General features: G+C 47.7%; 5 protein-coding genes across 8 annotated transcripts; 4 read left to right on the top strand and 1 right to left on the bottom strand.

The window, feature by feature from the left end:
- The first annotated feature begins 13029 nt into the window (after nucleotides 1–13029).
- Nucleotides 13030–16808, top strand: LOC128844472 (protein maestro-like). Its single transcript, XM_054042234.1, has 8 exons — nucleotides 13030–13160; nucleotides 13305–13419; nucleotides 13764–13919; nucleotides 14103–14285; nucleotides 14643–14795; nucleotides 15624–15758; nucleotides 15998–16067; nucleotides 16789–16808. Exons 1-8 carry the CDS (start codon nucleotides 13030–13032, stop codon nucleotides 16806–16808), a joined length of 963 nt encoding a protein of 320 aa, XP_053898209.1.
- A 2710-nt stretch (nucleotides 16809–19518) lies between these two features.
- Nucleotides 19519–20845, top strand: LOC128844051 (uncharacterized protein F54H12.2-like). Its single transcript, XM_054041365.1, has 2 exons — nucleotides 19519–19604; nucleotides 19739–20845. The coding sequence occupies exon 2, from the start codon at nucleotides 19901–19903 to the stop codon at nucleotides 20423–20425; it is 525 nt and encodes a 174-aa protein (XP_053897340.1). The 5' UTR covers nucleotides 19519–19604; nucleotides 19739–19900; the 3' UTR covers nucleotides 20426–20845.
- A 20922-nt stretch (nucleotides 20846–41767) lies between these two features.
- On the bottom strand, nucleotides 41768–102943 carry LOC128844050 (paired amphipathic helix protein Sin3a). Of its 3 annotated transcripts, none has more exons than XM_054041362.1 (21): nucleotides 102555–102943; nucleotides 84387–84611; nucleotides 81871–82047; nucleotides 79656–79762; nucleotides 78786–79068; nucleotides 75567–75818; nucleotides 74765–74917; nucleotides 74284–74442; nucleotides 72469–72558; nucleotides 70613–70731; nucleotides 66659–66869; nucleotides 64899–65015; nucleotides 62373–62611; nucleotides 59178–59361; nucleotides 58052–58625; nucleotides 56143–56312; nucleotides 50165–50338; nucleotides 48835–48927; nucleotides 48146–48240; nucleotides 47341–47566; nucleotides 41768–44594 (listed from the first exon to the last, which is right to left on the bottom strand). In XM_054041362.1, exons 2-21 carry the CDS (start codon nucleotides 84573–84575, stop codon nucleotides 44364–44366), a joined length of 3843 nt encoding a protein of 1280 aa, XP_053897337.1. In that variant the 5' UTR covers nucleotides 84576–84611; nucleotides 102555–102943; the 3' UTR covers nucleotides 41768–44363. The 3 variants fall into 3 exon arrangements, with proteins under 3 accessions (XP_053897337.1, XP_053897339.1, XP_053897338.1); XM_054041364.1 differs by having other exon boundaries at nucleotides 47341–47548; XM_054041363.1 differs by having other exon boundaries at nucleotides 84387–84608.
- A 17129-nt stretch (nucleotides 102944–120072) lies between these two features.
- On the top strand, nucleotides 120073–123629 carry LOC128844587 (autism susceptibility gene 2 protein-like). 2 transcript variants are annotated; one of them, XM_054042458.1, is made up of 2 exons: nucleotides 120073–121491; nucleotides 122189–123629. In XM_054042458.1, exons 1-2 carry the CDS (start codon nucleotides 120346–120348, stop codon nucleotides 122264–122266), a joined length of 1224 nt encoding a protein of 407 aa, XP_053898433.1. In that variant the 5' UTR covers nucleotides 120073–120345; the 3' UTR covers nucleotides 122267–123629. The 2 variants fall into 2 exon arrangements, with proteins under 2 accessions (XP_053898433.1, XP_053898434.1); XM_054042459.1 differs by having other exon boundaries at nucleotides 122163–123629.
- Nucleotides 123630–124779: 1150 nt separating this feature from the next.
- LOC128844947 (uncharacterized) lies at nucleotides 124780–126487 on the top strand. The gene is made up of 2 exons (XM_054043122.1): nucleotides 124780–125001; nucleotides 125992–126487. The coding sequence occupies exons 1-2, from the start codon at nucleotides 124830–124832 to the stop codon at nucleotides 126465–126467; spliced, it is 648 nt and encodes a 215-aa protein (XP_053899097.1). The 5' UTR covers nucleotides 124780–124829; the 3' UTR covers nucleotides 126468–126487.
- Nucleotides 126488–142645: the final 16158 nt, after the last annotated feature.

Here is a 142645-nt window from a genome sequence, read left to right as displayed (position 1 = left end):
GAGGGGTACAGCCACCTCTGCCTCTTTGTCCGCCAGGTGCTCGGTGCGTCTTCGTTTATGACGGTGCAGGTCAGAAGGGCAGCCATGTTCCTCCTCTTCGAGCTGATGAGCATGTTCCAGGCCGGGTCGGGCCGGTTCTGGAATAACTACAAGACGGAAATGCTCCTCTACGTGGAAGGTGAGGAGGGAGTGTCTCCCCTTGCAGGAGCAAAGGGAGGGGACACCGTGATGCTGGGCTCAGAGAGGGAGAGGCCAGGGCCTCCCTCTGAATCCAGTATAATATGATGCTGTGACCTGGGAATCCGAGAGGATCACGTCAGGATCATATCCCTTGGTTCATCTAGCCCAGCCCCCCATGCCTAGACAGGAAGGATCCTTTCCAGGACCGTATCTAACCTTCATTCGACATCTCACACCCTAGGGAAGGATCTTGGCAAGCAGAACTCCTGGGTATTTCACATCAAGGGGTTTGGGTCTGAGGAGCATTGTTGTCCATCAGCAATTTGCAAAGAGCCATGGGTCCCCTCGGGGCCCGTGAGTCGGCAGCTCCTCCCCACCCCCTGCCAAACAAGAGCCAAGTTGAAGGCTGCTCCTCAGTAGAAGGGTCTAAACACAAAGGAAACTGACCTGCCCATCTCTTCCAGATCACAAGACCTGCTTCTGCCAGAGGGAGTGGGAGCAGCAGCTGCTGCAGGTAAGGGTCAGAGAAATGGAGGGCTGGAAAGGAACTCAAGAGGTCATCTAGTCCAGCCCCCGCCCCCCCCCCACGCTGAAGCAGGATTAAGAGGCCCCTCAGCAGCACTACATTGTGGGACAGAGGAAGCGGCTGAGTCCAGCAAATGCAATTGGAGAAGCACCAGGGGCAGCTCACAAGGATTCACAAGCATTAGGAGAGACGTGGGGGGTGACAGTGCACGCTCCCTCTTCCCCTCCCCTCCCAGCTGTGGTGGGTTCCTGGCTGGAGCTATTGAAAGGACCAGTTTCTTGGCCCCTCTCGGTTCTAACTGGCTCTTCTTTCCCTGGCAGTTCCTGGAAGACCTTCTCTTTTTCATCTCGGACCACACCTGGCTGGGTTGTTTCATCACTAGTATCAGGCGCCAGCTGGCCTACGGTGATAAGCGGCCCGGTGACAAGGTCAGTGACCTGGAAGGAATTGGGGTTCAGTGCCTAGTTCAGAACAGCAGTCGCTAACCAGGGGCAGCTTGGGGTCAGTGAAACAGACAACTATACCCAGTGGGCTCTGTGCATGCCCCAATGCATCCAGCATGATGGTGTCTCTTTCACAGAGCTTTCTCTACAAGTGCTGGGGCACCGTGATGATGTTTTTTCCAGCAGAGAGCATCAAGCCCCAGCTATGGCTTCTGGTGGAGATGGTCGATTTCCGAGAAGAAGAGGAAAGAGAGGTGAGGTCTTTGCTCCTCCACTGTCAAGTGATCCCTCATTCCTTGTCAATCCCCTGATGCTACATGTGTATGTTCTGCCTTGGACAAGGTCCAGTGGATTGAAAAGATCTTCCTTATACCCATGCCCATGGCAATGACTTTGAGAGCCCATCTTGGCCCCTTGGCTTGTTGCTCAGCATTCCCAACCTCCATCTTTCTGTCTCTCAGGGATTCGCCCGAGCCCTTGGGCTGTGTGCCAGGCAACAGCTAGACGAGATTTTCGCCATCCTGGAGCACTGGGAAGAGTTTGTCAGCAGGGTGCAGCTCCAGCCTTCTGCCGGTGGCTCTCTGGAGGTACGGTCCCACCTAGCATCTCTGTTCTTTCATCCATCCCTTCATCAGCCTTTGCAGGTAAAGGGACCTGCCAGGGAGGACCCTGCTTCCCAGAAGCCTGTTCAGCGAAGAGCTGAATTTCCAAGCAGTGGCTCAGCCTCCGTGCAGGGAGCCCTTTCCTTACTCCTCCGTGGAGTTGCAATCACAGCACAATGGGATGGATCCAGGGGGGAAGGTGGGTCCTGTTGTCTAAGCTCTCCAGGGTATCTCCTGGGGAGCTCAGACATGCTCCATGCAGCCCCATAAACAAGGCTCAGAGAGGGCCCAAAAGACACTGCCAAGCCATCAGCTCCAGCTGACACATTTCTAGCAGAACAGACCCTTGGTCTTCCCCTGAACTGGGCTATTTCACAGACCTTCCTGGCAGACTCACCAGGGCTGGCATGTCTGACATTAACCTGCATCCCCCCTTCCCCCGCACCACCACCACCACCTTCCCAGTAACTCTCTGGGCCAGTGCAATCCACTGTAGTCCCAGTGACATCTCTGGAGCTAGGCTGAATTAAAGCAGCTGCTAGTGCGTCCCCTTCGGCTGCCGGGTCACCTCAACCACCCAATCCTGGGGAGCTGGGAAGGGCCTCGGAGTCCAGGCAATTCAGCTCAGCAGAGTAGCCTTTGGTTGCTAAGCTGGCTGGGTGAAAAATCCTTCCCTGGCCCCATTTGTAAGTTAGGAGCAGCTGGAGGCCAACCCTTCTCCTCACTCTTTCCTTTGCAATTCTCAGGAGCCAGCTTCCATCGAGCAGCTGAGAAGCCTCCTGCTCCTCACCTATGGGCACGTGGTCCACTCAGGCCCCACGGATCTCATCCTAGAGACCATAGGCTCCCATGCAACAACATTATTTTCTGAGCCCACACGTAAGTCAGAGCCCTCCCCTGACCGCCCACACAGCACCTACCCGGGCTATGCACAGCAGCACAGAGCTATGTCTTTGCATAAACTCAGCTCAGAGGGCTGGCCCTTTGCCCCAGGAGGGACAGGAGACATGGGAACAGCACCATTCTCTGTGACTGCCCCATCTCAATTAGCTTCTCTGATTCCAGGCCCATGGAAGCTAATGGAAGGACTCCTATCTGGGCCTTGTTAGAGTGTAACTGAGCATCACTTGGTGCTATTGTCCCAGAGACGACTGTACCCTGTTTGGTACCTCTAGGCTTGTGCTGCACTCACGGATCAGAAGATAAAGATTTAGGGCCTTTTTCCCCACACACTGCCGTCAATGGTGTAGCTGGACACAAAAGGCGCACAGGGGGATTCAGGCCCCTAGCCTGGTTGACAGGCTCTGGTGCTGAGGGGGGATTTTTGAGATAACTCTAGGTTGTTTTCTTGCCATCGGAGGTTTGAGACCAATGTTCAGTCCTACGCTGGTTACGATGCCCCTATGCGCATCCCAGCGAAAAGGAGAGGGGATGCTACTTTGGTTTAACTGAATGTTCTCTTTGGAGAACGGATGCCTTGGTAGGGAGAGCTCAGCCAACTGCAGAGAGCAGCAGATTCCTGTCCCAGATCGGCCAATTACGACCTGATTGTCAGGGGAGCTGAGCAGTCCCAGGGCCCACTGACAGCTCTGGGAACTGCAAGTGCTCAGCACCTCTGGGAATCAGCCCATTCCTTGCATTCATCTCCAGAGATATTCCCCTAGGCCAGGGGTTCTCAAACTGGGGGTCGGGACCCCTCCGGGGGTCACGAGGTCATTACATGGGGGGGTCGCGAGTTGTTAACCTCCACCCCAAACCCCACTTGCCTCCAGCACTTAGAATGGTGTTAAATATATTAGAGAGGGTGTTTAATTTATTAGGGGGGTCACACCCAGAGGCTTGCTGTGTGAAAGGGGTCATCAGTAAAAATAGTTGGAGACCCACAGCCCTAGGGAATGCAAAGATGTTCCACTCGGCAAGCCAGGTCCTTTCCCTTAGGGCGTGAGGGCAATCCCGCCTAGGACAGGAGCTCCCTTGTAGAGACTCGCCCTGTAGCCTTGTGTCTCAGCTCTCTATTGCCTGTGGCTGTTTCCTCATTGTTCTCTCCCCCTCCTGCCTCTGAGCCCAGGACCCACTGGTGAGATCTGCTTTTCTGAGAAGCCTCGCGCTGGTGGGTGAATCTGTCACCCAAGTGAGCAGGATTCCCTTGGTGAGCCAGGACACATACACCGTGCTGTCCCCCCTGCTGGTGAGTGAGCACGCTTGGGTCCTGGGAGGGGTCCCTAGGGCAGATGCATGTGCCACAGTCTCTAGCGTTTAAAGGCCATGTGCTGTGTTTGCGACCCGGTGCCCAGGGCTCTACATTGTGCACTGCAAACCCAGTGCTGCTGCCAGATTCTTCTGGTGCGATTCCAGCCCAAGGAATTCAATGACACTATTTTCCATTAGCGGATTCATGTTGCTTACACCTGGGACCATTCCCCATCCCACTTCTCAGGGATCTGCCTGGCAGCCAGAAAGCGCCCTGGGGATTAACTCCAAGGGTTTTCACTCCGGGACATGATCCTGAGGAGTTAAGAGGCGCAGCCCTCCCTTGGTTTGCAGGAAAATATTCGACCTCAGCTGTTCAGGACTCTAATGCTCCCCATCACAAAATCGCCTCTGCCCAGATCCCCCTTCCCTGCTCCGTGGCAGATGCTGAAGTTTCCAGATGTGCCGTCAGGAATGGCGAAATAGGGGCTCTGGTGAATGTCTCCTGCATTCTGGCCACATGGCCGCTCCCAGGCCATCTTCCCAGCTCCGTGCCCCAGTGCACTGCACGCTGGGGCTGAGGGTCGGCGGGGGCGTCAAACTGCGTTTGGAGATTCCACGTCTTGCTGAGGAACCGGGCTCCCCCAAATTCTTTTGCCTTTGACTCTCTGCTTTGTGCTGCAGGAGATGCTCAGAGGCAAGGACCGGGCCCGGCTGCAGAGCCCCGATCACCAGCATGCCCTGCTGGCCATCTCATACATAGGGTACGTCCATGGGGCCTGACTCAGTTGTGGAGCCCAGCAGCCGGGGAGGGGCAGATGGAGGGAGAGGAAGTTGGGGAGGGACAAGCTGCAATAAGAACCGGAGGATATTTCTCCCTGGTGGCTCACTAACGGGCCATACCCTCCTCGGCCTCCGGGTCTTTTATCCAGCCCCCATCTCTGCGTCTTGCCTGGTAAGAGGGAGCCCCTCCCGTTAGCATGAAGTGCTGTGAATGGGTGCAGCCGCAGAGCAGGGTCCAGGATCAGCCCCGGAGAGCAGCTTCCCCAGCAGAGCCCCTGCCGGGCCCAGGGGCAAAGGCATCTCCAGACAGGACCATTCCCTAGGCGGTGGCTCTGCTGGAGATGCGCCCTGGAGCTCTGCTGCTAAGGGAGGGAGCTGTCCCTCGAGCCATCAAACTCAACCTGACTCATGCCAGGACCTGTCTCCGGTCTAATGGCCCCGTCTGCTCCGGTCCTTCCAATCAGGAAATTTGAGCCTCGCCTGTCTAAGGAACAGGAGGCTGAGACCATCGGGACTTGTATCGCCAGCGCCATGATTCAGCGCCCAGCCCTGGCGAAGCTGAGAGGGACTGAGGTGGCAAAAAGCGCCGCTATCCGGGCAGAGGTTAGTGAGGCATGGACAAAGCTGCAGCTTCCACCTGCCTCCTTGGCTGGGAAACTCAGCCACCCCCCTGCTGAGTAGCTGGACCCTGGCCCGATGCAGAGAGCTGCGTGTCCAGCCGAATCCAGCCCCTCGGTTTATTTTCCAAAGGGCTGGTGACAAGTGACTACGCAGTTAACTCTGCAGTGGGGTTGGCAGGGAGAACAGCTGTAGAGGTGAGTGTCTGTGAGACTGTATAGAATTACCCTGGATTCTTGGCCCAGGGAGCTAGAAGCTACCCCCGTTTACACCAGCTGAGGCTCTGGCCCAGAGCGTTAAATAGCATTTGGTGCAGAGGGAGCAAAGCATAGATTCGGGACAGCCACACGGCCAGGCCATGACTCGCCCTGCCACAGAAACAGAGCTTGGCTGGAGCGGGATGAACAGCTCAGCCCTTGGGGAGCCAGCGGGGTGTTGGGGGGCAGCTGGGGCCCCTCCAGAGCGGGAGGGAGGAGGCCTTCCCTCCAGAGCCCAGCTCAGTACATGTGTTGGGGAGCCCAGGTGGGAGGAAGGATTCTTTGGGGAAGGGCAGCCCGTGGTCCATGTCTATGTGCAGGGGGATCAGTATCACCTGGGTAAAGGGACCCCGAATACCAACAGCACCTTGCTCCAGACAGGGGGATCCACTCGTCCCCCTGCCTCGTGCACCCCACCTCCCTTGTTATTTACTTCCCTGCTTCTCTCTGCTCCAGTCTCTCCAAGAACTGCCCTGGGATGGCCTGGATCTTGTGCTGCAGACATTCCTGGAGCAGCACCTGACCCCCACCACGCTACTGCATCTCTTTCTGGTATGATAGGGCAGGGGGAGGGGCCCATTCGCACTGGCCATCTGGGGATGGGCCGGCTGGTCAGGTTCTACCCGAACCACAAGAGGGAAGGCTCCAGTTGATCCCGAGAGGGCTGAGCAGGCCTCCCAGCTGCTATGAACTAGCCAGTCCCCCTGGGGCATACACCCAACCCTGGGATCCAGCAAGACAATCCTAGTCCTGCTCCAGGGGTGTCACTTTGGCCTCCTACATTTGGCCTGGAGCCCCTGTTCCCCTGAAGGAAACAGCCCCGAGACCCTACAGGATCAATGGGGAGAATCCTCAAAGCGCTGAGCCCAAGACCCTCAGACCTGTGCCAACGCCCCCCAGACAGGAGAGGAGCGCTGAGTTCCAGTGTCCGGAAGTGGAGGAGAAGAGGTTAAATGCTCCATGTCCTCTCCCTGCTGGGGCGGGAAGCAGGTTCTGGAGATCGCCCCGGCATTGCTGCCGCTCACACGACTTTCTCCCTACTCCCCAGCACTTGCAGCCGTGGATCTGCTCTCCCCGGGCCCAGGAGAGGAGCCAAGCTGTGAGAGCCAGCGCCCGGCTCTTCATGTTCTACCGCTTCAAAGCCATCACTGAGGTGAGCAGCGCAGACCCTGCTGCCCCCCCCCCACCCCCCCAGCACTCACGGGAAGTGGGGGGAATACAGACAGAGCTGGGCTCGTCCCGACCTATGCCCTCAATTTCTGTTTGGTGGCCCATTAGGACCTGAAACCCATGGTAGAGCAGGGCTACATGGCCGGGCTGCTGACAAGCCAGGCCTTCGATGCTCAGGAGGCCACCAGATACTGGGCATCTCAGGCTCTCTACTGGCTCTTCACGCCTTGCAAAGGTAAGATAGAGTGGAAGCAGTCGCCACTTCTCAGCCTTCACAGCCCCGGCCGTTACCTAGCGAGCAGGGCTGCAGAGAGAACATGGCGCCTTCATCGCAGCCCTGACCAGAGGGACACAGAGCAGAAGTGGGTTGGTACCTCCCGGGCTGACCTGGCATCTGCCCTTCACCAGGTGCCTGGGACCATCTGGGACCTCCCCGATCCCACCCCAGCCCCAACACACCTTCTACATCAGGGTGAAGAGTGGGCAGTTGGCCCAGAAGCCAGCTGAGAGCTCACCCTAGCTGGTCGTTCCCAGCTGCGGCTGGACTCTGGCTCTTTGGCACCTCTGATCTGGCTCGAAGGGGAGGGGGAAGAATCCGGCCCTGAGAGCTCTTCCTGAGCACTGCTGGTTTCTTGTGCAGCTGTCGTGTACACCAAGACAGGGGCAGTGGTGAGAGTGCTGAGCAAGACGCAGAAGGATGCCAGCTGCAGAGAGAACCCTGTCCATGTTGCTATGGTGAGTAAAAGACTGTGGCTGGAGAGACAGACACACACATGGGAAAGGGGGGTTATTGGCTCCTTCCCTCGATGAGAAGCCGGCAGATGGAAATTCCTGGGTATGGGCTCCAGTGCCCACTCACATAGCCCTGGGCACATGCTGCCAGTGCCTCTGTCCCCGTTCCCCGAAGAGCAAACCCACCTCCCCGGGCCGGGGCTCCCTGCTCATACTCGGCCTGTGCCTTTCCCTGCAGCTCATCGCGAAGCACCTGCAGTCGAGTGACCTCATGCCCTTCAGCTTCACCCTGCTGTTGGGCCTGCTGGAGAAGGAGGAGTGTGCAGACCAGCTGGCGGGAGTCATGGAGGCGGTGCTGAGAGAGCAAGAATCAGAGCTGCAGGGCCATGTAATGGCTGGGCATTGGAGGCACCATGCTGACATCTCGGGCAGCTCCATCTTGCCCCGTGCCTAGAATTCCTGGGGCACGAGGGAGGATGTGGAGGGGAGACATCCCTTCTCACCATCATTGATCAATGGGACCCATCCATGCCCTGTCTGCAAGGGGGCCGCTGGGCACGGCCCTGTAATGGTTTTCAGGCTTTGATCCCAGGAGTCTGGCTTGCCCAGCTCACTCCCTGGGAAATGTGCCCTATCTCCAGACCCATCCCCCAGCTGGAGGAACAGAGCCTGCGGTGGGGTCCCCCGTGTCCACTGACTCTTTGCCCAGTGGGCATGGATTGACGTACAGGATGGAAATGCATCCCAGACGCTTAGACCCCACTCTGGTGCTGAAGCAGCCCAGGCATGTTGTCACAAGGGGAGGTACAGCCGGGATATCCGGGGGGTGGGGTGTCACTGGGCAGCGGGATTTGGACCCTTAGTTCTACGGTGCTGGATCACGGGTGGGGGTTTCAAGGTACTGAACCCAGAACCCCCCTCGGCTCAGTCACTCGCTAGGAGAGTTTATCCATGGCCTCTGCCGGGCCATGTGACCGCTGCCTTGTTTCTGAGCCTGCCCAGTTCCTCCTGGCCCTTGCCTGCCACCCACCCACAGCGGGGGTAGGGTCTCAGCCCCTGCTTTGCCTCCGCAGGTGCAGGATCTCCAGGCGGCTCTTTCCTACACACTGAGCCCACCCCGGGGGGGGGCGGCTGAGTGAGGGGACGAGAGACATTCTCCACCTACTGGCCAGACAACACACCAAGACCGCAGTCAGCATCCTCCTGAAGATGCCCTGGCCTTACAAACGGTGAGCGCCGGCCCCAGGGAAAGGATAGAACACCCCCCTCCGGCCTCCAAGTCCCCCCTTCATGGGATCACTCCACAGCACCACGGTTACATGCAGCACAGCCCCTCCCCTTGCACACAGGCCCCCAGGGAACAGCCCTGCCCCGGCATAGCCTCCCTGTCCCTTGGAGGGCTCCGTGTGCTCTGGGACCCCCGGCTCAGGGCTCCCCCAGCTGAGCTATTCCTAACACAGCTGTCACCCTCCCCGACTTCGTTCTGTGCACTGCTAACCAGTCCACCCCATCCCGGTTTGGCTGTGCAATGGCTTGGCTGGCTGGAGGCCAGAACAGTCTTCCAGCCCCCACTCCCCCCATCACTACATGGACCAGGAGAGACCCCATGTGAGCAGGGTCACCTCCTCTGTCAGCATGGCCCCCCACTCCCGGCAGGGCATCCCTCCAGGCTGAGGCAGGAGAGGGGCCAACCTAACTGCATTGCCCCCACAGACCCCCCCCAACACTGAGCATGTCCCCCAGGGGCACCCCCTCCCCCCAGCTGGGAAATGCCCTCTCTCCCCTGGAATCCCAGCCTGGTATCTTCCCCATCACCGCACGCTTTTAGACGTCTCATCCCACCCCTAGAGGCTGGTCTTCTCCGATTCACCAGCCTGCCAGGTTCCCCTGGGCCAGCAGCGCCTTCCCTGCATCCTGCCCAGAGCCGAAAAGCACAGAGCCCATTTTACAGCCTTCTCCAAACCCCGCAGCCCAGAGCCATGGCGTGGCCAGAACTGGAGCCTTGTTCCTCCTGAAACCCCCACACTCTGCCCTATGGGGAAGGAGCTCCTGCTCTCCTTGGCTGCAGCTCCCACTCTGTGCCCCCCCCCCCCAGTTCAGGAGGTCCAGCCCAGCACCTAGCCCTAGCCCCTCCCAAGGGTGGGCACCTCCTCACACCAGCCCCCACCCCTGAGCCCAGAGTCACTGCTTTCCCCCATGGGGGCTCTAACCCCAGCCCCTCTGGTTCCCATCAGGAGAAGGCAGCAAGGGAGGGAGGGGGCCCCCAAGCTGGGAGAAGTGAGTCTGGCCACGTCCACCCATCCCTTTCTGTGACACAGCGCCCCCTGGCAGTGCCTGGGCAGGAGGGTATGAACCCCTTAGGACTGGACAGTGCCTGAAGGGCCTTGAGGTCAGCCACCAGCAGGCTCAACCTGCTGCTTCTGGCCCGTCATCCCTCGGAGGGCATCATCCCTGTGTTACCGAAATATTGGGTCCACCTAGCTGAGAGCCAATAACAGCCAGACAGGGATAAGGAAGAGTCGCTTTATTCTGCAGAAAAAAGGAGAGTTTTGCACCTTAGTACAAAAACTCTGTCTTACACACATTTTACAGATTCTTTATACACATTCAGACCAAGGTCTTTGCAGTGTTAACACTTGATTGGTGGTGGTCAGACCCGTGCTTTTGCTATCTGGTCAGTGAAAACCGGCTTGGGACCAGCTCCAACTACTGTAAGGCCTTGAAGGGAACAGGCTACTGTGTCCTTAAGGTGTCTGCTTCCCCCTAATGGCCGCTGGCTGACATAACGGCTACTCTGTTAATGGGGGGGGAGGGGGTGTCACTAATAACTTTCACAGTCCCCCCTTCGGGCCTGACAAAGTCAAAAATTGTCAGGCCCGTTACGCAATTTGCGATCAAGCTGGAGGGACAGATACTGGGTTTTCTTATGGACAGCAGAGCTTTTGATCATAGCATTACACAGGCATTTGGCACATTGTATCATTGTCCAAATAACACATAGAGGGAAAAGAAAGAAAAGAATTCATTTAACAATTGTTTGAAAGAGCCCCGTAAACATGACCCAAGGTCTGGAAGGAGGTGCTTAAAACTAAAGGTGTGATCAAGAGATAAAGCACGGAAAACAACAGCAGCATTTTTAATGGCTTGTAAATCCTGCTTAATTAAGCCAGAATGATTAACATAGAAACAACATTTTTCGCCGATGCGAGCACAAGTCCCCCCCTAATTGGTTCATATGCTTGGAAGGAGCATTGAGAATGTTTGTACTTTCACCCAGAAAGTTTTTAAGTATGTTTCCATGGCCACAGATCAGATGGTACTCCTGATGTGTCTGTAAGGGCAGTGGGCCAAGCCTGATGCTCTAGATCATTGCGAATGGCCATTAGCTGATCATTCAGGAAATCCTGAATTTCTGAACATGCTAGATCCCACTGCAATGCCTTCCCAGCATCAGTGATATTCAATACCATTTACTTAACATATAATTTAAAGGGCTATCCTTTGAGGGTTTTACCAGAGACCCACCCATCTGCCTGCTGACACTCTTAAAATAGAATTACACAGAGAACAGAAGGAATTATGGTCTAATAGGATCCTATTACAGGAATTTCTACTAATACTGACCGCTACAGGGGATGGGACAGAAGGATCCCAATTCGACCTCAGAGCTTCATCGTACGCGATGGCTTCCACTTTGAGGAATTACGAATGAGAGGCTCAGTTCCGTTTACACACCTAACGCCCAATGTATAAGACAGAAATTCATTAACCGGTTAACCAGACCAGAACCAGATAGTGTCTCCTTATCCTATTAGGACTCACCTTATCAGAGCACGAACCCTGGGGGCCGCGGTGAAGCAGAGAAAAGGGGCGAAACACCCCGTTGGCGCCGTTCCCAGTTCGCCGCAGCCGTCCGGAGTCCAATGTCCGAGCTAGGAGGGTCCCATCTGGGTCACCAGAAACTGTTACCGAAATATCGGGTCCACCTAGCTGAGAGCCAATAACAGCCAGACAGGGATAAGGAAGAGTCGCTTTATTCTGCAGAAAAAAGGAGAGCTTTGCACCTTAGTAGTACAAAAACTCTGTCTTACACACATTTTACAGATTCTTTATACACATTCAGACCAAGGTCTTTGCAGTGTTAACACTTGATTGGTGGTGGTCAGACCCGTGCTTTTGCTATCTGGTCAGTGAAAAACGGCTTGGGACCAGCTCCAACTACTTTAAGGCCTTGAAGGGAAGACAGTTGAAAAGTTCAGGCTACTGTGTCCTTAAGGAGTCTGCTTCCCCCTAATGGCCGCTGGCTGACATAACGGCTACTCTGTTAAGGGGGTGGGGGGGGGTCACTAATAACTTTCACACCTGGTGTGTACCAACGGCCCGTCCTCTGTGTGAATTCCTTACCTGCCGTCCCTCTGTCCGTCACAGCCCCGCCAAGGCCATCTGGAGATTCCTAGGTGCAGACCCCATGCTGACCAGGGAGGTACTGCACATCCTGCTGGACGACAGCCCAGAGAAAGGCCGGGCTAACCCTGGGCAGACCCAGGACAGGAGCTGCCCCCAGCCAGCCCGGCTGCCCCCGGCGGTAAGTTCCCATCGCTGGCATTCAGCCCTCTTTCCCGGCTGCATTCTGTGCAGGGCCACGGTCTTCTGACTGTATCTTTTTCCTTCCAGACCACATGCGGCCTGTGGGAGCTGATCGGGGCCTTGGGGCAAGCGGACACGCTGGAGGGACGCGAGGACGACCTGTTCGCCTCTTGCTTCCTCGCCATCGCCTGCCCCCCGGCACGGCACCTCTCGGGAGCCCAGCAGGACTTGCCCAGTGACACCAGTCCACGCAGGTAATGTGTGGGGCCAATGGATCCCAGCACCCACGCAGTGTCTGGGCTAGCCCCTAGGAGGGGGAAGCTTCCTTCTTGGACCTTCATTGTCCAGGGACCCCCGACACCTTCGGGGGACCGAGGGTTCAGATCAGCCAGGCTTCTCGTGCTTAGGAGCGGGCAGAACTGCCCCCGGATACTCAGGGAGCCAGAGAGCTCCTCAGAGTGGGCAGCTCAGCAGGGTGATGAGGGAGCTGAGCCGGGGGCGGGGGGAGGGTGAGCAGAGCTGGGGAGCAGGGCAGAGCTGGCTGCTGTCTCTATTTACTGTCTACTTTGAAGGCTTTGGGACAGGCCCGGCCTGTCACTGAGCCACTTCACCCCTTTTCTGCAGTGGGCCCTGTGGGGCAGGGCTCAGGGCAGCAGGGCATTCAGGGGGGCACTGCATGTACTTTTCTCCCCAGGGTCAGTTTCCTGGGCGGGGCGGAGAGGGGCAATTTTCACATCTTTGGAGGAGAGCGAAGGTCACATCTGCAGACACTCCCCCCTGCCCCCACAGTTGCGGGGGGAGAACCAAAGGCAGAAGTGGGGCAGCTTCTAGGCTCACCCTGATCCCTTCAGTGCTGCAGCAAGGGAGTCCTGCCCGCCCCCACCCCGCCCAGAGAGCAGGAATCCCTGCATCACCATCTCCTGCCTCCTTCTCTTCCCAGCATGGCCGTGCAGGCCCTGGCACGGGTGCTGCGCCTCAGGGGCAGTCAGCCAGCTGTGGAGGTAATGGACCAGGAGCGAGGCTGGCAGCTGCTGGAGGAGGCCCAGCCCGAGGGGTTCACTCTCCTCAGCAGGTGAGGACAGAGGCTGGAGGAGTCACGTTCTCGCTCTGGAGCCCAGTGGGGCAGAGATGGGAGGGGGTGGCCGGGACCGGGCCAGATTCCGGCATGTGCAGGGTTGTCATGCACACGTCAACACGAACTCTTGTTCTCTCCCAGGGCCATAGTGACCCACCCAAACCTAGCCCTGAAGAACATCCCAAAGCTTCTCCTTCCCAGCCTCCAGGCCAGCCAGGAGGGCGAACGCATGGCCTGCACCGCCCTGTTCGCAGAGGTGAGCCTGGAAGACCAGGGGGAGGGTTAGCCAGGCCTAGAAGCTGATGGAACAGGGGGCCAATAGCTGGTCAGCCAATGAGAGATGGTCCCGGTGGTGTATTGCTTGTAAATTAATCCCTCTGCTGGGGGCTCTGTGCTGGGATTTGGGAGCACCCCACTGGAAGCAGAGGGAGCGTTCTGCCCTGCACATGTCACTTCTCTTAAGCTCAGCTGAAGCCAGCCCCTCGTGAACAGCAGTCGGTACGGATCTATGTCACCTCCTGGCCCCTGATCATACTCCCTTCCCCTTGCTCCTCCTGGCCTCGCCCAGCCCTCTCTGACAGCTCCTTTCGGTCCCTTTAGTTCCTCGGCAGCCCCCTGCTGATGGAGAATGAGCCCAAGGCGATGCGGAAGCAGGTTGTGAAGGCCATGCTGCAGCGGACAGAGGACAGCAACATCCACGTTCGAGGCAGAGCGCTGCACGGCCTCAGGAACGCAGTGACCGAGTTCCCGGACAAGGTGGGTCTGGAATGGCAGGAGACTAGGCAGAGAGGGCTGGGTAGGAAGCGCCTGGTTCCCCTTCTCCCCAGCCTGTGGCTCCTATGGAGCAGACTAGGCTGTAGGCTGACTTGCCCGGACTCTGATTACACTCAGGCTGACAGAGCGTTGCTCACCGAGCGGCGTCCAACCCCTTCTCTGCAGGTCAGGAAAAAGCGAGACAAGATCCTGGAGAGTTTTGTCCGCGCCGTGTGCGAATGCTGCGACCCCCGCACCGTTCTGGAAGCCATGGAAGGGCTTTGCTGGATGCTGCGGGACCCCAAGGCGCCTCTGAAGGCTCACGTCGCCGTCCCACTGGCCCTGCAGGCGAGAACGTTCTTTGAGGATGTAAGTACCAAGCAGGGCAGGCCCCATGGCGCTATAGGGCACCCCACAGGGGAAGGTGCTCAGGACCTGCCTTCCCATGGAGGGGGCTCAGTGTCCGATGCAGGCACATTTCTGGATTTGTGGGGCAGCTCAGCTCCTCTGCTAGGGAAGGCAGGGATACAATCATTCTTGGGCCCTGGGCCCACAATTGTTCAGCAGCCCTGGGGCCCAGCAGGAAAGAGGGGAGTTTGCAGAGAATTGTCCTGTCGTTTGAACTAGCTGAAACCTCTCCGGGCTCCGCAGCTGCCAGGCTGATTCCCAAAGCATGTGAGGGCCTGAGCCTGTCCCCTCTAACCACCCTGCGCCCCCTGTCTGCAGGAGACCAGTGGCCTGAGGCGGGCCTCCATGGAGCTTTTTGGCCACCTCAGCAAATTTGTTTCCAAGAAGTCATCCCTCTTTGGGGCTGAGGTGGAGAAGAGCATGGGGACACTGCTCATCCACCTACAGGACGGGGACCCCCAGGTGGCCCAGGTGAGTGCAGCTGAGGGCTCATAGGGGCAGGGGTGGCTGGGGGCATTCTAACAACATGGCAAGGGTGGTGCAAACTCCCCCCTCCAAGCCCCAGATCTCCTCAGTGCTGCCCTGTGGCACCCAGGACCCCCCACTAATCCAGCCCTCCCCCACCCCACACAGAGCTCTGCCAGCCCTCAGAGTGTAGCTGTGGGGTAGATCTGTGGGGTTTCCTTCTCCTCCTCCATTCCCCGCAGGCACCTCCAGCCTCCCCGCGGCTATGGCTCCATTTTACAGCCTGCCCTGTTTAGTGGCCAGGTCCAGGTCTATCTCTGGCCCCTAGCAAGTGACCTAACCCAAGCAGGGCCACAGGGAAGGGCAGGTCACTGAGGCCGATTGGGTCTCCATTGCTGCTGCCCTGCCCTCACTTGTGTGCCAGCTCCTGTCTGGGAATGACCAGCCTCCTGCAGCAATCCCACCACCACCCCCACCCCAGCCGAGTAGCAGCCCCCGATAGTGCCTGGGATTGAGGGGAGGCCAAGTACGTTGGTCACCGGGCAGTGCTGTTAACCACCCACCGGGGACCCACAGGGAATGGCCCCTTCCCTGTTCCAGGAGTGTGCCTCCCCGGCCCCAGCACTCGGGCCTGGCTCCCCTCAACCCAGCCAAGCTGGAGATGGGGGCTGTGGGGGCCTGGGGAACAACCGTCAGGCCAGAGGAGGTTCTGCAAAGAGGTGGCTCCTTGCTGCTCCGGCACAGCGGAGTCTCCCCAAGCCACACAGAGCCTGCGAGTTGGCAGCGCGTTGCGCTCAGGCACTCACCCAGCTCCCTTCTCGCCCTCTCCGGCAGGCGTGCAGGGTGGCATTGCTGCACTGCGCACCGTTCCTCAGCTACCAGCCCCTGCGCACGCTCGTGCAGAGCCAGCTAGCCGAGGGGGTGGCCCCTGCCATCCCCGCCTTTCTGAGCGAAGCCTGCAGGATCCTGGTGAGTGAGCTCTGGGGTGTGGGCCCTGCAGGACAAGGGGGTGGGAGGACCTAAGCACACAGGGAGCCCCATCCCGTGCCCTTGAGGGTGGCTCCCCTACAAGTCATCTCTGTCCCATGGGAGGAATCAAGGGGGAGAGGGCTCTGACAGCCAGGGGTTCCTCACCTCCCCAGCAGGCAGCTCCCCTCAGCCTGGGGAGGATGTGTGGCTTGGGACTAACTGGGTTCTTGGCTTCCCAGCTCCAGGACTACCCAGGGAGACTGAGCAAGAAGGACGCCCTGAGAGCAGCAGCTGCCCAGCAGCTGATAGGTAAGAAAAGACCTGGAGCTCTACTTCCTATTATCCCTCCCTGCCCCATGAGTCCGGGGCCCAGCGCCACATGCACACTCCTAACAGGGGGTTGGGGCTGGCCTCCTTTGTCCACACACAACCACACACAACTCCCCCCTCCCCCCCCCGCTCCTTCCCATCTCCCTGGGACAAAGGGGGAACCAAGACTCCCTGCAGCCAGATGCTGGAGGGCTCTGCGGCCAGAGGGTCTCCTCTGTCCTGGCCCGGGCAAGCCCGGCACCTGCAGCAGGAGCAGGCCCGAGGGAGAGATCCTGCCTCCCAAAGGTCTCACCCTGGTTCCCCCGCACCCCACCCCGCACCCGCACGAGGCACTGGCCCCAGCCAGGTCCCCCTGCAGCCTGTACAGGGAGGGCAGAAATTCACAGGAAGCCCCAGCTCTGCCCATCTCAGCTACCACCAGCCATGCAGGCAAAGAGTCAGGGCAGCAGCTCTGCCACACTGTGCTTCACGCCAACTCCCAGTGGGGCTTGTGTGCACAACACCTCTCCTGGCCTTTGTGGGGCACGAGGCTAAAGGCAAAATGATCCCAATAATCTTGGGGACTGACTCTCCACCCAGCTCCTTCCCCTCCTCTGCCCGGATGGATTGGGGATGGGGGGGCACCTTGAAAGACAGAAATCCAAGCGGTGGCTGGTGCCCTGCATGCTGTTAAATAACCAGGCCCGCCTGCCTCCCCTAGGATACATGATGGACAATTGAAGCCAGAGAAGAGCAGGAGGTTTGGACCGCCCACCCTGCTGTGAGTCACGGCTGAGGGGTATTGCTGTGCTGGGAGGAAGGGCGGGGGGAAATCGGGGCAGGGATCTAGGGGCAGGGGGCAGCAGCCACATCGCACGGTGGCTGGGAGCCAGAACCCAGTTGGAGTGACCTGCAGAGCGTAGGAGCAGGGAGAAAACCCTTGGGGCTGGTTCTGGGGTATCTTCTCCCCGGCTATAGTTTGAAACTCCCTGCCCTGTGGGGTGTTCCCATCCTGGCCCAGGCAGGAGCCATGGCTGGTCAGCAGGGTCTGGGAGTCAGAAGTGAGTCGTTCCTGGCAGGCAGGGGGCAGTGGCAAGCAGAGAGGGGGTGGACTCCACAAGAGGGAGGGAAACCACCTCCTATGGGAGACCCGGCTGCTGGAGGAGACTTTTCCCCCTAATCCCTCACCAGCCGCGGTGCCACGGGCAGGGACTCTGAGCAGCCCCAGCCAAGGGCGAGGCCGGGGGTTCCTCCGAGCCTCATTTGGTGCTAACTCTGCAGAACCCAGCCTGGATTGCTGCCTGCCCCCTGCAAGTGGCAGCTCCAAGAGCCCCTGCACGCACGGAGCAGCTGACACCACCCCAACCCCCCACCCCACCCCAGCCCCAGCTATGCTTATGGGGATATGAAATTCTACCTCTGAGTCTCCCTGCCTTCAACAGCTGATCATGCCCCCAAGGGCTGCACCAGAGCTGAGGAAACAGAGCCAGGTGCTGAGGAAACACATCCCAGGGCTAGAGTGTGCGGTCCAACCCCTCCCCCGCATCATGGGCATTCGTTCTGTCAGAGGCTGACCCTGCCAGCTGCTCACTAGGCAGAACCCAGCCAGGTGCTGAGCAGACTCTCCTAGGCCTGGTGCTTAAATACCTGGAGAGGCTGCAGTCAGCCCAAGAAGGGTGGGCAGGGGGTGGCGTAGAGTCGCAGGCTGAACTGCAGGCCGCAAGCAGACCCAGCGTCACTTCTCACAGCCCCAATCCACTGAGCAAGAGGGAAATAAGGCTGCTGCAGCCAGAATTTCCTTCACTCTGGCTGCAGGGCCTGGGCTTGCCCAACATGTGACCCTGGCTGTCAGAAAACTCCCTTTAAAAGCAACTCTCCTGCTCCTCCCCCTCAGAGGACAAACTGCCGGGGGCCAGCTCTTGCTTAGGGAGAGGGAGTTTGAGCTCTTTACATTGGCTTTGTAGTGAAGCGAGTTCCTAACCAGCAAGGCCACTAATAATAGCAAGAGCCAAGAGTTTATTTGAGCTGAACAAGTTCTTTAAAAGATGCAGGATGGGGAGTAAACAGAAGCCTAAATTACAGCAGGTAGCAAGTAAGCGGGAAAGTAGAAGTGCTAAGATGGCTTGTGAAGAGCAAATAACTGAAGGGCTATAGACAAACACTAAAAAAACACTTTAAGGAAATCAGAAGCCTGTGAAAGAACGGGTGGATTCAAGAGAGCAATTAAAGACGACAAGGACATTGCTGAGAAGCTAATATTTTTGTGTGTGCATCTTCTGCCTTTATCACACAGGCTGTTGGAGAGAGATCTGTCCCAGACCGGTTCTCTTCTAGTACTAGAGGTACCATCAGGGCTTGAGATAGCAGCAGAGGTGGGCCTGGACCAAGCTGATAATTTACAAAGTAAGCCCCCCACACACACTTCTTCGAGCTGGATGGGTTTCGCCCCTGTACGACCACCCCGAGAGGAGATTTAACCAATCAGGGGGCGTTCCGGGGCAGGGTGACCTGTCCGGAAGTGGGTCATGTAACCCCTCTAACAACTCCTTTCACCTCCCTCTACCAATCAGGAGGAAGGGCCCGATCATCTGTCAAACCCTAACCCCACCCCTTGACCCCTTAAAACCTGCCCATCTGTCACAGAAGTCCTGCCCCATGGGGGTAGTACTTCCACGGTCAAGGCGGCCGCATGATTGGACGCAAGGTGTGTCATGTGACCCCTCTAAGAGCTCCTCCAACTGCCCTCTACCAATCAGGATGGGTTTCTCCCCCATAGCTCCGCCCCGAGAGGAGATTTGACGAATCAGGGAGAGTTCCAGGGCGGGGTGACCTGTCCAGAAGTGGGTCATGTGATCCCTCTAACAACTCCTCTCATTTCCGTCTACCAATCAGGAGGGGTTTCAGCCATTGCGGCCCACCCCGAGAGGAGATTTGACCAACGGGGAGGAATTTGGGGGCAGGGTGGCCCGTCCAGGAGTGGTTCATGTGACCCCTCTAAGAACTCCTCCCATCGCCCTCTACCAATCGCAATGGGTTTCGGCTGCATAGGACCGCCCCGAGAGCATATGTGACCAAAATAGGGCAGGTTCTGGGACAGGGTGAACTGCCCAGAAGAGGGTCATGTGACCTCTCTAAGAACTCCTCCCAGTGCCCTCTGCCAATCAATCAGAGCGCAGCACCATCACCCCATAACTCCCAGCGCCAGGCAGAAGAGGCCATCTTTTACCAAGAACGCGTGTTTTAGAAATCGTGGAAATATGGTCTCCTTCACCACCCCCCTGAGAACTTCGGACTTAGTTTTACCCCCGAGCACCTTTGGACTTGTGTGGAGAAAATGCTACATCAACAGCAGTTCCGACAGGGGCCCTTTGACTCAACCGTTGATGGATACGCAGGAACCCGACCCGAAACCCAAACCTTTGTGAGGCATCCCGATGAGTGTGACGGCCTCTCATTGTCCACCCCCTAGAGGTGGAAGGCGATCATGGCTTGGAGGAGGCACCGGCGGAAAAGGTGAACGGAAAAGACTTCACTCAGGTAAAGGAATGATTAAGAAGTGATGGTTGAGGATGGGGTGTAATGGGGTTAGGAACCGACCCAGGATTACGTAAATCTAAAAACAAGCAGTGGGGGTGCTTACACTGTTTCTTTTCTGAAAAATCTCTCAACAGCCCTTTCGAAATCACCTTTGGCGATATACCGTGGAATTTCATCCTACAACGAGGTCAGCGTCCCTTTTTGTGAAGAAAGTACAGGTGGCCCCGAGTATCCATCTGGGGCACGCGGAGGCCCTGCTTACCGCTAATGCTAAATACCCTGTGGACCGTGTGGGAATGAAAGTGTTTAGCATCCCCGCAAGCAGCAGGGTCAGTAACCAAGAGAACCTGTTCTTGGGACAGTTACCCAATATGCTTATCCTAGGGTTTGTGGGTAATGATGCCTTTAGCGGAAGTTACGCTAAAAATCCCTTTCATTTTAAACATTACGATATTAATTTTGTGGCTTTGTATGTGGATGGTGAACAGATACCAACCAAGCCTCTGGAACCAGACTTCAAGGCAGGACACTGCGTAAGAGAATACATGAATCTGGTACAGATGGCTGGTAAACACATGGAAGATCGTTCTCTGTTAATCGACCGTGAGGAGTTTGCACAGGGTTACACCTTGTTTGCCTTTGACCTGTCTCCTGACCAGGAATGCGCCAATCACTATTCCCTGATTAAAACCGAGAACCTGAGAGCAGAAATACGTTTTGGGAAGGCTTTAAGGGTCACCGTCAATATGATCGTGTTTGGGGTTTTTGACAATATCATAGAGATAAATCAGAGGAGAAACGTTCTGTTTGATTACATGTAAACATGGACACTGTGCAGCTCTCACGTGTCTTATCAACGGACCCTTACACGAAAAAGAATTTCTTAGATGTGTTCCCTTGCGACTGGCTCCCTGGAGGCAAGCTGTCTCAGAGACCCCTAGGTTTGGTGGTCAACACGCATCCACACAACCAACCGAGTGAACACTGGCTCGCCTTGTATCTGGCAGAGCGTAACCATGGAGCGTTTTTTGACTCATATGGGCATCCCCCAAACAGTGTGTTGTTTCCTAAAAGCATTATGAATTTTTTAAACAAAAATGCCACAGACATTGTGTTTCACAATAGACAATTACAAGGCCCCACTCCGTCACCTGTGGTGATCACTGCGTGTTTTTCTTCCATCATCGTAGCAAGGGTTTATCTTTTGACCGGATTTTAAAATTGTATTCTAACGACTTAGTGCAAAACAACTGGATGGTGATGAATTTTGTAAAAAATAAATTTAAATTCTTGGGCATGCCTAGCCTTGCTCAATACATGTTTCAACAAGCCCAGATATGTGTATCTTGCAATGATTTTCATAGCCACGTTACCCAATAAAGCACCCCAGGTGAGGGGTTTAAAAACAATAACCAATTTTTTACACAGATCATTATGATATTTTCCTCTGCCGGAGGGGGAGCCCTTAATTGCTCCAATTGGCGGCTGGGCACCAGGTATATTTTTTCTGCATACTCCATTATTCTTTTAAGTGAAACCCTTTTATTACACCCTCGCCACGCAATTTTCCGCTGACCTGTTTTACAAAGACACAGTCGGACAACACGAAGAATGTTGGATGGAGGGAATCTAGGGCTGGATGAAGCAGCACTTCCAAGTTGCCTCTCCTTATATGCCCCTGGGCTCCATGGACTGGGTCAAACAGCACTTTCAAACTGTTACCCTATGTGTCCCAGATTCAGCACATCCCTATCCCCACTCTCACATCACAATTGTACTGGCAGTAATCTACTTGATGAGCAAACCCCACAGTATTTTGGGTGCTGCAGGGATCTTTAGCTTAGGTAAAAGAAGACAAGTTATTTATTGAATAATAGTGATCACTACACAAGGAGAGCTAAACCAACAAAGCATACATAATTAAAGGTTAATACCTAAGGTAGAGAGGAAAAGAGAGAGAAAGAAGGGGATCTCACCGCTCCCTGAAGCTTGAACTGGTCAGGGTTTCCAGAGGATGGTGGTAGTTCAGGGTCCTGAGGGCAGGAGACAGGTAGAGCCCCCAGCATGATCAGTCAGGAGATGGAGTCCCAGTGGAACTGATGCAGAGCTTGGGTCTATGCATCAGAACCCTTACTGGAGGGTGAGTAGGGATTTTTGTAGAGAAAATACAATGGTTCAAGGAAGAACACTAGATTTGTTTCTAGGTAAACTGATGACTCAAGGGGTTTTTTTTTGGGTAGACCAGGGGTAGGCAATCTATGGCACGCATGCCAAAGGCGGCACGCGAGCTGATTTTCAGTAGCACTCACAGTGCCCGGGTCCTGGCCACCGGTCCAGGGGGCTCTACATTTTAATTTAATTTTAAATGAAGTTTCTTAAACATTTTAAAAACCTTATTTACTTTATATACAACAATAGTTTAGTTCTATATTATAGACTTATAGAAAGAGCCCTTCTAAAAAAGTTAAAATGTATGACTGGCACGCAAAACCTTAAATTAGAGTGAATAAATGAAGACTCGGCACACCACTTCTGAAAGGTTGACGACCCCTGGGCTAGACAATAGGAGCTGATCACTCTTGGCTATGGGTGATGTTCTCTTCCAGGGAGCTCACAATGCAACTAGGCTGCTTCAGTATTTTGGAGATCAATCAAAGATTCCTTACTAGAATTAGTCTGATAACTGCTGAGCTGGGTGAGGGCAGGCATAGGTTCATTAACATCTGGAGCAGAGACTCCCATGATGCAGTGCTTTCCTGCTTTTTCTGGTCCCAGAGTTCAGTGCGGTTCTTTATTCTCCATTCTGTATGCAAATTGAGATGTCTCCCTGTCCCATCTTTCATGCAGATGAGGCTAGGGGAGTTGTCTCTGTTCTTCATTCTGTATGCTAATGGAGAGGTCTTAATCTCGTCACCCTTGTCAGGAGGGGTCTAGGTGTGTCTCCCATCCTCCCTTCACTGCTCTCTGCAAGTTTTTTCCTCTGATGGGTTTTGGTTTAAGCAGAGGCTGGTGGAGGGGGTGTATGTGTTTTTCATGAGTCAGACTGGATACTGCACCCTGGTTCCCCAAGAACACAGAGCTGACTGGTATCAAGTCCCCCCGTTGATGGGGTGCTTGCGCTGAGTGAGTATCCCCATCACATCCTTACACCGTGGTACCAGATCTGATCTTCCATCCATTGCAGCTGCTGCATCAGTCGTCGTATCCAATAAACCAGCAGAACCAGACCAATTGCTAGTATAATTTGGAAACCAATGATCACCACAATGGACTGAAGCATGAGATTCAAAAGACCTGTTGCACTGGGGCTCCACCCAAGCAAAGTCTCCCACCAGGCATGATGGCCTGTGTTTTTACCTTAATGACAATGAGACCCATTCCCAGTGAAATGGGGGAAACCTCCTTGTAGAGCTCAGGATAGGCTTTTAAATGTTGTACAGTCCAGATAGGCACCGTAAACTTAATATCACAACTAACGATGGTGGTTACATTACAGAAACAGCAATTAACGTAAGGCACCATGGATTGGATCCAATGTCCATTAATCAATACAATATTACATCTTGTCTTTACACACACACATGCTTTACCAACATAGACAATACCAGACCCCTCTTCCTGGATAACATCGAAGGAACAGTGAGATTTATCCCCAGATTACCCATTCATCCCAACCCTTATGGCTAGTTCCAATCAAGGGAGCACTTAGAGGTGCAATGTGAGAGATATTCATGCCCTCTAAGTGGATTTGAACCTCCTTCGGGGAAGTCTGAAGTTGAAGAACCAAATGTTCTTGTTGATCGAATTTCAACACATAGGGTCCTGAAAGTGGGGCTCTTAAACGTCGGAGGGGAGCAAGGTTTGTAATCAGAGAGTCGAAATTTAAAACTTTTTTTGTTGTTGGTCCAATTCCACTCTGTACAAACTGGGCTCATGAAATCCCCCGAAATGGCAATGTGCCCATAGAATTTAAACCAAAATGCTGGCATGAGCTTGTCACAATGTGTGCCCGTTAATGGAACTAGCCAGTCTGGGGGACCTTGCTGAATCAGGTCATGTCCAGCTAAAGTCCAGTTCAGCGGTTCCCAGTTTATGAGGAACAGTGTGATATTGTTGCCTGTTGGCGAGATCAGAGACAGTTCATCTCTGGGTAACGGAGTTGTCTGAGTTCCAATGACAATGATGACACGTAGGGGCATGGTTGTTCCCCAAACAGCGGAGGAAACCAGGGCTACCCTGCACCTTCCGCCACCCAGGAGGCTGTCACTGGGTGTGTTTGATGGTATACGTCCCGTTGGAGACCACAATGGCTTACAGAAGAATGGGATGGAGTCTGGGGTGGTCTTAGTTTCATAACAAACCTTGAGTGACTCTCCGGTGGCACTCTGCGTGCAATTGGCAATGCTGTCCCAGGGGCAACCTGAGGAGGTGCCAACAGCGTAGAACTGGTAGTGGACAGCATCAGACTCCAGATACTTATGAACAGAAGGGTGCTGGTGCACCGGTGGGATGTCAAGGCTCATGTATGGGACCTGTGAGGGGGCAGAGAAGAGAGAAAAACTTCCCACACTCCCCCCATATATACGGGGAGAATCTGGGACCAATATTACACGGTGAACATGAAGCAGTGACCTATGTGAGGGTAGCCATAATAAGTCAAGGACTTTTCTGGCCTTTTCCTGTCTTAACATCAGGGTAGGCACTGACCAGCCCACTCGAGGCATATTTTCCAATGGCTCAAAGCCGTTCCTTCTTGCTGGCCAAGAAGGGTGCTGACAGGATGGAGAAGACAGTCTTGAGGGTCAGGTGGTTTATCCTTCCATTCTTTGAGCTTTGAAGAATGAAACCATTTCTGCCAGGGGTTTCCATTTTTCCCATTTAGGATTTCTACCTGACAAACACTGGGGCTGACACGGTTCACAAGAGAGCAGCGGCCATCCCAGGTGTGTGTAAAGAGCTGCTTAGCAGTGACAGAGGCAGTGTCAGTTTTAGTAGGGATGGCTTCCACCCTGGATCTTTCTAAAACAAAGTCAGTGGATTTATACACAGTTGAGGAACTTTGGCAGCTAGAAACTGAACCAAATTTCTCAGCACCTGCACTGTTGCTTGCTACAGGCAATGATTCATTCTGAGCTAACTCAATTAACTCACTTCCACACCCTTCAGTTGTAGCAAACTGCTTCCAAAGCTAGCATGAGGTTTTATTCCTTCAGGAGCACTTCTAGGCAACAATTCATTTCCCCCAGAAATTTTGTCCTTTCCCTTTTTAGTTAGGGGTTGCTCTACAGAAACATCTTTCTGGGTTTTAGTTGAGTCCAGAACCACATCTGGCACAACTGACAAATCCTCCGTCAGCATAAACTAAGAGGTACTTTCTGCTAGCTCCACAGACAGAAGATTGGAGACATTTTCTCCCCCAGCAGTTAAACTGCTTTTCTGACTAGATAAACAGTTTGAACTTCCCTCTCCCTTGTCACAGACCACATGACTGTTCACAGACAAACACTGGGAGATTGGGATGGCTTTTCTAACTGGCAAATCGCTACTCCCAAGAGACAAACCATGGGAGACAGTTAGGCTGACCAGATGAGCTGAAGAAAATATCAGGACATGGGGGGGAGGGGGAGTGCAAAAAAAAAAAAAAAAAACTGAGTGCTGCCGGCCGGCGCAAAATATTGGGACAAAAATTGCGTCCCGACCAGAGATCGGTCAGGACACGGGACAAACAGTTCAAAATCGGGAAAGTCCTGATTTTATCGGGCTATCTGGTCACCCTAGAGACAGTTTCTCCCTCCTACCCATTGAGCTGAACCTGTTTAGTGGTGGGTCTCCCTTCGGACATCCTATCCAATAGCAATTGGGCTAACATCCCTAGGTTCCCCACTGTAGCCCTCACAGTGGGTCTCCTCCATACCTCGCACTGACGTCTTGCGATCAGCTGGGGAGGCCCGTTGGGAACTGGGCACCCCTACTGATCCTCAGTCTCCCATAGCCTCCATTCAGAAGAGGGGACAGGGATCTGGCTTTGATAGGGAGTGGGTGTGGGTGTGGGGGATGCACTTCATACTGGGGCAGTGGGTTGTGAGGGAGCTCCCTGCATTAACTCTGTTTTCCTCATGACCTGAGACAAAGCATTAATCAGGATGCTGAGGGGCTGGCGATCATATTTTCCCATATCCTCCCCTAAATTCACCAGCTCCTTCCAAATCATGTTCCTAAGGGTCTCCTTGGGTCAGCGCTGCCCAGGGTTGTGGGAGATAGGGGAATTAAGATTGGGAGGGTGCCTGGCAGAGTGGGGACTATTATTTGTAAATGTGATAGCTCAGGTAGTCTTTTTGCTGACTTGTCTTTTTAAGACACCAGTGTCTCGCAGCAAATCTCCTGCATGTTTGATTTTTGCCACTAGTTCACTCCAGGTTAGGTGTTCTAAATCCACAGTCCCCATGGTCAGTTTTGTCTGAGAATTTAGTCCTGCATAAATGCTCTGCACTAATTCGTGTCCCTGATACTGGAAAGTGATAATCCCAGTCTCTTCTGTCTGGGGTCATGAATCAGAGAGAGCTGCCAGCATTTTCTTTCGAGTTAGGTAAGCTTCTGGGGCCTCTCCTGGTTTCTGCTCTTCCCTTATATACAGTTTCTTAAGGGAAGACGCAGGCAGTAATATTTTAAGAGAACTTATCGTCCTTTCCTGAGGTCCAGTGGCAGTTCGCTCCCAAGGACCTATGCCTATGTCTAGAGCATCTGCATCACAAGGAGAGGCGCATAACTGAGCCAATTGAGTTAAGTCCATGCCATCAGCAGAGGGGTACATTTGCCAAACACGGGCCAGCCATGCAACGGCTGTGTCACGCTTCAGTGGCCCCAGTCTCCCAGCAATAGCCTTGGCTTGACTAGGAGACCACCTTACTCTATCCGGGACCAGCTCTGTTGTGGGCAGATCGACTCCTGCAACTATGGGTTTAACCTCCCTTGTGGACACGGGGCAACATTATGCATGTGTGGCCAATCAGGGCTAAATGGGTTTTTAGGGAGAGCATCGGGGGGGATCTTTATTTTCCCAGGGGGCTCCAAATCACAGTCTTCTCTCAACCTCACAGCTGCTACTACCCCCTTATGGGCACTAAGTTGGGCACGCAATTTACTAATCTTTGCCTCACGCTCCTGATGGTCTGCTGCTGCCTTTGCTGCCCTGTTCTCTTCTGCCAAGAAGCGAGTTGCAGCTGTTGCTTCTTCTAACATAACTTTTGTGTGTGTTAACTCTTTTCTATGCTGTTCTGCATTCCTGCTTGCCTTGTCTCTCTCCTCTTGTATATCTCGGAGAACAGTCACCAGTCTCAGCTTTTCTGCTATCAATTCACACCTGTCTGTCTCACATTTATTCAAACGCTGTTGTAACTGCTTTTTCTCAAGCTCTAGTTCCTGCCCTCTCTTTACCATTTCAACCATGTCCAGACATGCATAAACTAAAGCCCATGCAGCAGCTGCATCCTTTGCACTACCACGTGGCTTAAAGGTTGTGCAATATTGTTCAAAGCTCAGACTAGCTTCAGTCAGGGGATTCGCATTTCCCCTTCTTCATTACCCATCTCTCTAACCTGTTGGTTTTCTCCTGTTGGTTTTTCCAGCCATCTCTGTTTCCTTATTTCATTAATGATCCCCACCAACAGCTCTTTCTAAAACCTATATTTTTAAGGCACTACTCTTACCTCCTTATTTCACAGTTCTACAGATATTCTAAGCACAATTCGTAACAGAAGGTTACCAAATAGTCTATGAGAGAGAGACCTTGCTAAAGGAGCTTGGTCTGAAAAGGGAAAAGAAAGCAAGCTTACTCAAGTTTGTGTCTCAGTTTCTCTGCTCCACAGCAACTACTCAACAATTACCATGTGATGAGGGTCATGTGCTGCTCGCATTCTCCACCAATTTGTTACCAGCAAAAATACAATGGTTCAAGGGAGAACACTAGATTTCTTTCTAGGTAAACTGATGACTCAAGGGTTTTCTTTAGGCTAGACAATAGGAGCTGATCACTCTTGGCTATGGCTGATGTTTTCTTTCAAGGAGGTCACACTGCAACTAGGCTGCTTCAGTATTTTGGAGATCAATTAAGGATTTCTTCCTAGAATTGGTCTGATAACTGCTGAGCTGGGTGAGGGCAGGCATAGGTTCTTTAACATCTGGAGCAGAGATTCCCATGATGCAGTGCTTCCCTGCTTTTTCTGGTCCCAGAGTTCATTGCGGTTCTCTGTTCTCCATTCTGCATACAAATTGAGATGTCTCCCTGTCCCATCTTTCATGCAGATAAGGCTAGGAGAGCTGTCTCTGTTCTTAATTCTGTATGCTAATGGAGATGTCTTAATCTCGTCACCCTTGTCAGAAGGGGACTAGGTATGTCTCCCATCTGCCCTTCACTGCTCTCTGCAAGTTTTTTCCTCTGATGGGTTCTGGTTTAAGCAAAGGCTGGTGGTTGGTGGGGATGGGGCGGTGTCTTTCATGAGTCAGGCTGGATACTGCACGCTGGTTCCCCAAGAACACAGAGCTGACTGGTATCACTATGGGGGTGGGGGCAATTTTACAAAACAGAACTTTACCATCTTTCTCACCCACCCCTATGTATTTACTTAAAATACAAAACCTCATAAAACAACCAAACCAATAAGCAAAATCTATTTTACTGGGCTTCATCCATCCATCAGTCACTGATGCTGGTGAATTTTCCTTTTCAGCTGTCTCTTTCCTTTTTCTTTTGAGCTTGTTTACCCTCTCTCATGTTTTGACCATACTGTGGAGCAAACAACATCATTATAAAACACATGAAACTGTCTTATAAACTTAAAAAAATAAAATATTCATTAGGGTGTTTTTCTATTTAAAAAGTCATAGCTTTAAAACAAAATAATCCATTTCAGGCTGTACAGCAAACAGGTTGATATTACTTCTACCACTTAAAAAAACAACAACCCACAAACATTTTTTTACAAATACATCTCATTTTGCAGAATAAAAACCAAACTGCTTTTAAAATCCATTTTAAAACATATTTTGCACAGAAACCCTTGTTAGTTTGAAACACACATACCACCAGTTTAAAGCACCCATTGTTTGCAACCAAATACTTTTCAATAAACCCACATGCATTTTAAAGGCACATGGATGTTCTGTCCCCGTCCCCCCGCATGTGTGTTTGGGCCTTCAAGTTAAAGAACAAGCAAAAATGTTAGTTAGTATTATCCCCAAATGCTTCAAACCCCTATAAACAAACAACCCGTTTTAAAAACACAGCACATTTGCACAGTAAAAAAGTCCTGTTAGTTTAAAACAAACAGTTTGAAACCAAATACTTTTAAAATACCCACACCTATTGTGACGGTACCTCCCATAAGGCTTTATGGAAATATGCTTAAAATGTCTTTTATGCTACATATGCCATGTAACATATCTCCGTAAAGGTTATGATCTACTGAATGTATTAATCCTATTTGCATGCATGTATCGTTTTTGTATTCAAAGTTATGAATGTTATGAATGTTGGCTGTGTACTGGCTTGATTTCTAAATAACCTTAGTAGAGCATTTGGTCAGTTCCTGGAGAAAGGAATGTTGAAATTAAGTACCTAATCAAGAAACACTTAAAGGACAATGGATCTTGGAATGCTCCAATCCACATAAGAAGTCTACTTGAGGATGTTCAAGGTAGCATGTAAACAATGGATGCTACCTGTAAAACCTGAGTCATGCATGGACATGTGACTTGCCCAGGTGACTCCAAAATTCCATCTTGGAGCTGGACTTTGCATAGGAGTGAGGAGGGGGTCTCCACCCACAAGAGAAAGTCTATTTAAACCCCTGGGAGACCCCTCCATTTTGTTTTCAGCTGGCTAAAGAGAGAGCCTCTCCACCCCCCAGGATATTTGAAAGAAACTGGAACAAAGGACAATGTGCAAGGGGTGTGAGTGATTGCTGGACCCAGGCTAAAAGGAGATTAGTCTGTAAAAGGGAACATTCTGGACCTGGTGAGGATCTTATCTCTATTCAGTTCGTTTAGACATAGATTTGCGCATTTTATTTTATTTTGCTTGGGGACTTACTTTGTTCTGTCTGTTGCTACTTAGAACCACTTAAATCCTACTTTCTGTATTTAATAAAATCACTTTTTACTTATTAATTAACTCAGAGTATATATTAATACCTGGGGAAGCAAACAACTGTGCATCTCTCTCTATCAGTGTTATAGAGGGCAAACAATTTATGAGTTTACCCTGTATAAGCTTTATACAGGGTAAAATGGATTTATTTGGGTTTAGACCCCATTGGGAGTTGGGCATCTGAGTGTTAAAGACAGGAACACTTCTCTAGCTGCTTTCAGGTAAACCTGCAGCTTTGGGGCAAGTAATTCAGACCCTGGATCTTTGTTGGAGCAGACGGGAGCGTCTGGCTCAGCAAGACAGGGTGCTGGAGTCCTGAGCTGGCAGGGAAAGCAGGGCTAGAAGTAGTCTGGGCACATCAGGTGGCAGCTCCCAGGGGGTTTCTGTGATCCAACCCGTCACACCTATGTCTTGCACAGACCCCTATCTCACACACATACACATACAAACACAAACACACACAAAAAAACCCAGCAGCTTTATAAACACACCAAACCAAATTTGCTCCAGGAAGCGGCCGGAATGTCGGGAAGGGGGACACAGGGGTCTGTGTGTTGCTCTTGCTTCAGATAGTGCCGCCAGCAGCTCCCATTGGCCGCGGTTCCCCATTTCTGGCCAATGGGAGCTGCTGGGGGTGGTGCCTGAAGCAACAGCAATACACAGACCCCTGTGCCTTTCCTCCCCCAAGTTCCGGCCACTTCCTGGAGTGGCGTGGGGACAGGCAGGCAGGGAGCTTGCCCTGCCCCCAGTGCGCGTCGGGCTGAAGCCTGCCCCCCGAACCTCTCCTGCAGCTGAACCCCCTGCCCTGAGCCCCCGCCACACCCCTCTTGCACCTCCTGGGAACAGGAAGGGGGCAGAGTTGGGGTGGGGATTTCGGGAAAGGGGTTGGAATGGGGGCGGGGCCTCATGGAAGGGGTGGAGTGGGGGCGGGGCCCAGGGCAGCGGGGGGGGAGGTATCAGTAATGTGGCCCTCGGGCCAATGTACTAGTCCTCATGTGGCCCTCGTGGTCATTTGAGTTTGAGACCCCTGATCTAACTCTTTGTTTCAAACAGACTTCAAAATAGTAGTTAGCAGGTTAATTTAATCACCACAGCTCTGAAATAATAGATACTTAAGGACTTTAGGCACCCCTCCCCTAGCATTCCCTTTTGCCATCTGGGGTGGGGGAATCAAGTTGTCTGCACAACTGGGCTTTATTTTTTTCCTTTTAGTTAAAATACATTTTTCTGTAGGGCCTTCTTACAGTATTAAACATTTCCAAGTGGGGTCCCTTTGCAGAGATCAATGAATGTCTTGGGGCTTGTTTTTGTTTTTTTTAAACATGTTTCTTTCATGCTTCAAGTTTGGGGTGGGGGTGTTTTCTAGAACCAATGACCCATAACATTCAAACAACTCCTGGGGTCCTATTTAAACTGTCCAATAGCATCTGCGAATTCTTGAGGTTTTATTTCATTTCATATTAATCAGAACTCACCATCCTCACCCCCCCACCCCCCTGACTGCGGGTGCACACCCATCAAATGTAACCCTATGACAACAAGGGTGAGTAATCACAGTCACCCTGGCTATTCAGTGGGGGTGTGGTTAAAACCATTCAGTTCAACAGGATAAGTCAGCTCTATTGTACTCAAACACATGTCTGAACTATCCCTGGTGGTTTGTTTGTTTGTTCGTTTGGTTTTTTGTTTTATTGTAAACACATTTTTAGGATTTTTTCCCTCCCACAACATACATTTCAGCTTTTTGCGGTAAATGGTTCTCTTTTACACAAAAACACAAGAGCTATGTTCTCACAAACAATCTATTTTTTATTTAAAAGACATACAGCTCCTTGAAAACCAACTAAGATGCTTCATTAAAACTTTTAGCTCACTTAAGGGCCAGAGACCTTCTAACAGAAACACAGATAGTCACAAAGCCCTTTTCAATGTTTTTTTTTTTTTTTAAATTTACAGCTACCAAGTTTTATATCGCATGTTTGCCCCCTCACCATTCTCTAACTTAACCCTTTTAGATTTCTTACAAATAGTCTTTTTCTTAAGCAGGGTTCTGTAACTTTTTGTGCGGACTAGACGGTCAACATAATGCTGTAAGCAGGCATCTTCCAGTTTGGTCGTTTTCTTTAAAACAGTGTCAGGGCCTCCACTGAATTGAACAGCATTTAACAAGGTCACCCCTTGCGCTAAATGTTCTTGCGTCAGGCACAGACATTGCATAGCATAACCTATGGCAATAACAGTGTTTAATAAACGTTCCAAACACAGCTCAGCAGACAGGCCCCGGAGCTTGCGCTTTATATCCACTGAAGTCCAAGTCACACAGTCATGGTGCCGTTGGGCTGGCGCATCTATGACACAGCCCTCACAATCTTCTAAAAGCTTTTCCCTAAGGCAGTGTTTAAGGACAGCATAAACAGTAACGCGTACAATAGTCCGCATGATTTTTTTACGCTCACAACATGGCGCTGACTCAGTTAGTTCCATGTCAAGCCTTCTCCTAAACTTCTCATCGCCATCATCCTCGAAGTCCTCTTCAACAATTTGTATCAGCGTTTGGGTTCCGGCATGTCCATCAATGGCTGGGCCAAAGGGCTCCCCTCGGTCGCTCCCGCCTCCTCCTCAGAACTGTCTCTGATGTAGCGCTTTCTCCATGGATGGTTGAAGACCCTCGGGGCCAAAACAAAGTCCAAAGTTCTCATGAGGATGGTGAAGGAGTCCATATTTCCACGATTTCTACAACATGCGTTGTTGGTAAAAGATGAACTCTTCTGCCCGGCGCTGGGACTTATCGGGTGATGGTGCTGCACTCTGATTGGCAGAGGGCGCTGGGAGGAGTACTTAGAGGGGTCACACGACCCTCTTCTGGGCGGTTCACCCCGTCCCAGAACCTGCCCTGTTTTGGTCAAATCTGCTCTCGGGGTGGTCCTATGCACCCGAAACCCCGTCGCGATTGATAGAGGGCGATGGGAGGAGTTCTTAGAGGGGTCACACGAAACACTTCCGGACGGGTCACCCTGCCCCAGAATTCCTCACTGTTGGTCAAATCTCCTCTCGGGGTGGTCCCCAACAGCTGAAACCCATCCTGATTGGTAGAGGGAGGTGGAAGGAGTTGTTAGACGGGTCACATGACCCACTTCTGGATGGGTCACCCTGCCCTGGTACTCCCCCTGATTGGTCAAATCTCCTCTCTGGGCGGTCCGATGGGAGCGAAGCCCATCCTGATTGGTAGAGGACAGTGGGAGGAGCTCTTAGAGGGGTCACATGACACACCTTGCTTCCGGTCATGTGGCCACCTTGACCCCAGAAGTAATACCCCCATGGGGCGGGACTTCCGGTGACAGGTGAGCAGGGTTTAAGGGGTCATAGGGTGGGGTTGGGGTTTGTTTGACGGTAGGGCCCTTATACTGCTAAGAGCTGGATGAAGTCCGGCTCGAAGAAGTGTTTGGGGGAGTTACTTTGTAAATTATCAGCTTGGTCCGGGACCACCTCTGCTGCTATCTCAAGCCTCGATGGTACCTGTATTACTAGAAGAGAACCCGTCTAGGACAGATCTCTCTCCAACAACCTGTGTGATAAAGGAAAAAGACACACACACACACACACACATACACACACAAATATTAGCTTCTCAGCAATGTCCTTGTCATCTTTAATTGCTCTCTTGGAGCCACCCATTCTTTCACAGGCTTCTGATCTCCTTAAAATGTTTTTTAGTGTTTGTCTATATCCCTTCCAACTACACACTCAGCCCGGCAGAAGAGTCCGTCCTATCTCGGGGACTCTCTTTCTGCCCTGCCACCCCCACAAACAGGATACATTTCTGCGGCGTTCTGGAAGTCTACTTTCACCATCTCGGACTCAAAGAATATTTTCAAGATAACACTGAACAGCACACTGATACACAGATACCCTCCCACCAACAGCACAAGAAGAAGAACTCCACATGGACTCCTCCTGAGGGTCGAAATGACAGTCTGGACCTATACATAGAATGCTTCCGCCGACATGCACAGGCAAAAATTGTGGAAAAACAACATCACTTGCCTCATAACCTAAGTCGTGCAGAATGCAATGCCATCCACAGCCTAAGAAACCACCCTGACATCATCATCAAAGAGGCTGATAAAGGAGGTGCTGTTGTCATCATGAACAGGTCTGACTACCAGAAGGAGGCTGCCAGACAACTCTCCAATACCAAGTTCTACAGGCCACTTCCCTCAGATCCCACTGAAGAATACACTAAGAAACTGCACCATCTACTCAGGACACTTCCTACACCTAAACAGGAACAAATCCACATACCCTTAGAGCCCCGACCGGGGTTATTCTATCTACTACCGAAGATCCACAAACCCGGAAATCCTGGACGCCCCATCATCTCGGGCATTGGCACTCTCACTGAAGGACTGTCTGGATATGTGGACTCCCTACTCAGACCCTACGCCACCAGCACTCCCAGCTATCTCCGTGACAACACTGATTTCCTGAGAAAACTACAACTCACTGGTAACCTTCCAGAAAACACCATCCTAGCCATCATGGATGTAGAGGCTCTCTACACAAACATCCCACACACAGATGGAATACAAGCTGTCAGGAACATTATACCTGATGATGCCACAGCGCAACTGGTTGCTGAGCTCTGTGACTTTATCCTCACACACAACTATTTCAAATTTGATGACAATATATACCTCCAGACCAGTGGCACCGCTATGGGCACCCGCATGGCCCCACAATATGCCAACATTTTTATGTCTGACCTGGAACAATGCTTCCTCAGCTCTCGTCCACTCATACCCCTTCTCTACCTACGCCACATTGATGACATCATCATCTGGACCCATGGGAAGGAGACGCTGGAAAAATTTCACCACGATTTCAACAGCTTCCACCCCACCATCCTCAGCCTGGACCAATCTACATGGGAGCTCCACTTCCTAGACACCACGGTGCAAATAAGTGATGGTCACGTTACCACCACACTATACCGAAAACCCACCGACCACTATGCCTACCTTCATGCCTCCAGCTTCCATCTGGGACACATCACACTATCCATTGTCTACAGCCAAGCACTGAGATACAACCGTATCTGCTCCAACCCCTCAGACAGAGACCAACACCTACAAAATCTTCACCAAGCATTCTCAAAACTACGATACCTGCACGAAGAAATAAGGAAACAGATCAACAGAGCCAGATGTGTATCCAGAAGCCTCCTACTGGCAAGACAAGCCCAAGAAAGCAGCCAATAGAACCCCACTGGCCATCACATACAGTCCCCAGCTAAAACCTCTCCAACGTATCATCAGTGATCTACAACCCATCCTGGACAATGATCCCTCACTTTCACAGGCCTTGGTGGCAGGCCAGTCCTCACCCACAGACAACTCACCAACCTGAAGCATATTCTCACCAGTAACCACATACCACACCACAGTAACTAACTCAGGAACCAATCCATGCAATAAACCTCGATGCCAACTCTGCCCACATATCTACACCAGTGACACCATCACAGAACCTAACCAGATCAGCCACACCATCACCGGTTCATTCACCTGCACGTCCACCAATGCAATATACGCCATCATATGCCAGCAATGCCCCTCTGCTATGTACATCGGCCAAACTGGTGAGTCCCTACGTAAAAGGATAAATGGACACAAATCAGATATTAGGAATGGCAATATACAAAAACCCGTAGGAGAACACTTCAACCTCCCTGGACACACAATAGCAGATTTAAAGGTAGCCATCCTGCAGCAAAAAAACTTCAGGACCAGACTTCAAAGAGAAACTGCTGAGCTTGAGTTCATCTGCAAATTTGACACCATCAGCTCAGGATTAAACAAAGACTGTGAATGGCTAGCTAACTACAAAAGCAGTTTCTCCTCCCTTGGTGTTCACGCCTCTACTGCTAGAAGAGGGCCTCATCCTCCCTGATTGAACTAACTTCGTTATCTCTAGCCTTACTCACTCTTGCTTGCATATTATATCTGCCCCTGGAAATTTCCTCTACATGCATCTGAAGAAGTGGGTATTCACCCACGAAAGCTCATGCTCCTATACGTCTGTTAGTCTATAAAGTGCCACAGGACTCTTTGCTGCTTTTATATATCCCTTCCGTGATTTGCTCTTCACAAACCATCTTAGCACTTCTACTTTCCCGCTTACATGCTACTTGCTGTAATTTAGGCTTCTGCCTCTTTTAAAGAATTTGTTCAGCTCAAATAACCTCTTGGCTATTGCTATTATTAGTGGTGCTGCTGGTTAGGATCTCGCTTTGCTACAAAGAAATGTAAAGAGCTCAAACACCCCCTCCCTAAGCAAGAGCTGGCCCCCCGCAGTTTGTCCTTGGTAGTGACTGTGGGTGGGGGGCGGGGGAGAGTCACTTGTTAAAGGGAGCGGGAGAGTTTTCTGACATCCAGGGTCACATGTTGGGAGAGCCCAGGCCCTGCAGCCGGACCGTAGGGTGACTAGACAGGAAGTGTGAAAAATCGGGACGGGGGTGGGGGGGTAATAGGAGCCTATATAAGAAAAAGACCCAAAAATCGGCACTGTCCCTATAAAATCAGGACATCTGGTCACCCTAAGCCGGAGTGAAGGAAATTCTGGCTGCAGCAGCCTTATTCCCCTCTTGCTCAGTGGATTGGGGCTGTGAGAAGTGACGCTGGGTCTGCTTGCGGCCTGCAGTTCAGCCTGCGACTCTACGCCACCCCCTGCCCACCCTTCTTGGGCTGACTGCAGCCTCTCCAGGTATTTAAGCACCAGGCCTAGGAGAGTCTGCTCAGCACCTGGCTGGGTTCTGCCTAGTGAGCAGCTGGCAGGGTCAGCCTCTGACAGAACGAATGCCCGTGATGCGGGGGAGGGGTTGGACTGCACACTCCAGCCCTGGGATGTGTTTCCTCAGCACCTGGCTCTGTTTCCTCAGCTCTGGTGCAGCCCTTGGGGGCATGATCAGCTGTTGAAGGCAGGGAGGCTCAGAGGTAGAATTTCGTACCCCATAAGCATAGCTGGGGCTGGGGTGGGGTGGGGTGGGGTGGGGTGGGGGGGTGGGGTGGTGTCAGCTGCTCCGTGCGTGCAGGGGCTCTTGGAGCTGCTGCTTGCAGGGGGCAGGCAGCAATCCAGGCTGGGTTCTGCAGAGTTAGCACCAAATGAGGCTCGGAGCAACCCCCGGCCTCGCCCTTGGCTGGGGCTGCTCAGAGTCCCTGCCCGCGGCACCGCGGCTGGTGAGGGATTAGGGGGAAAAGTCTCCTCCAGCAGCCAGGTCTCCCATAGAAGGTGGTTTCCCTCCCTCTTGTGGAGTCCACCCCCTCTCTGCTTGCCACTGCCCCCTGCCTGCCAGGAACGACTCACTTCTGACTCCCAGACCCTGCTGACCAGCCATGGCTCCTGCCTGGGCCAGGATGGGAACACCCCACAGGGCAGGGAGATTCAAACTATGGCCGGGGAGAAGATAGCCCTTGGTTCTGGGGTTTCTCCCTGCTCCTACGCTCTGCAGGTCACTCCAACTGGGTTCTGGCTCCCAGCCACCGTGCGATGTGGTTGCTGCCCCCTGCCCCTAGAACCCTGCCCCGATTTCCCTCCACCCCTCCTCCCAGCACAGCAATACCCCTCAGCCGTGACTTACAGCAGGGCGGGTGGTCCGAGCCTCCTGCTCTTCTCTGGCTTCAATTGTCCATCATGTATCCTAGGGGAGGCAGGCGGGCCTGGTTATTTAACAGCATGCAGGGCACCAGCCACCGCTTGGATTTCTGTCCTTCAAGGTGCCTCTTGCCCCCAATCCATCTGGGCATAGGAGGGGAAGGAGCTGGGTGGACAGTCAGTCCCCAAAATTATTGGGACCAGCAGCTGCAGGATGGGGGTTGGGTTCTCAGGGACTTGCTGCAGGGTCTATCCTCACAGCAATTGCTGCTTCATATTCGAGCCTAGCGAAGGGGAAGGAAACATCATACAGAATTAGGCTTATATAGTTTGTTGCACCGTCATTACAGGTCAACTGAATAAAGCAACACACAAGGGCATAACTGCCTTTCATAAGTGAGGGTACTGCTAAGTCTGGGGGTAGCTGCTTGCTCATGACTGCATAGGGGTGTTACCCAAGATCTCATGTTCACTCCCCAGAGACTTGCAGAGCCACAGTAGACTCCTCTCACCACATTTCCTGACACTCTCCCTATTTACAACCAATGCAGTTGGCTGCTTTTTAAAGACAAGTGCATGTTGCAGACTCATGTTTTGTTATCCATTTCCTTCTTTGCACACAAAGATTCAGGCGGAGAGAAATTCAGGCATAGCTCGAACACTGCGTACAGATGTGGTCTCATCTCAAAAAAGCTATACTGGCACTAGAAAAGGTTCAGAAAAGGGGCAACTAAAATGATTAGGGGTTTGGAGAGGGTCCCATATGAGGAGAGATTAAAGAGGCTAGGACTTTTCAGCTTGGAAAAGAGGAGACTAAGGGGGGATATGATAGAGGTATATAAAATCATGAGTGATGTGAAGAAAGTGGATAAGGAAAAGTTATTTACTTATTCCCATAATACAAGAACTAGGGGTCACCAAATGAAATTAATAGGCAGCAGGTTTAAAACAAATACAAGGAAGTTCTGCTTCACGCAGCGCACAGTCAACTTGTGGAACTCCTTACCTGAGGAGGTTGTGAAGGCTAGGACTATAACAGCATTTAAAAGAGAACTGGATAAATTCTGGTAGTTATGTCCATTAATGGCTATTAGCCAGGATGGGTAAGGAATGGTGTCCCTAGCCTCTGTTTGTCAGAGGATGGAGATGGATGGCAGGAGAGAGATCACTTGATCATTGCCTGTTAGGTCCACACCCTCTGGGGCATCTGGCATTGGCCACTGTCGGTAGACAGGATACTGGGCTAGATGGACCTTTGGTCTGACCCGGTACGGCCATTCTTATGTCCTTAGCTTTTCCCACAGGTCTAGCTACTTAGATGCTCTGCTCACACAGGCAGGCTGATCATATGGGCTGGACCACGCTGCTGTGTGGATGAGGGAAGCCTATGGAAGGTGGGGTGTAGAACAGCAGCTGACGTAGCTAGATGGGCGCATACTCACTGAAGATGCTCAGACCAAACGTGGGTCAGGATGCAATGCTGAAACAGTCCAGCAGAGGGAGCCACCGCAGGAGTAATGGGCAGGCTGCCAGTGGATGTCCCCATATAGGCAAGAGAGCACTTGCAGAGACCTGTGAGAAAGCAGGAGGATACCCAGGTTACTGTCTTGCAGAGTTCCAGAAGGGAGGGGTCTCTTTCTCACCAAGATCTACCCAAGCTCTGATCTCTAGGGCAGGAGCCTTTTATTTGGCTCCACAGGCCTCACTCATACACCTGCCAACCAAGCAAGGCTTTTGAGCTCAGTTTGCACCATACAGAATGAACGGGTGGTCAGACACACTCACCTCTAGGGCGCCCTTTTTGTATGTCTAGGACTTTTCCATCTTCTCCTCCTCCACTGAGGGGAAGAGGATGGAAGCTCCAGCTCTTGAATTGGGCTATTAGGGACACACACTGATCACCAGTGACTTATTAGGGAACTAAATAGGGAACCCGGGAGACAAGGGTATTTCCCCGACCTGCCTACGGTGAAGAAACATTAAGATTCAGGTCCCAGGAGTCCAGAACCTCTCGAGTTTGCCCTCTGCAATCCGTTCTCTCTGGATGGAGCCTAACAGAAAAGTAAGAGATTAGTGGCCAAGGGCACAGAGGGCTGCCACGTATACCCTCCGGGAACCAAGGCTCAGGAGAAAAGGCTAGTGGCCTGCCAAGCAGCAGCAGTCAGGCTTGGCCTTCTCTGGCCCCTCAACAAATCTTCCCCAGAACCTCTGAGCTACATGCAGGCTGCCCGGAGGGTATCGATCAGTGAGAATTCACCTCTGGCAGGCAGCCCTATCAAGAGGGGACGGAATCAGAATTATATGAGCCCAGGATGAGCGAGGACAGTAGAGCTGGGCAACTTGCAGCAGAGGCGAACACTGCAAATCCAGAAGACAACATCATCATCATGTTCAGCCTCACTACGAGCAGGGCTGGTGCAACCACTAGGCGAACTAGGTGGTCACCTAGGGTGCCAAGTGGTTGGGGGCACCAAAAAGCAGTGCCCTGGCTCAGCGGAGGCACTGGAAAGCCAAAGTGTTGACTTGCAGGGGCAGCAAGCCCAAGCCATGGAGGAGCCGGCGCGGTGCAGGAGGGCAGCAGCCCTGCAAAGGCGGCAGCACCGCTAGCAGGGAGTAGCCGGGCCCCCCCGCTCCTCCTCCCCAGGCTGCCGGGGGCTCCTGCAGGCTGCAGCAGATGCATGCGGACGCCAGCCTCTGTGCGCCCCCCCCGGTTCCCCCCTCGCCGCTCTCGGGCTCTGCAGCTCCCGGGCATGTGAGTCACCACCAGGGCACAGGGCCTTGAGCCTGCTCCGGGTGGGCAGCGATGGCGGCGGCTCACACTCCTGGGAGCCGCAGAACCCGAGCGCGGCGAGGGGGGAGCCGCAGGGCACACAGGGGCCGCCACCCACAGCCCGGGCATGTGCGCCCCCTGGCTCCCCCCTCATCGCGCTCAGTTTCTGCGACTCCCGGGCATGTGAGCCACCGCTGCCGCCCCTGCCCTTCCCGGAGCTCCCTGCTCCCGCTGCCTCCAAACTCCAAAAAACAGGAGATGGACCAATGACGCAACTGAACTGAAGCTTGTGGGCGGCATTTCCACGCATGCATCTTTTTTGGATTTTTTTAAGCTGCAGTTCCAAAGGAATGTTTTGGGGGAAGTTCTGGGTTATACAGGCAGTCAGACAAGCTTCTAAGGCCAGAAGGGATCATTGTGCTCTTTGACCCTTGCTAGCTGGCATCCCTAAATTCAGAGTCCAAAAGGGGTGACTTCAAAGGGAGGCTCAAAGCACTGTTGAAAACCAGACAGGCTATCCAGTAACTTAGAGCACCTTCAGACATCGCCACTATCTGCATCTCTCGGGTCCCCCGATTCGTTACTAATAGACTTACAGTCTGTATTCAGTGCTCCTTAGCTTATGGCTTTGGATACCCAATGACAGCTGGTTGAGCTTTTCTGGTAGTTCTACCTGTGTATTTATACAACACAATTACCTCATGGGGCTTCCTCACCCAACGGGAAGAGACAGAAAGCAGGGAGGAAAAACTATTAAACTCTTCCACAAAATACTGAGCCATATAAAGTGCAATGTTACCATTTAGGCTAAAAAAAATGCAACGTTCACGTCAAGGGGGCTGGGTGTTTAGTGGCCCTAAACACCACGACTGTGTTTGTGATAGACCTTAATCTCCAAGCACTGGATGTAGGCAAAGGGAGTGCTGAAGACAGCTCTAAATCAAAAAAGAATCAGGCTAAAGAGAACTGTTAATTTGTTAAGGAACCAAAAAGGATTGATTTGTTATTTAACAGCCCTGCTGCTAACAAGACGGAGGGAGATTTTTTTTTTTTTTTTTTTTTTGACATTTCCACTGACTGGTAAATTGTATTACCCCATTTCCTAGACTGACTCAAGGGATTTGGGGGGTGGGGGTCCAACCCCTTCCCCCCGCAGCTTTAGCGGAACTGAAATTTACAGGGCTGATAACTTCCTTATTTGTTCTGATCTATAGCAGCTGGGATGACCTCCCAACTCCAGCGGAAGAGGTGGCTAATTATTAGCTCTCGGTCTCCACAAAATGTTGCAACTGCTACAAAATAAAAAGAGTTTATAACCTCTGAACAGGAACTGGGAATTACTAATTTGTAAGCATCTGGAATCCAGAGGCGATACCCTAACAGATAAATTTAAGGGTAAGTCAAACATTGGTCATTTGTGAGTGTCCTAAACAGAGATCAAACTTTCAGGTCTACTACTATCTTCTCCTACCACCTCTACTTCTGTTTTTATTAAAGGAGTGATTCCATCAGATGCATCTTCCTCCCTTCCCTCAGGAGAGTGTGTGTCAAAATCTCATTGTGTATGATCAAGAAGGAAGAAAAATCTGTACACAATGATTAGCCCTGATATTTTAATGGAAATACTGCACTACAGTCAAGTTTACAACATTTGTATAGAAATCATCACATGGATAGGTGGCCAAGGATCACATTACAGAATACAAAAAGCAATTTAAAGTAAAAAGAAATCTTGCTATTGTACAGGCTGGGATCAGAGCTTGGAGCTCAGAAGTCAGACATCGGGAGGGATGAAAGCTGTAGGTGAAAACCCTGCTGCAGGAGGAGATCTCCTTGTGTTTTATTGGGTTTTTTTCCTGGGTACCTTGAACAGCAGGAATCCCGCCATGTTAACCCCATTCCGCTCAAATAACATGCAGGCACAGACTCTTGGACAAAACACCCACAAAGCAGCAGCAGCTGTTACTTCCAAGCTGGTAAAGTCTAAATCATCCTGACTTCCACTTCCAGATCAGCTTTAACATATATTGAAAAGAAACACCTGAGGGTGGGGTGAGGCACAGGGGAGCGTGTGTAAAACCTTTGAAATGGAAGAGGACACAATAAAACCCCCTTCCTGTCTGAACACAGCAAAAGGAGGAGAAACGGGACAGGTAACTTATTGCTGGCAAACTCTGAAAACTCCCCCGTGGGCTCTTTACTCTCTTTTCCTCGCTCCATAGGAGGCTCCCATTCATCACAATGGCTGGAATTACTCTCTGTACATTGGCTGCCAATGACTAGTGACCCTCATAGGCCATGCATTTTCACCACTCTGCTCTCCCAGCTGCACAAAGGCTGGAGCGATTGCCCTCCCCCGACCCTCTCTCCCCAATTTCTCCATCTCTCTGCCGGGGAAGGGAAGAGAGCTCAGTTCTGAGGGGACAACCAGGTGTCTTGAAATCCCTGGGACAGATTTCAGAAGTGGACTTTGAAAAACAGCAGAGCTGCATTCACAGCTCTCCAGCTGGGACACGGAAGCTGTTCGGGCACAACTGGCAGCATTGTTTTGTGCAAGGAAAGGATGCCTCCTTTGAGGAGAGACAGTGCAGTTGGGTCTGTCGTGGCTTACAAAGTCCATGCCAACTTGTCTGAAAACCAAAATCTTCCAATGCTTAAATATCTGCCAGCACCAAACTTCTATGCTTAAAAAAATATATATCCCATTTGTGGATTTCACTAGTGAAATGCATCACACAGCCTACCCGCCTCGCCGTTCTCTCTCACACACACACACAGACATAGACACACACACACACACACACAGACACAAAGCAGCTCTAATGAAATACTGGTTTGGTACTTAGGATGTTTTCTCCAATACTGAGAGGGAAAATACATAAGCACAATCAACCCCAGCTAGGTAGCTCAGCAACACTTCCCAAAAGCGAAGGTTCTCTGAGCTGGAAGACCAGGTGGATAAAAATTACCCACCAAAAAAAATTTAAAATAAAATAAAAAAATTAAAAATTATATAATATATATTTATATATCTTAACAGGCTGCTTAGAACATGGTCATGTTCACCACAAACCACACACATTGCCTCTGCCTTCTCCCCTCAGATTGTGAAGCCAATAATAAAATGGTCAAATGTCCCCTCTCCCCATTGCAAACTGCATGCTGCATGGTGCCTTTCAGAACAGGAACAGGGCCGTGGGTGAGCGAGTGTCTTCCTCAATAAGAACCAAGACGTATTTTTATTTACAAAAGAAAGGAGAGAAAAGTTTCCACACAAAAGCACTACAACGATAACTCCCTTTGGTAAAAAGTGTAATAAATGTCTCCATAGGTCTGTTTGTTGGTACTAACTCTCAAGCCACCTGGTACTATGGTACACAAGAAGCTGGTACAGTTATACTAGCACATCAAGCATATTTCCTTTAATAAAAAAAAACAAAAAAAATTGACAATATGTACATTTATTTACAAAAAAGGAAAGGGAACATGTTAAAATTGTGTTGTTTCTGCTGTGTGTGCGTATGTGTGTGAAAAGCTGGTGCATGGCACTAGAAGAGACTAGTAAAGAAGCAGGTACAAAACAATCCCGCTGGCACTAGAAAGGACAGACCAATCTGAGCTGGCTCAAATCAGGAGTCCAGCAGGGTGAAGGAGGGAGGAGTCGAGGGTCAGATCCAGGAGATGCTGTTCTCGACAGTCGGACTGCAGAGCTGGGTGACCCCGGGTGAGATCCTGGCAAACCTGCAGCAGCCTAACAGAGGAGAATCCAGTTGTGATAGGCACCTCTGGGTTTCACGACATAGCTGAGCATATAACTTTAAATGCACCACTCCGGTCAGGATGTATGCAACATCCAGTTCTCTTCCCTTGAAGTTCAGGCCATTGAGGAGTTAGTCTCAGAAGTGCTGGTGCATATGAGCTAGCTGCATTTCTCTAGGATCACTCAGTTCTGAAAAGGATCCTTCCCTCCACAGTGCACGCTGAAGTCAGAGGCCTGTTGGCAACAGTTCCAGCTTAGGGTTGTAGAGATCCGTTTTCCTAAACCGAATCCCGCTGGTGACAGGCTGTACCAGCTTCGCACTAGTCAACTGGCCACGTTACGGAGATACACAGTGAGGGGAGAAAGGCATCTTCCTCGTTTCCTTGATACACACACACATACACACACCATGTGATCTTCCCTCACTCAGGAACTTTATGGTGTCTTGAATATTGTGCCGTATTTGACACGGTACTTGTTAATGCTCACAAAGTGCAGGGTCTCTGTATCACAGGTAGTGGTACAGGGCACCAAACCCTCCAACCCTTCTCCCATTAGCCACTTGTTTGTCTCAGCTGCCATTTCACGGGTCACATGCTCCTTGGTCCATTTGTCCACCCAGGCTTGGAACCGCTGGTGCAGCCGCTTGCTCACTCTTTCATGGGACTACAGAAACGGGAGAGACAAAAGATCACGAAACACTTAAAAAGCGAAAACAAATCCACTTCCCTAGGCCAACAGATTTGAGATGTTTAGCACTGCTGGGGAACTGGCAATACAAACACTGACCCTTGCCGACTGATCAAGGGAAAGCGTCAGTAAATTGGAGGCAGTGTATGAACAAGCAGGCACAGCCATCCTTATTCCCAACTGGAAATCCCCAAAAGCCTAGTGTTCATGAAAATTAAGTCAGTGAAATCAAGTGCTCAGAAGTCATCAACAAACATTTGATGATTTTTGAATTTGAACTCTGAACTATAATGTTAACTCTGCCACAGTATATATCCTGTATATTGTATGAAATGGATTCAACACTCTGCTAATGATCAAAACAGGGACACACAAAACATACATGTGCACCACAACAGAATTAAACACGCAATAGAAGTAACTTCCAGAAGTTCCTGACTTGACTGCTTCATTATAACCCTAATGCTGCAATAATGCTAAGCTTCTCATATCTTTTCCCTGATTAATGGCAGTGTCAGGTGATGCAAAACTGTGCTCAGCCTTCAATGCAGGTGTTTATACAAAACAATACAGAAACAGTCTCACGTGCGTGCAAGAATTCCAGCTGGAATAGAAGAGGGGAGTGCTGAGACGGATATATTTGTTCCCAACCTCTCACAGCACATGCGCGCATGCACACGGCACCCCCACTAAAATAAAGTTATTTTTGGATGGAAACCGAGCCTAAGAAATTTCAAACCAAAAAGGAATCTGAGTAAAGTTATGAGTAATTTATAAAGGGTTAGTTAAGTTTAACACTGACTTAATTACAGTAGTCAGTCGCAGTAACTACTACACATATTCCCATAGCTGTGCTATTCTGTTAGAACCTGAACTTCTGAGTCCTGGGAAAATATGCATTGTGACATTTCCAGGGTGGACTGATTTAAATCAGCATTTGTATTTCAGCTGTTTTCTAAAGAAAGATGCACTCATTAGTTGATATACCCATTAAAACACCTTGACTTACAACTAAATAGACACTTTACAGTAGATTTGGTACATCTGTTTGCTACCTAGAAGTGTACACCATAACTATATTTTCAGATTCTTATTAACCAAACACTTTTAGTATGTTAGAAAATGCTGAACGATATATTGCTTATTTACTAGATAATTAACTTTTTGCTCATGTTTTGTGTCAATCTGCATTAGAATGGTGACTGGAATTTAAACAAACAAAACAGTATATAAAATGTATTTGTATTAAACAAGACAACCTTAAATGTTTTAGACACAAACTTCTTTTATCAAAAGATGCTTCACATTGACAATTAAATAATTTATTAAATAGAGAGATTAACTGTAGTCAGTGAATTAAACTGATTATTTCAGGTTGGTCTGAGCAAATTTTCAAATATGCCTAAGTGAAAGTAACTGCGGCTTAAATTTCTAGTCTCCCCTATGTCTCTTGAAAAGAAATTACCTAAATTACCTAGGCCAGAGGTCAGCAACCTTTCAGAAGTGGTGTGCCGTGTCTTCATTTAATCACTCTAATTTAAGGTCTCGCGTGCCAGTAATATATTTTAATGTTTTTAGAGGGTCGCTTTCTGTAAGTCTATAATATATTACTAAACTATCATTGTATGTAAAGTAAATAAGGTTTTTAAAATGTTTAAGAAGCTTCATTTAAAATAAAATTAAAATGCAGAGCCCCCCAGACTGGTGGCCAGGACCCAGGCAGTGTGAGTGCCATTGAAAATCTTCTTGCGTGCTGCCTTCGGCACACGTGCCATAGGTTGCCTACCCCTGATCTAGGCTAACCAACTGTACCATATTTTTGAAACTTGACCTCAAAAGTTAGATGCTTTCCCTGACTCTTTCTTTATATAGAAAAGAAGCTTTTAATTCAAAGTGGGTTTTTTGTTTTTGTTTTTTTGTTTTTAGAGAGGGTCATGGATTCAGCATATTTGTTTGTTATTTAAATGTCTTATTATAATCGTCTAAGTTTAGGCCTCAACATATTTTGTATTTAAAATGAAATCAGAATTTAACTGGCTCATTTTTAAAAAGAAAAACTTATAAGTAACAAAAATTTGTAAAAAGGAATTTTATTTAATTTAAAAAAAAAAGTCTTCCAATTTTTATCCACCTTGGACCTTTCTGTAATTATGACATCACTGCGGCTATCCTAGTCCCACACCCAGCACTTTCAAGCAGCTGGTATATTCGTTTGCAGTGCTCCGCTGCCCGGGAGCAACCCTAGACTCCCACTCTCCGTGACTGCAGGGATGAGGCACAGCTCCTTGATGAGATGAGCTTGGAGGGCTATGTCAGAACACTGGGCAGTTTTTCAGCATTTCAGTTCTTTGCTATCCCCTTTTTAGGCCCACCTTAACAAGGGGGATTAGCAACCAATGTGAGGTGCCCCTAGGCAAGAAACCTACGAGTAAAAGGATGCTAAGAGCTGTCTACTCTAACAGGAGAGTTTGGGAAATAGAGGGGGAGGAAAGGAAAGGTTACATCTCAGGAACATTCAGAGGAAGTTTACAGCGTCCAGTGGACTAAACCGTGTCGTGTCCAGTCCTCAAAGCAATATGAAGACTACTAAATGTTACAGGAGAACACCTCTCCCCCCCCATCCCCCCGGACACTTTATCTGACTCTCCCCAGATGCCCTTTGGGAGCAAGAGGTTCAGGGAAACACCAGCTGCTCATCCCATTCCTTTCACTCAACTCCTACCTGCTGAGCACGCAGCAGAGCGGTCCTCCTGTACATGTAATCCTCCGATTTGATCACGTACACCATCTTATAGGAGTTCAGTTTGAATTTACACTCCAGCTTGTCCAAGCTCTCCACATTCTCCATGGACTTCTTACTGTTTCCCTCCTTCCCTTCCTTCTCCTGCTGCTCCCGACCACGCTGACACTTACGGATCCGCCTCAGGTTCCTGTAAACCAGAGAATCCCTGCTGGGATTAGTGCTCATTCTCTGTCCACTAGGCTGGGCATATCTGGTGGCTCCAGGCCAACCCTTCGGAACCCAAAGTATTGCTCAGAGTGGAATGGTCACAAATTAAAGTCGGTTAGGCTCATGTGTCTACCATAAGCCAACCCACTGATCTCAGCTGTTTACAGAGAGTGAGGGCCTTTAAAAGCTATTTTGCAACCAACTCCCTGCTAGCGAAAAGCACTGACTCAGCACCTTCTGCACTCAGCTAGAGGGCTATTGTAAGCAAAGGCAGGATTGCCACACAAAAAAAAGGGGCTGTTGACTCCCCAAACCTCTGACCTGTCTGCTGCCTGTGGACTATGCCCTCTCTCAGTCACTGGAGAGCAGGAGCCCAGGGTGGGCTCTTGGAATAAACAGCAGCACTGTGTCTCTATATGCTACTCCCAGGTTAATGTCTTCTAAAGTGGCAGAGTACTAAAAACAAACAAGAGACTGCAATAGCCAACACTGTGACGGAGTAAGATTTTCTCCCTCTGCTGACATGGGTACTCGTGGTCTGTGTGTCACTTTTCACAGCCACAGCTTGTTCACTCACCTTGGCAGGAAAACCGGCTTCTGGGCCAGGTGTTCCCGAAGTTCAGGAGAGGTAGAATCAGAGTTGACGTACCGCTCTACGTAGTCTGACCAACGCTGAAATTGGGCACAGAACACAAGGGGTTAACCAACATCTGCCAAATCAAACAATTCAAACCCAACTCTGAAGGGGTTTGGTTGGAAGTGGATGAAAGAAAAGTAATCTTTGGAGACTCCATATATTTCACACAGGTCCCACTCACTCTCCCCCCATGGATGGACATACCTATACCTATATCATAGAACTGGAAGGGACCCTGAAAGGTTATCAAGTCCAGCCCCCTGCCTTCACTAGCAGGACCAAGTACTGATTGTTGCCCCAGATCCTTAAGTGGCCCCCTCAAGGATTGAACTCACAACCCTGGGTTTAGCAAGCCAATGCTCAAACCACTGAGCTATTCCTCCCCCTATATGCACCTGCACTGTCTGGTTTTTGAAACTGTTAATAAGAGATGGCAACAAAGCTTGTTCAACCCAATTCACTGAGTGCACTATGTCACATAATCAATGTGTCCTGTAGGACTAGAAGCAGGTCATAAACTATAGCATCTGAAACACTGACAGCTCTGCCATCTTCATCCAGTTATATCCCCATTTAAACCTTACATGATTAATAGCTGCAGCTGAACTCCAAGGACAATCGGCTCTTACCTCTGCCTCTACGGGGTCATCCGAGTTCTCCTCTTCGGTGTCCAGCAGCTCGATGGTTAATTGGACCTGGCCTCTGCTCTGAATGAACATCAGCTACAAAGCAGAATGTGGAAGGAGACTTAGTAACCAATGATTCAGAAAAATAAATCCAATAAACTTTATGCAACTCTCCAGCATAATACTGTGCCTTCCACTTTGCTGGGAACAACGGTAGGATACTAGCCCCAGTTACACAATCTGAACACAGAAGGAGTTTTGACAACGAGTGGAAAGTTCTAGATCACTAAGGAGCTAATCTAACAGAGGGTAAAAGGATAAAGAAATTATTCTACATATATGGGCAGAAGAGAGTTCCTGGATAGAGAACCATGACATACTTAAAGAGAGGTGGAAGGAAAAAGCATGAACTGCTGCAGTGAACAGTTGGTATTTTATTAACGATCAGAAAAAATCTCTCTGTTACCCACAGAGTTTGCTTGAAATTGGGATGTTTATAAAGGCAAAGCAAGGAGCTGGACCCCTTTTAGCAGCATGCTGTTTTCTGATCAATTTGTGCAGTTTCAATTCTTTGCTTCCCTGCTTATTTTGAGACTCTCATCGGGAACACAGAGACGCCCTATAAATATCAAAGCCATTATCAATGAATTTCACTAGTTCAAGATGGGCCCGGCCACTTCTGATTTCACAGCGACGAGAAGTATGAATTTGATTTGAACTGAGAGTCAGGTTTATTTAACGCATAGGTGACAAATATTAGTAAGAGACCGTTACAGTCTACAATGGATGAGATGGAGAAAAAGGTGGAAAGCGTCAGTGACCCACCCCACGGGAGGGCGGGAGAGACAGAGATTAAAAGCCTAGTGATAGCAATCACTCAATACAGTATTACTCTGGCTTTGGGACACTGAGAAATACAGGGACAAATCCCAGCTTTCCTTCAGGATACGTATTTTTACATCTTCCTTGCAAATGTCCCATTTCCGAGGAACTCTTTATAGAAATATTTATCTGTTTTTCCTGTTCGTTCTACAGTTCCTGTCTGGATGGATGCAAGCCCCACCAAGGGCTATATTAAGACCGACAGTCACAGAGCAGGTACTCGGCAGCTCCACCAGGCTAGAATGCACAATCAGGTCGCCCTCTCAAGCTCTAGGAGAGCTGCGGAGCACACAGGTGTCCAGAGGTCCTTGGGATATTTGGAGAGTTACGTAAAATGAAAAGCTGAGCCCATTCTCCTTTCTCAGCGAGCCTTCGTACTTCCCCTCCTCTCTCAGCAAGCTCCTCCAGGAGTCCTCCTCCAAGCGTCACTGCAGGCAGATATGGTTTTTACCTTGAAACAGTTCTCGTCTGACATGAGCTGCTCGGCTTTGCGCTGGTACGTGGCCTCCACAAGGGCCCGAGATGACTGTGAGGACAGCAGGCCTCCGGTAGCTCCGTTGCTATTCTCCGACAGGTAAAGCTCTGTCACCTGTACGCAGATCTCATCACTCACTATGTGCTGAAGCTGGGAGCAGGAAAGACACGGAGAAGAGGAGTTAGTGAAGTGGTTTTAAATGCCTCTGGACTTGGTGCACTGTGTACTGCAGTAGCCCCCTTTCCCCAACCCAAGTCAGTCAGAGGGCTTTGCACTAGTGTGCACTATGGACAACCTGCCTTCTGCAGTCAGGCCGTAGACAAAACAGAACACTAAGAAAATCTCCAAAATAAACTTCTCCATGTGGCAACAAGCAGAGTTTGACATTAATCAAAACAAGCCAGGCTGAGCCTTCATCATTTGCCTGCACTTCTAGACTTACATGTTTGCATGCAAACACTTATGTCAAAAGCTATCATTGATGAGAAACTATTTTATCTCCCCTGCATACATATACGCTGTGGCAGAATTGGTCAGATTTCCAGTTCTTCTCCACTATGCACCACGTAAGTCTCAGAACCAGCTAAAGAATATGTCCATCAATGCAGATTAGAAATGAACATACCCTTCAAAATTCCTGCTTCAAACCTCTGCCTGGTCAAACCACAGCAAAAAAAATTGTAGCCATCTAAGTATTAAAACTAAAAAACAATTATTTAGGTTATGAACATAGTAGCCTCTTCTACTGTGAATTACTACTACACCCATTGGAAAACATTGTGTCCTTTAAAATAAATAATGATGCTGGCAAAGTACAGTTACACATACAAAGTAACTACGGATTAATAACCTTTAAGTGAGCATTATGAAGGAAATGCCTGACAGCTGGCAAAGATTTAGGCTATCGAGGTACGCGGGAAGGGCTTGTTAGGCAGTTCTCTTGCCATGGAATCGTTACACCAAATCCAAAGGTTGATTAGTTGGTTGTTTGTGGAGGGGAAATTAAAAATAATTAAATCAAATTCTAATTATTAATTATATTCCCAAATTTAAATAAAGAGCCGGTTGGCTGCCAATTTCCTATCAAAACTGAAACTTGACAGTAAAGACTGTTACTCACCTTTGTAACTGTTGTTCTTTGAGATATGTTCCTCATATCCATTCCAATTAGGTGTGCGTGCACTGCGTGCACAATCGTCGGAAGATTTTTACCCTAGCAACACTCTGTGGGTCGGCTGAGGCGCCCCCTTGAGTGGCGCCCTTATGGCCCTGGATATATGCCACTGCCAACCCAGCACCCCCTCAGTTCTTCTTGCCGGCTACTCCAACAGAGGGAAGGAGAGTGGGTTTGGAATGGATATGAGCAACACATCTCAAAGAACAACAGTTACAAAGGTGAGTAACCGTCTTTTCTTCTTCGAGTGCTTGCTCATATCGATTCCAATTAGGTGAATCCCAAGCCTTACCTAGGCGGTGGGGTCAGAGTGAGATGTCACGGAGTGAAGGACCGCTGAACCAAATGCAGCATCACCCCGGGACTGCTGCACTATCGCATAGTGGGAAGCGAAGGTATGTACCAATGACCAAGTTGCTGCCCTACAGATCTCCTGCATGGGTACATGAGCCAGGAAGGCGGAGGACGAAGCTTGAGCCCGGGTGGAGTGGGCGGTAAGGTGCATAGTTGTGACACCAGCCAAGTCATAGCACGCACAGATGCATGATGTGATCCAGGACGAGATGGGCTGGGTGGAGACCAGAAGGCCTTTCATCCGGTCTGCCACTGCTATGAACAGCTGGGATGTCCTCCTAAAAGGTTTCGTTAGTTCGATGTAAAAGGCGAGGGCCCTACGAACGTCTAGCGAGTGCAATTGTTGTTCTTGTCGAGAAGCGTGCAGCTTCGGATAGCAGACCGGAAGGAAGATGTCCTGGTTGACATGGAAGACAGACATCACCGTAGGAAGGAAGGCGGGGTGTGGTCGCAGCTGTACCTTGTCCTTATGAAACACCGTATACGGTGGGTCCGACATGAGGGCTTGAAGCTCCGAAGTGATAGCGACGAGGAAAGCTGTTTTCCAGGAAAGGTACAGGAGCGAGCAAGTGTCCATCGGCTTGAACGGGGCACCCATGAGTCTGGATAGGACCAGGCTGAGATCCCACGTAGGGGCTGGCTGGATGCTGAATTTGCGGGTACAGACATTCCAATCCCTTGAGGAACCTGCTGACCATGGGGCTAGAGAAAACCGAGCACCCATTTTCGCCCAGGTGGAAGGCCAAAATCGCTGCTAGGTGTACTCTGATGGATGAAACTGCCAGGCCTTGCTGTTCCAGGGACAAGAGATAGTCTAAGATGGTAGGTACTGACATCTCCAGGGGGGCAGGATTGCTCAGGGCACACCAGCAGGAGAAACGCTTCCACTTGGCCAAATACATCGATCTAGTAGAGGGCTTTCTGCTACCCAAAAGTACGTGCTGCACCAAGCGGGAACAATGTAGCTCAGATCGAGTTAGCCATGCAGCATCCACGCTGTGAGATGGAGGGATTGCAGGTCCAGATGACAGAGTCGGCCGTGTTCCTGAGTGATCAGGTCCGACCACAACAGAAGTGGAATTGGGGTGGTCACCGACAGATCGAGGAGAGTGGTGTACCAATGTTGCCTGGGCCACGCCGGGGCGATCAAGATTAAGCGGACCTTGTGTCTGCGCAACTTGAGAAGGACCTTGTGGACTAACGGGAATGGAGAAAAGGCGTAGAACAGATGGTCTTTCCACAGTATCAGGAAGGCATCCGATAGGGAGCCCGGGGAGTGCCCCTGCAGAGAGCAGAACACCTGGCACTTCCGATTCTCACGAGAGGTGAAAAGGTCTCTGTGGGGAAACCTCCACTTCCGGAAAACAGAATAGATAATGTCTGGGTTAATCCACCACTCGTGAGCCGGAAAGGATCTGCTGAGGCGATCTGCCAAGGTGTTCTGGACTCCTGGGAGAAACTATGCCACCAGGTCGATTGAGTGAGCTATGCAGAATTCCCACAGGCGAATGGCTTCCTGACAGAGGGGGGACGATCGTGCTCCCCCTTGTTTGTTGATGTAAAACATGGCCATTGTGTTGTCTGTGAAAACTGCAACACAACGGCCCTGAAGATATTTGCAGAACACCTGACACGCCAGGCGCACTGCTCTCAGTGCCTGTACGTTGATGTGCAGGGATATCTCTTGTGTGGACCAAAGGCCCTGTGTGCGAAGGTCCGCAAGGTGAGCGCCCCAGCTCAGAGATGATGTGTCCGTGCTTAGGACCAGGGAGGGCTGTGGGACATGGAATGGCATCCCTTTGCATACTGAGCTTGGCTTCAGCCACCAGACCAGGGAGGTTAAGATTTCCATCGGTACTGTGAGCACTGTGTCTAAATTGTCCCGGCCTGGGCGGTACACGGATGAGAGCCAGCCTGAAGTGGCCGGAGGCGCAGTCTGGCATGTCTGGTCACGAAGGTGCAAGATGCCATGTGTCCCAGTAGACTGAGGCATGTGCGTGCTGTCAAGGTCAAGAAGTTTTGGAGGCTGTGGATAACGTTCACCATGGACTGGAAGCGGGCATGCGGTAGGCACGCACGGGTGAGATTTGAATCCAGGACTGCTCCAATGAAGTCTATTCTTTGGGTCGTCTGCCAAGTGGACTTTTCGACATTGAGTGTGGAAGGTAGGCCGAGTTCGACCGCGGTACATACCGGGGAGCTTACGTGCACCGGACTCAACGGCGCTTGTGGCGCCGGAATCGACGGTGCCAGCGTTGGAACCTTCGCGGGGCGGTCCGGCACGGGACACTGCTCCAAGGTGGGCACAGGAGGTGCCAGCAACCATACAAGAGCAGCAGGTTGCTTGCGCTGTTTCTTAGGTCCCGGAGACAGCGAGCAGTGCCGTGCTGGTAGCGGTGCCAGAGACATCCGGTGCTGGGAGTCTTTGCCGGTGCCGGGTTGCGAAGCTGTTGTTTCCAGTGCCGGAAGCGCGCTTCAGACCAACGGCACTGGGTCTCGGCGCGAAGCCGAGGACATTGGGCTAAGTGCCGCTTCCATCAGTAGCTGCTTCAAGCCAAAGTCCCGCTCTGTTTTAGTCCGAGGCTTGAATGTCTTACAAATGCGGCACTTATCTGATTGATGGGATTCCCCCAGGCACTTCAAACAGGAGTCGTGGGGGTCTCCCGTAAGCATCGGTTTAAGGCTGGCCGAGCACGGTTTGAAACCTGGAGACCTAGGCATGAGCCCAGGTACCAGGAGGGAGGGAAGGGGAGAAGCCCCTTACCCCCAATTACTACGTACACTAACAACAATTACTTCTATTAACTACAACTAGAAACTATTAACTACTCTAACAACAACAACTATCTACAAGTATAAACGAGCTAAGAGCTAGGGAAGTGGAGATCAGCTAAGCAATGCTCCACAGTTCCAATGAGCACCACAGGCGGTAAGAAGGAACTGAGGGGGCGCTGGGTCGACAGGGGCATATATCCTCCACCATAAGGGCGCCACTCCAGGGGCGCCTCAGCCGACCCACTGAGTGTTGCTAGGGTAAAAATCTTCCAACGACTGTGCACGCGGTGCACGCACACTTAATTGGAATAGATACTCTAATGTATGCTTAACAATTCTCCATAGAAATGGGATCATCAAGGTAGCCAGCATGTGAGAGTTGACACTTGGGCTTACAGAGTTCAAGTGACAACTAGCAGCTGAAATCAACAAATATAGCAGCTTCAAGAGCTCGCCAGCGTGTGTGAAATCCAGAAGGAAGTTGTTATTCAAAAGAAATACAGAACCTTTTCCAAGAGTCCTTACAGTTTTGGTCCTTGTGTTTACAAATGCTTCAGGTTTTCTAAGAGCAAGTGAACACTTCAAATGTGGTCCCATCTGATACTAGGCACCTCTTGGATAGCGGAGGACAGTCTGCACTTGGTAAGGCAACTCCCATCTTTTCATGTGCTGTATATTTATACCTGCTTACTGTATTTTCCATTCCATGCATCTGATGAAGTGCGTTTTAGCCCACAAAAGCTTATGCCCAAATAAATGTGTTAGTCTCTAAGATGCCACAAGGACTCCTAGTTTTTTTTTTTTTTTTTTAACTGATACAACACGGCTACCCCTCTGAAACCTGCTTTAAGAATGAGGCTTGAACATACCTGAGGAGTGTATTAGAGTCACACACTAGGTGGACCACTTATTACACCACAGTGCTAATGGCACTATCTTTCTGAATGAGGAGCTTTACTATAATCCCCCTGATTATTGGATCACTTGATGAGTTAATTCCCTCTGAAACACCTGGCATTGGCCACTGTCGGAAGACAGGATACTGAGATAGATGGACCTTTGGTCTCACCCAGTATAGCCATTCTTATGATTTCAGGCACATGCTACATTCTGAAAAAAATCCTCTGGGCTCATGTTATTCCTGCCCTCAAGACAGATAGAATTTTGTTTAAAATACACGTCTATCTGAATATTCAATCTTTTTGCTTTTTATAGAAGGTTTACAAATCTTCAAAAACGGGCATTTTAAATATTGTTAAGCACACTTAATGTAGCAATTTCTTTGTTAAAGCAACATTACTTGGGGAAATGTTGTTATGCCAGATACACGTACCTTTAAAGAAGCTGAAGAGGGAAGACAAAGCACCACAGGTCGCTGGGTAACCTAAATATCTGTACACACCTTGTTGAGCCTCATCACTTAAATACACTAACACTTATCCTCTCCCATCTCCAGAAATATGTTAGAGACACAGGAGGAAACCCCTGCTGTTCTCTCCTCCACTCTGAAATACATCACACAAATACATTCAACATTCCCAAGCTTCCTTTAAACCGTGGGGAGTGCTCTTTTGTGGGAAAGCATCAGCTACTTCCCCTTTATCACCTGGACACCACCCTTCCCTTCCCCTGGTAGTATGCTGCAAGTCACCTGTCTAACAATGCTCTGGATCAGCTTGTCCATGGTAAAGGCGATGTAGGCATGAATGGTGAACATCTCACGCAGGGAGTCCTCATACTGGGACGAATCCATGTTGCCATCTAGCAGGTTCCGCACCATATCCAGGAAAGCTGGGTAGTAATCCTCCACATCAATATCCACTAGAGGAAGAGAAGGTGCAACATGAACTACGTTGTAACACCCCTCAAAGGCAGTTCCTACAGGCCCACTATGAGTTCTGGGAGCAAAAGGGCCACATGTTGAAGGTCTCAGACAAATTGATGAATTACCAGAATTGTCAATAAAATGAGGGACAACATTGTAAGACTTTAAATGAGAGCTTTTCAAATTAATACCAGGTCTGTAACCCGTCAGAGGCCTCACGGAGGAAGACAGAGGTGGTAAAATCCTCAGAACTAAAGAGAACTAAAGAGGTTCTTGCTACCAAAACAACATTATGCACACCATTAAAGCAGAGACCTCACCAAAAAGATATGAACGCAGATATGTCCTAAGGCTCTTATGAAATATACCCATTGCACATTATTAACAACTTGTATTTCACTAGCACCCAGAGGTCCCAAACTATATCTAGGACCCCTCTGTGCTTGGCACCATTCAGACACACAACCAACTAGTCCCCGCCTTGAAGAATGTAAAACAGAGACCAAGGGAGTTGGGGGAAGCAACTTGTCCGAGGTCACACAGTAACTAAGTAGCAGAACTCGGACCAGAACCCAGGTCTCCTGTTTCTCCAGCACCTTATCCAGCAAGCTACACAGACGGTTACGGCCTTTCCAAGCTGAATGTGCCAATGTAGCTTCTAAAAGGTTTTGTGGGCTGTAGCAGAAACACAGTAAAAAGGGGAGGAAAATGAAAAAAGCCATTCAGGGTACACCCAGTTTTGAACTAACACTCATCACTGTAGTGTAGGCATCAAGGGAAGATGAAAATAAAGTTTTTAAAAATACTGGTTAAGGAACAATGCCAATTTAAAGGGAATTTGAAAAGTTCTCTGTGTTTTCTGTTTGTTTTTAATTGTTATAGGTTCAAACACCTCTGCATCTCTCAAGGTCAACAAAGATAGTCCACATTTCCTCCTTTGCTTTAATCCAAATTAGCTACTTTACTCTGGTTTTAGCTAGCAGGAAACAGGCAGCCATGGGCAGTTTAGTATTTTAGCATTATCACCATCAAGGAAACCATCCCTTGGAGAATTCTAAATACATATATTTCCTGAGACCACTCAGATTACACTAACATTGTAACAGAAAATGGAAGATCAAGGAGGCTCTTTACTGGTCTACATAGGACTGCCTGGACTTAACTTGGGTTTGCCCTGCCCTGCCTTCTTTAGTCAGTAAATCATTTGAACACCAGTTTAAAAGGACACAAACTTTTTAATACCAGAGCCAAAACTGACTGCTTTGTCAATTGCCAAGGGCTGACTCCTCCATTGAGATATTTTATAACAAGCTTGAGACCAGAGAAGATTTTTATCCAACTTGTAAATTCATGAGGTAGAAAAATAGCGCAATCCAGTATTAAGAAATTCAGCTGGCAAGGAGTGTTAAAACAATACAAAATACCACGCCTCTCCCCCACAGCCCCATGAAGTAGGATGTTCCAAGTCCCAGAGTCAGGTCTAGAGATCTCCTCCTGGATAACATGCTGTGCTACATTCGGTGCCCACCAGCATCCTTATATTTCACATTTTGGAAACTACCAAAATGCAGGTACCGGATTTTACAGAGACAAGACCTAAAGGCAGGTGAGAGGGAGGAACACAGATTCCTCAAGACACCAGGAAACAGATCAAGTACCAGATCCACACACTGCAAATTAAAGCACCTGTCACAATTGCCCTCCCCTACTCAGACCCATGTAAGAGAACACTCACTGGGCTCTTTCAGTCGCAGCTGAATTGCTGGGCTGTCACTCTTGTCTCGTTTTATGCCAAGCACTTCCCGCTCCCATTCCCTTTCTCGGTTCTCCTCTTCGATTTGCCGCTCGGCCTGGGTGCAAATCCTCAGCAGCCGCAAGCATAGGATCTGGTGAAGCCGCATGAAGATGTACCAGTTGTTGTTGACATAGAAGAGGTTGTACACTTCGTCCACCCCCCGTAGCTTCTGGGCCGCTGTGTTGCTGAACAGCAGCTTGGCTTTAGGGGGGCTGCCCCCAACTCCATTGTGCTTTTTCGCAGCCCCGGTGGTTTCATCCACATCCATTTCCTCCTCTTCTTCCTCTTCCACGTCTGAGAGCTCGCCCCGCTGAGCAAACAGCAGGTCCGGAATGAAGTGGTACATGATCTGCTTGATTTTGTACTTGTCCTCTTTCTGAATTCCTGTCTGCCGTTTCACATGGTGGATGATAAGAGAAGCAGCATCCTCCAGGATTTGCTTGTCCTCATAGGCTAGTGACAAGTGTGGGCCTATGGGTACTCCAGCATTATCTTCTGATGCCTGCTCTTGCCTCTGAGGGAGGAAGACCAAATACACAGAGCATGGGTGAGTCTCACATATGCAACTTACCACATCTTTAAGACCCTTGTACAAAGCACTGCCAGTGAACTGGATTTCCTCTTTCATTACAACCCCAAACCCTATGGGGGAAGGGCCAGACTTCACATTATCCATCACAACAACCCAAATTCTGGTGTCAAGGGCTTATGCATATTACATACATGCATGTACACACTCCACATCTCCTTGTCATAACTCTTCGCTTCCCGAACCTGTGGCTCTTACCACAGCAGGATCTCTGTTGCCAAAAGGTAAGTCATCAGTTCCCTCAAGTGCTAACTCAGTCACTCTGCAGCAGCAGCCACCACTAACTACCATGACCAGGCAAGCAGCCTGCATTCTCTCCTTCCCCCTGAAACTGGTGACCATGAATGGCCTAGAGGGATACAAATGCTACACTATTAATATAGCCCGGCAAACAAGGAGGGATGGCGGTGGAGAGGAGGTGACAACACATGCTCAGAGCCAGAAGCTGATAAAATGACACTATCAGTGACACCTTACCTCATCATAGATGCTCTCAATCTCATTGAGGAGGCTCTTTGACCTCAGGACCTTGGTGTCATTCTGTTTGAAGTTGATGCCCTGGTGATCCAGGGATTTCAGGTAATATTTCTCATTCTGCTCCCTCCAGACCTTGTTGAATCCTCTCTGGGCTTCTCGCCACTCTTCCTCTTTCATTTTTAATCTTAGCAGCAACAAAAAACAAAACAGGAGCTAAGAGATGCTAAGATACCACATTGATGGGTGTAGGATAAAAACCTAGACCAGACAAGCTGGAGGCAGTAAGGCTTCTACTCACTGAAACAGCAGAAAGTTTCAGAAGGACTTCAAATGAGGTACAACGTGCATAGCAAAATTCTCCAGAAATGGCCATGAATCTTTAGATTGGTTTTGTGGCTATGTTATTTTACAGAAGGTTAAATAGGCCACAAATGCATGGCTATACCCCACTAACCAGGGTGATGATGAGGGCATTCAACAGAACATAAAACAAAAACTTTTTTTTTTCCTGTATACCTCCTACAGAGTACCAGGACTGGGTCTGGGTTCACTGTCAATATTCCTGAATTCTGCTTTGTGAGAAGTTACAAACAGAAATCTCAGCTGTTATAACCAGCTGCCCCAAGGGGTCCCTGGTATCTGTGACATCCCATCATTTATTTAATACATGGATTTAACCACTTGCCAGACATTTCAGAGCTCTCAAACTTCTCTGATACTTTTTATGGTCCTGTATCTAGATATTCTTTTCACCCCATGCAACACAGGCATACACAAAACTCTGAACCTCTCAGCCAGCTTATACCTAGACTAGAAGAAAGAAGTCGATTCTGTCACTTCACAGAGAGTGCACTGTAACCAATTTGATCATGTTTAAGGGAAAAACATACACAAGTTGGGAAATCAGACATCCCTCCACCTCTCACATCCTGACATAATGGAAAAGCCAGCTCTCTCTTCACTGAGGATTAAAGAATCACAATTTACAACTAGGCAGCCTAGATACTTTTGATGAGACATGGGAACTTTGCAGAGATATAATTGCTAAACATTCCAGGAGTCTAGAAGCATACAGAGCCCAGAAGTACCTCTTACTTGGCAGTCCCTTCTCAAACCTGTATCCCTCTTCTAATCTAGTTTTTATACCATGTCCATACTCTGGTGTCTAAGATCACCTCCTCATGGTCTTACCCCTCTCCTTTCATCTCTCGTTTCTTTACGTCTAGTTCTCAAATAATGCCCTGCCTCAGTAGAGAACCTGCTGGAGACTGCAGAGGTCCTCAACATGATGCAACATAAAAGCAAGTCCTTCCAGACAGGAGTTCTCTTTCTGCATTTGTATAACGGGGCCCCAATTCTGACGGGGACATTAGGGAGCCACCATAATAAAGATCTGACAATCCGCAACTACAATGCTAAAGGGAATTACTTTCATTTCTAATTATCCTTTGTTCTACATTGTTAGAGATGTATCTGGAAAGTGGAAATATATGATGACACGGTTCCATCAAAATGCTGTTGTAGCCTCTTGCTGTGTAAATCCAGAACCAGCCAGGAGGACAGAGAAGCTATAAAGAACACAAAGGTTAGTTTCCATTCATTTATGGACTATCCCCTTCAGCCAGTTTAGTAGGGGCACATTCTTTGAATACTGTAGTTCAATTTCCACCTTCTCTTTACAGCTCATCTGTCCAGCTCACTGACCATGCTCAACAAGGAACTGGGTGGAAGACAGCACTTAAACTCAAGAGTGACACGTGGTGACCACTAGGGGGCTTGGCTCTTACTCCACTCTACCATCGCTGCCCTCAAGGGTAAAAAAAAAAAAAGGAATAGTTAGGGAAGTTCTGAAAGTCTTGTGCTAAGGGTCTAAGACAAGAGAAAATGTTCTACACAAGTGGCACTAGAGAAGAGTACTTCCTTTCATCAATTTTACATTTCCTGCCTTTCATTTTCACTGAATATTCCCTTGTCTCTATATGAAAAGTTAAATAGCAGTAGCGATTAGATTTTGTATACCTCTGTAAAAACGTCTGTGATACCACCATCTCTCAAACCTAAATAGTCTCATTAACATCAATCACTTCTCACAGTCTTCCCATGCCTCATCTCCTCCCCCTCCCCCCCCCCACCTGGTGCTTGTTTCTGAGCCCTTTATTACTGAGATGTCCTTCTTGAGATAGGGTGACCACAACACAGAATTCCAGCTAGGTGGGGGATTTGTTAGTTTTTTCAATATACAGTAATGACATATTTGCTTCAATTCACTGCAGAGATTGAGGATGTATAAGAAAATTCTGTCAACCACCTCTCTTTCTATTCAAGACCACACTGACGACCTGTAGTCTATAGATCAGGAATCCATGCTTTAAAGATTGTAAAATTGTCCAAATTTTGACTTAGCTTCCACTTTCCTAAATCTCATATCACAGTGCTAATTTTTGGTATAATCCCTTCCATCAAAGATGCTGGACTGTTATATATTGTGATCGCTACCACTCAATGGTTTGACCATAGTTATTTCTTGATTCAGTATCTGAATGTTATTCAGGGCTAAATCAATAACCTCTCCTCTTGTGTAGCTACAGACTAGCTATTACAAAAAGCAATAATTTAAAATATTGAAAAACTCCTTCTCCCCACCTTCTCCAGAAGTTGACATTTTATATATGGGGAGTTGAAATTGCCCGTTATAACTATTATTCAGGAGAGCGGTCTCTGGCCCCCCCTCAATATTGTGCACTCACTTCCTTTTTCTGATCAGGAGGCTGGCAGTAGAACACAGTAATTTTTGAGTTGGAACCTGAATCCAATACAGACTCTACACTTCAAAGCCTTGTTCATTTTCACAGATGGGATTTATAATGGGATCAAACTCAGTTGTGTTGAAAACTGACAATACAGAACCCCACCCCAGCTTGATTTTTGAACTTAAGACTGCCCTATCTTGGGTAGGAAAAATAAAAAATCCATATCCTGCCAGCAGGGCCAGTGATGTTTTGGCTTTAATAGACACAATAGTAGCTGGGTACTATGAAATGCAACAACTTATTAGAAAATAAAAAGCATCCGCATTTCTCAGACTGTATGCTTTCCTGAACTGGAGCCTCTGTGTATATTATACGTTTGGATAGTGCCTAGCATACAATGACATTTATCCAAACACAAGTAATAATGCCGAAACCTGGGAAGTACCTTTTCAGCACAATAGGAACTGCAACAGATGGGTTTTTCCTCAGCCCGTCTATGATGTCGGCTGCTTTGTCAGCATATATCCTCTGCAGCGCCTTGCGGTGGATCACCTCCGACGTGCCACCCAGAGTGTTGTCCAGCCGGAATTTGGCTTGCTCCTCAGCAGACAAGCGGGAGAGTTTCTTTTGGATTGCCTCTAAGACTCTGATTGTTGCCAGGTTGGTCTCTAAGACAACATCCAGCTGAAAAGGAAGATGTGTTAGCCAATATTACTTTCCGGAAATAAAGGTCGGGTCTACACTACAGACCTATATTGGTGTAACTATGTCGCTCAGGGGTGTGAAAAATCCACACTGAGCAATGCAGTTACATCGACCTAACCCCCTGCGTAGACAGTGTCATGTCAACGGGACAGCTTCTCCCATCGACACAGCTATCATGTCTTGGGGAGGTGGATTAACTAAGCCAGGGGTCGGCAACCTACGGCACACAAGCCGATTTTGAGTGGCACACTGCTGTCCACTGAGGAGGAGGAGGAGGAGCCGGAATGCACCAGGCTGGGGGAAGAAGGGGGAGGAGGGAAGCTTGGCTGCTGCAGGACCAAGCTTCTACCTCCTGCTCCTGCAGGGGAGAGTGGTGCGGGGGAGTCCTGCCCCCCCCACTGCTCTCCCCTGCGGGGGCAGGAGGCAGAAGGTTGGTCCTGCGGCAGCCAAGCTCCCTCTCCCCTCCCGTTTCTTCCCACAACCTTCCGGCCCCTCCTCCTTCCCCCTCTCCCTTGGTAGGGAGAGGGGGAGCGAAGCAGAGCCGAGCACAGCGTGCTCGCTGCTCCGTAGAGCAGGCAGAGAGAGGTAGGGATGGGCCTTGGGGAAGGGGGTGGAACAGGGCATATCCCTCCCAGCCCCCTGCCATAAGCCGCTCAGGGCAGGGGGCTGGGAGCACCCCCACGAGCTGAGCACCCCAGCCCTCTGCCCTGCACCCCCCACACACCCTCCAGCCCTCTGCTCTGACCTCCCCTCAACACCCAGCCTTCTGCCCTGCACCTCCACACACACCCAGCCCTCTGCCCTGACCTCGAGTCCCCCCAACACCCAGCCTTCTGCCCTGCACCCCCCCCACACACCCCAGCCCTCTGCCCTGACCTCGAGTCACCCCGCTCAGCCCGCTGCAGGCCTAGGTGAACAGAACCCCAGGCTGGAAGCGGGCTGAGCAGGCTGGTGGCATAAGATCAGCATTTTAATTTAATTTTAAAGGAAGCTTCTTAAACATTCTGAACACCTTGTTTACTTTACATACAACAATAGTTTAGTTATATAATATAGACTTATAGAGAGAGACCTTCTAAAAAACGTTAACATGTATTACCGGCACGCGAAACCTTAAATTAAAGTGAATAAATGAAGACTTGGCACACCACTTCTGAAAGGTTGCCTACCCCTGAACTAAGCTGATGGGAGAAGCTCTCCCGTTGGCATAGGAGTTTCTTCACTTAAGCACTGCATCAGCACAGCTGCAGTGTTTTAAGTGTCCACTTACCCGAACATTTAAGTGAACCAAAACAAGAACTTAATAATTCTGTAATGCTGTGCACATAAAACGAGAGGCACTTGAGAAATGGTTTAATATTTCCACATTTGGTTGTTCTAATCTACTTATATTTCATCTGCTTCCTATACAGTATTGCATCTTTTCACAAAAAAGTTACAGGCTACCAAAATGCTTCCTTCAGGAAGTAAGATTTTCCATAGGTGGGAGGTACACAATTGACAGCATTACTACAAAAGGAGGTGATAAATCTTAGCATAGGCAAATAATTGCTGTGCTGAGTTCCATTTGGAGTGTCAATCATTTAAGACTCTGTGAATGTCATTCTTCAGATTTTTAACAGAAATATATTTTCAGCCTCTATGTACTAAGAAAAGGAAGCATCAATTATGCACCTGCCATTGAACAGTTTCATTTGGAATGACCTAAAGAGAAGAGAAAGAAAGCTGTGCCAAAGCTACCGACCACGATAAAGTCAATGGGTTGGAGGGGAAGGAGTTGGTGATCAGAAGCAGTTACTTGGATTTTGATTCTTGTATTCACAGAGGTTGAACAGTCCTTAGGTAGAAGCATAACCATGTCCACCAAAGGCAGGACAAATAGTAATGGGCTTAATCTGCAGCAAGGGAGATTTAGATTAGATATTAGGAAAACTTTCTAACTATAAGGGTAGTTAAGCACTGGAATAGGCTTCCAAGGAAGACTGAACTCCCCATCATTGTTTTTAAGAACAGGTTGGACAAACTTTTGTCAGGGATGGTCCAGGTTTACTTGGTCCAACTCAGTGCAGGGGGCTAGACTTGATGACTTCTTGAGGTCATTTCCAGCCCTACATTTTTAGGATTCTATGATCGTATAACCATGTGAGACATGGGTCACCCAGAAAAAACAATTCCAGGCATCAGTATTTAAGCAGTATTATACCATATAGCTAACAAGTTCATAGAATCCCAGGCTTTCCAAGAAATGATTTTGGAAGAATTTTACCTCAAAACGCTCGTCCTCACATCTGTAGATGTGTTCTTCGTATTGTGTCTTCTTGGAGCTAACGAAGGTAGAATCCTCAGACCAGGAAGGGAAGGAGACCCAAGTATCATTCAAAACCTTAGGTGAAGGAGAAAAGCAGAAGACTGATGGATCTTTTCTCTGAGCCATCAGAGAAGCAGACACCCAAATTTATATCATCACATGTTCCTCTGACAAGGAATCTCAGATTCCCAACATCCATTGTCTCTTTTCCTTGGTGAACATTCTCTCCTGTACATACCACAGGATCCCTTATAGCCAAAACTCAACCTTCTGGGCATGCTGCAAAAGCCATTGATTTGACACTGTCTGGGGGAAAGCTAGACGTTTTTCTCCTAGGGAAGTCAAAGAGAAGGGTAAAAAGTTTTTCTGCTGCTTTGGATTTATTGGCTGGCGGAGTTAAATCTGTTCTGTGAATATGAGTGTTTAATGATACTAGGTTATTGTAAGCATAAGATGCCTATGGCTTTTTGTAGGGACTTTTTATTCAAATATAGATATAAGCCTAGTCAGGTGCTTAAATCCATTCCCTGGCAGCTTGGCCTCATTCTCAAAGGTCCTGAGCAACTGAACTTTGACCGACTTCAGTGGGAACTGGGGTTTCTCAGAACCTCTGAAAAAAGAGGCCAAGGTGCCAAAACACAGATTGGGAGACCAATTTCAGCTAAGTACATTTGAAAACTTTGGCCCGTTTTCACAGACCGTTAAGTGTGAGAGGCTGAATCACTGAACTCCTGCCAGGCAGGGTTTGTTATAGTACCACGTAAGTCATCCTTTAGAGATGGTTTTCAAATGATGCAATTGGTTTTCACTACGTTATTACTTCCATTTGCAGGTAACTGGTCAGCTACATCCTGCCTTTTTTTCCTCCATGGCATCATGAACAAAGCCCTGCCTATCCCCTCAAATGGAATCTTGTGTCAACGTTTATGGTGGCAAAGACTTTCACAGCCATCTAGGCAAGACATTTAGCTATGCTCTGGGGTTCCCCTCTTCTCCAGCGAATCCTCATAATCTCACTTATAGACCACTGGCAATTTAACTGACCTCCTGTAAAAGTCCCTATCCCACCCCCATCAGAACCACTAGCCTTCCTCAGCTGATAGGTAAACAGTACTACCCAGCACCATTCCTGCATTGATTTAAAAAAGGTCACTACAGAGCACAGCAAGGACTGGGCACACTCCCTGACTCTGCAGCATCTCCTGCCAGTAGACCAGAAAATGAAAGTTTGGTTGTTGATCAGTGAAGTCTCTATAAACTGAACAGATTCTTTTTAAATTATGTATTCTCAGACTCCCATAAAGTTTTTCTGGTGTACATACACACCACAACTGAAACTAAGGAAAACTTTATGGAATTCTCAGAACACACAATTTGTGAGGAATCTGTTCGTGTGTTCTCTCTCTCTCACACACACACACACACAGCTGGTAGCAGCACTACAACTGAATGAGGCAGGGGTTCTGCAGAAAAAATAGTATGTGATGATGAAATTAAAGACTATCATAAAGCATATGCACATGGGAGCAAATTAAGGTTACACTGGCAAGCCTTAGCATTTCCTAACTTCTGAGTGCTTGACTTTACAACTTTTCAGCATACTAGAGTTATGCAGTCAACTCCCCTTATTGGTCCTTTCTACCAACTACCACTCCAGTCCTAGCAGACTGGAAATGAGCTTCCCCAAGCATGCAATTCCTTTGGCTAGAGTGCCTTACCTCTTTACATAGCGGAGTCCGCCCGGTGCACTTGGGCTGCTGGTAACTCTTGGGCAAGGCTCGGTAGCTGGAGCCCAGTCTCTTACAAGAGGCATAGTCTATCTCCATGGCAATCCCCTCTGTAGCCCGTTCTTTTGGAAATGTCTCCATGTGAACAGACTCTTTGTAACCCAGAAAGTTTTTAAACCAAGTGAACAGTTCTGGGAATTTCCTAAGGGAAAAGAAACATACAAGAAAGTCTTGAAAACTGTAGAAACTTAGAAATCAAATACCAGTGCTCTAAGCTATTGGGGTCAGAACTGCCACTTGAGAGAGTCAGTCCAAGACGGCCCTTGGAAGTCACATCTGAGGACAGAAGACTCTTGGCCACTCAATTCCAGTTTGCGGTGGCCTGGTAAGGGGATGCCAGTGTAAAAAGTCATTCTGCTTTTCTTTGGATTGCTCCTGCCTCTATTCATCTTGAAGGCTTTTTTTTTTTTTTTTTTTTTTTTTTTTGGGTGGCAAATGCCTTCCCATCTGGGAGCCTGTTGCCATGATGTCTGAGATCAAACACTTTTCTTCTGCCTCATCCTCACTCATCTCAAAGGCTGTGTTCATATGAGGAACTGGGTCTGCAGCTTCTCCCAGAGCAGGCAAGACTTGCCAGGAGCACTCTGACAACATTTTCAAACTGAAATCTCTGACCATTTAGGTTAGATATGAAAGCCAGTTGGCTGGTTTCTCACCCATCTGGGCACTCAGCCTGAAAACAGATCATTACTTTCCTGACTGGAAAGGGGTAAAGAAGTTGAACATGGATTCTCAGACTCCACTGAAGAAAAATTCCACCTTTGAAGAGTGAGCCTCACACCACCAAAGATTCAGTTGGTGTTGCACAATTAGGTGGAAGATTTAGAAAATACAAGCTGACATGCAAGCACATAGATGTTGGTAACTGAAGTGGATTCTGCTTGTGAAAAAATCATCTTACTCTCTGAAGACTTTATTAGAAACTAAAAGTGAATAATCACAGTTACAACATAACTGGCATCATAGAAACTTGGTGGGATAATTCACATGACTGGACCATTGGTATAGAAAGATAAGCTTGTTCAGAAAGGACAAGCAGGGGGAAAAACGGAGAAGGGGTTGCCTTGTATATTAAAGATGTGTGCACTTGCACTGAGGATGAGATAGAAGTGAGAGGCAAACCTGTTGAAAATCTCTGGGTAAGGATAAAAGGGGTAAGAAAAATAAGGGTGATGTTATGGTAGGTGTCCACTATAGACCACCAAACCAGGAAAAATAGGTGGATAAGCCTTTTTCTTTTCTTTTCTTTTTTAACAACTAATAAAATTATCCAAAACACAAGACTTGGTAGTGATGGTGGACTTCAACTACCCAACCACCTGTTGAGAAAATAATGCAGCAGGGCACAGATTATCCAACAAGTTCTTGGAATGCACTGGAGACAACTTTTTATTACAGATGGTGGAGAAAGTGACTAGAGGAGAGGCTATTCTAGATTTAAGTCTAAGAGAGGAACTGATTGAGAATTTGAAGGTGGAATGCAGCTTGGGTGAAAGTGATAATGAAACAAGAGTTTGTGACAATGGACTTCAAGAAGGCAGACTTTAGAAAACTCACAGAACTGGTAGGTAAGATCCTGTGGGAAGCAAGTCTCATGGAGTTCAGGAGAACTGGCAGTTTTTTTTTTAAAGAGACCTTATAAGGGTACAAGAGCAAACTATACCAGTGAATAGGAAAGGATGGATGTATGGTAAGAGACCACCCTGGCTTAACCAGGAGATCTTCAACATACTGAAACTCAAAACAAAGCATGCAGAAAGTAAAAACTAAGTCAAATTACAAAGGATGAATATAAAAAAAAACACCTCACACAAGCACATAGGGACAAAATTAGAAAGGCCAAGGCACAAAACAAGATTAAACTAGCTAGAGGCATGAAGAGTAACAAGAAAACATTTTACAAATGTGTTAGAAGCAAGAGGAAGACCAAGAACAGGCACATTAACTTAATGAGGAGGGAAATACACTAATAGAAAACACAGCAATGGCTGAAGTGTTAAATGCCTTTTTCATTTTAGTTATCACCAGAAAAGTTAGCAGTGCTTGGACAACTAACACAATGAACGTCAGTATAAATGGGCGAGGATCTGAGGCTAAAATAGGAAAAGAAAAATTTAGAATTACTTAGACAAGTTAGAGGTCCTCAAGTGACCAGGGCCTGATGAAATACATCCTAGAATACTTAAGGAACTGGCTGAAGAGATCTCTGAGCCATTAGTGATTATCCATGAGAACTCATGGAGGACAGGTGAGATCCCAGAGGGCTCAAAAAGGGCAAATATAGTAACTATCTGTAAAAAGTGGAATAAGGACAATCCAAGGAATTACAGACAAGTCATCTTAACATCTGTCCCCAGAAAGATAATGGAGCAAATCAAACAATCAATTTGTAAGTACCTAGAAGAAAAGAAGGTAATAAGTAACAGTCAACATGGATTTGTCAAGAACAAATCATGTCAGACACACTTAATATCCTCCTTTGACAGGGTAACAAGCCTTGTGGAGGGGGGGAGGGGAGGAGGGAAAGCAGTAGATGTGATGTAACTTGACTTTAGTAAAGCTTTTCATACTGTCACACATGACCTTCTCATAAACACACTAGGGAAACACAGCTTAGATAAACCTAGTAAAAGGTGGGTGCACAACTGGTTGGAAAAGCATACTCAGAGAGTACTCCTTCCTAAGCAGTCCTTTCCCATTTTATATTTGTGCAATTGATTATTTCTTCCAAAGCGTAGTACTTTGCATTTGTTTTTATTAAATTTCATCCTGTTTATTTCTAACCACTTCTCCAGTTTGTCAAGATCATTTTGAAGTCTAATCCTGTCCTCAAAAAAGCTCGCAACCTCTCCCAGTTGGTATCTTCCACAAACTTTATAGGTGTGCACTCTCTGCCATTCACCAAATCATTTATGAAGATACTGAATAGAACCGGATCCAGGACAGATACCTGTGGGACCTCTCTCAATATCTCTTGCAGCTTGATTGTGAACCATTGATAACAAGACTGGGGACTGAACTAGATGGGTATGTTCTGTATCATAAAGTTAGGACAAAATTACTATATTTACTGGGAGAAATATTTCACAATCGCAAAGCAAGAGGCTGCTAGGACACCATTGTTTGACCTTCTGAAGAGGCTCCCAGTAATAACAGCACCACTTCTGCCCTCCTCTCTGCTGCCATTTCATTCCTTGGAGTCTCTAGGAAGCCACAAAGCTGCCTCTTTCAGGCATTTCACCAGGAAGGGAAAAGGGCAGTCATCAAATCAGGTGACAGTGTGCAAGAAAAAACAGAATAAGAATGGCTGTTCTTTTGCTTCGATGAAGGACAGCCAAAAAGAAGAATCTAAAATCTAATGCACTTTGAATTTATAAAATACTTATAAAGGATCTCGAAGTACAATTAGTGTTCCTTTTATCTTATAGGCCTGCTAATAGCATGTGGCACCTTGCAACCTACATTCATAATACAAAGTGTTCAGGCAGGGCTGGAGGTGACACGAACCTCAGAGGTGACACATTTGGATCTCAGAGGTGAACTGGTATTAGCTCACTGTTGTAAGGGCAACTCCCTACCAGTTATTTTGTGAAAAGAACTAACCAAGCAGCAGGGCACACAGATAAACTAGTCAACACTAATGTTCCATCTCTGGTGTACACCCTTTGTGCTGCAGGTAGCTCAGGAAATCAGATGCCCAGTCAAACTATTGAAGCTTTGGAATGCTGGGCAACAGAACCAATTGAATGTTCTCTTTCTTTAAATGGCCTTGCAAGTCAGCATTTCCTTCCCAGCACCCAAACAAAAACAGACTAGATCCAATATCACCACCCACCTCCAAGCTCTGACCGCACACAGAAATGGATTTGCCCATCCTCCACTTACCCCAAGAATGGAGAAACTAGCTGCACAAGCTCAGCCCGGGAGATCACCTCTTGATTAAAAATAACCAGGCAGCGAAGAAAATTTTCATACGCCTCCGTGCTACGCAGAGCCTTGCGGACCTTACATATATATAGAAGGAAGAAAACAGTCAATACAGAGTTCAGAATGAGTGCAACCTAGACTCAATACTGTGCTCTTAGGTGCTATCCTGAACAGAGGAGGTTACTCACATAGCCAGAATCAGACAGACACTCTCTTTTAGACTTGGGAGTTTTATGCAATTGCATTTAAATACATTTCCCCTGCCCATGCACTACTACTGTGAACAGGTAAGGTATAAGAACCTTTGTAGAATAGAACAGAACATAAGTTAAACTGGGTCTCTGGTTCTCACTTGCGCAGACCATGAGGCAAGAATGACGGCTGATCCAAGGATGCCATTCTCCTAGTGAAAAGCAACAGACGGTCCTGTGGCACCTTTGAGACTAACAGCTTTCGTGGGTAAGAACCTCACTTCTTCAGATTCTCCTAGTGGACACCCTCCTACACTCCAAAGAGGTAAGCAATCAAGATGTTTGTGTCCACCCATAAGGAGAAGAGTAAAATATGGGACGACCATTGAGAAGAGTCTCAGTCAAAACTCAGAACACTGCAAGCAGGGACTACAACAGCTGTCTGCTGTTCTGTTTCTAGAAACAGATGCGTCACACAGGTAATCCTCTACCCACTAGGGCAAACTGCAAGTCCAGGCAACAGAACAATTCACTGGAGCCTAACAAATAGTAATCCATGCTACAATAGTTACAACTGACTATTCAGCTTGCATTATCACCACAAAGTGGTGTTTGTAACCCTCCTCTTCTCAGTCAGACACAGCTGAATCAGATTCTTTAGAACACCATTACCTTCCCACATGAAAACTATTTGCATCTACACATCAAATAGAGCAGTAGCATCATCAGGTTATTCATCGTTGTGATTCAGACTCTACTGCAAAGATTTCTTCATTTACTCAGGTTAACACCTCAGTGTTTTCCAAGCAACATATGGGCTTTTGGTTACCACTACCTGGCCTGAAAACTGTGCCATGTCCCAGGGACCAGGATGGTGTCACTAGCACATGGATATATAGTTAAAGTGACCATTTACCTGGGGTTACATGCTCCATGCAATGGAGGAGAGAGAAAATTGTGGACACATCAGGGAAGAGGACAAGGGACGACTTGGAGACATCCCATACTGCCTATCTGCCTCAGTCTAGTCTGTGTGGCCAGGAGATGTGGCAAGAAATAGGTAACAACTGCACAACATGGTATGTTACCACTCGAGAAAATGTAGCTTACAATGCGACCGACTCATTTAAGCCAAGTTCCCTCACTTCATGCAGTTGGACAGGGGAAGGAAATGGAAAGAGTGACAGTGCCAACACAACAAGGTAGGCCAGTCATGTCACTAGTAGCATAGGGGGCCTGGAGTGATAGGAGATAAATGTGAACTATGAACAAAGATGCCTTTTCTTGCAGATTTTTGTCTTCCATGAGAATTGGCAGTCACAACCCCTGACAGTTAGGCTCTGCTGCCAACTCTGCCTACCCAGAGGGGACAAAACTGTGGATCAAAGGCAGCTGAAGAGCCAGAGACGGACTTTACGGGCAGGGACATGCACAGAATTTTTAAAAATGAATATATATCAGATGTAAAGACCAGCTGATGGCACACCTAGTTAAAAGATGACAGAAATCTCATTCTGGAGAGAACGCCACAGACTTTGCTGTGTATATTCACATTGGAAAACCAATTTGCTCTGAGCATGAATCAGATGTGCAAAACTGTCTATTCAGAATTTCATCACTCACCTTCTCAAAGAACAGAGATTCTGTCCCCACCCCATGTTTGCTGGCTTCTGCCAATGACTGGTCCTTTAAACCAAGCAGCTTTGGTTTCTTCTGCAAAAAGCAAAAGTAAAACCATAAAAGAGGGATTAAAATATGCAATCACAATGTTTTGCACATCTATCATGCCAGGGCATGTGTTTCAACTTCCCTGACACCCCATGTACAGTACACCGTTGCTATAATGCCCTTCATTATAACGAACCTTGGGCTATCACGAACCTGGTTCCTGGAGCCTAAGTACAGTACAATACTGTACTGTGTTTAAAAAAAAAAAACAACAACAACAACATTTTGCACATGCCTGCACAATTTGTATCCAGCCTCATATGTTGAGCCCAAGGGCAGAAACTAAGGAGTGGACCCCTACCCCATCTCCCCTCTCCCGCAGCTGAAATCCAGAGTCGCAGCCTCACCACTCGGGGCTGAAAGCCCGGAGCCCCAGCCCCCCATTCGTTTTGATGGTCTTTTTGCTATAACAAACCCCTGCTAACGAACAAAAGGCTTGGATCTTAACAGGTTTGTTATAGCGAGAATGTACTATACTTTCAAATAGAGCAGTCAACATCAAGTTTTTAGGAGGAGAATTATATTTGAGTTTCTACTGGTACCCCAAAATTAAAATATTTACTTTGCTTCCCTCTTTGTTTCCCCTGGACTTTGCATAATTGCTTTCCCCACATTCCTATTTGATGGGCGGGGAGGCTTTATTTTTCACTAACAGCAAAACTTCAAATAATGTTTAATCATCAAGTCACTTGCAACAGTCATTGCACAGAATACACCTCAATATATTAGTTCTGTACTTAACAACAATGAAGACAAACTCCTTTTGATTTCTGCCAGAATCTCTCCCACCTACTCCAATCTTGCACCTCCCCATAGTTTCTGCATTTCTTTGCTCTCTTCTTTTATTTGTTCCCAGGGTCTTCAAGGATCCCTCCCTCCCACAGATGCACATCTCATTCTCAGAGGATTGCTGGAAGCTGACCGTTATTGTTATTTGCTCTGTCATTCTGGAGGCAAGGGGGATTAAATTACTAGAGAGATGGGTGCTGTTCCTTTCCTTTACAAAGCAAAATGCAGAGGTCTGGGATCACTGGAGAAATTTGCCATTTCTGTTTCATTGCAAAGCCTTATCCACCCAGAAACTCTGGTAGCTTGTAAAGGCAAGGTCTGGCTAACAGAACACAGACTCATCAGAACTCTCAAATTACCTTTATCATGGGAAGAATAGACAAGAGTCCAATGTACCTGCACTGAGTTTTGATTTGATGCAACCCCTGCGATACACGGTTACTAGTCCCCTTTATTACTTCCCCCAAATGCCTTGAGAACAGCATTGCAAGCTTTTTAGACAACCTGTCACTTGGTCAAATTTACTGAGGCTTCCCCCTATCTACTCCCTCCAAATGCTGCTTTATTAAATAAAACAATATAATCAATAAACATATCCCTGTGTATTCTCTAGCAACATAGGAAAAGAAACCAAGCACTGTTCCTCTTTCTCCACTGGTAACTACTGCCACGCTCACACAGGCTGCATCTAAGTCTCTAGCCCTGTTTGTATGGATACTACTAAATCCTGCACTTAAAGGCAGACCTAAAAGGGTCTAACCAGAAGCCTGGGCAGGTCTCCTTCACCCTCAATCTAGTCATAACCTGGACTGTGAGCCTCAATATAAACAAGTACGTAAAGTGCATTATACTCTGTGCCCTCAATTTTCACTTATTACCATTACTTCCTTGAGAAAAGCTGTGAACTATGCATGTTCTTACCTTCACTGGTGGGGTTGCTCCAGTTCCTGAGTGCCGTCTGATTTGACAGCCATTTTGGTTGGGTCTTTGTTGCTTGTTGTTGAGCTGGGGTTTCTTGATTGTTCCACCATGGTCATTTCTTACCGACTCCACTTTCTCTGCAGTTGTCTTGCTTAACAGCTTATTTAAAAAAAAACCACAAGACTATTAGTGATGTGAGCTTCTGGTGCTGGGGCAAAGGTGCATGTGAAACCCTGTCACCTTAGCTCTAGCTGACCAGTGCATTTTACAGCAGTGATTATAGTCCTAGAACAGGTCTTTGAGGCACAGGAGTCACATTTAAAGATTTGTCAGAGGCTGTATTCCCTGCCCTCTTTTCCCCATGTGCAGTGAAAGACTGTTTGAAAACACATTTAGCAAACAGGAAAGCAGTGTACTTTTCTGAACTCAGTTTTCTTGCATAGCCAGCTTTCTACCAACTAATTAGTGGGGTTGAACTCACCACAGAGCTGTTAGCATCTGGCAGGAACTGCCCAAACTCAGAGAGTAAATCCTCCTGGTTCTTGAAGAGGCGCGCGACCTGTGCATACACCTCCTGCTCTGTCAAAGCTGGTGTGTAGTTACCACCTGCCTCCTTGGCATTCCGCTGCTCTTTCTGTCACAGGAACGGGGATGTGTGAGAGCAAAGGAAACAAGAACCATTACAGCTGCCTTTCCTAGTTTCTGCTTTTCTTTCTCTAGGGAACAATACTTAATGCAACTCAAAACATTCATCCCTGAGCTGAGTTTATGTTTGTTGCTCCTGTATTGCTAACTGGAAAATCAGCAACCGAAAGAAAAATTGAAGATGGTGGCTGGCAGCTCTTCTGAAAACAGAGTCATTCCAAATGCTCAGGGGACAAACATCAACTGACAGGGTACCAATGCCGGATAGCTTGTTCTCTCTCCTTCACATTACTATATGTAGATGCATTATATGCATCACCCCTCTATGTCCCAGGTTCATACATTTGCGTTTAAAAATACTGCCCACTATTTCAGATAATTGCAACTACAGACAAATGCTGATTTGGCACTGTTAAGTGATGCAAAGTTAAACTGGTTTGAAATACACAAGTTCCGCCCCCCACCCCCAGCTAATTGTTTACTACTTGAAATCCCCAAGTATGTCAATCTTCCGCATAGCCCCTTCAAATACACAATACAGGTGTAAGTTAATTTTCTATGGTAAGGCATGACACACATATTTATACATACTCAAAAGCACCTGCATGGGTAGTGCATGTATACAGTGTTCCACTAACCTGATATGTGTGGAGGATCTCCAAGAAGGCCTTATAGATGTCTGGTTGTCCCTGGAACCGATTCTTGATCTTGTTGACATAGTTGATGGCATGATTAAACTCAACCGGCTGATTGTTCTGCAGGGATGGTGTGGTTCCAAGAGAGATTGTCACAGGTGTATGAGGCTGCACAGGTGGAGAGCGCGGTGATGCATATGGAGGAATTGGGGGAGTCTGCTGGCTGGCTGGCGTATGTGCCTGCAATTGTGATGGCTGAGAAGAAAAGGGACACTTAGTTTTGTCTTAGAGATTTGCGTTGCAGTAGTTTATTTCATTCAGATCAAATCCTAGGAAGAGACAAGAAGTATTAGAACTCAACAAAATCAGTCGCACACAATAACTCAGCGGGGGGAGGAGATGTTCCCACAACTGATGCCAACAGCAAAGCATCATGCACGGGGTACCTCTGTGAGATGGAAGCTCTCAGTCTACCCAAGATACTTTGATTTGACCAATGGAGAGGCTGAGTAGGCTGGACATATCTTGATGATACTAATGCTCAGTGAAATAGCCCCACTCATATGTTTTAGCACTGGGATTTGTGGCATGCTCATTTCTTGGTGTACTTAACTCCACAGCTGGGAGTGTTACAGCAAATTTTTTTTTACACTGATGGAAATGGAAGAGGAACAAAACTAAGTGAACGTTGTCTATCTTCACAATAAGCAGCTCACCCACACAAGAAAATTTCCTAATGGTTGATCCTGGACGGAATTTTATTTTTATTTTCAAAAACGGATTCTGAATATTAATGGATGTACTGAATGAATACATATAACTAAAACAAAGGAAAACTAACTTAGGATGTGACAATCATCTAAAGAGCTGATACAAAGCACGCTTGGTAAAACAGAGAAAGACCTCACCTTTCAAGTAGTGAGGAAACATATTTTGATATTACAGAGCAACTCGATTTTAGCTGAGCCATTTTTGTCTCTTCATCTTTCAAGATAACAGGAACCAAACTGCATAGACTTAAATTGCTCCATGGTGGCTAGTTATTGTCTCCATTATGAAGATATCCTGTACTTCATAAAGCCAGGCAATTGCATCTGAAAATACTTTCCTTTTCCAATATTCAGTTAGAAGTCACAAAACTAACACTAACAAATATGAAAATGAATTTAGGATTTTAAAATTTGGTCGCTACCCTTTAGTAGGAGGCTCAATAAAATCACAGAGGGGTCTAGAGCCAACCTGGAGCTAGTAATTTTCAATGCAACTGAAAATACTTCACCCTCCACTGCCTTCCAATATGCATCAAAGATGTATTTTGGAGACTAAGATTGCCCTAAACCTCCCATTATAGGACCTTGTTTTCAGTTGCTTATAACTTTGCCAAACTAACTCTTCAAGCTCAAGTTTCTTATGCCTGGCATCTGCCTCAGGCTAAAGTTTCAGTATAAACAGTTCAGCTAGTTCTGAGAAGGAGATCAAGGAAAAGCATGTTTTGCCCATGCTAAAACAAATGCTTACAACAATTTCATTGAGACGCTCTAGGGCTTCCACGCTTTGGAGCAGGGACTTGAAATCTGAGATTTCTTAACTTTTGAATGCTTGACTTTCCAACCAACCTTAATGTTCTCTTCATGTATTTTGGGCGTGTCATTTTTATATAAAGGCAGAAGAGAACTACCATTAGTTCATCACTCTGAGGTTCTATTAATTGTCAGAGAATCCTGCTGCATGCTACCAGCGTTGGAGAAAGGAAAGGTTACGGTCATCTAGTCTGGCTTCCTGCATAACACAGGACATAGGATTTCACCAGTGATTCCTGCATTAAGTCCATAATTTCTGGTTGAGCTAGAGTGCATGTTTAGAAAGACACCCAAACTTGATTAAAAAGACTTCAAGAGAAGAAGAATCCACCATGTCCCAAGGCAAATTGTTCCAGTGGTTAATTACCCCAACTGTTACAATTCTACATGACAGATACAAAGGTGAGCGAGATGATATCTTTTACTGGACCACTTTCTGTTGATGGAAGGGACAAGCTTTCAAGCTTCATAGAGTTCTCTTCCTCAGGTCATATGAGAGAGCTCTGTGAAGCTGAAAAGCTTGTCCCTTCCACCAGGAGAAGTTGGTCCAATAAAAGATATTATTTCACCCATCTTGTTTCTCTCATATCTGGGGACCAACACAGCTACAACACTGCAAATAACAATGGAAAATTCTACATGGGAGTTTCATACAGCTGACAACCCTTCCATCAAGGTTTCTGTTTCTTAGCAGAAAACAAAAATAATGTAGGGGAATATCAAGAAGTCCTCGCTGTTCAATACTTATCTGATGCTTTATCAGGGCTCCATATCAAGTGCAGCTGAGCTAACTAAAAAAGGCACTTATTCTGGGCCTACCAGACCATCCTCAGATATTGGTCTCTACCACATTTTGCTAGAGACTCTGGGTATTTTTCTTCCCCCAAATAAAGTGTATAACGTTGGCTTGCATTTCCTTTGGTAGACTCCAATGGAAAGGTTTGAAATAATTTATTGATTTTGGATAGCAAATTCATTTTTTAATCAAAGCAATATTTCCTAACCAATTAGTGAGGTTTTTTTTGTTTTAAAGTACTAGCTTTTAAGAAAGGAAACTAAGCTGGAGCCAAAGAGACTATTTAGGCAAGGAGCACAAACTAGGGTTTTGAGATGCTCCAGTAACAAAAATAGAGTCACCACTTCATACCTGAATTTGCCTGCTCCAAAACTAAAATTAAAAAAAAGAGTTTCTGAAGTTTTGGACCAAATCCTCACTTCACATTCCATCTAAAATTTACTTTACATCCTAAGACTTCTCCAAAGTCAGTAATTTCCTGAACAATTCTGTCGAACCATTTATATTCACATATGGTCCTTTTCATTGTGCTGGCAGTTCAGTGACTGATTATTTTCACACTCATATCGTATCACCAGGCAATATGACCGCTCTCCAGAGATGGTCTCCATGAGTGATCATCCCATCATTCACATGCACACTCACAGCTACTGCTGCGGAGCCAAACTGGTACATGTTTACTGTAGTTTTCATGATGTGAAAAAGTTGCAAAAGTGATTTTACAGATATTTCAGTTTTTACATTTCCTTTGATGAAATGTTAAGCCTTTTGCAATCTTTAATTCCCTACCATTTCTAAAGAGGGACTAGGTGTTTCACTCTGCCTGTGGTATCCAAAGTCTCTCACCTTGCTGATTTTGGCAGGTGGTGGCTGTGGTGCAGGCTGTGCTGGGGTTGGGGTTGACTGTGCTGAAGGCTGGGATTGATGCTGAGGCTGCGGCTGTGGCTGCGGCTGGAGGCCATGTGTGGGGATCTGGTGAACCTGCCCTGGTGTTGTCACATTCACCATATCGTTAGTCTGCACCTCAATTTTGTAGCCAGGTGGCAAGAAGGTATTGAAGCCCATGATCAAGTCAGGGTGACCTTTGAAGAGCTGAGACACGCGGCTGATCACCCCTGGAGTGTCAATACTGAAAAGAAACAAGAAGATAGAAAGGTCACAGATCTTGCAAAGGGCTCTCATTGGCAAACCAGGAACCCCACACAACGGAACTTTACTTGCCACTCAAATTTTTATCTAGCCATCGTTAGCCTGCGACAAAGCCAGGAAACCAGACAAAACTGATTCTTACTCATGTATTATTTAACTTGACTGTAACGTAAGAGCAATTTTATTTGTCCAAATAACACTAACTCAATGTGATTTGGTCACAAGTCTGACCGCTCTGCAGCTACTGGCAAGCAGACAACCAAATGAATCAGCTGTAAGGACTGAACCTGTGAACTCCAACTCTCTAAGCAGAGATTTGGCACAAATGAAGGGACCTGCTTGGGCTCCAGAATGGAAAATACTGATCAACACTGCACTTCCCAGCACTTTCCAACCAGCAGCATGGATGGAGCAAACAGGAGGAAGAGGACTCTAGAGATTACCAAGAGATGGATAATCTCCAAAGTGGAAAGTGCTAACCATCTCTTGCCCACATCTCCCAAACACACATGCGCACGCACGCACACTCTCTGTCTAATATGAGGAAAGCAGAACATAAGTTGTTACCTTTGAGACTTAAATTCCTTCATTATGTCCAGGAAATCATTGTAGACCTGAGGCTGACTACCAAACTGCAGCTTCACCTGGTCAAGATAGGACAGCGCATCCTCCACCTGTGAGCAAAATAAAGGAGCTAAAAATATACCTCAGAGAAAAGTGGGTGACCACTCTTGCGCATGAACACACATTTGGAAAGGCACCTGCCTACAGTAAACCACTAAGAGTAAGCAATTAGGTAGCAGCCTGATCATAACATTGGCTAGTTTATAATCAGTGCTACCTGACCATTTGACACAGCCACATTCTATTGCTGGTATTTTTCTGTGATGATGCAATGTATGCATCAGCAGAAATAGTTCCAGTGAACACACTTCAAAGTAACCATTTCATCAGTGGCTGGGGTGATTGTTAGTAAAAACTCAGAGCTGGGCACGCATTATTTTTCCTACATTTTTTGTGGAAATTATTATTGAAGTCTAAAAATAAACATGGTGGGGGACTCTAGGAGGAAATTCCATGTATTAGTGCTGCCAGGTACACACTTGCATTTTTAACTCAAGAGCCAGACATTTCAATTTGGCTCATAAGGATTTGGAAACGCTAACTGTGGATGTTAACTCTGATGTATCTCAAACAGCAAGAATGCCATGTGGAAACTTAGTTTCTATTTATGAATGGTCCATATCCCTACGTCTGATTTTCAGGAGGTGCTGTCTGAGCAACCAGAGCCCTCAGTCAGAATTCTGGCTGCTTCTTATGTCTGAAAGTCAGGCTACAAATGAATATACCTCAGGAGCCATCCATCCCCCACTTTGCTCGTTACCAGATTGTCTGGAGGTATGAAAGCTCTAAATGCAATAGAAGCCTTCTGGAATAATATCTGAGACTGTCATGGAGTTGTTCCTGTTTTATTGTATGGGAAATACTGAAGTTAATTAAAAAGCTAATTAAAAGAGTTTTTAATCCATATTCATCTAAAGTCTGATCTTGAACCATCAGAGGTTTTGCCATTGATTTCAAAAGGAGCAGACTCTGGGAAAGTAGGTCCCCTGGAAAGTAAGCACTCTATTGCTCTGTTTACTGTTTTAAAATGTGGGAGCAACGAAAGACACTTCAATATGTTTTCCAAAAGAGAGGAGTAAGAAATAGACATAGAATCATATACATGTGTGCTTACTACAGCTGATCTGAATTTAACCACTTCAATGTGTTATTTTTGGTGGGGGAAGGGGGTTAAGGGAATTTATTGCAAACAGTGTAAGAACAGAGCCTTGCTCACTCCCAAGCATCTCCGCAACACCCACCCACGCAAAGCAACATTTTCAGGAAACATTCAGAAAAGCCTCTAGATGCTGTGGTAGTTTAACCCTTTCACATATGGGCTCTGCATCAGAGCTCCTTCGCCCACCTTCTTTCCTCCCCAAACCTGTTGATTAGAATTCCAGATTTCATTATTTTGCTACAGCATTTGAAAAGAAAATGCATTAACGGAGGCAGGAGGGGGAGTCTTTGGCTTACACAGTCTAAATCCCCTTCTTCATACTGAAATATTAACAGTGTATAGGGCCAGCTTTCAAGTCATGAATTCCAGGCTTCTGTGGCTCATCAGGAAAGCTTTTAACAGGCAGTCCAACTGGCTCTTCTGGGAGACTGGAATTACATATGCAATAGCCAAGCGCCCCAGATTACCCCCAAACTTCTGGCACAAGCCTCAGAAACTGCTGCCTGCTCTGCAGCAGCATAACACAAACAGAAGTCGATAGCTTTTAAAGATTTTATTGAATGAATATACAGTACTTCAATACTTACTTTTGACATTCAATAAAATGTGATTTTTCCATTCATTTAGGCTGCTACAAAAACTGAAGCTCACCACAGAGTTTACCAGGTCACAGAAGTCAGGGGTTTTGCTGATGAACATTGGTACAGCACAGACTACATGGGACTCTGTATTACCTACACATAATGCTTATGCCAGACTCCTTGGGTTTGTTCTGAACACCATGCCAAAGGCCAAGTTCCAACTCCCACCAAGCCGTCCATATATCTAGCCTAACCCTCCTTCATTACAAAAACATTATTACAAAATCAGCAACTATTACCTGAGATATCTCATCCAGTTAGATCAGATACCTGTGCAGATGAAACTACCACCAATTAAGCAGATGCTGCCCTTCAAAACACCCATTTTACAGAATGATCAGTTGGAGCTTGGTGTTACCTTAAGCCTCTGGAACTGCTGCTGCCCCTGCACTGGTGCTGCTGGAGGGGTCGGGTGAGCATGACTCTGCACCACCTGGCTTCCATGAGGCTGCACTGGTGTAGTGTGATGATGTCCACTATGGACGGTCGCTATAGCAGGGCCATGACTGCCTGAGCTCTGTGGCACAGCCGACACCTGGGGAAAGAATATAAGAAAGCAGCTGGGGGTTAGAGCTTTATCTGCTCTTGGAAATTCCCTACTGGAAAAACTGTGTACACTAACAATTCATGCTTCAGTGCGGACATGGACTTACATAGCGCCTTTCATCAAGGCGCAACCCTCACAGTACTGAAATGCAACACTTCTGTGGTGAAACAACTGCTGCTTATTGTGAAGCTGGTTTAAAAGCAGCCTAGAGTCCTATCCATTCCTGAATGCACAGATGCTGCATGAATTTCATCTGGTGACTATCTGTAAAGTGGGTATAATAACCTTTATACAATTCCTTGAGCAGCTGTGCACTGTAGCTGTTTTGTACAATTTTGAATTGGCAGAATGTCACCAAGTCTGTACTTTCACCATAGCACCAAGACTAACAGCCTTATTCATTAAATGCATTTTGGGCTCTTTAACCATGACCTGCAAAAAAAAAAAAAAAAAAAAAAAAAGGCTGGTTTCTTTCATTTTCTCTGATTTACAGAGGTCTTGAAGATTCTTTTCAGAAGTACAAAAGGCGGGAACCCTCTCTGGGTTTATGATAGAAATTCAGGTCTGGTCCAGCCTGGAAAGCTCTCTAGTGACTGGAGAACTAGTGACGTGACACCACCACAAGAGCCTTGGGGGGTTTTCACCTTCCTCTGCAGCGTGTAAGTGTGGGTCACTTGCCAGTATTTTCTGGGTCTCTCTCACTTAAGCATTTCCCTGCCATCTTGGGGGCCACAGGCATCAGTGCACCTGGGTCCTTCCTAGTCTCTGCCCATGGCTCATAACGTTCTAGTCTCCTATGGGCTGCAATACTTTGGTCTCATTTCAGTTGTTGTGTTTAGTGTGCATGAGCTGGGTAGGGCTGGCGGCCTGTGAGATACAGAAGGTCAGACTAGATGATAAAGTGGTCCCTTCTGCCCTTAAACTCTGATTCTATGAGACAGAAACAAAACCAGAGTTTAACTCTACTACCACCTATTTAATGGCACAATGACGAACATTTTAGATAAAGAAAGCCTTTGTTAAAGATTCAACACCACAGCTCTTCAATTTAGGTGTTAGAACTCTCAATTAATATCCTTTGGACCCCCCAGAGATCCTCCAGCAAGAACCTGGGAAGACCCAAACTTGATGCTTATCTTTAGAAAAATCCAGAAAGACAAGCAGAACAAACTCTTTTGAACATGCACTTTTCAGCCTCCTTTATACATCATAAAGGAGCAAAAAGAGTTCAATTTAAAAATTCTTTAATGAATACTTAGCTTGAATTTTTTAAAAATTTGATTTAAAAGAATCCAGTTTTTTTAATAGAGCACCTGCTTCAAAACAAAACAAAAAACAAGCAAGGTTTTTTTGCTCCCCTATTCACATTTAGAAGACTTTTAAGAAGGCCTGAGAGCAACATCAAACTTACCTGGGCCAACTCTCCAGCCCTCTATCCCCATCTGCGAGTACATGCCTGCCTGCTATCTGCCTGCTGTTGCGGTTAGTAGTGAACATCCTTTTGGAGAGCCTGGGGTAGTGTGCGCACATGAGTTGGTCCCCAGGCCAGTGCATGAGATGGGAAGTGCAACTGACCAGCAACAAAACCAAGACAAGGATGATATATAGAGTGCTGGCAAAAACTAAAACACTGGGAAAAATAGAGGACAAATATTTCTCTCTAGTGTTTCATTTATAGAAATCTTACATTAGATTAAGAAGTACAAATTTTTCAGATGACGCAATGTTCAAATTGGCAGTGTTCCTTTAATAAGCACAAAAAGTCAGAAGCTCAAAGGGAAGAATGCCACCTAATCAATCACCCGCATCACTTCCCGCTGCACCTGGATTTTCCCTGGAAGTCTCCCATCCAAGTATTGATCCAATCCAGTCTTGCTGAGTTTATGAGCTGAAAAGACCACAGCAAAGGTTGACTGGCTGCAGGACAAACTATCCTACTTAAAAGGGGGGGGGAGGGGGGGGGGGAAAAAACACTTACTGGCCTACTTCTGACTAGGAGATAATTCAGAGATCAGGGTACCAGGGTCCCCAATTTAGGCCTTAACTCAACGAGGTACTTAAGCACATACCTAATTTTGAGCTTGTGATCAGTTGCCACTAAAATCATGGGACTTAAAGCAAGTGCTTAAAATCAGGCACGTGCTTAAATATACTGTTAAATTGGGGTCTTAACTTAAGAGGCCATTGTTGGCAAAATAATAATTGCTGTCACATGTAGAACCCCACCATAGATTATTAAATATGCATCTTGCATTGTATGGTTATTGCTGTTCACACAACGAGACTGAATTATTCTCTGGTTCACACTAAGTAACAAGCGAGCATACCTGGTAGCTGGGAGTTACAGAGTACTGAATTCCAGTGGCAGACTGCATGGTCTCCGAAACCGCCTCATATACAGGAGGTGCTGGAGCAAGCATACGGTGCTGGTGTTGGAAAGCTTCTGTGCTGCTGGTGATACGTCTCTGCTGTGACGTGTACACCGGTGACTCCTGCTCATCCAATCGCCGCTTCATTCTGAACTCATGCTCAGGGAAGCACTACAAAACCTGCTAAAACAGTTCAATTAACAAACAGAAGTGATTAATCATTCTCCCTTAATGAATATGATGTTGAGCTCATCAACAGGAGGCATAACATAGGTAAGGCAGGTTTCTGGGCATCCATTTAACTTAATTATTTCTTGGATAATTTTTTTGAGGGGGGATGTGCATTTGGAATCAGGATTAATTTTTTCAGGTGAAATAGTAAAATTGCATTTTTTTAGATACTAGCCTGTTTTAGAACTCAAATATTCAGGTTGAAAGTAGAAGTTGATAATTTCTTCAACAAACTGAACTGAAGTACATTTCTAATTTGAACATCGTTAACATATGTAGATTCTGAACAAAGCCACGTTTCCATTCAACACAGACTGGAGATGGTTGAGGAGTTTCTGGCAACAGAAGTCCAAGTAGCTCTTTCACTGTGGCGGTGAATCTTAAAAAGCCTTCAGATATCCACTGAAGTGCTTACTATGAGTTTTACACTTTCAGTGTATGTCAGCTGTGAACCTGCAGCGGCAACAGCCCAGGTTTGATGCTAGCCAGCCCTGTGGGAAGGGGTTTCAAGAAGCTTTGGGAGAGGGTAGGGAATTTAACTCTAATCTAAATAATGTAGGGGCCAAAATCAGGTTCTCTCAGATTTTACACACTGAAATAAAGTTAGTAGTAAATCCAGAACAAGAAAAAAAAAAAAAAAAAGAAAAAAAAAACCCTGAAGACTTGCTAGTAAATTTAGTTTTGATTCCACATCCCTCTCCAATAAGTTTTACCTAGCCCCCAGTGTCATTGCAGATCACCAGTGTCACTAAGTGTCAAAAACTGGACCCAATGTTTCCTCAGGACATCAGAAGACAATGATGAACAACCCACCTGCAGCTCCCTCAAGATCTTCCTGCAACACATACCCAAAAGACATATGCTCCTGCTCTAATCCAAATAGTGTTTCCCTAATTCACTCTAAATTTGTGTCACTATTCTGCCCTCCCACCCCTTCAAATTCTGTAAATTCTTCACTTTAATTGCATGACCTCTCCTTTCCAGCCAGGATATTCAACAACTGCTGCCTTTTAGGTTGTGATAGTTAATGTCACTCCTGAGAAGTTATTTATTCTTCATACAACCAGAGAGTGTTCAAGCACATTCAGTCTCTTTCTCCAATCCAGCACCACATCCTAAAGAGCGAAACTCTCTCTTCTCGGTCTGGAATACACCTGGGTCTTTCCAAAGCAAATATATAGCCTTGCCAGTTTCAGTGTAATTAATGAACAATTCACTGCTAGCAAGGAACCTAACAGAAGCGGTCCCCCAGCAGATGTAACTGGGCTCACCCGCCCCACTCCCCTCCCCAAAAAAACACCCATAAACCAACAACCTTCACGCCTCACTTCAATGAGCTTCCAAAAAATTTCTAAGTTGTGAAGTTATACTGACTCTTCAGTTTGAGTGCTTAATTAGCCAACCAGATGACAAACAGTGATCATCAATATATGTATGTAGAACAAGCATATGCACAGCAAATGGTGTATCAAGAGTCCATGCGTAATTTAAGGTACAGACTAATTGTGTAACTTCTTACTGCTTTCCCTGGAGCCTCTTTTCTCCTTTACTAGTTCTTTCTCTCCTCTTCTTGCAGGATCTCACTTTTTTATTTGTTGAAGTTGTACTGTGAAGCTTGCACCCCTCTCTCAGAAGAGACTCCCCCATCAGGAACCTACCATATCTATTGTAAAGGGCCTTCTGATACTGATCAATAAGCTCTGGAACGAGGAGGAGGAGGAAATTACTAAAACCTAATTCACAGGGTACTGAGACTAGCAGACCACAGTGACATCTGGAGAACAAAAAGGCAAAAATCCAGGAGAAACGGAGTTGATTTTCCTGGTTTTATCTGCTGTTTTTGGACTGATCTCTGCAAATGACTCCAGCATCTGCCCCATGATTTCATTTACTGTTACCCTCCTAGGGTTTAGAAACATTTTAGCTTTGTAAAAAAATATTTTACAGATAGCATAGCTGGAATCTAAACAAGTAAAACAGCAGAATTTGGCTATGCACCTTTGATAGAAGCCCCATCTAGGATTTCACATCAACATGGTAATAAGGGCATGTCTACCCTACAATATTAAGTCGACATGTTAAGTCAACATATAGCTGCTGCAGTTATTAAAGCGATGGTTCACGTCCACACCTTGCTCCTTCTGTCGATGGTGTGCGCCCTCACCAGGAGCTTCTGCTGACTTAACCATGTGGGCAGTGACAGCTGGAATCCCACTCCTGGGGAGTAGGCGGAGACTCCAGCTGTGAGCCCCTTGCTGGGCTGACAGCCAACAGGCAATGTAAGTAACACAGTGCCTTCATGGACAATGGGGCGCCCTAAGTGCTACGCCTCTAGCGGAGATGGAGTTATTAAGTTAATGTACTGGGCTACTTGTATTAGTAGGAGCTACATTTTACTGTAGATGCTTACAGAGTTAGGTCCACGTAAGCTGCCTGATGTCAACCTAACGCTGTAGTGTAGACCAGGCCTAAGTCAAGTCAAAGCAAAGCCTTGATAGCACTCACTCACAATGCGTGCTCAGGAATATGGAGCAGCTTAGAGGTAAGTCCCTATGTGTCCACTTAACTTTTGTTCTGTCCCCTCCCCATTCTTACATTGTTAGTCTCTCTAGGCTTAGTTCATTCCTTACCCTTTTAACAGAGCAGTAGCATTCCACAGTAATGCAACCATCACAAAAGCACTTCCAGCAGTTACAAAGTTAATGCTCTCTCTCCTCCCACTTCTCCCCAACAAACCGGGCATGAAACTTTTCAATCCAAATTCACAGTTTGCAGCCAAGTAGCAAGTGAGCCAGCTATAACAGGCCTAATGTAGAACGTGCACAGGGGTATAATTCCAGAATACAGAAACACTGAGCGAAAGATACAGTTGCAGAGACTCTCTAATATACGTCTAACAAAGCTCTGCTGTTTGTGTGTCTTTGCCCAAAGAAACACATTCCATTTTTCACTTTTGCTGGGCTAGTCAAGGGTTAAAGTAGATGCTGAGCTGCATAAAAAGCTGTGTAAGGCCAAATAACTGCTAGAAGAGTCTTGCACACTTACTGTTATGAGGATTACAATTCCACCTGGGACTACAAGGTCAGCCTTTTCTTTCAAGGAGCAACAGAAGATCTCAGATTATAGATTTACTACAGTCTCGCAAAGGTGCATGGATGAGTTATCAGCTACAAGTCATCTGCTGGCAAGATTGGCTTAGTCGTCTAACGATCAAGTCTGGAATTCCTAGACTGCCTGGTAGACCAGTTTAAAATTCTTACAGGGTCAATTCAACCCTTTAGCTTCCCAAGGCAGACAATGAAGTTCCACACAGTAAACTGTATGTGGATGTTTTGGATGTAAACTTAAAACCAGGCCCTGTTCGCTCTGAATTTTCACTAAAGATCCAAGGCCATTTTTGCACAAATTACACACGGAGGCTGCATGCTATAAGCTAGACAGCTGCCTTAAACACCAGAGTACACAATAATTGTGCGGCACTGTATGTAGGCAGTCCATCCAACCTGGAAAGGGCTTTTCCTCCTCACTCTCTTAGCCCTGGTCTACATTACGAGTTTAGGTCGAATTTAGCAGCGTTAGATCGATTTAACCCTGCACCCATCCACACGACGAAGCCATTTTTGTCAACTTAAAGGGCTCTTAAAATCGATTTCTGTACTCCTCCCCGACAAGGGGATTAGCGCTGAAATCGACCCTGCTGGGTCGAATTTGGGGTAGCGTGGACATAATTCAATGGAATTGGCCTCCGGGAACTATCCCAGAATGCTCCATTGTGACTGCTCTGGACAGCACTCTCAACTCAGATGCACTAGCCAGGTAGACAGGAAAAGCCCCGCAAACTTTTGAATTTCATTTCCTGTTTGGCCAGCATGGCAAGCTGATCAGCACAGGTGACCATGCAGAGCTCATCAGCACAGGTGACCATGGAGTCCCAGAATCGCAAAAGAGCTCCAGCATGGACCAAACAGGAGGTACTGGATCTGATCACTTTATGGGGAGACGAATCCGTGCCATCAGAACTCCATTCCAAAAGACGAAATGCTGGAATATTTGAAAAAAAGTCTCCAAGGGCATGAAGGACAGAGGCTACAATAGGGACCCGCAGCAGTGTCATGTGAAACTTAAGAAGCTCAGGCAAGCCCCGTGAAGCCTACCAAAGAACCAGAGAGGCAAATGGCCGCTCCAGGTCAGAGCCTCAGACATGTCGCTTCTATGATGAGCTGCATGCCATTCTAGGGGGTGCTCCTACAACTACCCCACCTCTGTGCTTCCGTCTTCCCTCACCCCTCCCGGGCTACCTTGGCAGTTATCCCCCCATTTGTGTGACAAATTAATAAAGAATGAATGAATTTGAAACAACAATGACTTTATTGCCTCTGCAAACGGAGCTAAAAGGGGGGAGGGGAGGGCGATTGGCTTACAGGGAAGTAGAGTGAACCAAGGGGGCAGGTTTTCATCAAGGAGAAACAAACAGAACTTTCACACCATAGCCTGGCCAGTCATGAAACTGGTTTTCAAAGCTTCTCTGATGCACAGTGCGCCCTGCTGTGCTCTTCTAACCGCCCTGGTATCTGGCTGTGCGTAATCAGTGGCCAGGCGATTTGCCTCAACCTCCCACCCCGCCATAAACGTCTCTTCCTTACTCTCACAGATATTGTGGAGCACACAGCAAGCAGTAATAACAATGGGAATATTGTCAAGTATCAGAGGGGTAGCCATGTTAGTCTGAATCTGTAAAAAGCAACAGAGGGTCCTGTGGCACCTTTAAGACTAACAGAAGTATTGGGAGCATAAGCTTTTGTGGGTAAGAACCTCACTTCTTCAGATGCAAGTCAGGAATATGGAGCAGCTTCTGCATCTGAAGAAGTGAGGTTCTTACCCACGAAAGCTTATGCTCCCAATACTTCTGTTAGTGTTAAAGGTGCCACAGGACCCTCTGTTGCTTTTTAATGGGAATATTGGTTTCGCTGAGGTCTAACCAAGTCAGTAAACTGTGCCAGCGAGCTTTTAAACGTCCAAAGGCACATTCTACCACCATTCTGCACTTGCTCAGCCTATAGTTGAACTGCTCCTTACTACTGTCCAGGCTTCATGAGCCATGGGAGCAAGGGGTAGGCTGGGGTAGGTGCGACTGCACGGTGCTGCCAACAGAGAGCAGCCTGAGGCAGAAGCCTCCAGCTGGCATGATATTCCAGGCAGGACTGAATCTCCATTAGACGAAACTTAAAGAAGAGAATGACCTGGAGTCATTCCCATTTTTGTCCAGGCTCCCCCGACCAACCTAACCGAGGTCGGCCAGGAGCACCCATGGGATGACGACGACGACTAGCAGTTGTATTGCACAGTCTGCCGTCTCCAAGGCAAGGCAAGGGGATGCTGCTGTGTAACATTGCAGTACCGCGTCTGCCAGCAGCACCCAGGAGACATACGGTGACAGTGAGCTGAGCGGGCTCCATGCTTGCCGTGGTATGTCATCTGCACAGGTAACCCAGGAAAAAAGGCGAGAAACTATTTTTTACCACAGCTTTCCCAGATGGAGGGAGGGGGGCCTGAATACATGTACCCAGAACCACCCGCGACAATGTTTTTGCCCCATCAGCCATTGGGAGCTCAACCCAGAATTCCAACGGGTGGCGGAGACTGCGGGAACTGTGGGATAGCTACCACAGTGCAACACTCCGAAAGTCGACGCTAACTTCGGTACTGTGGACGCACACCACCGACTTAATGCACTTAGTGGGGACACAAAATCCATTGTATCAAATCGATTTCTAAAAAAATCAACTTCTATTAAATCGACCTAAGTTCATACAGTAGACATACCCTTAGTGATAGGTAGCAGAGATGAAGCTTTGGCACCTCCACTCCCCTGCAAGCACTGTAGCTGCCTCCGCTCTCTAGTTGAATGCTTACTCATCATCTAACACTAATATAACGAGATATGAAAACTGTCAATAACCCAGTTAGAACTCAGACTAGGCTGGGCTTCCAGACTGGTGGTACTCCTGTGCAGAAAGTGAGTTTACAAGAGAATACCAAAAGCCTTATTTCTATGATGAGAGGTCCCATATTTTGGATTGGGATATACCATGCAGACTCACTACCTGGGACATTAGGATACCTCATGTCTGAGAGCAGCTCCTAGCACTATATCCGAAGGCCACATCCACAGATTCACCATTATAGAGTGAAGGTTAGTGTTTGAGCATGTGGACCAAACTCCAGATTGCTACTTGTCAGAACTCATCCACAAACTTCCTCTTGGCCCAAGAAATGACTATGCCCCATGAAATAAACCTGTACTCAAAGGGGAGGGAGAGAGAGAGAGAGTAAGGGAATCCATCTGCAAATTAAAGTTTCCTTAATACAAAAATGATTATTCACATGCATTAAAGACCTAGAGGCTTTGTCATCTTTTCTAGCCCCGTTGGAAGCCATAAAAAGAGAACTTCAATGCCCTCACTATGTTCAAAAGCAATTATTTATTTATATTTAAATTAAAAAATAATCTGTACAGGACTCTAGGCATCATAATACAATACAATAAAATCCCAGTTGCATTACAATAATCATTTCAAACAGGAACTCTGCTAGTTAACTGGACAGCTGAGTGTGATGCAAAAATCTCCTTCAAAGCAAAAAGACAGGAATTAAACCATTACCCACCAAAGAAAGTGGAGGACAAGATTAAGTTTTCACTCTGGGACAACTGCCTCTTTACTGAGATGAGAGGGACGAGGAAAGAAGATACAGGAGAAGGCATGATCCATTTATGAAGTAAAGCTTAAGATTCCTTGATTTAGGTGCATAGTTTTGGAAACTTGCTGTTGTTCACTGTTGCAAACAAGACATTGACGGGGCACTCATCCCAAAGAGTGCAGACTAGATGGAAAAAACCCTGTCCTAAGCAACCAATCCGTCAGATGGAATTTCAGCAGCTCAGACTAAATGTTGAGGGACCATGCCACATGGACCTCTTTAGTGAGCAACAAATTGTGTTCTGCCCAATATACAAAAATAACTACAGCCTGAGACAGCTTTCCACTCCTGGCACTATCCTGCTTGCTGGCAATCCAGGCAACACTGCTTATTCCTGTCTCTGGTCCTTGGAGACCAGCACACACTACTCTAAACTTCAGCCAGTTCACATGCAGAGATCTCTCCCATGTGGGATGAATGGTACTGCAGAGTGGTTCCCCAACCCTTGAGGCTGGCATCAGTCATTACCCCAAATCATAGGTCCTGAAATGATCTCCAACTTCGAGTTTAGTTACATCTCTCCCATAACTGCAAGGACTGCCTGAGCTCCAAGGGATGCTGAATCCTCACAAGTAATCCCCACCCCATTCCTTTGGTCACCACTGAGAGAGCAGCTTGTGAACCAAAATGCTTCCTGACCTACAGAGCTAGATCAATTAAGGAAGACATCTTCTTGGCTCAGATGCTGGAGGATGCTCTGATCTGCTCTGCTAAGTTGTCTTGCAGTTTGTACTCTTTTCTGTGATGGAAGACCCATTCCTACCACCATATTAACTCAGCTGCTGACATGGGATCATGTTTTGCTTTTTTGTATCTGATCATAAATCCCAGCCACATCAAGAGACTTGCTGATTCCTGGACAGCTTCCCTTGTTCCTACCAGACCAAAGACCTTCACCCGCCAGCCATCCAGATATGGAAGAATATGACATTTCCTCAGTGACTCCACCACCGCTACACTCTTTGTGAAGATTGAGCCAATGGCCAGGGTAAAAACCTGTAACATTGCAGAAAGGTACAAAAGTCCACAGAATAACATGCAGAAATCAGAGAGCACTCAATGATCCTCTATTCTGCTGAAGTCTGCTTCAGAGGAAGAGGGACAGGCTCAAGGGGCTCTGGTCAGGTACAATCTCTGGAATGCTGGCCTATACCAAGGCCTGGGTGGAGATCTTCATTATGCCAACCAGTCTCTAGTGTGAGAAGACAAATATGGTCTCTTGGGCTCTGGAATTACTTTATTTTCATCACTGAGATCCTGAAGGCTTGATCTAGTGCTTCCCCAAATAACTTTTCCCCATTAAAAGGGAGATGCAATGAGCTCCTGCTTTGTTCAAAATCCCTCCCTCCAAGAGCATTACTAGAAGGCTCTGCCATCCCTAAAGTGATTGGTAAGGAAGGAAAGAAGATTGTGTGACCAAGACCAGGGAGGCATCACTGAGGAATTTGTAAATTTCCAAATTTCAGTCACATGGGTACTTCAAAGCCACTAACCCTTCCAAGGTGCAGGTACACTTCTTAGTTGAAGACATGACTGCAGAGTCAATAACGGGGTAAAAATCCCAGCACTTGTGCCATCTTTTAGATAGCCTGTAAAATGTATGCATTTGCCTTGGGGAAAGCACACATGTTGTTTTGAGGATACATGTGTAATGATTGTGACCCATTTAAATACCTAGATAGAGTATCAAGGACTCGAAGATGAAGGACAATGCACTGATTCAGGATGCTAAAACAAAAATACTATATTATTTGTATTTATATTTCCAATGTACTAAAAATACTTTTATCTAACACTAAGCCTCTACTGTAGACTAAAAGGACAAAGAAATAGATTAACCCAGATTGTGTCTGGATTCTACATCCAGAACATAGCATTTACTCAAGCACCTGCTTACAGGCAAGAGTTCTAGAAATTCTAAATCCCTAAAGTGAGTCAGCTGTGCAACATACCAGTAACTCTAATTTTAAATGTGTGGAGTACTCAATAGGACTCTGAGCCAGAAGATGTAGGAACTCTTATTACTTCATTAAAAAAATTAAGTTACAGTGACTAGGACAGCAGAACAGGTAACTTACTGGACTTTAAAGATTACTTGATCCAGTACACACAGCAACCATTGATCAAACAGACTCTTTCTTTCCACAACTCAAAGCCAAAGAGCCAAGAATCTTAATATCTGGAATTTGAGTATGTTGTAGTCTATCTTGCTATGTTTAGGCTCTTTTACAAGATGATATGAAATCATCCTCCCTTCCACATACTTTTTAAAATTCCCCATCCAGGAAAAGACAACAAGAAGAGCATACCTCTGTTGTTCCTGCCTGCAGTGCTTCCCCAGCTGATCAGTTTTGCTTACTACTATTGATGGGACATGCAGAGCAGGAGAAGTATGCACAAAGACAGCATCTTCTGCTGCTGAAGTGAGGTTAGGAACAAAGAAAGTGCCTTTCCTTTCCTTTCTCTTTAACAGCACTGTGCCACACCTGGCTTCTCTTGTTTGTCATACTTTCAACCCTTCCTCTTCACATAGCTCAATAGGACTAGCAAAATGAAACTGACCAGAAGCACATTAGTTCCATTCAGGTACCAAGGGCATCTCCTGAAGGAACATTATAGGCAAGAGCAGCAACGCTGACACACTGAAAGGGAGTGATCAAATCAGGGGGATTGGAACTGAGCTTGCAGAACAGGGGCCTCAGAACTCAACCACTGAAATTTAGGAGTAAAAATAGGAAAAGTGGTTTCTAACTTCTTCTCCCCAGGAGGAGAGCCCGATCATCATCCTGCTTCTTCACCCACTGCTGAAGACTTCAATGCCAACATTTTACCAGCTGAGATCTCAAAAACCTGCAGAGCTAGAAACTAATATTGGTCATTCCAAGCTTTCAGATGATCTAAGCACTGGTTTCCAGCTCTACAGATCTGAGATACGTTGTTAAACACAAAATGGAAAAAGAACAATATGGTAATCAGAATAATGTAATTTTTAAAGGTCTTCTATCTGAACACCTGTCAGGACTAGGAGTCTTTTGGCAGATGAGTTCCTTTTTCAAGAACTAATCATGGAACAGCGATCACAGAGAAAGAAGATCTCAATCCCCAAAGATGTAAGAGATTTCTGAGAAAGGCTATGCAAACTGTGTAGTCACATACTGTACATGTATCCCTAGACTGTCTCCTTTTTTGCAAATGGGAGAGCTCAATATATTCCCATCTTTTCACAAGCTGTCTGAAGTTTTAACATATGTTCCTAAAAGGTTTTATACAGATTTAACACTATAATATGTGCAACGCTGATACTTCTATTATTACTTTGTTTTTTAAATGTTAGACACTATACAGAACTGCATCAACTGAGGGCAGGTCTACACTACAAATTTGCATCAGCGCAGCTCCACCGCTATAAAGGGTTTTCACCAGAAGTGCTAAGCCGACCTGAGAGAGCTCTCCCACTGGCTTAATAACTCTACCTCCACGAGAGGTGGTAGCTATGTTAACAGGAGAAGCTCTCCCACCAACATAGCGCTGTCTATTTGGGGGGTTAACTATATCACTATGGGGTGTGAAAAATCCACATCCCTGAGTGATGCAGTTATACTGAAGTAAGTGTGTAGTATAGACTTGGCCTGAATGAGGTTGGTAAACCTGATTTAATGAAGGGAGAGGAGGGAGAGAAAAGGGTCTCCAAATGAGGAGAGGACCCAATATGGAGAGAAAACAAGTGGACCTTAGAAATCTACACACACATACACATCCAAAGGACAAAAGAAAGGTGGTTTGGTGATTTAAAACATTAGCAGAAATAAAAGGATTGCGGAACAAGAATTCAAATGGGATTGGGGGTAGGAGGGTGGAGAAGAAAAGAGACAGAAAAGTTAGGGAGAGAGGAACTGAGGGGGTCAGACAGGGATAGATTTTACCTGAGAAAGTAAAATAGCCTGAAACACTTAAAGTTTCTTCTCATTCGGACTATGGAAAGAGTGGTGCGTAGAGGGAGGGAAACAAGAAATCTTAGCTAGTGCTTGGGACTCAGAAGATCCGCACTCAATTTCCTGCTCCGCCAGAGACTTCCTATGTGACCTTGGGCTAGTTATTTGCTCTGTGCCTCAGTTTTCCATTTGAAAAATGGGAAAAGCAGCACTGACCTACCTCACACGGGTGTTGCTAGAACAGGAGTGGGCAAACTACAGCTCATGGGCTGGATCCGGCCTCTCAGGGTTTTGAATCCAGCTCGCGGGATTGCCATCCCCGTAGTGCCATGGGCCCCACACTTGGGTGAGGGGGAGGGAGAGAGGGCAGAGGGCTCCGTGCACTGCAGGGGCCGCAGGGATGTGGTGCCGGCCGCTTCCGGGAGCAGCACGGTGCGGCACAGGGTCAGGGCAGGCAGGGAGCCTGCCCTGGCCCTGGTGCACGCAGCTGCTACCCCGGAGCCTCTCCAGGTAAGCAGCGCCGGGCCGGAGCCCGAACCCCTCCTGCACCCCACACTCCAACTCCCAGCCCTGAGCCCCCTGCTGTGCCTCACATCCCTCCTGCACCCAAACCCCTGCCGCACCCCAAACCCCTGCGCCACCTCATACACCCTGCACCCCTCCTCTGCCCCAACCCCTTGCCCTGAGCCCCTTCCTGCATACCGCACCCCCTCACACACCCCACACTCCAACCCCCTGCCCTGGCCCTTCATGCAATTTCCCCACCCAGATGTGGCTCTTGGGCCAAAAAGTTTGCCCACCCCCATGCTAGAACAAATATTTATTGAAGATTGTGAGGCACTCAGATACTGTGGAACTAGGGACCACCATATACGTACCTAATATGATACTGAAGAGACATTAAATGAACTCCCTGAAATGCTGAGAATTGACAGCAAGGTGAAGTGCTGGCAGCCCACTGATTATGCAGATATGGATCTTAGCTAGGCCTGAGACTAGATGCAGTTAGGGCAATCTTAAACCCCACTCACCTCAACCCAGACATGAAAAGGGAGGATGAGAAAAGTGGTGGTGAGGCATTAATTTACTCATTGTCAAAGCAGCAGCTGTTAATTACACAGCAATAATTTGTGAAAACACGAAGTGAATCAAAACTTCACATAAGAAGTAAATTTCCCCACCTCTACAGTGTCCAATTTCTACAAGAACATTTCTTCCATCATTAGTGCTCAGAATACCTAAGAATGCAGCAACAGGGAGGAAAAAGATACAAATGTGCAACCACGAGCACAACCCCATCCAGACAGAGGAATACACATTACAGGCCTCCATTTTCTGCTCTGGCTTTAACAACCATAAAAGCTTTCCAATGCTGGAGAAGACCAAAACTACAATCTGGACAGAAAACGATTTATAAATCCTGGAAGTTAAACTGGTTTGTGTGCCAATTTCAACATGATATTTCTCATTCCAAGACCTACATGTTCAACAAGGCCTGTACTGATTGCTCCCTGACTGGCCTGACCATAAATGACACATCCCAACAGCAGGCAAAGTAAATCTGAAGAGATCTAACCATTGCATATTGTAATCCAGTGTGAAAAACATCTCCTCTTTACATGCCTTCACGAACTCCAGTCAGTCTAGTATTTCTTAATTTGAGTTGTCCATAGTTCAGTGTCTGTGATATTTTGTTATAATGGCATTGTATCCATATGCTGTTCAAGGCAGAGACACTGGCAAATGTACAGCTTTACCACCATTTAATAACCATTTCAATTTCCTTAATATTACTCTTACTTCTTCAATACTTGTATCCAGTGGTAGCAGTAGACAACAGTCTCCACACTATTTCACTGAAAGCCAATATTTTAACTAAATCCAATGTTGTTTGGGAAGTCAGACCTGTACCTCTGTGCCAAGTAGTATGAGATTGAAGACAGCTAGGACAGTCCTTCCAGCTAGCAAAATTAAGTGTGTCTAATTGCTAGTGAATCTAGATGCCATCTAGGTGTGTATAATCACTTCCATCACTGAGTGCATGACAATTAACAAATTTAGCTTCACAACAGCCCCATTAAGTAGGAAAGTACACCTCTACCTCGATATAACGCTGTCCTCGGGAGCCAAAAAATCTTTTTGTGTTATAGGTGAAACGGTGTTCTATTGAACTTGCTTTGATCCACTGGAGTGCGCAGCCCCGGCCCCCCGGAGCGCTGCTTTACCACGTTATATCCGAATTTGTGTTATATTGGGTCACGTTATATCGAGGTAGTGGTGTATTTATCCCCATTTGTATTGAAAATTGAGAACGATTAAGTGACTTGCCCAAGGTCACACAGGAGGTCTGTGGCAGGGCCAGGAATTGAACTGCAATCTCCTGAGATCCAATCCAGTGCCTTAACCACGAGATCAACACCACTGCTCACAAAAGGGCCAATTAAAGTCACCCATGGTAGAAGGGGAAAAAAACAAAAACAAAAAAACAAACCCAACTTACCAGTGCCACTTTATCCTAAAGCCTGCTCTGTGAAAGCTAAGATGGAGTCTGAAGTGCCATCATCCTTGCTGAGGACATCAGGAATTCACAGATGTGCATTGAGATGGGCCGCAACTAATGGGGGAGGGATAGCTTTGTGGTTTGAGCATTGGCCTGCTAAATCCAGGGTTGAGAGTTCAATCCTTGAGGGGGCCACTTAGGGATCTGGGGCAAAATCAGTACTTGGTCCTGCTAGTGAAGGCAGGGGGCTGGACTTGATAATCTTTCAAGGTCCCTTCCTGTTCTAGGAGACAGGATATCTCCATTTATTTATTTTATTTTTTTACCTATATACCACTTCAAGTTTCAGACAATTCCTCAGTTCAAGCAGAGGTGATTTTTTGGGCATCTTGTTACACTAAAATCTTATTACTAGACACTGATTTAAGGTAGTACTCATTTCCTATAACATTTTCATTAATAGAGTATTATTCAATAGTTTTCTATTTTACTGCATCAGTTTTCTTTTACACTTTACCTTTTAGTGTATTGAAAGTTTCTTTAAACCCTTGCACACAGAGTCCACTGAATCCCAATCACACTCTTGAGGATACAATCATTTTCTAACCACACACCTTTTCCCCCTCCATACTGCAGCCCTTATTATTGCAGAAAAACAGCTCTGCTATAGTTAAGGCTGAAAACTCATTTTTGCGGACTTCAAATGCTCTAAAATCCACATGCTTACTCATATTGCCTCAAGGGGATGCAGGGTAGTGTTAGTGATCCAAATTTGGGGTCATCCAAGCAAGAAGTTCTCAAGATATAGAACCCTGGGGGTGGAGAGGAAGAAGCATTTCTTAAGGTTGACAGATTCTACCAACTTTTTTTGAGCAGACCTAGGGAATCAAACTGTGGCTCTGATTGTGGCCCAAATGGTCTCCATCACTCAATATTGATGATATTCAGGTGGGTGGGTAGTGAGCCTGTCAGCTCCACATTCTCACCTGGTATTTGTATGCCAGGATCTGGGGGCATCTGCCCCTCTAGGGGGACCTGGGCTCCGCTCCCTGCCCCTCATAGAAGCCAGCATCTGGGGAGGCCTCTTCACTCTGAAAGACTCAGATTCTCTCTGTCCCCCTGGGCCCCTCCTCCATGTGAGCAGGCATCTGAGGAAACTCTGCCCTCTGGATGGGGAGCTGAGGACATGCAGGCTGGGGGCATGAACCCAGAACACACTGCAAGACTGGGGTGAGGAGCTGAGGGGCATACTTGATGCATATCACTGGCTCAAGCAATTGGCACAGAGAAGAAGAGTCCCCAAATCAAACCTGTCCTGGGCCGCAGGCACAGCAGTACAGACCATCACCACAAGGCCACCTTAGACATCTATTCTTTAACTAGATATTAATTCAAAGGTGCTTCACTGTACAAAGTGTTTTTTTAAATAAGTTTGTTCACTTATAGCAGACACTAAACAAGCCATAGCTGAAAATTGTATTTAAATACAGGTAAGCCTATATTTATATTAAATAATTTTTGACCTCTTCCGGTTGGTACTGTGCCTAACACAGCTCTATGAAATAAATCCCACTCATCTAATATACTTAGACTAAACTCTAGTTCTGGATTGCAGTTTTTCAGAAAAAGCTGGTAATCAAAAAGCTCACACATTCCTCATGGCACTTTTGGTCACTCAAGCAGCTTCAATTGAAACAAATATTTGTCAGTTTTACACACAGTTTCAGTGGTCCAAATAAAATATATCTTGCTCTGATACAGCAGACGTATCTTAAGCAGATACCAGTTTATATTGGTGCATGTACTGATATCACATCTATATAGGCAATACTATTAAAAAAAAAAAACACTCTGTAGTCTGTGTTTCATTGGCCCAGATTCAAGGAAGGAATCTGGCATTTGACAAGACAAATACAAAATATATTAATGCTTCCACAGTTTATGAGAATACCATTCCCAGTTACCGACAACCCCAGGTAAAACCCTAATGCAGTTTCTATTGATGTAAGTAAGCAAAGGGGTAAAAAACCCAAAGATATTGAAACTAAAACACTCAGTGAAGGCCACTGATAAGTTTAAAGACTGAAGAGTGTACATGTAGAGAAGGATGCCAGTTCTTGATTAAAATATTTAAAAAATTAATGCTAGTAGCAGAATACTATAAGAGTAATCTCAGACTCCTACATGCCTCTGTTATTCTGCACAGGATTCTTATGCATAGCTTTGCAGTATTTCTAGCTAGAAACTGCAACAGTCATTCGATAGGAGTTCTTTCAAAAGCAATCTGGAAATTCTAATAAATCTATGTGTCCCTTCAGACTGGCTATAAAGAGTGAAAGCAGAATAGGCCAGTTACTCATAAGTGATGCTGTGTCTAAAATCAAAAAGGAGCAGCAGAATAAGACACAGAGGCACCTAATCAGGTATATTTATTGTTAGGAACTGTGGCAATGTAAAATATTGTTTTTAGATTTTAAAATAATACCTTCTACAGGAAATACTCTAAACAGTTACTGTACACTAGGGGTAATCAATAGGTGGACTGCAGGACAAATCCAGACCACCAGGCACTTTTGAACAGATCCCAAAATCTTTTTATTTACTTTTTTTTTTATTATTTTCTTCTCTGGAGTCTGGACCTTGACAAAAAAATAATTGACTACCCCTACTTTATACTATTAATATGGTGATGAACAAGGTGGGCTGAAGGAAGAAATCTGAAGATTTTAGTTAAGTTCTATGAAAAATCTGCAGAAACCCCCATTGATGTCATCATTTTCAGCTGCTCATCCTCACTAACACAACTCAGTTCAGTTTATTTCCACACCTCAAACATGTTTTGTTTAGCTCCCTGTTCCTTAGCATTTGTAAACAATATGCAGTGTACAATGAGGAATCAAGTGAGAGTAAAGTACTAAAAGGCAGCCTGTATTTTTTTTAATCTGTAAAAACCTGAGGTTTCTGATTACCATAGAAATGTACATCATTAACAAGAGATTTAAATTCTCCAAACTGAAGTATTACACACTGGATATTTTACAACAACCCAGGAATACTCTGTAGTAACTATGCCCATCTTCTGCAGTTCAGCATGCTCACTCTGCCTGATTATCTCCTAGCTGGCTCTGCACATGCATGGAGCATTTGAGGACAGACTACACAGGCACAAGAGGCTGATGATTAATGCAGAAGCTCCAGCCATACTATACTATGCGAGATGACTGGTTGCCCCTCCCCCGTGATCGGGTATTTTGCAATATAAAGGACCACTGGACAGTCTTTCGCCTCTCTCTCAAAAATGCAAAACAACCCTCTACACACCCCTGCCCCGACTTCACCCCGATGCCCTTAAATAACCCAAGTGAGCCTGCAGGAGCCCCAGTGGACAACACAGCTCTAACTCGGCTGGAGGTATGGATGTGCTTTGGGCACCCTCCAGGCACACATCACGGGCACGTGGAAGACAGGCTGTCCCAAGTCATTGGCCTTTGCTGACCGAGCTTACTTCCGTCAGCCAGTTACCTAGTGCTTAGCGTCCAGTTACCCATCCTGCTAAGAGCTAAGGAAGGAGACCTCCGAACACCGCTGCCTCGCTGCAGGAATCAAATCCAGTCGGCTACCCCGGAGTGTGTGGGACACAACCGAAGCGAACCGCTAGACGAGCGCAACCGCTGCATGGGTCAATACTGCTCCGTGCAACTAGTTGAGACTGACTGACCATAAGGAGTGGGTTCCCAATAAGGGTGCTGTATGTAATGGACCCGCTGACCGCGAGTCTCCGGTAAGGGATCGGAGCGGGGTAGGAGCCGAAATGCAACGCCCCCATAAGCGAAAAGTACAGGGGAGGAGGCTGTGTACAATCCACCCAGGACCGGCACGAACGGAGAAGGGGAGTGGGAGGAGCTAACAGTGTGCGGTCTACGGGGAAGGCGGCGTCCCCAGAGGCGGAGCCTGTGTGCAATGCCAGCATTGACGGACAGGCGCGGGGGAGGAGGCTGGGTGCCACCCTCCCAGCCCCGGGGTGAAAGCAGAAGGGGAGAGGGAGGAGCCTGCGTGGAACGCATCCAGTACCGAAAGGAAGGGGGTGTCCCAGGGACGGGGGCGGGGCCCGTGTGCAATGCACTCGGTACCGGGGGATGAACTCCGGTAAGGGAACGAGGGGGGTGGGCTGAGTGCGATGCAGCCCGCGGGCTCTCGAAGTACGGCATATACACTCCACGCACTCAGTTCTTAGGGGAAGGGAGTTTGACGCGGAAAGGGAGGCGGGCCCATGTCCGCTGCACCGACTCCCTGGGCAAGGGGGCGGCTACATGTGCAATGCGAGCGATCCGAAGCGAAGCGAAGGAAAGGGCTCGGGAAGCTCATCTCCGCTAATCCAGAGCCCGCGAAGACAACCCGACCGGGACGGAGGGTGGAGGTGGCTACTTGTGCGCTATGCTCGCCGGGGGAGGGGGCTCCCTGTACGTTCTGCACCCGGGGAGGGGGGCTGCCTGTGTCCAGCGCACGCGGGGGGCCGCTGTAGGGAACCCCCGGGGAGACGCAACATGGGAGGCTGCTCTCGCTCCCCTCCCCCGGTGGCGCCCGAAGCGCGCGAGCCACCGGCGCGAGTCCCCGCCCCATACGGAGAGCGAGAAGGGAAAAGAGTGACCCGCCCCCCGCGGCGCCCGGCGGGACTGTCACACCGCCCGACCCCTCGGCGCTCACCTCAAAGCCGCCCCTGTGCCCAGGGGGATCGCGCCCCGCCGGTGGCTGTCCGGGCCCCTTCTCCTCACGCGGGGGTGGCCCTCGGGCCCCTCCTCTCGCCACTGGCGGGGTCGGCGGCGGCTGCTCCCGCCCCGGCTCTGGCGGCTACTCGAGAGGGACGGTCCCTGGCGGTGTCGGGCTGTGGGAGGGCGCCCCGGCCCCGGCGGCTGCTCCGGGCGGGGTGGGGGGGTCCCCGGGCCCCTCCTCCTCCTCCTCCCGGCGGGGGCGGCGGCTGCTCAGCTCGGGCAGTGGAGGGGGTGAAGGGTGGCTGGGCCTGGGCGGATACGAGGGATAGTCGGCTCCGGTGAGGGGGGGGTAAAATGGAGTAACCGTCTCTCGGCGGCGGCCGAGCGCTGCCCGCTTCTCTGTTCCCCGGGAAATCCCGCCCCTCCCCGGCCCGGGGGGAGACCCCCGCGCTTCCATTGGGTACATTGCCTGCCACTCACCGCCTCTCCCAATCACAACGCAGTACCCACCCCCATCTCCCGCCCCTATTGGACACAACCCCCAGGAAGGGGATGTGAAGGGGGGGACCGAGGAAAAATGTCCGTATAGGAAACAAGCCCCGCCCAATCCCTCCTCCACTCCCCTCTCATTGAATGCCGCCTACAGGAACCGGCCAACGATTGGATTAGGTGGACATCGGTCAAACCTAGACTCCCCCTATCTCAGGCTCCGCCCCCGGCCACTAGGAAGCTCCGCCCCCTCTCTAGGGAGCCCTTTTGTGGAATGTTTACATCTGCAAGTGGATCCAGATTCGTGCCCCTGCAAATCCGCCCACAATCCCGGGGGCAGCAGCTACTCCCTTGGGTTCACTGCATGCCCTGTACCTGCACCCATGTTGCTTTAGAGAGTGGCCCTAGCACGTGCACTAACACTGTACAATGCACGGGTGCAACAAGCTGCTGCAGCACGGGCGCCAGTTCTGTCCAACTCTACATGCTGCAGCGGCTGTACGCCCAGTATCGTTAACGCACGATACATGCATGGGTACAACAAGATTCAGCCGCACGGCCAGTAGCCCCGTTTAATAGACGCAGACACCAAACTTCAGCAGCTATGTGCTCGCTCTAGTAATGCATTAATGCAACAAGTTGCATGAGGTCAATCATACTACCCAGCTTCAAGATTATCGGTGAAGTATTATTCCGCTTGCATACAATTTAAACTGGGATGAAACCTCTTGGATACTGCCCTCGAGGAAGCAAGGTAATTAGTTTCCTTCTACTCCTATCAACCCTGTTTGAAACTTGCAGCAACTTTACAGGAAGTAACCAGTGAAACCATACTCCAAAACAGGCACTATTTAAGAACACCTTTTTTAAACAACACCAAAGCTTTACGTGGTGGTCGCATCGCATTAACCCACGAACCCTGGATTTAGAACCCAGCCTCAAAGAACTACGGGTCACCTATTGAGCAATTTGAGCACATTTTGGATCAGCGCTACTCCAAACGGAAGCAGATGGGGAAGGTAGATTTCTATTCCAATATAAAGTTCAGGTATGTTTTTACACTCACATGGAAGAAAAAGCTGCCATAGGATTAAACAGTTGTCATTTTCCCTCTAGTCTGAAAGCTTTTTCCTCAAAGTTTCTGCGAGGAAACATTAAGTTTGTCTCAAAGGACAAACAAGCCCATAAGACAAACAAACAACAACAAAAAAATAAAGCGTGCCTTTATTTATAAAATAGCACTCTGAAGTTGCATTACCCCATCGCTAAATAACTGAGATGGAAATCCAAGTCTTAGATCACTTTTAGCCACCACAGTGACTTTGCATTATTAATTCCACACAGGAATTAATGTCTTTCCATCACCGCTGACTTCTGGAGCACTGACCAACTGCCCTAGAGGCTTCTCCACGCCAGGAACATGTACAGTTCTCATCCTCAATACTTCCTTCCTACAGAAGTCAGTGACACAGTGTATCCATTCAATACAAGCCCAATGTATCCAAAGGAGAGGAGGATGGTCAAAATAAATCCCTAGCAGTGTAAATCACAATGAATTATTGGCATTTAATAACTGTCACCATGCAGACAACAAATGAAAGACACCTTCTGGTGGTACCCTAATAAAACTGTATTCTTATTGCCTCCCACCTCCCAAAGGCCAATACCATTACACACACTTTCTATTCCAAGCCTTAAAACTGTCCAGAAACTTTATTTGGAAGTATATTTTGTACCTCAGATACAGTCAAGAGTACACAGAGAAAAGACACCTCCCTGACTAGAAGAGCCTACTGTAATAGGCATGGGACAGCCAAGGCAAAGAAGCACACAGGTCTTAAACATATGGATGATGCTATTTTAAAGATTTGGTTCTATACCTCTGCTGTGTGTTGCCCACACAACTCCCTTCTCTCCCCTGGTGTAAAAAGGGATTATATCTGGATCACTTGGAGATTGTCCCTCACCTTCCATTTATAACCCTGCTAATTATAGTACTGGGTGGCAGGATGCTACCTGTTGCTGCAGTTTCAAACAAGCGACTTTCTGATTCATATGTCGAGGCATGATTGTAATTAAAATAAAAAGGTGAGCAGGTTATGCATCGCCCGGCCAGCTCAGAAATCCTCAAGTGCCAGCACCCGTCGCTCACACGTTCTCTTTAGTGCATGTGCACACACTCACAAACAGTGAGAGCTACTATTAAACCCTCTTTAGCTTCCTCCAGCAGACACGCCTCCAGCTAGCTCGCAGCAGCTTTGGAGCAGACGTGCAGGCTTTAGTTTTAAAATATCTTCCAACATGACTGAACTTGTAGTTCTGAATTAAGAGAGAGACTTCAATGAGGCTTCACATCTTTTTAGGAGTCTGAGGCTAGTAAAAGCAGTGAGGGAAGGAATCGATTTCTCTGCATTGGACTGTCTCACCATTCCGAGCGAGTCACTCGTACCAAAAAACTGGGGTGATTTACTCCTTTGCCTTGCCCCCTTAGTGCCTGGAATAACCTGATACCCCCTTTTTCTACGTGTTAACTCTGTCCCTGAAAGCATACGAGTGGTTAAGGCTCCACCCCTACTGTAAAGCAAAGCACGACATCACTAGGGTAAAACAGGGTTTAAGGGAAAATCCACGTACTGTACTGCAGATTACACACAATTTCCACGTTTCAGGACATAGAAGTACATGGTAGTAAACAAACAACACGCACGCAGAGCTCCCTCTCTCTGTGCTCCTCGCTGACTACACAGTACAGGATTTGTAGCTAACCAGAGGGCAGATACATTGTACGATCCACCGCCAAAGAGCTTTACAGCCCCCTAAACTGAAATCAACCCAGCAGTCTGCTTGTGACAGAGGCTCATTTATCCAGGGACTGGGGGGGGGGGGGGGGAAATCACAGCAAGGGAGGAGCTGGTACGCGGTCAAGACACGAAGGGGGGGACACATTGACAAAATATTTGGAGAAAGCCATCCTCTTTCCCATACGCTGGCCTGAGGAGGGCTGGGGCCGGTGTGCCAAACTTTGGGCCACACTCTTTACCTTCAGGATAGATCTCAGAGAAGGGGAAAAGTAAAAATATGCCTCCACGGGGCAGTCCAAACGTTCTGGCGCCAGGCTGGACTTGGAAGGAGCGAAAAGAAATTGGGGAAAGGTAGGGGAGTTTCTCTCATTACCAACCCCCCCGTCAAAAAAAACCCCAAACCAAGCTCGATGTATGTTGCTCCTCGCTCTTAACCTAATTTTTCACCTCATGGGCGTACTATGCGGCGGGGGGGAGGGGAGGGGGAGAGGAGGGGGAAGAGACCCACAAGCGGGTGAGCTGTAGTATTGCAGGTATCCAGCCAGGTAGATTCCGTGCAGTCTCCGAGTTAAATCTCCGGAGTGAACCAAGGCTGGATTTCTGCTGTCTCCCGCTCAAAAAAAAAACCAAAAAACCAAAAAAACAAAAAAAAACAAAAAAAAACACAACAACAACAACAAAACAAACAAAAAACTTGCGACACGGGGGAGGAAACAGGGCCGCCAAGTGCTTTTGCTGCCAAGCAATATAAGCCCAGAGAGCAAAGCTAGGATGACTCTCCCGCCTCCTCTCCTTCCCCGGAAGCTGGAAGAGACTCTATGACTCTAAAGCGGTGCGAGAGAGAGCTCCCTCCGAAAATGTCCTAAGCGGTCACTCCTGCCTTTGCCCGGTGGCGGGGGGAAAGATTTGATTACGAAAAGAGGCACCCTAGCAGGTGGTCCGCTGCCCCAGCGGGAGGGCTGGTCGGGGATGGGGGGATTGCCTCTCTCTAGCCCTTTGCCGGAAAGATCTGACTGATCTCTGGGCGAATCCTTTTGTCCCTAAGTCCCACCCAGCATTGACCGCGCAGCTTCACTTCCGGGATGGCTGCGCCCCACGTGGGGCGGATCTATTACACGTGTGGGGGGGACGATGGGGGAAGACAGCAGACCTGCCTTCTCCCGCTCCCCCATTCTCCCTCCCTTGGAGGCAGAAGGGGGTGGATCAATGCTTTCATTTCTACCAATCAGCTCCAAGGAGAGGAAAACTTCTCTCCTCCGTCTTCCCAACGGAATTAGAGAGTCATTTACCATTTGGGGCGGGAGACCAACCTGAAATACAGTCAGGTCTTCTGATAGGCGGGGCGATTTGGAAACCCTAGCCAATAAAGCACAAGAGGTGGGGCTAATTCTTCTACCCAAGAAGAAGGGCTAATTCCCGCCCTATGACTACATAGCGAGGAAGGGGGCGGGGGAGGACTGTGAGCGTGTGTACTGCGTATTCACTCAGTCAGCCTCATGCAGTAGGCACTACGGGCAGGTTACGCTGCTTCCATAGCTGAGGTTGCAAACAGCAGTATCCCTCCAGCACGAAAGAGGGAAAGCAACTCAGGCTGGCAGGATTCTGGAGTGGATTCCCCCGGTGGGGTCTCCTCTAGGCTGGAGAGAGGAGAGGCAGAATCCCTTCCGCCCTCCCCGAATCCACGCCTTGTAAATTGTAACGTGAACCCTCCTTCGCTTTCCAGCCCGCTGCTCCCGCCCCCTCCCAAAACCCAGCCTTGCTGGCGGTGCGCGGCCTCACTTTGCTAGCGCTCAAACGAGCGCAAGGAAGCCCCTTTCGTCCCCCGGGCAGTGAGTCACGGTAGCTAACTCCATGCAGCTCAGTCCAACACCCTAACTCCTAGTCTCTGGCTCCAGCAAATGATGGACGCCCCCTCTGCAGTGTTTCCTTTCCCCGGCTCAGTACCATGCCAACTCGACCCCCCGGTCCCCGACCTTCACAGTTCCTTTGCTTCTTTAAACTATTTTGAGCCGCTCCGCAAGAAAGCTGCAAGGACCACCGGCTTGCGGGAGAAAAGGGACCAGCGGGGGTAGCCCAACCCCGGGGCTGTCCATCTTTCCCTCCCACCGGCATAGGAGGCGGGGTGGAGACTAGAGATGCAACTCCATGTTTGCAAAGGGAATCAGGTTCAATCAGTTGGGAGATGAGAGCTCAGTGGATCGAGAGCAGGAGGAAGGCGGCTGCTCCGGTTTGGGTCGCAAAGTGGGCTCAGTGCACGGCAGGTAGTAAGCGTTCAGTAACAGAACGTTCGCGCGTCAACAGGGGTTCGGCGCTGGAATGTTCACCGGTGCCTGGCTACTTTGCGTTCGGAAATGGAACGCGACGGCGGCTGCTAGAGGCCCCGCTCCATTCAGCGGGGCTCCGGCGAGGATTGTTTTGGTGTGAATTTAAAAATAACAATCACACAGCTGCCGGTTTAGGGGGAGAGAGAGGAAACTAGAGCTGCAGTCCGCGCCCCCCTGCTGGCAGCTGCCTCTTGGCAGAACCATTCACACGCCTCCCCCCAACAAGTTTCACGTAAAGAAGCACAAATCTACGGGTTCCGATTCCGCCCTCTCTGCTAGTAAGACATCCGGCCTTGGGATTTGTAAACTAGATCTACGCTCCGGCAACGCCTGCAAAGCCCTGCACCGAGCCGAGCTGCAAAAGCCACCCCCGCACCCCAAAATCTACTCAAACTCCTAAACCTCCTCTCAGGACCTTGACCCGCAGCGCAGCTTTATTTTTGCCAAGCAAAATAAGGGGCGGGGGAAGTGAAGTGTCCCTGCTCCTCCTCCTCCTCTCCCCCAAACTGCATGGATCCCAGCGCGATGTTAAACAAACACGACCAGCACGCATATCACCCGGCCAAATGCCTGGTCTTCCTCAGATCTCCGTGCAGGGACGGGGAGGGAGAGCGAGGGTAAAGCAAAACCCAGGGAAAAACTGCTTTTAATTTCTCCCCTCTTCCTCAATGGATCCGACTGCTCAGTCCCTGATTAACAGCAGCTCCGCCTACCACCCCCTTTCTCTCTTGGTTCTGGCCCGATTTGAGACGGGTAACCTTAACCCCCCCCTCCTCCCCCAAACGCCCAAAATATTGGGGACTAAATTGAAAGCAGCTGTTACATACCCTCAAAGCCCAGGCGAGGAGTCCTGAATGGATGGGAACGCCCCCCAAACGGGATTGGCCTCTAGCTGAAACTCGTCACTTCAATCCCACCCATCAGAGGAGGGAAGGCTGGATCCAAACCTGCAACCCAGGACACGCCCTCCCCTCTTCCCCAAAACACGCAGGGCAGGGCTTTGTGCAAAAGTGGAGTTAGGCTGCTGATCAGCCATTTATGTACATCAAACTCACGCCTGCTGCACGTCGGGGACTGAAGTGAGCTCTCACAGGCTAGGGCTTGCGTTAGCTTCGGTTTCCATCTGTCTAGCTGCACTTGAAGCACTTTCTGAACCTACCTGTTACAGTGTTAGGAGCACAAAAGCAAAGTTGTGCTGAACGCCACAGAGCCAGTCCTAGGGCCATGGGAGCGATGCGGTTGTGCTAAGATGCCCCCCTTGGCAGCCCAACTCCAGGGCAGGGAACACAGCAGCAGCATCGTAAGTGATTCTTTTCTAATAATAATAATAATAATAAACACTGTGCCTTGTCCTGGCAGCTTCCATCCAACCATTAACTCCTGTAGCACCATCATCCTGCTTGTATAGCGTCTTCTCTCTAAAGATCTCAGGACAGTTTACAAACATGCAGGATTAACCCTTGCAACAGGTCTGGGAGGTAGGTATTACCCCCATAGTATAGGCAGGAAAACTGAGGCACAGAGATTAAGTGATTTGCCTGAGGGCTGTGGTAGACTGGGGAGTAGAACTGATCTCCAGAGTCTCAGTCCTCTACTTTAAGCTGTTATACCAGCCACACACACTTTATCAAACAGAGAACAACTAATGGGCGAGAAGGGCAAGACCCTTGTTGGGTGGACCGAGAGCACAGGAACCTCTTTTGAAAGAGCAGTAGGAGCCATTTAGAGAAGGGGCGAGTGCCAGGCAGGATCACTCTCTCCCCACTATTGTATGTAAATGTGTAGGAATTCTTATTTTTTGTATTATTGTAGCACCTAGCAGCCCTAGTCATAGACCAGGACCCCATTGTGCTAAGTGCTGTACAAACCCAGAACAAAAAGATGGGCCCTGCCCCAAAGACCTTACAATCCCTATATAAGACAAGAGATAACAGATGGATACAGGCAGATGGGGGGAGAACAGGGAAACAATGACATACGACTGGCCCTGAACACCAGTAGACACTTGGATCCTGGGACCTGATGCTCTGTTCTTATAATCTAAGGGAAAATCTGGGTGGGATTGAATTAGCGCAGTTAATCACACTGTTAAACAATAATAGAATACCATTTATTTAAATATTTTTGGATGTTTTCTACATTTTCAAATATATTGATTTCAATTACAACACAGACTACAAAGTGTACAGTGCTCACTTTATATTTATTTTTTATTACAAATATTTGCACTGTAGAAAACAAAAGAAATAGTATTTTCAATTCATCTCATCTCAAGTACTGTAGTGCAGTCTCTTTATCATGAAAGTTGAAATTACAAATGTCAAATTACATACAAAAAATAACTGTATTTAAAAAATAAAACAATGTAAAACTTTAGAGCCTACAAGTCCACTCAGTCCTAGTCCAGCCAATCACTCAGACAAACAAGTTTGGTTTCATTTGCAGAAGATAATGCACCCTGCTTCTTGCTTACAATGTCACCTGAACGTGAAAACAGGCATTCGCGTGGCACTTTTGTAACTGGCGTCGCAAGATATATACGTGCTAGATGTGCGAAAGATTCATATGTCCCTTCATGCTTCAACCACCATTCCAAAGGATATGCATCCATGCTGATGATGGGTTCTGCTTGATAACGATCCAAAGCAGAGTGGACCGATGTATATTCATTTTCATCATCTGAGTCAGATGCCACCAGCAGAAGGTTGATTTTCTTTTTTGGTGGTTCGGGTTCTGTAGTTTCCGCATTGGAGTGTTGTTCTTTTAAGACTTCTGAAAGCATGCTCCACACCTCATCCCTCTCAGATTTTGGATGGCACTTCAGATTCTTAAACCTTGGGTCGAGTGCTGTAGCTATTTTTAGAAATCTCACATTGGTACCTTCTTCGCATTTTGTCAAAATCTGCAGTGACAGTGTTCGTAAATCAAACAACATGTGCTGGGTCATCATCCGAGACTGCTATAACATGAAATGTATGGCAGGATGCAGATAAAACAGAGCAGGGGACATACAATTCTCCCCCAAGGAGTTCAGTCACAAATTTAATTAACACATTGTTTTTTTAACGAACATCATCAGCATGGAAGCATGTCCTCTGGAATGATGGCCGAAGCATGAAGGGGCATATGAATGTTTAGCATATCTGGCATGTAAATACCTTGCAACGCCGGCTACAAAAGTGCCATGCAAACTCCTGTTCTCACTTTCAGGTGACATTGTAAATAAGAAGCAGGCAGCAGTATCTCCTGTAAATGTACACAAACTTGATTGTCTTAGCGATTGGCTGAACAAGAAGTAGGACTGAATGGACTTGTAGGCTCTAAAGTTTTACCCTGTTTTGTTTTTGAGTGCAGTTATGTAACCAAAAAAAAAAAAATCTATATTTGTAAGTTACACTTTCACGATAGAGATTGCACTACAGTACTTGTATGAGGTGAATTGAAAAATACTATTTTTTTGTTTATCATTTTTACAGTGAAAATATTTGTAATAAAAAATAATATAAAGTGAGCATTGTACACTTTGGATTCTGTGTTGTAATAGAAATCAATATATTTGAAAATGTAGAAAAACATCCAAAATATTTAATACATTTCAATTGGTATTCTATTGTTTAACAGTGCGATTAACTGCAATTAATTTTTTAAATTGTAGTGAATTTGAGTTAATCACGTGAGTTAACTGCGATTAATCGACAGCCATAGTAATATCTTTTATTAGACCAACATCTGTTGGTGAGAAAGACCAAGATTTGGAAGCTTGAAAGCTTGTCTCTCTCACCCCCAGAAGTTGGTTCGCCAAAAGATATTACCTCACCCACCTTGTCTTTCTAACATTCTGGGACTGACATGGCTACAACAACACTGCATACAAGTATTTACATTGAATGAGAAAGATCATCTACCATAATCCGAATGTGACAACTCACCTATGCAGTTGAAGCCACATCACCATTCACTGATAAACAGCAGGTCTACTCAGGTAGGACGATTCCTAATAGAGATTCAAGTATGGCTCTAAGCAATGGGTAAGTGACCTGCCTGACCCATTACAAAACTGCAACCTGGTTTTCTGCACCTATGCTACCACCAGTAACTGCAAGTTTAGATCAGGCACATTAGTGGTGAAAAACAAGCAAATCTCCAGACCTGTCAGTGTCCAGTCAAAGTTTGCACTTACACTATTGGTTCCACTGGTGTAGAAAAATGGGTAGCAACGATCTAAGTGTAAATGGGTCTGTAGTTCACTTAGGGCTTGATCCTGTGTGATGCTGAGTACTCTTAGATCCCATTTATTTCAAAGGGAATTGAGGGTGCTTGGCACCTCCAGGAGTTCAGCACCTTACCTGTTTTTTTTTTTTTTTTTTTTTAATGTTTTGGAACATTCCTTGTTTGTAAAGTGAGATAATAAAAGGGAATCTCTCTCAGCACAATGTGTTGCTTCGAAACACAGCCAGGACGTCTGACTTCTAAAGCCCAGGTTCTGACACAAGGAACGTGGGACTAATGTCTGAAACTAATTCAGTTTCTCCATCTGTAACATCGGACAATAATTCTTACTATCTCACAAGGGTGTAGGGCAGGAATTCTCAAACTTTTGTATTGGTGACCCCTTTCACACAGCAAGCCTAGGAGTGCGACCCCTCTGATAAATTAAAAACATATTTTTTATATTTAACACAATTATAAATGCTGGAGGTGAAGCGGGGTTTGGGATGGAGGCTGACAGCTCGCAACCCCCCCAAGTAATAACCTTGTGACCCCCTGAGGGGTCACAACCCCCAGTTTGAGAACCCTTGCTGTAGGGAGTGTTAATGAATTACCAGTTAAAGTGCTTTGAAGATGAGAAGCACATCTGTGCTAATGAATTATTATTAGAGCTGTGTGTATACAGACAAAACTCAGTGGTCTGGATCCTGCAGTAAATTTTGCAGAGGTAGACCACATGGAATTTGTTGCAAGATCAGGGCCAAAGTTTGTATCCAATAGCTGCAGACATTTTCATACCTTTTTGGGTTTGCTTTGTTCAAACATTACCTCAATTGTAAGCGATTGGGGCAGAGACCATCTCTTTATTCTGTGTTTGTACAGCATCTAGTGCAGTTGGTCTTGGTCCCTGAGTAGGGCTCCTGAGAACGACATATGATATTAATAATAGGGTATATAATCAAGATTTATCAGCACAAGCACTCATGGAAACTCTGTCTCAAGATCGTATGTTCAAACAGTCACCAAAAGAAAAAGTACGAATGACTTTCTGCAAGCGTTTGCAGATCAGAAGAGTTGAATTCAATCAGAGAACAGAAACATGACCATGTGACTAATGTGACCAATTGCTCCAAGGCAATGCATCAGAAATTTAAATAGCAAGTAACTCAGCAAACAAAATGAATTGAATAATTTTGCACAGCAAGTACATTTAAGACATTTGTGGCCACGTCTACCCTACAGAGCCTTTGCCAGCATAGCCTCCTAGTGTAGACACAGTGTACACCAATCAAAGGAGTTTTTCTGCCAGTGTAGCAACACTACCTCTCCGCACACCATTAGCAGTCTCCTTCTGCAGCATAGATGCGTCTCCACTGAGGGTTTTGTTGGCATAACTGTCTCCGTGGGGGAGTATTTTTTTACATCCCTGATTAATATATCAGAGGGGTAGCCGTGTTAGTCTGAATCTGTAAAAAGCAACAGAGGGTCCTGTGGCACCTTTGAGACTAACAGAAGTACTGGGAGCATAAGCTTTCGTGGGTAAGAACCTCACTTCTTCAGATGCAAGTAATGGAAATCTCCAGAGGCAGGTATATATCAGTGTGGAGATAACGAGGTTAGTTCAATCAGGGAGGGTGAGGTGCTCTGCTAGCAGTTGAGGTGTGAACACCAAGGGAGGGGAAACTGTTTCTGTAGTTGGATAGCCATTCACAGTCTTTGTTTAATCCTGATCTGATGGTGTCAAATTTGCAAATGAACTGGAGCTCAGCAGTTTCTCTTTGGAGTCTGGTCCTGAAGTTTTTTTGCTGTAAGATGGCAACCTTTACATCTGCTATTGTGTGGCCAGGGAGGTTGAAGTGTTCTCCTACAGGTTTTTGTATATTGCCATTCCTGATATCTGACTTGTGTCCATTTATCTACTTTCACTACGCTTGACCATACAGCCCCGCTTGGAGGGCAACTTTATTGATTCTGGTTGCTAGGCCATACCCTTCTGGGCACGGCTGTATCTCCATTGATGCTGGCAGCTAGGCCATACAGCCGTGCCCAGAAGGTGACCCTATTGGCTCCAGCCCCTGGACTGGAGGGCAACTTTATGGACTCTGGCCATTAGAGGGGTATCTCCATCGACTTGGGCAGCTAGACCTGACTGCCGGCAAACCCAGTGGATGATTAATGACTCTGGTCATTAGGCCTTACTGCCCTGTAGACCCAGGGTATCTCTATTGACTTTGGCCATTGGGTCTTAACTGCCTTGCAAACCCCAGGGTACCCCTATGGACTCTGGCCGCTAGGCCTTGCTGCCCAGCAGAGAAGGACTATCCTCCCCTTTCCGCCCCCAGACATGGGTCATGTGACTATTGCCCTCTGGAGCAAGGCGATTCCATAGACTCCAGCCAGTGGGGCTTAAAGCCCTGCAGATCAGGGCATTTCTAAGGACTCCTGCCCTTAGGTATCACAGCTTGGAGACCAAGGGCAGCTTGAAGGATGGGGTGAACTCACCCTGCACTGACGGGGTATCCCCCACCCTGTCACAGGGCCAGCATTAACTTTAAATCCCCTTGGCACTCCTTATAATCTAGGGTTGTGCAAGACCCTGCCATGACAGAATATATCCCTGTATTCACACCCTACACACTATTGTAATATCTTTGTACAAAGTATGCCTTGTAAGGTATCATTTAAAATAATAAACTTTATTCCGTTAGAGGAATAACAAACATAATATATTTGTACTGTCCAGGAGAGGGCTAGGCCCTGCAGAACATACATTCTGGGAGAAGATCTGGGATGGGGGTGGTGCTGGGGTCATCCTGCAGCATAACAAAGGCTGGTGAGAGCCAAGGTGTGGCTGGGTGGCTGCAGCACACACAGACATAGCTGGGATTGACTTACATTCTGGAGGTTGTTTGTGAACAGTCCAGGTTAGAGGCTACAGCAGCAAGGCAGTGTAAAAGGGCACCCCAGGTTACAGGGCACGGGTGACGCAACTACTCATTAGTCTGGATTGTATGTCACACCCACATAGCCCCTCCATTGCAGTAAGTTAGAGCAGCCTTGAGGCTGCTCTAACTTACACACTACTTGCCAATGTCCCTTATGGGCTGAAGGAAGCAGAGAATGACTGTAGGGCAGTGCACTTTGGTCATGCCCCTGAAGCACCCATGATGTGTTCCCTGCACCAGAGGACTGAGATAGGGTTACCATCTTTTAGTTTTTAAAAAGGAGGACACTCCAGGGGGACCCGGCCCTGCCCCTTCCCCGCCCTCAGCCCCGCCCCAACTCTGCCCCCTCCCCTGAACGCTCCGCCCCCTGCTCCTCCCCCTCCCCTGCTTCACGCGAATCAAATGTTCGCGGGAAGCCTGAAACAGGGAGGCAGCAGGTAGGCTGGGGCGGGGTGCGGCGCGGCCCAGTCCGGCCCCCCTGGCTGAGCGGCTCCATTTGGCAGCCGGCCGGCCCAGGCCAAGAGGCTCTGGCCCCGGCGTCTCCCGCCCGGCTTGGCTCGGGCCCCGGGGCACTGGCACCCGGCTCCACGCCCCCGGACCTTCGCCCCGCACCCCCGGCCCGGCCCCGCGCTCCTGGCCTGGCCCGGCCCCGCGCTCCCGGCCCGGCACTGCGCCCGGCCCGGCACCGCAACCCTGGCTCCTGGCCCGGCCTGGCCCCCAGCCTGGCACCACGCCCCCGGCTCCCGGCCCGGAACCGTGCCTCCAGCCCCGGCCCCGCACCCCCGGCTCCTGCCGAGCACTGCCGGCCCCGGCCCGGCCCTGCACCGCCGGCCTCAGTCCCAGAGGCCCCGGCCGAGCACGGCTGAGCCCTCCTTCCCTCCCTATTTTCCCGGACATGTCCGGCTTTTTGGGATTTCCCCCCGGACGGGGATTTGAGCCCCAAAAAGCCGGACATGTCCGGGAAAATCCAGACGTATGGTAACCCTAACTGAGAGCAGGGCCAATGTACAGCCCTTGCGCCAGCTCTGCATGGGCTGGGGACGCTCCATGCACAACTGGTGTTCTCAGGGGGCTGGTTACACCCACTTTACAGTGCTTTGTGCTTCCTGAGTGGGGTAAACTTAGAGCAGCTGAGAAACAGTGTGTGTGAGTGAGACATCTGACGATATCCCTAAATCAGAGAAAGATAAAGGTTTATGGGGGGGGCTTTTGTGCTGCTTTATAGTATATTAAAATATCTGAAAGGGGAATTATTTTTTAAGGTTCCCCCACCCAGAAACACCAAGACTGTCAGGTCTTGTCTAGTCTTCCCTGTTTTGCTCAAGGTGTCTCCAGTGCTTTAACTGGGCTGAAAAAAGTCTGTCCGGGGGATGGGATCTATCATAATCTGGGAACAGCAGCTTTGGTGAAACAGTGCTTAAAAAGCACACATTTCAGTGACCTGGCTTGACTTTTTTTTTTTTTTTTTTTTTCCCTGTGTATGCCTTTCCCCCCCTCCGCACACACACATTTTAAGCACTGGATTTCCCTCTGAGGGCCCAGAAATGTGGATTGGGATCCCTCTCTGTTCTTACCTGCAGGGGTAGAGGTGTCAAGTCTCCACTATGAGAGCTTTCCTTCCAGTTTTTGGTAGGCATCAGGTGACAAAGAAAGAGGCGTGATGTTTGAAGGTGCTGAGTACCCACAATTTCCATTGAGTTCAGTTAGAGTGGTGGGTGCTCAGCACCTCTGGAAATCAGGCCCAAGGAGTAAACACGACTTCCTCCTCCAGGTCAGTTTCATTTAGTTCTCATCCAGAGAGAAATTCCAGGAAAAATAAAATCTGAATTTCTTCTGGGTTTGTTTGTTTGTTTGTTTTTTAAAAAGCAGAAAAATAATTCAGGCCTCTTCATTCAACACAAGGAAACAAACAAACAAAAAAAAGGCACACACCCACGTCACCTTTAAGGAGAAATTATGTCACCTTCCCCTCTCTAAGATTCCCCCTTCATCTCAGTGTTGGTAAGGTCTGCAGACGGACATGCAATTATCAGACAAAAAACTGGAGTCTCTACATTTAAGGATCAATGAACACATCAGAAGGCCCCATGAGGAACTAACAAAACATGAGTAATTAGGACAGAAGGATCAGGAACTGTCTCCAGGAAAATTGGTTTCATTGCAAGACCTGGAGGCTTAAATTACAGTGATAGTTTGAAGGTTCTCCAGTAAGGCTGGTAAATATAGAGTATATTCATATAACAGGTTTGATCTCACTCCCACACGTTGACTTCAGTAAAAGAAAGGGCAGTCCTGAAATGCTAAATATAATAAAATATACCTTGTGGCAATTCAATATTAAGGTGAAGAAAGTAAGCACTCCAAAATCAGGATATTTCAAAACACGCAGAACTTAATTCTGCTGTCTTGTGCGAACTCTGTGTTGTACAGTATCTGTTAATAACAACTAAGACATTGTCATAACTATAAAGGGAAGGGTAATAGCTGTCCTGTGTACAGTACTATAAATCCCTCCTGGCCAGAGACTCCAAAATCCTTTTCCCTGTAAAGGGTTAAGAAGCTCAGGTAACCTGGCTGGCATCTGACCTAAAGGACCAATAAGGGAACAAGATACTTTCAAATCTTGGGGGGGGAAGGCTGTTGTTTGTGTTCTTTGTTTGGGAGTTGTTCGTTCTCGGGGACTGAGAGGGACCAGACATCAATCCAGGTTCTCCACATCTTTCTAAGCAAGTCTCCCCTATTTCAAACTTGTAAGTAAATAGCCAGGCAAGGCGTGTTAGTTTTCCTTTGTTTTCTCAACTTGTAAATGTACCTTTTACTAGAGTGTTTCTCTTTGTTTGCTGTACTTTGAACCTGAGACTAGAGGGGAGTCCTCTGAGCTCTTTAAGTTTGATTACCCTGTAAGGTTGATTTCCATACTGATTTTACAGAGATGATTTTTACCTTTTTCTTTAATTAAAAACCTTCTTTTTAAGAACCTGATTGATTTTTCCTTGTTTTAGATCCAAAGGGGTTTTGGATCTTGATTCACCAGGAGTTGGTGGGAGGAAGGAGGGGGAATGGTTAATTTCTCCCTGTTGTAGATCCCAGGGGGGGGTTGGAACTGATTCACCAGGAGTTGGTGGGAGGAAGGAGGGGAATGGTTAATTTCTCCTTGTTTTAAGATCCAAGGGGTTTTGGATTTGTTTTCACCAGGGATTTGGTGAGGGTTTTTCAAGGCTTCCCAGGGAGGGAATCCATTGATGGTGGCAGCCGAACCAGAGCTAAGCTGGTAGTTAAGCTTAGAAGTTTTTCACGCAGGCCCCTACATTTGTATCCTAAAGTTCAAAGTGGGGATCTCAGTCCTGACATGGTGGCAGCGGTGGGATCATTTTAAACCCAAAAGCCAGTGAGATTTTTTTTTCCTTCTAGCTGCTTGGAAAGTGGAGCTGGAAGTAGATAGATGCATATCTTATCTCTCCTTGCCTGAAGGCAGAGGTGTTAAGTTTTTTTTACAGGTCCTTTGTTAAGAGAAGGGTTCAATTAGCAAATGACTGGTAAAAGGTATTTACAAGCTGAATTGTTTTTTTTCCTTTTTACATCCTCGGGAGTAGCTAGTTAGAAAGTTACTGTTAACTCTGCAGCAGCCAGAGCTGAAAGCTTCCCAGTTTGTCAACTGCAAAGGGAGTGACCCAGCACAAAAAAACAGAAAAATGACTACCAAAGAAAAAAAAGCCAAAGAGGAGGCCCACAAGAGAAAGATAGAGCTGAGAGACAGAGAAAAGAAAGCCAAAAAGGGGGCCCACAAAAAAAAGATGGAGCTAAAAAAAAGAAAAGAAAAAGCCAAAAAGGAGGCCCATAAAAGAGAGATGGAGCTGGAAAAAGCCAAAGAGGAGGCTCACAAGAGAACTATGGAGCTGAAAGAAAAAGAGATGGAGGAGAGAGAAAAAAAAAGGAAGCATGAACTGGAAGTAGCAAAAGCTAAGCAGGATGCACCAGCCAATGCTAACAACCCCCCTCCAGGTACCACTTCCCATCCCAGAAAATTCCCCATCTACAAGGCAGGCGATGATACTGAGGCCTTCTTAAAAAATTTTGAAAGGGCCTGCCTTGGATACAGCATCACTGCAGACCAGTACATGGTAGAGCTGAGGCCGCAGCTCAGTGGACCCTTAGCAGAGGTGGCGGCTGAAATGCCTAAGGAACACATGAACAGTTATGAACTTTTTAAAAACAAGGCCAGACTCAAAATGGGGCTAACACCCGAGCATGCCCGTCGGCGGTTCAGAGCCCTAAAGTGGAAACCGGATGTGTCATTTACCCGTCATGCCTACCACATTGACAAAAATTGTGATGCCTGGGTATCAGGAGCAAATGTTAAATCTCTGGAAGATCTGCTTTCCCTAGTAAAAATGGAGCAGTTTTTAGAGGGTGTTCCTGAGGAAATAGAAAGGTACATCCTAGATAGGAAGCCCAAAACTGTAACTGAGGCGGGGGAGATTGGAGCCCAATGGGTGAAGGTGGCAGAAAAGAAAAAAACGAGTAGCAGTTGAAGCGAATATCAGAAGGGGCAAGCCGAAACAAAACCTTACCACCGGGGACAACCCAAGGCCCCACCCACATCCCAAGGGAAACCCCAGACGCCTTCTCACCCCACCACACCAGTCTCCACCAACCAACCTCGTCCCGGTGATACCTTAGCAGGGCGATGTTTTAAATGTAATGGACTGGGACATATAAAGGCTCACTGCCCCAAGAACCCCAACCGATTACAGTTCATTACACCCCAATCACACCAAAGATCCCCAAACCCAGATGCCTCTCTCATACCCTCGGAGCGAAGGGAAACCTTGAGAGTGGGCGGAAAGAAGGTTACCGCTTGGAGGGACACTGGGGCTCAAGTGTCAACTATCCACCAATCCCTAGTGAACCCCAAACTCATCAACCCCGAGGCTACAGTGACAATTCAACCCTTCGTGTCACAGTCTGTAACCTTGCCTACAGCCACGTTGCATGTCCAGTACAAGGGCTGGTCAGGAATGTGGACTTTTGCAGTCTATGACAATTATCCCATTCCCATGCTGCTGGGGGAAGACTTGGCCAACCATGTGAAGCTAGCCAAGAGGGTGGGAATAGTCACCCGCAGCCAGGCTAAGCAAGCTTTCACCCCCATCCCTGTTCCTGAGCCGTCCACCAGGGCCCCGTCTGTGTTACCGGAGACCCAGACAAAGGTGGTGGAACTGGATCCCCTGCCAACAACTGCAACAGCCGTAGTGAATCCAATCCCAGAGACCCAGCCACAGCCAGTCCCAGAACCGGAACTGGCAATGCAACCAGCACCAGAACCATTGCCAGCCCTGAGTCCAGCGCTTGCAAACCCGTCTACAACTCCAATGCCAGAGGGCACCAGCGAGCCTGACCTGGCGGAAGCAGCAGATAACCCTACCCAAGAGACTCAGCCAGAGCCTGAAATCCCACATAGTGCACCAGCGGACAGCGGTTCACAGTCAATGAAAACAGCCCCAGCACCTGCATCGCTTCCAGAGGGACCAAGCCCCAGTCCACAGTCCAAGGAGGAACTGATGTCTCCAGCATCAAGGGAACAGTTCCAGGCCGAGCAGGAAGCAGATAACAGCCTTCAGAAAGCTTGGGCGGCGGCGCGGAGCACCCCACCGCCTCTCAGCTCTTCTAACCGATCCCGGTTTGTTGTAGAACAAGGACTTTTATACAAGGAGACTCTTTCTGGTGGGCACCAGAAAGACTGGCATCCTCAAAGGCAGTTGGTAGTTCCCACTAAGTATCGGGTAAAGCCCTTGAGCTTAGCCCATGATCATCCCAGTGGCCATTCTGGGGTGAACAGAACCAAAAACCGGTTGGGGAAGTCCTTCCACTGGGAGGGAATGGGCAAGGACGTTGCTAATTATGTCCGGTCTTGTGAGGTGTGCCAACGAGTGGGAAAGCCCCAAGACCAGGTTAAAGCCCCTCTCCAGCCACTACCCATAATTGAGGTCCCATTTCAGCGCGTAGCTGTGGATATTCTGGGTCCTTTCCCAAAGAAGACACCCAGAGGAAAGCAGTACGTACTGACTTTCATGGATTTTGCTACCCGATGGCCGGAAGCAGTACCCTTAAGCAACACCAGGGCTAAAAGTGTGTGCCAGGCATTAGCAGACATTTTTGCCAGGGTAGGTTGGCCCTCCGACATCCTTACAGATTCGAAAACTAACTTCCTGGCAGAAACCATAAAAAACCTGTGGGAAGCTCATGGGGTGAATCACTTGGTTGCCACCCCTTACCACCATAAAACCAATGGCCTGGTGGAGAGGTTTAATGGAACTTTGGGGGCCATGATACGTAAATTTGTAAATAAACACTCCAATGATTGGGACCTAGTGTTGCAGCAGTTGCTTTTTGCCTACAGGGCTGTACCACATCCCAGTTTAGGGTTTTCACCATTTGAACTTGTGTATGGCCGTAAGGTTAAGGGGCCATTACAGTTGGTGAAGCAGCAATGGGAGGGGTTTACGCCTTCTCCAGGAACAAACATTCTAGACTTTGTAAGCAACCTACAAAACACCCTCCAACATTCTTTGGCCCTTGCTAAAGAAAACCTAAAGGATGCTCAGGAAGAGCAAAAGGCCTGGTATAATAAGCATTCCAAAAAACGGTCCTTCAAGGTAGGAGACCAAGTCATGGTCTTAAAGGCGCTCCAGGCCCATAAAATGGAAGCGTCGTGGGAAGGACCATTCACGGTCCAGGAGCGCCTAGGAGCTGTTAACTATCTCATAGCCTCCCCCACCTCCAACATAAAGCCTAAGGTATACCATGTTAATTCTCTTAAGCCCTTTTATTCCAGAAAATTAAACGTTTGCCAGTTTACAGCCCAGGAAACAGATGACGCGGAGTGGCCTAAAGGTGTCTACTACAAAAAAAAAAAGGATGGTGGCGTGGAAAAGGTAAACCTCTCCATAACCCTTGGACGTCTGCAGCAACAGCAGATCAAGGAGCTGTGCACAAGCTTTGCACCAATTTTCTCAGCCACTCCACAATGGACCGAACGGGCATACCACTCCATTGACACAGGTAATGCTCACCCTATTAGAACCCCACCCTACCGGGAGTCACCTCATGCCAAAACTGCTATACAAAGGGAAATCCAGGACATGCTACAGATGGGTATAATCCGCCCTTCTAAAAGTGCATGGGCATCTCCAGTGGTTCTAGTTCCCAAACCAGATGGGGAAATACGCTTTTGCGTGGACTACCGTAAGCTAAATGCTGTAACTCGTCCTAACAACTATCCAATGCCACGCACAGATAAGCTATTGAAAAAATTGGAACATGCCCAATTCATCTCTACTTTAAACTTAACCAAGGGGTACTGGCAAGTACCACTAGATAAACCCGCTAAGGAAAGGTCAGCCTTCGTCACCCAGGCAGGGGTGTATGAATTCAATGTACTCCCTTTCGGGTTGCAAAATGCACCCGCCACCTTCCAAAGACTTGTAGATGGTCTCCTAGCGGGATTGGAAAAATCTGCAGAAATAACAAAAAACTTCTTCGGTGGAGTTTAGCTCTCCAACATTTTCATTTTGAAATACAACACATTTCGGTAGCTTCTAACAAAGTGGCTGATGCACTCTCCCGGCAAAGTTTCCCACAGTTAACTGGTTAACAATTGTTTTTGGAATAAAACATATTGTTAGTTTTTATATAATCAGTAGTATGTCTAAAGGTACATGTGTCTTATTAACTCTGTTTTCTCCTAGAACTCCAGGGAAAAATCACAGCCAGTGTGGAACCGAACATCCAACACTATCTGTGATTTGGGGGGCGTGTCATAACTATAAAGGGAAGGGTAATAGCTGTCCTGTGTACAGTACTATAAATCCCTCCTGGCCAGAGACTCCAAAATCCTTTTCCCTGTAAAGGGTTAAGAAGCTCAGGTAACCTGGCTGGCATCTGACCTAAAGGACCAATAAGGGAACAAGATACTTTCAAATCTTGGGGGGGGAAGGCTGTTGTTTGTGTTCTTTGTTTGGGAGTTGTTCGTTCTCGGGGACTGAGAGGGACCAGACATCAATCCAGGTTCTCCACATCTTTCTAAGCAAGTCTCCCCTATTTCAAACTTGTAAGTAAATAGCCAGGCAAGGCGTGTTAGTTTTCCTTTGTTTTCTCAACTTGTAAATGTACCTTTTACTAGAGTGTTTCTCTTTGTTTGCTGTACTTTGAACCTGAGACTAGAGGGGAGTCCTCTGAGCTCTTTAAGTTTGATTACCCTGTAAGGTTGATTTCCATACTGATTTTACAAAGATAATTTTTACCTTTTTCTTTAATTAAAAACCTTCTTTTTAAGAACCTGATTGATTTTTCCTTGTTTTAGATCCAAAGGGGTTTTGGATCTTGATTCACCAGGAGTTGGTGGGAGGAAGGAGGGGGAATGGTTAATTTCTCCCTGTTGTAGATCCCAGGGGGGGGTTGGAACTGATTCACCAGAAGTTGGTGGGAGGAAGGAGGGGAATGGTTAATTTCTCCTTGTTTTAAGATCCAAGGGGTTTTGGATTTGTTTTCACCAGGGATTTGGTAAGGGTTTTTCAAGGCTTCCCAGGGAGGAAATCCATTGATGGTGGCAGCCGAACCAGAGCTAAGCTGGTAGTTAAGCTTAAAAGTTTTTCACGCAGGCCCCTACATTTGTACCCTAAAGTTCAAAGTGGGGATCTCAGGCCTGGTCTACACTAGGCGTTTATGTCGAAGTTAGCGCCGTTACATCGAATTAACCCTGCACCCGTCCACACCGCGAAGGTATTTAGTTCGACATAGAGGTCTCTTTAATTCGACTTCTGTACTCCTCCCCGACGAGGGGAGTAGCGCTAAATTCGACATGGCCATGTCGAATTACGCTAGGTGTGGATGGAAATCGACGCTAATAGCTCCGGGAGCTATCCCACAGTGCACCACTCTGTTGACGCTCTGGACAGCAGTACGAGCTCGGATGCTCTGAACTGCCACACAGGAAAAGCCCCGGGAAAATTTGAATTTGAATTCCTTTTCCTGTCTGGCCAGTTTGAATCTCATTTCCTGTCTGGACATCGTGGCGAGCTCAGCAGCACTGGCAACGATGCAGAGCTCTCCAGCAGTGATGGCCGTGCAATCTCAGAATAGAAAGAGGGCCCCAGCATGGACTGATCGGGAAGTCTTGGATCTCATCGCTGTGTGGGGCGATGAGTCCGTGCTTTCCGAGCTGCGATCCAAAAGACGGAATGCAAAGATCTACGAGAAGATCTCTAAAGACATGGCAGAGAGAGGATACAGCCGGGATGTAACGCAGTGCCGCGTGAAAATCAAGGAGCTGAGACAAGGCTACCAGAAGACCAAAGAGGCAAACGGACGCTCCGGATCCCATCCCCAGACATCCCGTTTCTACGAGGCACTGCATTCCATCCTCGGTGCGGCCGCCACCACTACCCCACCAGTGACCGTGGACTCTGAGGATGGGATAGTGTCCACGGCTGGATCCTCGGACATGTTAGCGGACGGGGAAGATGAGGAAGGAGATGAGGAGGACGAGGCAGTCGACAGCGCTCACAACGCTGATTTCCCCGACAGCCAGGATCTCTTCATCACCCTTACAGAGATCCCCTACCAACCCTCCCCAGCCGTTACCCCGGACACAGAATCTGGGGAAGGATCAGCCAGTAAGTGTTGTAAAAATCTAAACATTTATTTGTAACAGAACAGGAATATTAACAATTTAAAAAATGGGTTTCTCATGATTAGTTTGATTAGCTTAACGGTTCAGTCATGGGCAGTGCAACTATTGAAAAAAAATCTAGCAATGTCCGGTTTTGCATGATTGTCCTGCCCAAGCCGCTCTACTGGTTAGTCACTGCTACAGCAGCTACAGTAAAATGCGGTCTATATGTCCGGGGATGGAGCAGAAATCCTCCTGTGACATCTCGAGGAAGCTCTCCTGGAGGTAATTGGAAATCCGCTGCATTAGGTTCTTGGGGAGAGCGGCCTTATTGGGTCCTCCGTAGTAGGACACGTTGCCACGCCACGAGACTATCAAGTACTCTGGAATCATTGCTCTGCACAGCATGGCGGCATATGGCCCTGGTCTTTGCAGGCTTTCCCGGAGCATTCTCTCTTTCTCGCTGTCAGAGATCCTCATGAGGGTGATGTCGCTCATGATGACCTGCTTTGAATGAGGTAGGGGAATGTTAGTGTTGGGACTGCTTTGCCGTTCCTTTACAGAACTGTAACCGCTGGTTTGCAGCCACGCGGTGGAGGCGGGAGAGGGGCAGCCGAAAGGGATCGTTCCCGGGGACAGCCGCGAGGGTGTGGGACAGGAGCAGACTTCCTGCTTGCCGAATTGCTGGCAGCAGGGACCGACATTGATTTCAATGTGAAATGAGGCCATTGCTAATATTAAAGTTTTAAGCTGCCACAAGTCTACGGCTTACCATGTCTGCCTGCAACAGAAATTCCGTTCTCCTGAGAGGCTTCTCAAATGTGCTGTAGAAGACCCCAGGCACTGAATGCGAAGGCCGAGAATTCGACCTTGTGCTGAGTGCGCATGTGAGAGGTGCTGTGCATGGTCTTGTTAACAGAGAAAGACTATGTTCTTTGTTCACAACTACATTTATCTTTCTGAGGAATTCACTCCCTTTTTCCCATTCCCACAGCCCCATCTGCGACTGTCTCACAACCTAGCCTGTCATCACACTCCCAGAGGCTAGCGCGGATTAGGCATAAGAAGAAGAGGACACGGGAGGACATGTTCTCGGAGCTTATAGCCTGCTCCAGAGCCCAGGCAGCACAGCAGACCCAGTGGCGGGAGAACTTGACCCGAATGCACCAAGCCAACATGGATCGGGAGGAGAGGTGGCGTCAGGAAGACCAGCAGGCGACTCAAACCCTGCTTGGACTAATGAGGGAGCAAACGGACACGCTCCGGCGCCTTGTGGATGTTCTGCAGGAACGGAGGCAGGAGGACAGAGCCCCGCTGCAGTCCATCTCTAACCGCCCTCCCCCGCCACCAAGTCCCATACTCCCCTCACCCAAAGTGCACAGAAGGAGAGGCGGCAGAGTCCCTGCTAACTCTCACTCCACCCCTGCAGAGAGCTCGAGCAGCAGAAGGCTCTCATTCCCCAAAATTTGACAAGTTCTTTCCTTCCCGCCTGACACAAGCCCCCGTCCAAGTTTCACTTTCCCAGTTCCATGTTTGGTTGATAATAAAAAATACGTTTCTGTTAACTACTGTTTCCATCATGTTCTTTTGCAGGAGGGGGGGATAGGGGGTTGGTAATTCGACAGGACAGTCACCTTTGGCAGGGTATATAGTCGGGGGCAGGCACAGCAGCAGGGCACATACATAGTGCAGTGATGCAGTGACTAGTTACCCTGGTTAGTCTGGGAGGTTGTTTTCATGTTATGTGGTGGGGGGTGGGTTGCTCTGTGACTTTGTGGCAGGGGAGGGCAGTTACAGATCTTAAGCGGCGGTCCTTAGGCAGGATCACAGAGCCACACAGCAGGGGATCTGTAACCGTCCTCCCCCTGCCACAAAGTCACATAGACCCCCCCATACACACAGTCCCTATCAGGAGGGGTGACAGGCTCCGTTGAAACAACCATCCCACCGCAGCGGAGCCTGTCAATCCTTGAGTTTAGAAGCTGCATTCGCGCCACTACAGTACACCCGCTCCGCACCACAGTCTGCGTCCCAGTTTTAAAAAATTCCCGCGAATACAGTATTAAAGAAAACGGTGTGCTTTAACAAAGTAGAACTATTTTTATTTTGAAACGTGTGTTGGAAGTGGGGTGAAGGGGGTATGTAACTGGATAGGATAGTCAACATTAACTGGGCAAAGAAATGGGGGCAGGTTTAGCTTCTCAATACACAAACTTTAAAGTCACAGGTTACCCTGCTCACTCAGGAACTTTGCTTTCAAAGCCTCCCGGATGCACAGCGCTTCCCGCTGGTCTCTTCTAATCGCCCGGCTGTCTGGCTGTGAGTAATCAGCAGCCAGGCTATTTTCCTCAACCTCCCACCCCGCCATAAAGGTCTCCCCCTTGCTCTCACAGAGATTGTGGAGCACACAGCAAGCTGCAATAACAATGGGGATATTGGTTTCGCTGAGATCACAGCGAGTCAGTAAGCTTCTCCATCTCCCCTTGAGACGGCCAAAAGCACACTCCACCACCATTCTGCACTTGCTCAGCCGGTAGTTGAAGAGTTCTTTTTCAGTGTCCAGGGCGCCAGTATAGGGCTTCATGAGCCAGGGCATTAGCGGGTAGGCTGGGTCCCCGAGGATGACTATAGGCATCTCCACATCCCCAAGAGTTATTTTGTGGTCCGGGAAGTAAATACCTTGCTGCAGCCGTCTAAACAGACCAGAGTTCCTGAAAACACGAGCGTCATGAACCTTGCCCGGCCATCCCACGTAGATGTTGGTAAAACGTCCCCTGTGGTCCACCAGTGCTTGCAGCACCATGGAAAAGTAGCCCTTTCTGTTAATGTACTGGCTGGCCTGGTGTTCCGGTGCCAGGATAGGGATGTGAGTTCCATCTATGGCCCCACCGCAGTTTGGGAATCCCATCGCTGCGAAGCCATCTATGATCGCCTCCACGTTTCCCAGGGTGACTACCTTTGGCAGCAGTACATCAACGATTGCCTTGGCTACTTGCATCACAACAACCCCCACGGTAGATTTGCCCACCCCAAACTGGTTCGCGACTGACCGGTAGCTGTCTGGCGTTGCAAGCTTCCACAGGGCTATGGCCACTCGCTTCTGGACAGTCAGGGCTGCTCGCATCCGGGTGTCATTGCGCTTCAGGGCAGGGGACAGCAACTCACAAAGTTCCAGGAAAGTTCCCTTCCGCATGCGAAAGTTTCGCAGCCACTGGGATTCATCCCAGACCTGCAGCACTATGCGGTCCCACCACTCAGTGCTTGTTTCCCGTGCCCAGAATCTCCTTTCGACGGCATCAACATGACCCATTGCCACCGTGATGTTCTCGGCGCTGGGTCCCCTGCTTTCTGAGAGGTCTGTGCTACTCTCAGACTTCAGGCCATCACCGCGTTGACGTAGCCTCCTCGCCTGACTTTTCTTTATCTGCCTCAGGGAAAGGTGTATGATAAGTTGCGAGGCGTTGAGAGCGGCCACAACTGCAGTGATGGTTGCAGCAGGCTCCATGCTCGCAGTGCTGTGGCGTCCGCGCTGTCACTGACTAGAAAAGTGCGCGAACTGATTTCCCGCCGGCGCTTTCAGGGAGGGAGGGCGGGAGTGATGGACGGATGACGACAGTTACCCAAAAGCACCCTGGACACCTTTTTTTTACCCAGAAGGCATTTGCGGCTCCACCCAGAATTCCAATGGGCAGCGGGGACTCCGGGAACTGTGGGATAGCTGACCACAGTGCACCACTTCCAATGTCGACGCTTTCCCCGTTAGTGTGGACTCACAAAGTCGAATTACTGTCCTTAGTGTGGACACACACGTTCGACTTTGCAATATCGATTCCAAAAATTCGATTTAAGTAAAATCGAACTACTCTCGTAGTGTAGACAAGGCCTCAGTCCTAACAGACATGAAGATTTACACGTTGCAAGGAATAGAGGGATGAAAAATAACATCTCTATTCTCAGCAGAGTGGCTGAGGTTATGTTGCGAGCTCATCCCTAACTTTTGGAATTTCCTAAATTTGGCATACTCTGTTGTTCAACCTTCACTGGGCATTAGCACATCCTTTGGATCAATTTCCCCACTGTTTTTAATTAAAAAAAAAAGTTAGAATAGTTCTGCTTTCAGAGTTTACAAGCTTCTAAATTAATTTATTGTCAGCTTGTGGCTTTCTTGAACTCAGCCATTCCTGATGTAGGCCTCTCAAGCCCAGCCCCCCTTGGCTGTGAACAGATAGCATCCCTGGACCAGATTCTCAGCTTCACCCTGAAGAGAGCCACTTTTCCACTCCCTCAGTCCCAGGGGCCAAACTGGCCCTTGGTGTGATTTAGCACAGCCAATATCAGGCTGTCCCACAGGCATGGCTGCCCCAGCCAGGGACCACTAGAGAGCTGTGTTCTACCCTATATCCAACATACTGAGATTCCTCTGCCTCTCTGGTATGACCACTACATGGAGAGAGGGATGAATGGGGGTACAGAGCTATGCTGGCTCTGCAGTGGACAGGACTGTCAGAGCAGGGAGAGGGGACAGAGTAATTGGCCCTATGCTTCTGAGGTCTCCTCTAAAGACCCACACCCGGTAATCTGCATAAGAGAAATTACTTCGCTAATAACAGGTGGCAAATCTTCTGCCAATAGCTGGGGTCCATCCTTTCCCATCAAGTCCTCTAGACAGGTTCCCAAAGTGCATATATCTGAAAAGAGGAAGAGACATTGATCATTGCTAAGCAAATTCAGTTGATCACATTTATCAGCTGAGCAAAAGCTGTATAACACGCCAAATCATCCCTTCCATAATCCTTTTATTGGTCTCTCCTCTGAGCAATAAAAATCCATAACCATGAGCAGAATGGTGATTATTAACATGAGATGCAGCGTGGTCTATTGGATAGGGCACTAGACTGAGATTCAAGACATCTGGGTTAGGGTGACCAGATATCCCAATTTTATAAGGAGAGTCCTGATATTTGGGGCTTTGTCTTATAGAGGTGTCTATTACCCCCCACACCCTCTGTTCCGATTTTTCACACTTGTGTGATCACCCTAACCTGGCTTCTGTTCCTGGTTCTGAACTGCTGTGTGATCATGGACAAGTCTCTTACCCCTCTTCCGTCTCTTGTCTGTTTAGACTATAAAGGAATCTCACACTATGCGCTTGTACAGCACCTCCTAGCACAACAGAGCTCGGATCTTGGTATTACCACAGTGCAAACAACAACTAAACAAGATTTTGTCTTAAGAGTAAATGCGAAACTTTGCCGGAGGAAATGTCCAATCCAAGGTTTTTAAATTTAGTTCTTAATGACAATTGTCTTTTCTTGGCTTGTGTTTAATGAGCAATATCCAGGGAAATGCACTCTGTTCAGAGCCCTTGAGAAAGAATTATTACTACCGCTAATTATTTTGCAACCAAAGGTTTACTAGGCCCTGGAACAGAACAGAGAACATTGCTTTCAGACAGAGGCTGAGGATGGTTTCCAAAGCCATGTGAGGGAGTTAGGAGCCAGCACCCATCAGATTTCCAGGGGATCTGGCTCCTTTGAGAATCCCAGTGGAAAATCCAGTCCATGTTTGACAAAACAAGGATCTGCGCCTGATCCAACAGGACTCAGGGCTGGTTAGTACCTGCCAGTATCAGGGTCTTCGTAGGCTCAGTCTTTGAGCCAGGATGCTCAGAAAGAGTTCCACTTTAGTTTTAAATATAGCAGCAAAAAGAATAAGTGAGTCCCCTTGTCAGGGGTTCTCCTTCAGCCCAATGCTATTCCAGTACATCCTGCTTGCTGAGCTGGGCTTGATACAGAGGGGCCTGGCATGGAGGAGAAGAGGGGAAGGAGTCCTTCCCTTAGGCCTTGGAGTGGCAGGCTGGTGCTACCACGGTCCTGATTCCTAGCTCTCCACATAACAGCAGATCCATCAGCCCTGCCAACGCTCTTCCTCTGATCTGCCTCCAAGCCCCGCTGTGCAAGAGTGAGCCGGGAGCTTCTTTGGACCTGGGCTGCAGGGCGTGTGGCCTCCTCCACTGTTTCTCACCCTGTGCTGTGGAGCCACATTGTTCGTACTAGATCTGGGGCTCTACACAGCCACGCAGCAAGGACCAGTATTCATGGCGCCCGCATGTGACAAACATGGAGCTTCCCCATCCTTGTTCCCAGCCGACCTCCTATGCTTTACACTGCCTCTTTAAATGCAACTCCCGAGAGAGGAGTCTGAAAGGGGGCTTCTCAGGAACTTGCTGTTGCCTTCAGCAGTCTCTAGGAGCTTTAGGCCAGCGGCCTCCAAAGCACAGACATGGTAATCAGGGCTCACCTGCAATCAGGAGCTGTACATAGCTCTGGTACATCTGCCCCAAGTGGCCAGCTTAATCAGGAGGGGGGCTGCAAAGTGAAGTTTGAGGATGGAAAGGAACAACTTCTAGAGCCACTTGAGCTGGCAGGTGCGTCTAGCACATCATCTAGCCCAAATCCTCCTGGCAGGGTCAATTTTATTGTCCCTAAACCAGCTGTAATAACGAGGCATCTGGTCTGATCTCCAGGGTGAGCGATTCCACAGCCTCCCTGGACAGCTCGTTACATCACTGAGCTATCCTCCCAGTTAGACCATTTTGTTCTCTTTAATATTAAGCTTCATTCCCCCATGCTGCCCCTGGAGCTCATTGCTGCTTGTTCTGCCCTGTTGACTAATGAGAATAATTGGCCCCTCTCCTCGTTAGAACATCCCTTTATGTAGCTGTAGACAATTATCGAATTTCCCTTCTGTCATCTAGACTCTAGGCTGAGCCTGCGCAGTTCTCATCACCGCTCCCACAGGGGCCAGTTTCCAAATTTCTAGCCATTCCTGCTGATCACCTCTGACTTTCTGTCCAATTTGTCTGTCTTTTTCCAGATGTGGTGCCTAACAAAGGCTGAACAGGATACTCCAGTGGAGGCCTGATCAGCGCTCAATAGAGCTGATTATCTTGCTTATTTGACACACGACTTAAATCAACCCAATGTAGCATTTGCTTTTTATGCAGCCGTATTGCATTGTGGAGTCATTCTGTTTATCATTCTCCCTCCTCCCTAGATCCTATGCTGTGTAAGTTCTTAGACCATGCTCATTACCGCAGTATGTGAGCACCTTGCAGTAGAGAGTTACGTAATGTGAGTACCTCTGCTGTGCGTGCAGTGGAGTGTCTGGTTTCAGTAGGTTCATTTTTGCTTTTCTTTTCATTTAAATACACGTGTTGCTGTGTATTTATGGTAGAGAGGGCAAGGCCAAGGAAACTTATTTAGCACTGAGTGGAAGGTGATGAGTTTTGGGATGGTCCTTAGTTCCTGGGGGAGTTTGTTCTACAGTCTTGGCCAGGCCCTGACAAAAGTTCTCTCTCCTCACAGAGGAGCTTTGTTGAGAGTCCCATTGTGCCGGAGAAGCACAGTTGTCACCCCCCGTCTTGGTCCCAGAGCTTTAGGCTGTCTTTTAGTTGCCCAGGGCCCATGAAGAGCCTTAATGATAAGGACTGTGACCTTGATTTGATATTCTATGGGACACCGGTATAGAGAGCAGAGGCCAGGTTTAACATGCCCATAGCAGCTCGTATTGCCGAGGAGATACGAGACACTCTTCAAAGTGCTTTCTCCTCTGCCCATCAGCACCACCTGTCTTGCATGGCTTCAGCTTCAGCCAGCGGTTCTTCAGATCCTTCTCTGCGGTGCTGCTGCCATGTCAGGATCTCCCGTCACCATTCCCTCCCATTTGGTAGTCCTGACCCTGCCAGCTGGTGCTCACAAGTGACTCTGCCTACACGTAGTCCTTCCTGCGGGAACCATTTCATGCTGTTCTTTAGTTAAATCTAACCTTCCTGCTTTCAGCTAATTGCACTGACCTGTCACAAGGGTGCTTCCTTTTAAGCTTCCACAAGCTTTTGCGACCAGGGGCTGCTAACAGGGAGTTTCGCAAGGGAGTTTGGAAGGGAGCAGGAAGGGGGCGAGGGTCCCTTGCCGGTTCTATCTGTTTTCTCTTTATTCCCCTTTGAACCTATAACCAACTACATTCAAAACTTCTTGCTTAAACAACCCTTTCAGCGGACAGGGGGCTGCAGACAGGAGTTTGACAGAGGGAGGCTTACGATGGTTAGGAAGACCCGCAACACCTGTGCCAGCACTGCTTCTGTCTCCTCCACCTGTGCCTGTAGCCAGACAGAGCGCCTGAGCATGGATGCTTCTACCCAGATCCTGGTGTGGTTTTGCAGAGACTGTAACTTGCAATTTCCACTTACTGATATCCAGGCTGGGGGGACCATCCAATGTGAGAGGTGCCTGCTGGTGGAATCTCTCAGGCAGCAGGTGGGAGAGCTACAGGAGGAGGTGGCTAGGTTGAGGAGCATCCGAATCCACAAGCAATTCCTCGACAGTGTCCATGTGGAGACAGCTGAGGTAGCTGTCCCAGTACACAAGACTGCTGATACACCACTGGTGGAGGAGGAGATGGCTCAGGGTGGACACTGGCAGCTGGTTACTTCTGGCAGCAGGCAGTGCTCCACCCCGCTCCGAACCCTCCTGCCATGGTAATAGGTAACCGTTATGCTCTTCTTGATACAGGAAAGAAGGAATCACTCCCTACAGTAAAGGAGGAGAAGCCTCGTACCCCTAAGGCTGGGAGGTCTGCTGCCACCACTGCGAATAGGAAACGTAGGGTAGTGGTGGTCGGAGACTCTCTGCTGAGGGGGACGGAGGCGCCCATCTGTCGCCCTGACATTTCATCTCGGGAGGTATGCTGCCTGCCAGGAGCCCGTATCCGAGACGTTACGGAGGCATTGTCGAGGATTATCCAGCCCTCTGACTACTACCCCATGCTACTCATCCATGTGGGCACAAATGATACTGCGCGGTGTGACACTGAGCGGATCAAGAGTGACTACAGGGCTCTGGGAGTACGGGTGAAGGAGTTTGGAGCGCAGGTGGTATTCTCTTCGATTCTTCCTGTCAAAGGTAGGGGCCCGGGCAAAGACAGATGCATCATGGAGGTGAATGCCTGGCTGCGAAGATGGTGTCGCCAGGAGGGTTTTGGCTTCCTAGACCACGGGATGCTATTCGAGGAAGGACTGCTAGGCAGAGATGGCGTTCACCTTTCGAGGAGAGGAAAGACCCTATTTGGACACAGACTGGCTAACCTAGTGAGGAGGGCTTTAAACTAGGTTCGACGGGGACAGGTGAGCAAAGCCCACAGGTAAGTGGAGAACATGGAGACCGGGGAGATGGGTCGGAAACGAGAGGGAGTGTGGGCTATATTGTCAGAGAGAAAGGAGGGTCAGGACAAAACTGGGAGGAAAGATCAAACCAGTATCTTAGATGCCTATGTACAAATGCGAGAAGTATGGGGAATAAGCAGGAAGAACTGGAAGTGCTAATAAATAAATACAACTATGACATTGTTGGCATCACTGAAACTTGGTGGGATAATACACATGATTGGAATGTTGGTGTGGATGGGTACAGCTTGCTCAGGAAGGATAGACAGGGGAGAAAGAGAGGAGGTGTTGCCTTATATATTAAAAATGTACACACTTGGACTGAGTTAGAGATGGACATAGGAGATGGAAGTGTTGAGAGTCTCTGGGTTAGGCTAAAAGGGGTAAAAAACAAAGGAGATGTCATGCTAGGAGTCTACTACAGGCCACCTAACCAGGTGGAAGAGGTGGATGAGGCTTTTTTTAAGCAACTAACAAAATCATCCAAAGCCCAAGATTTGGTGGTGATGGGGGACTTCAACTATCCGGATATATGTTAGGAAAATAACACAGCAGGGCACAGACTATCCAACAAATTCTTGGACTGCATTGGAGACAACTTTTTATTTCAGAAGGTTGAAAAAGCTACTAGGGGGGAAGCTGTTCTAGACTTGATTTTAACAAATAGGGAGGAACTCGTTGAGAACTTGAAAGTAGAAGGCAGCCTGGGTGAAAGTGATCATGAAATCATAGAGTTTGCAATTCTAAGGAAGGGTAGAAGGGAGAACAGCAAAATAGAGACAATGGATTTCAGGAAGGCAGATTTTGGTAAGCTCAGAGCTGATAGGTAAGGTCCCATGGGAATCAAGACTGAGGGGAAAAACAACTGAGGAGAGTTGGCAGTTTTTCAAAGAGACACTATTAAGGGCCCAAAAGCAAGCTGTTCCGCTGGTTAGGAAAGATAGAAAATGTGGCAAAAGACCACCTTGGCTTAACCACGAGATCTTGCATGATCTAAAAAATAAAAAGGAGTCCTATAAAAAATGGAAACTAGGACAGATTACAAAGGATGAATATAGGCAAACAACACGGGAATGCAGGGGCAAGATTAGAAAGGCAAAGGCACAAAATGAGCTCAAATTAGCTACAGGAATAAAGGGAAACAAGAAGACTTTTTATCAATACATTAGAAGCAAGAGGAAGACCAAAGACAGGGTAGGCCTACTGCTTAGTGAAGAAGGAGAAACAGTAACAGGAAACTTGGAAATGGCAGAGATGCTTAATGACTTCTTTGTTTCGGTCTTCACCGAGAAGTCTGAAGGAATGCCTAACATAGTGAATGCTAATGGGAAGGGGGTAGGTTTAGCAGATAAAATAAAAAAAGAACAAGTTAAAAATCACTTAGAAAAGTTAGATGCCTGCAAGTCACCAGGGCCTGATGAAATGCATCCTAGAATACTCAAGGAGCTAATAGAGGAGGTATCTGAGCCTCTAGCTATTATCTTTGGAAAATCATGGGAGACGGGGGAGATTCCAGAAGACTGGAAAAGGGCAAATATAGTGCCCATCTATAAAAAGGGAAATAAAAACAACCCAGGAAACTACAGACCAGTTAGTTTAACTTCTGTGCCAGGGAAGATAATGGAGCAAGTAATTAAGGAAATCATCTGCAAACACTTGGAAGGTGGTAAGGTGATAGGGAACAGCCAGCATGGATTTGTGAAGAACAAATCATGTCAAACCAATCTGATAGCTTTCTTTGATAGAATAACGAGCCTTGTGGATAAGGGTGAAGCTGTGGATGTGGTATACCTAGATTTTAGTAAGGCATTTGATACAGTCTCGCATGATATTCTTATCGATAAACTAGGCAAATACAATTTAGATGGGGCTACTATAAGGTGGGTGCATAACTGGCTGGATAACCGTACTCAGAGAGTTGTTATTAATGGTTCCCAATCCTGCTGGAAAGGCATAACGAGTGGGGTACCGCAGGGGTCTGTTTTGGGACTGGCGCTGTTCAATATCTTCATCAACGACTTAGATATTGGCATAGAAAGTACGCTTATTAAGTTTGCAGATGATACCAAACTGGGAGGGATTGCAACTGCTTTGGAGGACAGGGTCATAATTCAAAATGATCTGGACAAATTGGAGAAATGGGCTGAGGTAAACAGGATGAAGTTTAACAAAGACAAATGCAAAGTGCTCCACCTAGGAAGGAAAAATCAGTTTCACACATACAGAATGGGAAGAGACTGTCTAGGAAGGAGTACGGCAGAAAGGGATCTAGGGGTTATAGTGGACCACAAGCTAAATATGAGTCAACAGTATGATGCTGTTGCAAAAAAAGCAAACATGATTCTGGGATGTATTAACAGGTGTGTTGTGAGCAAGACACGAGAAGTCATTCTTCCTCTCTACTCTGCTCTGGTTAGGCCTCAGCTGGAGTATTGTGTCCAGTTCTGGGCACCGCATTTTAAAAAAGATGTGGAGAAATTGGAGCGGGTCCAGAGAAGAGCAACAAGAATGATTAAAGGTCTTGAGAACATGACCTATGAAGGAAGGCTGAAAGAATTGGGTTTGTTTAGTTTGGAAAAGAGAAGACTGAGAGGGGACATGATAGCAGTTTTCAGGTATTTAAAAGGGTGTCATGAGGAGGAGGGAGAAAACTTGTTCACCTTAGCCTCTAAGGATAGAACCAGAAGCAATGGGTTTAAACTGCAGCAAGGGAGGTCTAGGTTGGACATTAGGAAAAAGTTCCTAACTGTCAGGGCGGTTAAACACTGGAATAAATTGCCTAGGGAGGTTGTGGAATCTCCCTCTGGAGATATTTAAGAGTAGGTTAGATAAATGTCTATCAGGGATGGTCTAGACAGTATTTGGTCCTGCCATGCGGGCAGGGGACTGGACTCGATGACCTCTCGAGGTCCCTTCCAGTCCTAGAATCCTAGAATCTATTAATCTAATCCTGTCTCCAGAGTGTTTGTGGGGCTCCAGCTTTATAGCATCCATGCATTTGATTTATGCCTTTTCCAGTCCATCTTCCAACCTATTAGTGTTGGACTATAATGCAAAAATATCAAGGCTCTTTCCCATAAGCCCTTAGCCACAGCAAATCGCTGAAAAGCACGGGCTGGGACTGAACAGGGTCTATGAGGAGGCAGCTTTGGTTCTCCCGGAGCAGAGAAAACTTGATCGTGGGAGGAGCTGTAGCCAATGGCTAATCAGCAGGGACCTTTTCCAAAGGCTTAACTTTTAGTCCTTGAGGAAGCTTGTTAGCATGAGAGAAAAGCAAAGGTGAGATCTTCAGCTGGTTTAAATGGTACGAGCTTCAGTGGAGCTGCATCGATTTACACCAGCTAAGGATTGGATCCCAAACACGTAGGAGCCAAAGTTCTGGTTCACAAGACAGTCTTGACAGACTAGAGAAATGGGCTCAGAGATAGAATATGAAATGTAAGGATTCCAAATTCGTCCCTGCTGCAACCTTCCTCGAGTCAATAGAATTACAGCTGGGTGAAACGGGACACTTGTAGATAAGGCTCTGTCCACGTTAAGAAACAAGCCATGTTGTTAAAATATGAGAACTAGCACATTTTAGTAGCATTTAGCTAACAGTGTAGACAGAGCAAGTGGTAATTTAACACCTGTTAGCTGGTCGAAGTGAACCCTCCCCTGTAGTGCCAGCTATCAGGTTCTAAACACACACTTGTTTTTCTAGTGTAGACATACCATAAGTGTGCAGTGATACATGCAAGTAGAAATAATGCCAAAGCTGAGTGTAGTTTAAATGGCATTGCATTAGTTAGTACAGCAGAAGAAAATAATTTGGTGTATTGATAGTCAACTTTTTAACAATCCATGCAGCGTGTAGCAGCAGCAAAGATGACTAATTGGCTTTTGACTCCCATGGAGGGATATTATATAAAAGTCTAAGAGTTACATGCCATCCCATTCCGAGGTGTTGACAAGAACACACTTGACAGAGTTTCCATTTTGGTCACCTAGCTTGACCTGAGGTTGATATGTGTTACCTCTGTTCCCCTCAAAACCAACCCAGGGTCACACTTGTATTAGTTTTATTACGATGCCGCTGTGGGGTCAGATAGAAAAGAGATGGAGCTTATTCATACACGCACACATTCCCTCATGCACCCACACGCTTACACAGGCGGAGAGTTACCGGAGACAGCACGGAGGCTGCGAAGCCGAAGCGGGGGAGATCTGGTGTGTCCGCCTGCGGTCACGAATCCAGGCTGCTGAGCAGGTCAAGGAGCAGCAGCTGCTTCCTTTTTCTGGAACTGGGCAGCTCCTGTCATGTACACTGAGTTTTCCTTCTGTGTCCATCACCGAGAAGCATTCCCAGGCCAGTTCCTTTCATGCATACCAGGTTCTTCTTCTCTTTACAGCACTTTGTGATGGCCTTCTCAGGGCAGATTATATCAGACACACCGGGCTCCTGTCTCTGGGCTCCCTTCTCCTTGCAGCTCCTCTCCGCCCAGTCCCACATACACTCCCTTGTTCACACTCCCTCGTTCACACTCTCTCTGAGGGATGGGATATTACAAAGCTTGGAAGTTCATACAAGTGGTAACTTGAAAAGGATACAGAGCTTGCAAAGGTTACAAAACTGAAAAGGCTGCTAACAATAACTGAAGTTACAAAGTCTGCAAAAAGGTTGCAGAACTTAATGATACCAGTTACAGATCTTACAATTGCATTTGAGCGGAGGCTTTACATAACAATATGAACCTGTGACCTGATGGAGGAAGGAGACTGGTAATACGAGATAGAGCCTGATACCCATTCTGTTCACCTTGGGTTTTGGTTCTTAAAGATACTGGCCCAAATCCTGGCTCCACTGGAATCATTTGCACCAGCTGGATCTCTCCCAGGAGATCCGTAGCATTAGGAGAAGGTTCCCCTTCTCTCGTGGAACATGCTGACAAGGAAATCCTGAGGCTTTTCCATGCTGAAGGCAATGTCAGGCATGTACTCATCTACCACCTCCATCCAACAGGATCCCTGTGTTCTACAAACTATGTACTGGACCAGAGACATAAAATTCCCCCTCTCCCGCATAACAATGGATTCCTGTAAAAGAAGACTCTCCCTGCAGGAGAGGGGGAATTTTAAGGTTACAAACTCATATAGTCACACAGTATATTTTAATAGTTGTAACAGGGCCTAGATCTTGCAATAAACCGTCTGAATAAATCACTTCATGTGCCACTGAAATGCAGCCACTTCTGGGGTGAAATGTGGCAACGGTTAAATAGCTCTCAGCAGTATGGCATGCTGCTTTAGGAGAGGAAGTGATGAATATTGGATCCAACTGGGGTTGGAAGGGAATGTTATGAGGGCAGAATGTAGCTGTCAAATGGGGAGCATGGCCAAGACTCTGGAGTCCAAGCTGCCAACATGTTAATGCAATTAAACCCTTGAATGGCATCAGAGCAGGTCCCAAAAAAACAAAAGTAGTTTCACAAAAAGTTTGAACCTGATTGTTTCAAAAGCTGTCCAGTGCAGCACTGTGGTTTGGATTTTATTTTAATGTTTGTGACTTGTTTTTTAAATCAAAATATCAATCGACAGATTTTATTTACTGACAAATTGGGTTTTCTGGTAAATGAAAATTGTTAATTTTTTGGATAAAATATACATTTTAAAAGGAACATTTTTTTTCATTTAAAATTTGGACAATGTTGACTTTTTTTGCAAAACATTTTGATTAAAATAAGTGCCATTTTTTGACGACAAATTTTAACAGTTTTGACCAGTTCTAGCCAGACACGGTTCTGTTTGTTGATTGTTTTTTTGTTTTTAACCTGACAAGCATATAGAAGTGGACTTGTGTCTCTCTGGAAGAGGGCCAAGAGTCATTCCTTGCCCACTTAGAGAATCTACTGCCTCCCTATCATTTAAGTCAAGCCTGGATGTCTTTCTAAGAAAGATGCTCTAGCTCATCCAACAGTTATGGGCTTGATGCAGGAATTATTAGGTGAGGTTCTCTGGCCTTTGTTAAGCAAGAGGCCACACTATATGACCATAATGGTCCCTTGAGGCTGAAGACAGAATTGAAGAAAGAAATGGGGTGGCATGGTGGCCTAATGGTTAATGCCTGAGCTGAAATTTGGGTTTGATTCCAAAAGTAACAGACTCTTCCCAGACTGACAGAGTGTTGAGAGCATCATGGCAGCACCTCACTAGAGAGGGAATTTATCCCATAGTCCAGGGAGAGGGTGATGTATTTCACTATTAGTATCATCATTATAGAATTGTAGGACTGAAAGGGACCTCGAGAGGTCATCTAGTCCAGTCCCCTGCACTCCTGGCAGGACTAAGTATTATCTAAATCATCCCTGATGGTGTTTGTCTAACCTGCTCTTAAAAACCTCCAAATGATGGAGATTCCACAACTTCCCTAGGCAATTTATTCCAATGCTTAACCACCCTGACAGGAAGTTTTTCTTAATTTCCAACCTCAACTGCCGTTACTGCTATTTAAACCCATTGCTTCATGTCCTATCCTCGGAGGTTAACGAGAACAATTTTTCTCCCTCCTCCTTGTAACACTTTTATGTACTTGAAAACCGTTATCTCCCCTCTCAGTCTTCTCTTCTCTAGACTAAACAAACCCAATTTTTTTTCAATCTTACCTCATAGGTCATATTTTCTAGACCTTTAATCATTTTTGTTGCTCTTCCCTGGAGTTTCTCCAATTTATCCACATCTTTTCTGAAATGTGGTGTCCAGAACTGAACACAATACCCAGCAGAGGCCTAATCACCGCAGAGTAGAGCAGAAGAATTACTTCTCATGTCTTGCTTACAACACTCTGCTATACATCCCAGAACAATGTTCGGGTTTTTTTGCAACAGTGTTACACTGTTGACTCATATTTAGCTTGTGATCCAGCATGACCCCCAGATCCCTTTCCACAGTACTCCTTCCTAGGCAGTCATTTCCCATCTTGTATGTGTGCAACTGATTGTTCCTTCCTAAGCACAGTACTTTGCATTTGTCCTTACTGAATTTCATCCTATTTACTTCAGACCATTTCTCCAGTTTGTCCAGATCATTTTGAATTTTAATCCTATCCTCCAAACCACTTGCAACCCCTCCCAGCTTGGTATCATCTGCAAACTTTATAAGTGTACTCTCTATGCCATTATCTAAATCATTGATGAAGATATTGAACAGAACCGGACCCAGAACTAATCCCTGAAGACCCCACTCAATATGCCCTTCCAGCATGACTGTGAACCACTGATAACTACTCTCTGGGAACAGTTTTCCAGTCAGTTATGCACCCACCTTATAGTAGCTCCATCTCAACTCCACTCTCCTCCTCTGCAGGTTGGCAATAGATGGATTGATTCCCGGGTGGGGAGAGCTTCAGGAGTTGTACAGTTTGTCCTCACACACAGGATAAGGCAGGAGAAGGTGAGACGAGATTAAACAAGCAGTCCGGAGGTAGTTCACTGAACAGTGCAGCCAGCAAAAGGCAAGCCCAGGGTCCTGCACAAAGCAGCACTCGTGAGCCACGTCACTGCTTACAGTGCAGGAGCCATTCGTTAACCACAACACAAAACCTACACACATTTCTGGGGGCGGGGGTGGGGGGAGGAATAGCATGTCCAGGCACAGGGAGAGGATGTAAGAAAGGCTCTGAAGGGGATGGTGGGTGCAAGAAGGGCCTGGTCCAAAGCCCAGTGGAGCTGGTGGAAAGATTCCCTTTGACTTTGTTGGGCTTTAGATGCAGGTCTAGGATGTGGTGGGATGGTGTCCTAGAATATGTGTTTCAGGTGTGTTGTAAGGCCCGGAGCCAAGTGGCTAGTACCCGGAGCACTTTCTGGTTCTGTGTTCTCCAAAGGAAGAAAACACGTCCGTTACTGGCTGTGTTGACTTTAGCAGGAGGAGCAGCACCAGTCAGAATCTATTTACTTTATGACACCTGTGATCCTCAGAGTCTTACTCATCAATCAGTCAGAGGATTGGATTTTCTTGCCAGTGGCATTTTAGAACTGCCCTGACACCTTTCACTGCTCCCACTCTGGGATTCACTCCTACTGGGTGCTTTCAGCTCCATTGGCTCCAGTCCTTTTGCAGGACTGTCTCATGCAGCCAAATCTCTCCCCCTCTCAAGCACAGATGATACTTCTCAGCGCGTGCCTAAAATGCTGCCATTCTCAGGGCTTTTGCACCGTCTAGACTGCAGCTGAGCAAATACTTCAGTGGCCGGCACTGCCCTGTTGTTTGTTTCAAAGGGACAGCATTCACACGTGAGCCTCTGGTTAGAGGAGATCCTCCTTCTCCCCAGAATCAGTTACTTCATAATGATGCTGCTGATTATTATTTGCATTTCAACAACCTCCAATAGAGAGGAGGGCCCCACTGTGCTAGGTGTGGTACAAACAAGACAGAGGGTGGGAGGGGAGACTGA

This window comes from Malaclemys terrapin, chromosome 10 (assembly GCF_027887155.1).
Source record: "Malaclemys terrapin pileata isolate rMalTer1 chromosome 10, rMalTer1.hap1, whole genome shotgun sequence".
NCBI classification, from domain to species: domain Eukaryota; kingdom Metazoa; phylum Chordata; order Testudines; family Emydidae; genus Malaclemys; species Malaclemys terrapin.
The sequence above is the reverse complement of the archived record's forward strand: the minus strand, read 5'-3'. Positions and strand labels throughout refer to the sequence as shown.

What these genes read in the sequence shown, in the direction of transcription:
- LOC128844051 (XM_054041365.1), top strand. Translation starts at nt 19,901, where the DNA reads ATGAAAGTGTTTAGCATCCCCGCAAGCAGCAGGGTCAGTAACCAAGAG.
- LOC128844947 (XM_054043122.1), top strand. Translation starts at nt 124,830, where the DNA reads ATGTTAGCGGACGGGGAAGATGAGGAAGGAGATGAGGAGGACGAGGCA. An exon ending in ATCTGGGGAAGGATCAGCCA is followed by an intron (nt 125,002 to 125,991) that starts GTAAGTGTTGTA and finishes CCATTCCCACAG; the next exon opens with CCCCATCTGCGACTGTCTCA.
- LOC128844472 (XM_054042234.1), top strand. Translation starts at nt 13,030, where the DNA reads ATGGCCGTGCAGGCCCTGGCACGGGTGCTGCGCCTCAGGGGCAGTCAG. An exon ending in CGAGAACGTTCTTTGAGGAT is followed by an intron (nt 14,286 to 14,642) that starts GTAAGTACCAAG and finishes CCCTGTCTGCAG; the next exon opens with GAGACCAGTGGCCTGAGGCG. An exon ending in GCGAAGCCTGCAGGATCCTG is followed by an intron (nt 15,759 to 15,997) that starts GTGAGTGAGCTC and finishes TTGGCTTCCCAG; the next exon opens with CTCCAGGACTACCCAGGGAG.
- LOC128844587 (XM_054042458.1), top strand. Translation starts at nt 120,346, where the DNA reads ATGTGGACTTTTGCAGTCTATGACAATTATCCCATTCCCATGCTGCTG. An exon ending in TAGCAGACATTTTTGCCAGG is followed by an intron (nt 121,492 to 122,188) that starts GTAGGTTGGCCC and finishes GCCAGTTTACAG; the next exon opens with CCCAGGAAACAGATGACGCG.
- LOC128844050 (XM_054041362.1), bottom strand. Translation starts at nt 84,575, where the DNA reads ATGAAGCGGCGATTGGATGAGCAGGAGTCACCGGTGTACACGTCACAG. An exon ending in AAGGAATTTAAGTCTCAAAG is followed by an intron (nt 79,069 to 79,655) that starts GTAACAACTTAT and finishes GTTTCTTTTCAG; the next exon opens with TATTGACACTCCAGGGGTGA. An exon ending in CTAGTTTCTCCATTCTTGGG is followed by an intron (nt 66,870 to 70,612) that starts GTAAGTGGAGGA and finishes CTTTTCCCTTAG; the next exon opens with GAAATTCCCAGAACTGTTCA.